At 42.9% G+C, this 138,452-nt stretch overlaps 3 protein-coding genes, 2 non-coding genes and 1 pseudogene across 6 annotated transcripts; 2 read left to right on the top strand and 4 right to left on the bottom strand.

The window, feature by feature from the left end:
• Window positions 1-23,494: 23,494 nt before the first annotated feature.
• Window positions 23,495-25,015, bottom strand: LOC125397591 (large ribosomal subunit protein eL13 pseudogene; annotated as a pseudogene).
• A 14,503-nt stretch (window positions 25,016-39,518) lies between these two features.
• On the bottom strand, window positions 39,519-82,002 carry Wdhd1 (WD repeat and HMG-box DNA binding protein 1). Of its 2 annotated transcripts, none has more exons than XM_087911984.1 (25): window positions 81,707-82,002; window positions 77,208-77,319; window positions 75,433-75,584; window positions 74,469-74,580; window positions 74,248-74,298; window positions 73,285-73,380; window positions 70,060-70,152; window positions 68,203-68,309; window positions 67,612-67,753; window positions 60,508-60,718; window positions 59,104-59,285; window positions 57,208-57,392; window positions 55,513-55,754; window positions 54,311-54,448; window positions 52,573-52,729; window positions 49,218-49,332; window positions 48,485-48,616; window positions 45,717-45,934; window positions 45,505-45,620; window positions 45,103-45,156; window positions 43,843-43,886; window positions 43,375-43,545; window positions 43,095-43,222; window positions 41,951-42,089; window positions 39,519-40,300 (listed from the first exon to the last, which is right to left on the bottom strand). In XM_087911984.1, the coding sequence occupies exons 1-25, from the start codon at window positions 81,781-81,783 to the stop codon at window positions 40,109-40,111; spliced, it is 3,366 nt and encodes a 1,121-aa protein (XP_087768110.1). In that variant the 5' UTR covers window positions 81,784-82,002; the 3' UTR covers window positions 39,519-40,108. The 2 variants fall into 2 exon arrangements, with proteins under 2 accessions (XP_087768110.1, XP_087768111.1); XM_087911985.1 differs by having other exon boundaries at window positions 45,505-45,614.
• Window positions 72,006-72,107, bottom strand: LOC146892223 (U6 spliceosomal RNA). Its single transcript, XR_015004929.1, has one exon. It is a non-coding gene; the product is annotated as a U6 spliceosomal RNA (small nuclear RNA).
• A 136-nt stretch (window positions 82,003-82,138) lies between the features above and the next one.
• Window positions 82,139-101,392, top strand: Socs4 (suppressor of cytokine signaling 4). The gene is made up of 2 exons (XM_048430013.3): window positions 82,139-82,369; window positions 94,903-101,392. Exon 2 carries the CDS (start codon window positions 94,996-94,998, stop codon window positions 96,301-96,303), a length of 1,308 nt encoding a protein of 435 aa, XP_048285970.1. The 5' UTR covers window positions 82,139-82,369; window positions 94,903-94,995; the 3' UTR covers window positions 96,304-101,392.
• A 119-nt stretch (window positions 101,393-101,511) lies between these two features.
• Window positions 101,512-101,811, bottom strand: LOC148120115 (signal recognition particle RNA). The gene has a single exon (XR_015734660.1).
• Window positions 101,812-105,236: 3,425 nt separating this feature from the next.
• Mapk1ip1l (mitogen-activated protein kinase 1 interacting protein 1 like) lies at window positions 105,237-122,528 on the top strand. The gene is made up of 4 exons (XM_048429973.3): window positions 105,237-105,380; window positions 111,849-111,871; window positions 113,073-113,762; window positions 119,952-122,528. Exons 2-4 carry the CDS (start codon window positions 111,854-111,856, stop codon window positions 119,958-119,960), a joined length of 717 nt encoding a protein of 238 aa, XP_048285930.2. The 5' UTR covers window positions 105,237-105,380; window positions 111,849-111,853; the 3' UTR covers window positions 119,961-122,528.
• The last annotated feature ends 15,924 nt before the right edge of the window (window positions 122,529-138,452 follow it).

Here is a 138,452-nt window from a genome sequence, read left to right as displayed (position 1 = left end):
TCAAGGGAGCTGGAACCTCGGGGAATAGGGACATCTGGTCCACCTCATTTTCGACCAGCGAAGGGGGCGTGGTCGCAAAAATGTTGTGGTCTGGTTGCCCTGCTAAAGATGAACTAACAGGTGACCTTGCTGGGGCAGGAAGGGTGGAGCAAATTAGCTGGAGATAAGTAACTCCAGTGCTCTTTTAAAAACATCTTTTTTATTTACTTTTTAGTTTTGTTTTATTTTGTTTTGTTTGAGATTATAATTAAGTTCATTTCTGCTTTCCCTTTCCTCCCTCCAAACCTTCCCATATACCTTCCCCCCACCTTGCTCTTTCAAATTCACAGCCTCCTTTTCTTTAATAGTTGTTACATCTGTGTGTGTTTCTAAATAAGTAAGTACAGCCTGCTCAGTTCGTATAATGCCACATATCTGTTTATGTTTTCAGGGCCGGCCATTTGGTACTAGTGTGCTCTTGCCTGAGGAAGTCTCTTCCAGTCTCAGCAGTCCTTGGTTATCTGGAGTTCTTTGTCATGAAGACGTTCCATTCATTCACCACCACCACACGGTCCATGTTCACATGCCTGTTGGTGTCATCCTTTCCTTTTGCTTTTTGAAACAGTCTCACGACATAGATCTGTCTGGCCTGGACTTCACAGTGTAGATCACCAGGCCTCTAATTCACAGTATCTGCCTGACTTTCAAGTGATGGCATTAAAGACACGTGCCCAACCTCCCAGGCTTTGAGGGCTAGAGAAGTTACGATTAGAAACTTGTGCAAGGGTTAACATGTATGCCACACAGATGCCATTCTAGAGACCCTCAGCCCACTGTCATGGCATGAGGTACAGCGATAGCCCTCCTGGGAGTCCCTCTGCCTAGGAAGACAGAGTATTTGTAGGCTGCCAGATCCCTACACCACTGTTTTAACCTCCCCTGACCCCGTCTCTCACAATGATTAGGGAAGCTTTTCTTCCATTCCCCTGAGTCTGGTGACCAGTAAGAGGACGGGGCTCCAGACATGAGAAGACACTCACCAGTCTGCAATCACCCATCTCCTGCATAAAATGTCTCCCTAACAGCTTTCCCAAGGATGTTTCTGTAGACCAGGCTGGCCTCGACCTCATAGATCTGCCTGCCTCTGCATCCCAAGTGCTGGGATTAAAGGTGTGCACCACCACTGCCCGGCCTAAGGCTTCTCCTTAGAGCAACAATCCGTTCCTCTTGTCATCAGCTGAGTTTCCCGCTGCCTCGCTTGCTTCCCTGCTGACTACCTTCCTGCCTGTGGTAAGCCTCCTGACATTTGAGGTGGCCAGACTTTGACCCTGGAAATATTGATTTGCAAGTGAAAAAGTGAGTGTTTTCGTTGACAACACATTTGTGTCTTGTGGAGAAATAGGAGGCTGATAAATTTCAAGTACAAAGATCCATTCCCCAGATGTTGGTACAAACTGAAACGTTATTGATCAACTGGACTTTTTTCTTCTTCTTCTTCTGGTTTCTCTGTGTAACCCTGCCTGTCCTGGAACTCACCCTGTAGACCAGGCTGACCTTGAACTCAGAGGTCTGTCTGACTCTGCCTCCCAAGTACTGGGACTAAAGTCATATGCCACCACCACCCAGCTCGACTGGACTCTTAACTAGTAACATATGCTTTGATTTGATTGTTTTCTTTGAGATTGAGGAAGAAAATATATAAGATAGCTTTGCTCAGTGGAAGGATTATGTCATAATTACAAAGGTGAATTTTATCAGGCAATCAAATTGGTATCTTATTTGTTTAAGAGTATCTTACGATGATTTTCCAACTTATAAACAGGTATTAGTAAGCCTACGACTGGATCAAGCAGAAGATACGCCCCTGGAATTGTCCTGTGCTAATAAAGTCTATTACTGTAGCTTAGAACTCATATTTATCGAGCATCTATTCCAAATAAACATTCAGGAAAGAAGCATGAACATGCCTTAATCTCAGAGTCCCCTAAGACTAAAACAGGAGAAATGAGGCACATAAAGACCTGACACAGAAAAAGCCCAGGTTTCTACCCCCAGCGCTGCATAAGTCAGACATGTTGGCACAAGACTATCATCCGGGCACTGGGGAAGTAGAGACGATAGGATCAGGAGTTCCAGATCATCTTCAGCTACCCAAAGATTGTGAGAGTAGCCTTGGCTAAATGAGGGCCTGTTTAAATAAATAAACAAAAGAGAAGAAATGGAGAGCATTGGCCTAGCATGCTTGGGCCGAGGCTCCATCCTGAACACTGCCAAAAAATTCTGTGTGTGTGTGTGTGTGTGTAAATATAAGAAATATGCATGTCAGCAAAACTTTTAAAAGCTAATTATTACAATTCCATATATATATCAGATATCAAATATAAATCAAGAAATGACCATCAAACTGTTACAAACATAGCTAGAGGTCACATTTAAAAAGATAACTCACATGTTTAACAAGTAAAAACAAAGATACCATGGGAAATGTGTGTGTGTGTGTGTATGTGTGTACGTGTTTTCGCACATCCAGGTGAGCAAGTGCATGCATTCATGGGGGACAGATCAACGTCAGGAAGCTTCCTCTATTTTTCTTCATCCTGTGTTTTGGGAACTCACAACTGGACTAGTCTCGCTGGCCAGTGAGTTCCAGAGTCCTCCAGTCTTCATTCTCTTTATTCTGGGATTACAGGTGTGCACTGCCACACCTGACCTTTCATGTGAGTGCCGGGGATCTGAACTCGGGTCCTCACGCTTGCACAGCAAACATTACCAAGATCTGAGGCTTCTCCTTAACCCTGGGGAGATACTTTTCAAGTAGAGGAAATATAGATGCTTGCAATTTTAAAAAAAATGTTTGGGGGCAGTAATCTTGTACCTTCCTAAAAGAAAAAAAAATCACATTCGTAAACATTAACTAATAGTTTATTCCTTAAAGAGAGTTCCTAATGAAAGTTTTATACTAAAAATTAACATTTCTTTTTTGATGCATCATCAACTTTTTTTTTTTTCCAAGACAGGGTTTCTCTATGTAACAGTCCTGGCTGGCCTGGAACTCACCAAGACCTGCCTGCCTCTACCTTCTGAGTGCTGGGATTAAAGGCATGTGCCACCACTGCTGAGCAAGTTCAACACTTTTGTTACTAATTCCCAGCACAGAGTCTTGAGATTTGTGCTATATACTGTAAAATAAAGGCAGGAAGCCACGGGGAACCTGAGTGAACATCTGGTTTCTCTTGCTTTCAGAGGCCAGTTGAGCACTACAGGGCCGCTAGTCTCTGTGGAAAGTGTCTCTGCTATGGTTTGAAGGTAAACTAACTCCCACCGGTCTTGTGCTGAGTTCTCAGCCCCCAGCTGGTGGCACTGTGTAGTGGGGCGGTGGGAATGTTAGGGCAGGAGGCCTAGCTGGAGGAAGCAGATCACTGTGATTGTCTTTGGTCCCACTTTATCTTGTCCCAGGAGCTTCTGCATCTTTCTCTTCCTCTACTTCCTGTCAGCCGTAAAGTGAAGAATGCCTCATGCCACACCCTCCTGGATGTCCTACCCGAGTGCTTGGAGCAATAACGGACAAGAGAAACTGCTCATGTCTCCAAGGAATACAAGAGATCATTTATTCTGGAGCAAATATGAATAGCCATGGCCTAGGAACACAGATTTAGATAATCCCTAAATATGCTTTAGTGAAGTAGCAATATCATCAAGTTTTTTTATAGAAACTGAGGGAAGGTCATAAATCAACCCATTTTTAAAATGCTTTGATGGGTGTACTGGATAGGCAGGTTTTAGTAAAGTGGGGAAAACTTACCTGTATCCCTCAAATACCATCTGACTGCATTCCTATGCCTTTAGTTGGTGAGGAACTGGTGATGTTCATAAACCTTCCAAAGGATGTACCTACTATATAGGTAGGATTTCTATTGCTATGAAGAGACACCATGATCACAGCAACTTTTATAAATGAGAATATTTGACTGGATGGCTTACATTTCCGGAGGTTTAGTCCGTCATCATTGTGGTACAACATGGCAGCATGTAGGCAGATGTGGTGCTGGAGAAGGAGCTGTGAGTCCTACATCTTGGCTTGCAGACAACAGGGAGTGGTTTGTCTCACTGGGAATAGCTTGGGCATAGGAGACCTCAAAGCCCACCCCCACAGTGACACACTTTTTCCAACAAGGCCGCACCTACTCCAACAAAGCCACACCTCCTAACCGTGCCATTCCCTTTGGGAGCCATTTTCTTGCAAATCACCGCAGTACCCGGTAGTCATAAAGATGTGAAGGCACTCACAGAACAGGGAAATAAATGTGTATTAAAGATGGCCTGAGATAATTTGGCTTTGGACTTGGAACACCCCAGACATCCCAGACTTGAAGTTCTGCTGCATCAGCCTTGTAAAAGGCTCAGCATAAGGGGCAGCTCTTTGCAGGAACTTTCATTCACAGACTGGAGCTCAAAAAACACGAACGAAATCAATCTTTCCCCTTTCACCTTCTCTCAGGTATTTTCCTCGGAGCAGTGCCAAGTGTGATTCATAAAACTTGTGGCTGGCAATATCAACACACAGCTGACTTTTCAGAAACTCAGAGGACGCTTTTACTTTAGGCGAAACTCACCAACACCGCACCTGCCAATAGCTAGCCTAGTGGGAGACCGTAACTGTGTGCCCTCGGAGCCCACGAACGCCACTGTTCTGAGTGTGCAGCCTGTGAAGAACTACGCAGTTTGCAGCCTGTGAAGAACTATGCAGTTTGGTTCTGCATATAGACCATCAGTCATTCAGGCTTCCTTACCCGATACCCTTCCCCCACAAATCAGTCTCATAGACACTGCAGTCTTCAGGGAGGTAGATTTGAGACTTAAGGCTCCCACCCCCTCACATTTGGCACCCCATGTATAACTCTCCTTTGCAAAACCGGTCATTTCAGTGATTGGCACACTGTTAGGTTTCTGAAGCAGCTTAAAGAGATAGGAGTCGGAAAAGAGACTAGAGACTGACCTCAACAGACTGGACTGTATTTCAAACAGCGAAGGACAGACACTCTCCCACAAGAAAGGGGTGTCTGTGGAAGGGATGGGGGAGACTTGGAGTTTCTCTAGGATGTTTGGGGTGCAACTGCTAGGGCTATGTCCAGGCCTGCTTTTCTCCCTCCTTGTATTGTCTGATCCATCGAGACAGGCTACCTTGAGAAACAGGCTGACCCACTGACTGCAGTTTGAGCAGGGCCAGCTAACCTTGCAAGAATTCTGCTTTTACAACCGAGGCATCCTATCAAATACAATGAGGCAGGCAGATCACCATTTGGTAACAGCAGTGCCTTTCTGCCAGTGCCCAAAGACAATACCGGGAAGGAAGCTTTGACATCAGCAATATTACGTAACAGTTTACGTAGTAGCAAAATGTAAACCATTGACAGGGTTGGTTTTACGTAGTAATGGGAGAAAATGGAGGCATCGACTAAGTGAGAAAGGTGTGTCCCGCAGACTTCATTAGCACAAGATAGTTCAGTACCAAGCTGTAAGCATTTATATACAGTTGTAATGACAACAGTATTTCTAGCCCAGGAAGAGACCCAGCAACAGGTTCTACCCAGTCTAGTAATTTCTTTCTTCCAAAAGGCCAAGGAACTTTTTTTATTCCTATCATTTCTAGGGCACGGGGCAGAAGGAGGTAGATAAGAGAGAGACATGGTGTCAAGGACTGATTGCGGCCAGACTCGGGAGACAACATAGTCAGCTGCCAAGAGCAACAGACGAAGCGGCATTAGATATTGATGGTTAGAACATGCAAATGTCTTCAGGTCAACTTGCTGAAGGCTCTGTATTTGAAAGTCAAGCTTTGGGGGAGACTGCGGGTCACATTGGAAAGGCCCTGTGCTGGCTAGTTTTATGTCAGTTTAACCCAAACTAGAGTCATTGAGGAAGAGGAAGCTCAAGTGAGAAAATGCCCCCATCAGATTGGCTGTGGTGCTTTTTCATGATTAAAATTGCTGTGTGAGGGCCTATGTGGGCAGTGGCACCCCTAGCAGTGGTCCGGTATTCTAGACGTCGGCAGGTTAAACAAGTCATGAGGAACAAGCTAATTAGCAGCTCCTGTTCATGATCTCTGCTTCAGTTCCTGCCTTGACTGCCCTGGATAATGGACTACAAGCTGTCAAATGAAATAAATGTTTTCCTCCCGAAGTTTCTATTGATGATGGTGTTTTATCACCGCAGTATCAATTCTAAGGTGTGTACATGAGAGAAGTTGGACTGTGGAGTCAACAGGTCCTGAAATGCTAATCCGTCACTATATGCAGAATTCAACTGATGCCATATTCTCTTCTGAAGGATAATGGAGCTACTTTGGGGGAGAACATGAGAAAATAAAAGCTCCGAATTAATGGAAGAGAGAGACACATGGGCTCAGTATGGAGTCAGGAACTGGTCAAAGGACTAACAATCCCTTCACAAGGGAAGAGGAGACAAAATTCAGATCATTGCCTGTTCCAGTAGAAACACTTGGACATCTCGGAAGGATGCTTGGTTGCTATCTTTGGACTCTACCATAGCTAAACTCTGTCCTGACCTTCACAATCCCTCGTGGAAGGAAGGCTCAAGCTCTGAACTCTAGCAGAGCCAGGAGGTAGGGATGGAAAATGTGAAAATGTCACTTTCAATAACATCAAAGAAATCAGGGGTCTATAAGTCGTTACCCAAACACGGACATAAGACAGAAAGATAGCAAGGCAGCAGGGCCAACATCTCGTTGTTGTTCACTTGTTGCTGCCTTTTCAGCTACAGCTTCTAGTCAGCATCTCCGGCTCTGCCTCTGCCAGCAGCAGTCAGGCCACAAGAGCCGCAGCCTGAGAAAATTCTGTTCCCTCCGGCACCAACTCTTTCAGAGCTACAACAGGAGCATATCTACATCTCTATCCCTCTAAAGAACTCGAGACTCAAAGGTTGAAAGGTTGAGATAGACTTCTGCTCCCCAGCGAGGCTGAAGAGCAAGAAGCTCACCGCCTTTAGTCCCCCAAGAAATTCTGTTTGTCTCCTTGCCCTTTCTTTTTTTTTTTAAATATTTATTTATTATATATACAATATTCTGTCTGTGTGTACACCTGTAGGCCAGAAGAGGGCACCAGACCTCATTACAGATGGTTGTGAGCCACCATGTGGTTGCTGGGAATTGAACTCAGGACCTTTGGAAGAGCAGGCAATGCTCTTACCTCTGAGCCATCTCTCCAGCCCTCCTTGCCCCTTCTTAAAAACCTCCACCTACCTAGCTCCTCCCTACAACTTCCAGCCAGCTAGTTGCTGACGCACCCTCCTGACTGCAGATGGATTTTATTTAATTAAACACATCTTTTTGCATCATTAAACAAATGTGCCAGAGCATAAACAAAAAAAAACACACCTTAAAATAATATTTTATAACATCTAATAGCCAAACAAAGATAAACTAAACTAAGAGGAGTGATCTTATTTAACTCAAGTGTCTCAAGTTTCTTTCTTTTTTATTGATTTTTATTGAGCTCTACATTTTTCTCTGCTCCCCTTCTTGCCTCCCCCCGCCTTCAACCCTCTCCCGAGGTCCCCATGCTCCCAATTTACTCAGGAGATCTTGTCTTTTTCTACTTCCCATGTAAATTAGAACCATGTATGTCTCTCTTAGAGTCCTTATTGTTGTCTAGGTTCTCTGGAATTGTGATTTGTGGACTGGTTTTCTTTGCTTTATGTTTAAAAACCACCTATGAGTACATGTGATAATTGTCTTTCTGTGTCTGGGTTACCTCACTCAGAATGATGTTTTCTAGCTCTATCCATTTGCCTGCAAAATTCAAGATGTCATTATTTTTTTCTTCTATGTAGTACTCCATTGTGTAAATGTACCACATTTTCCTTATCTATTCTTTGGTTGAAGGGCATTTAGGTTGTTTCTAGGTTCCGGCTATGACAAACAATGCTGCTATGAACATAGTTGAGCACATGTCCTTGTGGCACAATTGAGCATCCTTTGGATATATACCCAAAAATGGTATTGCTGGGTCTTGAGGAAGGTTGTTTCCTAATTTTCTGAGAAATCATCACATTGACATCCAAAGGGGTTGTACCAGCTTGCACTCCCACCAGCAATGCAGGAGTGTTCCCTTTTCCCCACAACCTCTCCAGCATAAGTTGTCATCAGTGTTTTTGATCTTGGCCATTCTTACAGGTGTAAGATGGAATCTTAGCGCTGTTTTGATTTGCATTTCTCTGATGACTATGGATGCTGAAAATTTCCTTCAGTGTCTTTCAGCCACGGCGATCAAAAGCAACTTGGGGAAGAATGGGTTTACTTATCTTAAAGCTCTCAGGCCACACTCCATCCTGGAGTAAAGTTGGTTGGCAACACAAGACAGCTACCTGGGGATAAGAACAGAAGCAGAAACCATGAAGGAATGAGGCTTATTGGCTTGCTCCTAGGAGCTTACACAACCTATTTTCTTATACAAGTCAAAACCACTTGCCTAGGGTTGATACCACCCACACTGACCTGGGCCCTCTCACATGAATCATGGGCCAAGAAAATGCCCAACAGACTTGCCTACAGGCTAATCTTTCAGAGGTATTTTCCTCAGTTGAACCCCTCTTCCCAAATGACTCTAGCATGTGTCAAGTTGACATAAGACTAAACAACAGAACTGACCCCTTGTCAACTTGACACACAAACACAACATTCATCATAATCTTGTTTATCCCCAAGACCCCAAGTTAATACTGAGATAATATCATCATGTAAAGCACAGTCAAACTTTTCTCTCAACTGTGGGCTACTATAAGATCAAAAACATACTAAATACTTTCTTACTCCAAGAGGGAAAAACCCAGGGCACAGTCACAATCAAAGCAAAACAAAACCAAATTTCAAAACATGAATGGCGTTAAACTTTCAGTGCTTGGCTTCTGGTACCCAGGCACAATCCCAGGAGCTCCAAAGGGTCTGGGCAACTTCTCTGGTTCTGCCATCCACAACATATACAGACTGCCTCATAGGCTCAGACTGGCTCTACTCCTTAGCTGCTGCTGTCCTTGGTGGTCATTCCCTGGTATTGGTAGCTCCAAAATGCTGGGGTCTCCATTGCAACCGAGGTTTCACCCTCACCAAAGGCCTCTCCGTGCCTCTCTTCAGGGACTCTGATCCTGCTGCATGGTGCCAAGTCTCAATTTCACTTCAAGACCCTTTTTCTCCTAAGGGTTCTACACCTGAGGCTACACCTGAGGCTACACCTTCACCAACGGCCTCTCCTGGCCTCTCACGGTGCTGAACCTCGGCCACTTTCCATGACCTCTTCGTACCTTCAAAACCAGTGCCATGGACTAGAGAGATGGTTCAGTGGTTAAGAGCATTGCCTGCTCTTTCAAAGGTCCTGAGTTCAATTCCCAGCAACCACATGGTGACTCACAACCATCTGTAATGAGGTCTGGTGCCCTCTTCTGGCCTTCAGGCATACACAGAGAAATAATATTGTATATATAATAAATAAATAAATAAATAGTAAGAAAAAAAAGCCAGTGCCATCTAGGAAATAGTAACACATTACCAAGTCCAACTGCCAGCAAGAAACACAACCATGGGCCCCTCTGGATTATAGCTTTTGTGTGCTAACCCTGAGGAAACACTTCCCAGAAAATTTCACCTCAGCAAAGCAGTCCTTTTCTTAATCAAGCTGATGCTTCAGCCCTGGCAGACTCATACAGAGTGTCTCAGCAAGGCAAAGCTTTCCCTTCAGTGGGGTTGGTCTCTTGTTAATCACAGCTAATTCTTCATCTTCAGATGACCAGAAACCACAGGTTCTTTTTGTATTTTGTTTGTTTTTCAAGACAGGGTTTCTCTGGGTAACCCTGGCTGTCCTGAAACTCGCTCTATAGACCAGACTGGCCTCGAACTCATGGAGATCCACCTGCCTCTGCCTTCTGAGTGCTGGGATTAAAGGTGTATGTCATCACTGTCCAGATAAACCACAGATTCTTAACACACAAAAATAATCACAGGTTGCCCTCTGAAACTTCACAAATCAGACTTCTATCATCCACATTTCTCTCAGCACTCCTTATCTTCCAAGCTCCCATAGAATGGTCCATCCGGTTTTGGAAACGTGGAATATTATTTTAACTAGGCAAAGATGTGTTACATTTGTCTTGCTGCAGAATATTACCTTAACCATTTGAAGGTGCATTGCACTTGTGTCTACTGCCTTGGTTACCGATATGCAGGTGTGTTACGTTTGTTTGTGCTGTATTTGTTTAACTATGGAAAGATGTGTCGCATTTGTGTCGCCTTACCTGCCCTCCGGCACCTGATTGGTCTAATGAGAAGCTGAATGGCCAATAGCTAGGCAGGAGAGGGATAGGCTAGAGAGAATAAGTAGGAGGAGAAATCTAAGCTCGAGAGAGAAGAAAGAGGAGAGAATACGGGAGAAAAAGAGGGAACGTGCCCAGCTCCAGAAGCCAGGCAGCAGATAGACAGACAGACACAACACAAGAAGCAGTGAAAGTAAGATACACAGAAAGAAAGGAAAAACATAGATGTAGAGAAACAGGTTAACTTATACGAGCTAGTGGGACAAGAATAAGATAAAGCTGAGCTTTCATAACTAATAAGAGGTCTCCGAGTCATGGTTTGGGAGCTGGTTGGTGGCCTAAGAAAACCTGCTACAAATATTCAAAGTTTTCTCCTGCCCAAAGTTCCAAAAAATTTCTACAGTCTTTCCCAAAACAAGATGGTCAGGTCTGGCACAGAAATACCCCATGATCCTGGTACCAATTTCTGTCTTAGGTTTCTATTGCTGAGATAAAACACCATGATCAAAAGCAACTTGGGGAAGAAAAGGGTTTATTTCATCTTGCGATTCTCAGATCATTCTCTCTGAAGGAAGTCAGGACAGGAACTCAAGGCAGAACTGAAGTAGAGACTATAAAAGTTTATTGACTTGTTTCTCATGGTTTGTTCAGCCTACTTTCTTATGCTACTCAAGACCTCATACCTAGGTTTGGCAGCACACGCAATGGATTGGGCCCTCTCACATCAATCATTAATCAAGAAGATGTCTAGCGGACTTGACTACAGGCTAATCCTGGGGTGGTGCTGTCTCAGTTGAGGTCCTTTTCCCAAATGATCCTAGCTTGCATCAAGTTGACATAAGATTAACCACCGTATTAAATATCTTTCATCTGCAATAATTAGGGAAGAGGTGTTTCATATTTCAGAGGTTTGGGGGCTGGAAATATCTGCATGAGTTTCTCTGAGTCCTATGTAAAAAATCTGAAATCTGAACAGTTGTGAAATCTAAAGCCAGTGTCAAAAAGTCTCAGAGCACCTTAGACTTCAGAAAGATGAAATTGGAATCTCAGTACCATGAGTTTGGTTCTGTTTGATTTTGTTTGTTTTTAACACACTTAGTAAGATACCTGATTGAAGAAATAGGGAATTATATCTCAGAAGGTATAAATACATTTCGCTGAATAACACCAACTACTAATGTCCATATACTACATTCCCAGGAAATGTGCAATATAATAGTTAAACAAGAAAACTTGTCTAACTTAGGTTTGATTAGGACAGTGGGCAGGCTCTCACCTGGGATGCAGTGACGAAGACAGAGGTGGACACCTATGTGTAAAAAATGATGCCTCCAGCTAGCCACTGACAGTGAGGCCACGCACAACCGACCTGGGCCTGCCTTCCACCCTCTGCCTGACCTGTCAATCAGACAGTGGCTGTTTATGGAGAATCTCTGGTTTACCAAGAATGGAAGATTTATTTTCTAGTCAACAAATGCTTTCAAGTAGTAATTTAACTGTCAATGAAAAATAGAAAAGGTGCTGCAGGATTTTAGCGATTCCTGGAAGCTCTCTTGTTATTGAATGAAGCTTCCTCCCAGTTGCCTGGGGAACTGATTTTAATGTCACACATCAAGCAGTTCTTCCCTGAATATAATTGTAGTTTATCTGATGCCTTGTTTAAAGCTGTTCAAATGTTTGACTCCTGGTAAGTATTTTTTGGCATCGCTCATGACAGTGACGGATCTGAAGTAATTGTAATACATTTTTTTCCCAAATCCTACTAATTTGTTGAATAACCAGAGAAAGAAACTTAAATAAATTGAAAATGTCTATATTACCAGCAGAACCAAGAAAGAGCCATATTAACTTGTGATAATCCAATAACTTTTGCAGGAAAGCATCTTAACATCTCACTCACTGATGTCCCATAGGGGATGCTGAAGAGTGGGGTGATGCTGTGTACCAATGGGCCTCTGCTTTGTGGATGTCAATGCTAGATGCCCAATCAAATATTTTTAATTTTTTTCTTTTACTAAAAGATTTTCAGTTTTGCTTCAAGAAATTGTGTTCCTTCATCTTGAATAAGAAAACAAACACCACCAACAACAACAAACCATACACCTTACACATTTCTTAAAGCTATAGTGGTCATGTGTAGTATGGAGGGTGGGCTGTGTCCTGTCCTGCCTGGCTAGCTTAACCCCTGAAATAATTACACAAGACTGTATTCATTTAAACACTGCCTGGCCCATTAGCTCTAGCCTCTTATTGACTAACTCTCACATCTTTATTAACCCATTTCTATTACCGGGATGAGTCTAACCAGTGTTCGTTTCAGGCAGGAGAAGCATGGCGTCTGCCACACTTCCCTTCTTCCCAGCATTCTGTTCTGTCTACTCTGCCCACTTAAAGGCTGCCCTCTCAAAAGGCCAAGGCAGTCTCTTTATTAAACCAATGAAAGCAACACATAGAAAGAAGACCCTCCTACACCAGTCATGTGCATAGTTCATCCCACAAGATATTAGTGTTGCCAGATGGCGACAGACAATACTGAGCTGAATACAGACAATACTGTAACTGAATATGATTCAGTTACAGCCTCACAGTCTTTCTCTGCACAGGAATATATTAGTATACTAGCCTTTCTGTGCTCAGGAGACCACAAGCCCAAATCAGGATTACTGAGCAGAAAAACAGCGAGATCCCAATCCCCAAGAACAGCCCTGGACATCTTCCTTTGAGGCTTCCCATTCCTTCAGAAACATAAAAGAATTTGCTGAGCCGGTGGTGTTCAGGCCCTTACCTTCATTATGCAGATGGTAAGGACAACATAATGACTTTGTTGTGAACCAAAAATTTCACCCTGGAATAAACTTTGTGATTGCCATGTCTATGGAGAATTGGCCCTTGGTCCCTCAACCCTTATGAAGAGCATCACATCAGTCTGTCCCTGTGTGCCGTATAAATATCAGGATGACAGAAAGAACTACGAATGTAAGAATTGCGAGGAGGCCTTTAGATGGTCATCTCCCTCAAAAGCGCGAAAACCCACACCAGAGTGAGGTCCTATGAATGCGAACAATATGAGAAAGCCTTCAGCTATCTCCAATATGTTGAGAGACATCTACTAACGCACAGTAGAGATAGATCTCAGAGAACCTTTGACATCAGACACAGCTGGGAGAAACAGGGGTCATGTCAGTAGAGAAGTAAAAGCTTCATTTATCTCCAATGTGCCCAACTGCACATAGAAGTTAGCAGTTTCTCTTCCTCACCCTTTCGCTCAAGAAGCAACTCACACTGTAGAGAAAAACTATGAATGCAACCCTATGCGAAAGTTTGTAACCCTTTTGTTTCTGTGTAAAATCAAGGACCCATGCACACTGCAGAGAAGATTAACGCATATCCCAAGGCTACAGCCTGGCTCAGCCTTAATGATCACGTACTTTTCACCCCAAAGCGATATTTTGCGTACCAAAGATATCTCCCCTCTAAGAAGAATACTATAGTAACTCAAATGAACATTTCCTCTCTGCTATGTCACCTCAAAATCTCAAAGTTTCTTCTCAATTGAGAATAAGACCAGGAAATAAGACCACCCCCACGCCCACTTAAAGCCAAATTCGAAGCAAGCTTTAATTAAATACTGGCCAAGTGGAAGAGCTCTGGTCAGGTCCGTATCCAGATTCCTGAGAAATGGGCTCAAGTCGTAGTTTGAAGCAGCTTAAGAAGGAAAACCCAATAATTCATTGCATTTTCCATCAGGTCCAATCAGGGGCGAGCATACATCCTGACATATTTCCTGCCTGTGAACCTCCCACACATCCGGTGCAGCTGGGTCACATAAACTTATTTGGGGGGTGAAAACATGTGACTTGTTGTCTCCCATAAACAGTAGTCTCTAGCATTTCGGGAACTGTCTGTCCTTGGGCAAAGGGCTTACACATCAAAGGCATTTTTGTTTCATGGATCTCTTAGGCACAGTCATTAAAACTTAAAATGTAACTTTGGCTCTCACGCTTTAAGTTACAGTTCTGTCCCTTAATATCTGTGAAAAAGTTTGACCCACGAAGGGAACTCCTGGTCAAACTCCTAACATATAGCTTGAGTTGTCACAAAGCCCCAACAGCTTCTCTGTGCCTTAACTATACGGCACATATTGTTTTCCTAAGTCTAAGGAGTATGCTAATTTATGCCAATGTGATATGTATTTGTTTAGAGTCATCTTGCTCCTAGAATGTGCAGGATTGCTCAAATATCTAATTCAATTTTTCAAAAAGAAACATTAAAAAGGCAAAGTATCTGATTTCTAAGATGGTAGTCATTTCTGGCTGGGAACCTTGGAAAAGACAACCCCAAACCTTGTGTCTTGCAGCCGTGGATCTCAAACACCCACTGAGGTGTTGACCGAACTGCACAGGAGATGACCAGGCTTGCTGTAGCTATTGCATGCTGCAACCAGTTTGGGGCTGGCTGCCTACTCCTTATGGGTGCTGCTTCTCCAACCGGGCTTGCCCACCCCACCCCACCCCCACCTCCCTAGTGCTTCTGAGGGCGCAGGTATCCTATGGAGACGCAACTGCAGGTGTTCTACCCGTGTCACGGGACCCACAAGCAAGACCACTACAGAGTTGGTAGAGGAAACCAGCCCTGAGGCTTCAGGGTAAGGGATTTTAAAGGGGAAACCCACAAGGCAGGGTGGCACAAACCTTGGTATTTCAGGATTGGGTAAAAGTATACAACTTTTTGATTTGTTGGTTTGGGTATAGAAGAATTTCAAAACAGTGGTTAATCAGATACCTACAAGGACATTTGAAGCAAACAGACACAAACAGATATTGTTTGGACGTCCTGGAGGGGTCACTTTGACCAGGGCTGGCACAGTTTCTTGGGAATGTTTATGACTTTGGTGGGCTCCACCCCACTACTTAAGTCCTGTCTAAAATAGAGTTCTTTCTCAAAATGGAATTTGTTCTGCTCCTTCACAGGTGGAGCCTGTATTTGTTGCTATTGCAAAGTCATCCTGTTAAGATGGTGGACCTAAGCTCGGTGATGGCAGGATTGGTCCTGCTAGTGGCCCGCCAATGTGGTCTCTGTCCAGCTGTGTTTGGGTGAAGAGTCAAACCTGTGACTTGTAGAATTTACAGGCTTCATGCCTCGAGAGCTGGGTGTGCCAGGAGTGTCTGCTAACAGTGCAAGGATCTCTGAAGGTGAGCCTCAGGGACTGTTACAACTGTCTGTGTCCCTAGATGCTGCCCAGCTGGGAGATCAGGGCCACACTCTTGGTTCATTGGCTGTTCTGAGGCCTGGAATCTGCTAGGTCTAGCCAGGCTGGATGGTAAGGCCTTGTCCTGCGCACTCCTGGACCCTCCTCCCGTCTACTCTTCCTACAGCTCCCTTATTGGAATACAAGCTGCAAGGAGGGGTACCTGCAGGGGTCTGTGTGATATCTGGTGCTTCCTTCTTCCCATCTGACAACCTGTAGCTGGAATGGGCAAGGACTGAACCTGCACCTAGGATGTCCATGGTGCAGGGCCAGCAGTGTCCCCTGTTTGATAAGCTGACTGACTGGATACCATAAAGACTCTGTGGGTTTAAAAGCATTTATTTATGCTGGGCAGTGGTGGTGCACACCTTTAATCCCAGCACACCGGAAGTAGAAGGAGGTGGATTGCTGTGAGTTCGAAACTAGCCAGACTACAGAGAGAGTTCCAAGACAGGCTCCAAAGCTACAGAAAAACCTGTCTCATTAAAAACAAAACAAAACAAAACAAAACAAAAAAACCATACACATACACACACATACTGGGAGGTAATAGCGCATGCCTTTAATCTCAGCAGTTGGGAGGTAGACGCAGGCGACTCTGAGTTTGAGGCCAGCCTGGTCTACAGAGCAAGTTTAAGGACAGCCAGGGCTACACAGAGAAACCCTTTCTTGAAAAACCAAAATAATAATAATTATTACTAATTATTAAATATGTAATCATGTAAAATATACCATCATATACTTATTACACACAAATATAGCCTCATATATGATACGTATGTGCATACATATGTGTGTGTATATATGTGTGTATTCCCCATGTAGCTTCTAAACAGAGGCAATTTTGACATCCATATAGAATGAGGTACCTTTTGGTTCTAGCAGGACAGTCTGCTTCTAAATCCACTGAGACATGAGCAAGCTGCCTTGTACTTCTGCTGCTGGAGAGCCATAGCATCGTGCCTCCCCTGCCACGGCGGACTGTGTCCTGGAACAGAGCTGTAGCACTGGGCCTCCCCTGCCACGGTGGACTGCTTCCCTGGAACCAAGGCTAGGAGAAACCCTTCCCCACTAAGGTGCTTGACAGAGCTTTGTCACAGACAGGAAAACAATGGGCACACAAGTAATCCTACCTTCAGGCTCTAACTTCTCTAAGTAATGAACCTGCTTCCTCTTTCTTCTTCTACAGTGTCAAAATCGGTTTTTATGCTTTTATGACATGCACAGTATTAATTATATTGAAAGAACTGAAACCCAGGGCTGGAGAGAAAGTTCAGCAGTTAAGAGTGAGTACTGATCTTTCAGGCGGTCAAATCCAACTCCCAAAACCCAATTACCTGTTGCCTCAGTCCCAGAGGACCCAATGCCTCTGGCACTCACATACGCATGTCCAAACACAGACAGGCACTTATACACATAATTTAAAATATTTTTAAATGAAGATGTGTAAACTTAGAATCCAGAAGAAGTTTTGAAGTTTAACTTTCAAAACTCCAGTAAGAACTGGGGCTTTGGTGTGATCTCCGAGGAAGATCCATGGTAGACTCCCAATGGTAGAAATGCAGAGAGCGGTGATGAGAAGGGTTGGCCCTTTACCAGACAGCTGCTGTCACCCCTCCATGACTCTGGGGACATCAAGAAAGGGGGCCTGGAGGAATTCAGTGGTCAGAAGCTGGGGAGGGGTAAACCGATGCCATGCCATTCTCTTCACAACATCGCTGCAACTGTGGTTATCTACCCAAACTTTCACCACACCCACCACCGTTTAATCGTCATTCGTGGATGAAAGGCGTATGATGCCCCACCCCTCAATGGGAGACCCGGGGTAGCTGAAGGATGCCATGAGAAGGTGTGCCATTTTGTTCAGTGCTCATTCAAGTCATCACAATTAAACTCAGTGAGGAAAGGGGGCATCAAATAGTAGCGGGCTTCCTAGGAAGGAGGAGGGTGATAAGAGAGGGTAATCGTGGTGAAAACTCATTATATTCATGTATAAAATTGTTAAAGAATAAAACATTAAACCTCTCTGCCCTCCTCCTCCCTTCCCTCTCATTTTCTCCCCCTCTCTGAAACCACGGTGTGTTGCCAAGTAACCGGCCTGCCATGCATTTGGAAACCTGCCCTGGACTGGAAGAGCCTCTCTGGGTCACAGAAGCACTTGGTCTACAAGGCTGAGTGAGAATTCAAGTTCAGAGAGTATATGGAAGTGCTTGCCTTGCAAGAGCTGACTGACTTGGCCAAAGAACATCTCTATGGCCAACAGAGGGACCGAACAGCAAAGACCATTCTGTGTGTTCCATCCAACCCAAGGCAGACCTCCAACTCCCCACTCTGGTATCCCCCCCACACACACACAGATTTGACAAATAGGGATTGGAGTCAGGCTAAACTCGATTCAAAAACAGTGCGGATCTTAGCCCCAGATTGTGGAAGTTCAAATCTCTCAGACATACCTGCAATCTAGGCATCCTAATGTTTGCACAAAGATGAAGCTCAGTCAGCCTGGGAGAATCCCTCAAGGTCATATAACCACCAAGTGATGTGTGGCTGTTCCTGTCTTAGGGGGCTCCACACTTTCTCCCTTTGCAGTGTGTCGAGAGCATGTAATTGAAGTGTGCCATCCACACACTTGAAACTTAAATGGAAGCACAAATATTTCCCATAAAATTTATCAGATAACTCCAGAAAACATTTTTCCTGGCAAACATACATCTGGTCCCTGCCCTCCTCCCCGAAAAAACTGAAATTCAAAGCCATGATCAACATCTTTCTGCCCAAAAGAGAATTTTCTCATTTTTTATTTTATTTGAAAATATTTTCTTCTGGCTAAGGATATAGCTTAGGTGCTTAACAGGGATGAAGCACTGTGTTCAATCTCCAGTACTACAAAAAAAAATGTTCTTTTTCTTCCTCCTACAAATATATGAACATTTGGCCACGGTGGTAAAGAGCCCAAAGCTGAGGTCAAGAGCTCAGACTGAAGTCCTGCAGACTGGGGAACCCCAAGTCCTTTACTCTGTGGCCTTGGAGAAATGTTTCATTTCTCTGCACTGCGGTATTCTCACTGGTAGAAAAGAAAAACGACTTGTAAAATGAGAAATAACATCTACAGAAAGGCCCTGGTAAATGTGCCCAAGCAGTAACTGTTAGGATGCCCGCAACAAAGACACATCTCTTATTCTCCTCATCCCTCTGTGGCATCTATCAAGTTTATTAGAGAACAGCAGAAAGCCTTTCATCTAAGATCTTTAAAAAAAAAAAAAAACCAACCGCTGTTTGTGTGGCTGCACCTGTCTGCACACTTACTTAGCGCCACCACATCCTGGAGATCAATGCGGTTATTTGCCCCAGGACACGGTATCCCGGCAACACAGATTTAAAACAAGTCAGGCTCCTCCATCAAGTGGCTCTTTGCAAGCTTCCATAAATATTAGTATTATCCCTGCTTAAGGGAAATGAGCAAATGTTATGTTCATGCACTGCCTTTCTCCTGGGATTTTATAACACTGAGCGAAGCGTCCTTCCTGAGCCGCCATAGACCCTTTGGAAGCGCAACCGTTTGCACCATGTAAATAGAGCAGATGTTCAGATTACCCCTCACCCAGGGTCTTTATGATGCTAAGGAAGAGATGTAGTCCTGTGAACCCTCAAACTCATTTGTTGATAGTCACAAAGGACCCAGGAAGTGTTCTGGCTTCCCCGCACCAGGGTCTACCCTGACATTCTCTCTTCCCATCGGACAGACTGGCATGCAGCTTTAAGATAAAATAACACTCAGGTTATTGCCAAGACATTTAGCAAACAGTGTATAAGTTTTCCATGTTTTAAGTGTAAATATATTCTTCATTCTAGAATCCCTTTATCCTTTCCACATCTGATTGGAAAGGAAAGCAAGCATGTCTGCTTGAGTCCCTACAGACAGGACATTTACTCTGCTAGCCACAAAGTACGGGTTTTATTTGTGATTGATAAGCAAGCTTATCATATTTTAATAATGAGAGAGAGAGAGAGAGAGAGAGAGAGAGAGAGAGAGAGAATAACATGTGAGAGTTGGTTCTCTCCTTCTACTGTATGGACTCCAGAGATTGAACTCTTAATCAGTTTTGGTGGTGGCCACCCATATCAGCTGAGCCATTTCTCTGAGTCATTTCCCTGACCCCTGATAAGAAGCTGTTACTGAAAAAATAACAATTATCTTAATAAGATTTAAACCTCCCGTAATTTCACCTTTTACAGTCATTTTACTGTACTTCTGTTTTCTCTATTCTTTTTTTAAGTTATTAAATTTTGTAGCATGTGTTCACGTGTGACCTGAGGGCACATTGCCACCACTGCATGTGTGTGAAGGTCCAGAGCAGCTTTGCTGAGCCAGGTCTTTCCTTTCTCCTTACGTGGGTTCAGGATGTTGAACTTAGGTCACCAGACAAGAACCTTTACCCTGAATGTTCAGTCATCTGTGTCAGCCTAGTCTGGGATTTTTTTTTTGTTGTTGGTTGGTTGGTTCTTGCTTGATTTGTTCAGGACAGGGTCGTCCTGTGTCACCCAGGCTGGCCTTGAATTCCTCATAACCCGGCTTCGCCCTGCAGAGTATTGCGATTACAGGTGTGTGCCACAGCCCACCATGCCTCACATGCTCTAGTTCTTCTTAATGTTTTCCTATATCCAGACATTTTTCCCTTGCTTTATTACCTTCCATTAATAATCTACATTTTATTTCACCATGATATCTCCCATACCATAGCAAAGCTTTCTGTCATGTTTCTATTTTATTTTTATTTTTGCAAATATTTCATAAGGCAGTCACTTTGCATTTACATATTGCTTGTTTGACTGATTAATTGTTTTTGGTGGTTGTTGTTTGTTTATTTTTGGAGACAGGGTCTTACTATGTAGTTTTGGCTGTCCTAGAACTTACTGCGTGGACCAGACTGGCCTCAGAATCACAGAGAACCACCTACCTCTGCCTCCCAAGTTCTGGGATTAAAGATGTGCACCACTATGCCTGATCTTATTATTAAATTTTAAATAAATTAAATTTATCCTCCAATATATAAAAACAAAGTTTGTACATATCAAACAGGTAAAACATTGCAATACATGTGTACATTGTGTAACATGTAAACCATGTCAATAATATGTCTTCAAATATTATTTCTTCTTCTTCGGTATGTATTATTTCTCACTATACAGCCCTGGCTGTCCTGGAACTCACTGTGCAGATCAGGTTGGCCTACAACTCACAGAAGTCTGCTTGTCTCTGCGTTAGGAATGCTGGGATTAGAGGTTTGCATCACCACCACCACATCCGTCCATGTATTATCCCTTTATAGTGAGAATTGTTGTAACTCTCTTAGAGCCTTTTAGAATGCATCTGTAGTCTGCAGCCATGTGACAGCCCTGAGGAACTTACTGTTGCCGTCCAGCTATAACCGACGCTGCCACACAAAAGACCCCTGACGAGGATGAACGCTCTGGTCTGGGGGGAGTCCTAACATTCCAAGCTATCCAAAACAAGGTAATGCATCTGGGCAGGTCAATCACCTGGCCAAAAGAACACCCCCAGGAAGGCAGGCCCACCTTAAATCAGCAGTTCTCAACCTGTAGGTGGCAGCTCCCTTGGGGGTCACATATCAGATATCCTGCATATTAGATATTTACATTGTGATTCATAACTGTAGCAAAATTAGTTATGAAGTAGCAATTGCATGGTTGGGGGGTCACACAGCATGAGGAACTGTGTTAGAGGGCCTAGCATTAGGAAGGCTGAGAGCCTCTGCTTTAAGCCATACAAAAGAGATGGGTGGAATAATTATCCCTGTAATGAGCTATTTTACCTTTCATCCCAGAATTCCATCCGGCTCTGTCTCACTGAGAGCAGCTGTGCTGCTTATAAACTAGCCCTCCTGAATTACTGGGAAAGCCAGTTGCTGTTTCTCTTTCCAACCATGCTTTACCCAACACTTCAGGCTTTATTCTTCTAAAGCCCTCTTCACCTTGACCTCACGCTGGCTTAACTCATGACAAGGCTTTTTCTTACCTACAAGGCTACCTTTCCCTAACTCTTCCTCCCGCTACTCTGCCTGCCTCTGGGAACCACCATTCTACTCTCAATTTCTATGAGATTGGTTTAAAATTCCATATACTAGTGTCTTAGTTGTTTGCCAATAAGGCACCATGACCAAGGAAACTTATAACAGAAAGCTCATTAATTTGGGCTCATGGCTCTAGAGAGTTAGAGTCTGTAGCTATAGATGGAGTGCCAGAAAGGAATACCCACTGAGACAAAAGTCTTACCTTGCCTTAGCAAACAATTTCTGAAGGGAAAATTGCAGAAGAGCCATAAACCCCCTTCAGATGCAACACGTTCCTCATTACCAAGCCCCTTACCTGCCCCTAGAAAAGATCGCAGCCAGTTTTTTTTTCCCCCCCTGGCAGAAACCTCCATTTCTCATGGAAGAGAGGCTGCCCCTCATGTATGTGCTAATCAACACAGTCTCATCAGTTAAGGGTAGACTATGATCTCTTTGCCGTCTGTCTCATTGTGCTGCCTCAGAAATCTAACAACTATCATGGCAGGAAGCATGGCTCTTGAGCAGTAGCGGAAAACTTAGATCCTTATCCTCAAACAGGAAGGAGAGCGAGAGAAAGAGAGAGAGAGAGAGAGAGAGAGAGAGAGAGAGAGAGAGAGAGAGCTAACTGGAAATACTGGAAATAGCCCTTGTCTCAAAGTCTGCCTCCAGTGACCCGCCTCCTCCAATGCCACCTCCTAATCCTTCCCAAACAGTTTCTCCAACTGGGGACCAAGTATTCAAACATGAGCCTCTGGGGGCCATTCTCACTCAAATCTCCACAATGAGTGAAGTCATGAGGGGCTTCCTTCCTTTCTGTGTCTGGCTTATTTCACATAACAGAATCACCCCCAGTTTCATACCTGTATCAAGCGGTAAGATTTCCTAATTTTCTAAAGACAAGATCTCCTGAGTAAATTGGGACCATGGGGACCATGGGAGAGGGTAGAAGGGGAGAGGTAGGGAGGGGAGCAGAGAAAAATATATAGCTCAATAGAAACAATTATAAAAAAGATTTCCTTATTTTCTAGAGCAGATACTGTCCCGCTGTATATAGAGCCCACATGGTCTTTATGTAGTCAGTTTTTAAGAATGGCTTTTGTCAGGCTTGATGGGTCACACATTTAAACCCAGCATTCAGGAGGCAGAGGCAGGTGCTTCTCTGGAAGTTCTAGACCAGCCTGGTCTACATGAACTGTTCCAGGCCAGCCAAGGAAACACAGGGAGACTCTGTCTCCAGAATAACAAACAGCTTATTATTATTATTACCCAGGTGATTCGGTGAATCACCTTAGCCACAGAGACCAACATTTACTGTCACATTGGGACAATTGCTGAGACTTACCAGAATTCTGAATGTGTACTACATGCAGATAGACAGTTTAGTTTTTGCATTAAGACACATTCCCTTACTCTGTATTCATAAAAAGCTAAGATAAAGGGAACGTCATAAATGATTTGACCTTGGGAAAACTATGTAGCTTTCTAGTTTTAAAAGAGGGTAGTTTTAAACCAGGCAGTGGTGGCGCACACCTTTAATACCAGTACTTGGGAAGCAGGCGGATTTCTGTGAGTTCAAGGCCAACCTGATCTACAAAGGGCTTCCAGGATAGCCAAGGTTACACAGAGAAACCCTGTCTTGAAAAACCAAAAATAAAACAAAACAAAACAAGAGGGTAGTTTTGTTATTGTTTTGTGCATGTGTGTGTGTGTGCAGGTGCTGGTGGACACCAACCCTCTGGAGACAGAGTTACAGGGAATTGTGGTCTTCTGGAAGAAAAGTAAGTTTTTTGGGGTTCTTTGGGGGGGGGGGTATTGTTATTTCTTTCTCTTTTTTTTTTTTTTTGCTTTACTGAAAATTTATTACTGCAACAATGCATTACTGTTTCTTTTCAACATCTTGTTCTGCAGCTTCCTGTCTTCCTTTATCCTTTTTGCTTGGATGCCAAAGAGCCAGGCCCCAAAGCTAGCAAAAGCTTGAAGTCCATCTCTCCCTCGGCGCTGAGTCCGGTTTTCTCCCTTCGGAAGACATTCGGGACGGGCATCACAGGTCCTCTCAGCTGGGCTGGGTGGTCAGTGTGAGTTCTCTAGCAGAACTGTCTCCGTTCTCGAAGCAGAAGGCTTCCCCAGGAAATGTATGAACTTGGAGCCATACTCCTTCAGACACGGCACATGGCTGGGAGTGATTCGGCTCCTTAGGTCTACAGGGCCGCCAAGGGTGCAAGCCATTTTCTTATGGATACCAGCCACCCTGCGGTTTTGCAAGCTGAAGCCCCTGCCAGCTCGGACCTTGGGGTGGTATCTCACTGTAGGGCAACTCATTACAGGCCTGATGGGACAGGACGCGGGGCAAGGGGCAGTGCGGAACGCTTCTCTTGCCAGATCTTGTGTCGGTTCATCTTGTGCATTGGCTATTTGAACCAAATAGCTGCTTCCTTGAGGAAGTGGGGCTTCAGGATTCAGCCAATCCGGTTTGGCGCCGTGGCTGTCTCCGGTTAGGAAGCAAGACTTTTGAAACACTGTTCTCGCTGGCTTCCTTACAAATATCGTGGGCTTTGTGGGGCTGAGGATCAAACCCAGGGTCTTGCAAATTCCAGGCAAGTGCTTTACCATTTAGTACATGACGGGTCTCGCCTTTCTAAGCAAACTCTTTATCTGAAAAATGATAATAATGTAATGATTGCTTGGATTGAGGAAGTAGCTCATTTGGTAGAATGCTCGCCTAGAGCCCTGAATTTGATCCCCATCCTGTATGGATATAAACCAGAAACCAGGCACACGCCTGTAATCTCAACACTCAGTTGGTAGAGGCAGGAGGATCAGAGTTTCCAGATCATCTCTGGTGTTACATGATGATTTTGAAGCTAGCCTAGGCTACATGAGACTCTGTCTAATATATAAGTACAAACATATGTGCATGCGCGCACACACACAGACACTCCAATGGTTCCATTGCTTCCCACTTGCTAAGCAGTCAGCAAATGCTACTGCTAACGGAGGATTTGCTTGGTCTTGGTTCTGTGCTGTTGAGGATCCATTGCTGGGGAAGCATATAGTGACCAAACGCCATCCTCAGCCCTGCAATGTATGTTTTCAACAAGATTAATCACTGGTCAAAACAAGTGAGAAAGAAAGCATTGAACTTACACTAACAGCTATCAAATTAGTTTATACTATTAGTCAAGGCAAAGGGGCAGCCTGAAGAAATACGCGGACGCGATCAATAAAAAGCATTATCTGCTGACCCAGCTCGCCTTTGTCAGAAACTGCCAGCGCCTCTTCGGAAGAGCTCCAGACAGGCGACAAACCGCCTCCGACTGCCCAGCTCACTCAGTGCCCCTGGGCAAGGCCTGAACTTCTCAGCCTCCAAGCCAGTCTCAAGCTCTACCAGATGACACATGGGCAGGTCACTCAAAAATCAGGACATCTGTTTCGTTAGTCTTAACATGTCTAAATACTGTTTCAAACATGATTTTGAAATGTAAATTGGCTGTAAGTTGTTTTTCACTTTATTTAGCCAAAAGGCAGTGAAGCAAGTTTTTAAATTTATTTTATTTGCTATTCTCAGATTATCTCATCCATGTATATGATTTTACCCTCTTTCCCACTCCTGATGAACTCCTTCCTTTCCCAGTAAGCCCTCCTCTCTATTTCTATGTCATTTCGTTTTCTTCTGACCTGCAGAGTTGGTTGGTTGGGGTTTTTTTTTTAATTGTTTTTTTAAGATTTATTTTAGGTGTCTGAGTGTTTTGCTTACATGTGTCTGCGTACCACATATGTCTGAGGCCTGAGGAAGCCAGAGAGGGGTGTCAGCTCCCTGGAGCTGGAGTTACAAATGATGTATAGATGTGGGAACTGAACCAGAGTCCTCTGCAAGAGCAGCTAGTGCTCATAATTGCTGAGCCATCTCTCCAGCCCTGATCTGCTGAGTTTAATTAGGGTGAGGAAGGTTATTTGCTGGAACATGGGAACTTAGGCTAGACCAATGTAGAAAATGACCCCCTCTGTCCCATAACCATTTACCACCAATGGGATCCACAAGGAATGGTGGAGCTTGTGAACCCCTTATGTGGTGCTTTGAATAGGAACAGCCCCCACAGACTCCTATGTTTGAATGCTTGGCCCATAGGGAGTGACACTATTAGGAAGTGTGGTCTTGCTGGAGTAGGCGTGGCTCTGTTGCAAGAGGTGGGTTCCTGGGAGCAGACTTTGAGGTCTCAGAAGCTCAAGCCTGCCTAGTGGCTCTCAGTCTCCTGCTGCCTTCAGATCAAGATACAGAACTCTCAGCTCCTTCTCCAGCACCGTGATTGCCTGCATCTCCCTGCCATGATGATAATGAACGAAACCTCTGAAACTGTAAGCCATTCCCAGTTAAATGTTTTCCTTTATAAGAGATGTCATGGCGTCTCTTCACAGCCATGGAAACCCTAAGACCTTCTCTGCCCTTGATGAGACCCATCCTTGGCAGGCAACCACGCTGCTGTTAGATCCTGAATGCAGCAGCCATGTCATGTGCAGCAGGCAACATTTCACAGCGTTCCTCCCCACCCTTCAGCTCTTGCACTCTCTCTGCCCCCTTCTCCAGAATGTTCTCAGGGTCGTGGGGAGGGTGAACTGGATGTCTGCTCCAGGGCTGAGCACTCAACGGTCACTTATTCCCAGCATTTTGGCCAGCTCTGGGTCTCCGGATTAACTGTAGTCCTCTTCAAAGAGAAACCTCTCTCACCAAAGCTGGGGCTGGCACTAAGTGCCTGATGGCCAGAGCTCTCTTCCTGGCCTCGCCCAGCCACTGCCAGTCCTCAGCTCCGGGCAGCCCATTCTCCCCTCTGACTCTTCCTTTGCATGAACAGATTATTCTGTTTTTCAAAGATGGTAAAATGCTCAGTGCCGAGAGGGAAGAAGAACTAACGTTTGTAACTGCAGATTTTAAAGAAAACTTGAAAAAAATTTTCCACACACTTGTAACGGCATGCAAATTCTGTAAACATTAATGCTTACTTCATTTATTTCTTGTAAGTCAATCAGTACTGTGTATGAACTTAATGTGTTTTCTTTTATTATTGACTTTTATTTATTATTTTGTCTTTAAAGTAGTCATTACTTTCTTTTTAAAATATTTATTTATTTATTATGTATACAATATTCCTTCAGTGTGTATGCCTGAAGACCAGAAGAGGGCACCAGATCTCATTACAGATGGTTGTGAGCCACCATGTGGTTGCTGGGAATTGAACTCAGAACCTTTGGAAGAACAGGCAATGCTCTTAACCGCTGAGCCATCTCTCCAGTCCCAGTAATTACTTTCTATTGGCAGTTTGGGCACCCAGCATGGTGCCCAGAGACAACCATTCACTGGAATTCGCCATTTGGCTCAGGTACCACCACAGGCCTTTTCTATCACTGTGACCTTATCTCATTTTGCACTGATGGTCCCTGAGTGCCAGATCACTCATTCCCTCCAACCCGAGAGTTTGGGGGGACCAAGGGGACTTCCCGGGGTGTACAGTGGCCTCCCAGGAAAGTCCTGAAAAGCAGGCCCAATTCTTGGATCAGAAGCAACCTTTTTTGCTCCTCTGGTAAGATATATGTAAGGCATGACCAGCAGTGTCTGGAACACACACATGTTCACAAAGTAAATATGCAGGACTGACCCGAGAAGTAGGGTAACCAGCCTTGGGGTAAAACTGAGGAAGCTGCCTTCAAATTCCTACCTAAATCAATCCAAAACCCATTCCATGAGTTAGCATTGAAGTGGAAGCCCTGCGAACATGAGAAACAGCAATTCAAGAAGAAGGAAGTGTTGAGGAAAATCCTTCGATGCTCCTGCTGGATTCACGCCTGATAATTACAGTGTACCGACTTTCAGATGTTTAGACACTGAGGTGATTTAGCTGGCGATAACTTGGCTTTACAGGTCCCTTAATGGGGAACATTTGATAGTCCCAATTTCCTTTTCTGTTTGTTGTTCTTCGAGACAGGGTTTCTCTGTGCAGCCCTGGCTGTCCTGGAACTCACTCCGTAAACCAGGCTGGCCTCAAACTCAGAGATCTGCCTGTCTCTGCCTTCCCACTGCCAGGAGTAAAGGAGTGAGCCACCAATGCCCAGCCAGCTCAACTTTTTTTTTTATATTTACATTTTGAACTTCACTTTTAAACAGCCTTAGGCTGCACAGCCGGCGGCTGCACCTCCTGCTGCCAATTCCACAACTTGAAAACTGACAAATGAATTTAAATGAAAGCGGTACAGTGTTTGCTTTCTGTTTTTGCATGTTTGTGTGAACTGCACACTTATGTTTGTACATTATTTACACAGAACAAAACTGACTTAGAAACAAATAGGCATTCCTAACCTAGAAGCAAGCACTCGAGCAGGGCAGAGCAGTCTGCTTGTGATTCCAGCACTCGAGAGGGTGGAGGCAGGAGGATCCAGACTTCAAACTCATCTTCAGTTACACAGGAAGAGCCAGCCCAGGAGTGCCTGAACATGTTTTGTCGTTGTAGCTTTTTTTCTCTTGCTATGTAGCCCAGGCTGGGCTTGAACTCACCATATTGTAACGCAGGATGATCTTATCTCAAAATAACCCTTTGCCTTAGTCCTAAGATTACAGGCACATACCATCATACCTGGCATTTTGGATGAAATCTTAGGTAGGTGGTGGCACACTCCTTTAATCTCAGCACTTGAGAGGCAGAGGCAGGAGGATCTCTGTGAGTTCAAAGCCAGCCTGGTCTACAAGTGCTAGTTTCAGGACAGCTAGGGCTGTGACACAGAGAAACCCTGTTTCACAAAACAAAACAAACAAATAAATAAATAATTATTTTTTTTTAAAAAAAAAGATTCACTTAATACTAGATCTGGAGAGATGGTTCGGTGGTTAAGAGCACTTGCTGCTCTTGCAAAAGACTTGAGTTTGGTTCCCAGTAACTACTCTTAGTGGTTCACAGCGACCTATAATTCCAGTCCCAAAGGGATCTGATGCCTCTGACCTCCACAGGGACCTACACTCATGTACACACACCCCGACACAGAGATACATGCATGACCTCTACAGGTACCTACACTCATGTACATACACCCTGGCACAGGGATACATGCATGCACACACATGCATGACCTCCATAGGTACCTACACTCATGTACACACACCCCGACAGAGATACATGCATGCACACCCATGTATGACCTCCACAGGTACCTACACTCATGTATACATACCCCGGCACAAAGATACATGCATGCACATACTTTAAAAATAATAATTTCGAAAGGACTTGTTTAGTATTTTTGGTTTTACTGAATGTGTTTGTGTGTGCCTGTAACTTCAACATCTGGGATGGCTGAGACAGAAGGATGGTGAGTTTGAAAGTCAGCCTGAGCTATATAACAAGACTCTGTCTCAAAACTATGATGTTGAACCTGCAAAGTGTTAAGAATAAGTGAATACTGGATACTTAGCCATAAGCAGACACCTATATCAACCCCCCTCAGAGCCTCAGAACATCTCGGAAGAGGGAGCAGAAAGAGTGAACCGGGTGGGTGGGTGTGAAACTGTTTTCTGGGCATGGCAGAGTTGTTGAATGCACCACTGCCTTGTTGACCTGCGGAAAATCCATTTTCCATAACAAGATTCGGCCCTTGGGCATTCTATCATGGGAAGGGGAGGAGCTCATGAGGCTCCACCCATCTCTGGGGATTTATGAGGACTTAACGGTTCCTGGAGGAGGGACAAACATTTTCTTTAGTGGTGTAGCTACTGGCAAAATGACCAAATGCTCATAAATAACCCCTCACCCATGATACTATAAGCAAGCCTAGTTAAACTCATTGGATGGGGGTGGGGGAGGGGGACAAAAATGTGAAAAGTGTCAGCTCTCAGAGAAACCCAGGACAAAGGGTTGAGGTGCCTATTAACATATCAAAGCAGTCCCTGTCCTCCTGTCCCACTCAGCCTTGCCAACACCTTCTTCAAGTCCAGGTCCCCTCTGCTTCTCACACCACACTCTGTCCTAAACCTCTCCAGCCCTGGAACTCACCTCCCTGCCCCCAACTTCTCTGACCCCTATATAATCTCAGCCACTATGACTACACTGCCTCTTGACTCTCTCGGTCTCTTGGCTCCTGGCTAGCTCCACTCTAGGGTCTCTCTTGGTTTGCTTGCCCCCTCTCTTCTCTCTTGCCCGCCCCAATGCTGGGTTCAGTTTGCTGACCATGTTCAATCTGGACTCTTCCAGATGCCTCTGGCTGTTCTCTCCCTCATATCTACATATATACAAAAAACCTTTTCCTCAGTCATACCTAGGAGAGGTCAGTCCTCATTTTTTCATTCAAAAAGTAAGAGGGGGATAGTTGGGAAGAGGAAGGAAGAGGAGGGGGCAGGGCAGGGGCTACCCAAGGGATATGAACATAATCACAACACATGATGTGTGTATTATGAAAATATGATACTGAAGTAAGCTGTGGGTTACAATTGGGCTCACTGGTTAAGAGCATCACTGCTTTACTAGACTAGAGTTCAAATCCCAGCACCCACATGAGGCTCACGAATGTCTGTAATTCCAGCTCTGAGAGACCCAATGGATCCTATGGCCTCTGTGGGCACCTGCACACGTATGTATGCATAAACACACACATAAATAAAATACTTTTGGAAAATGCCATTATTATTTACAACTAATATATTTAAATATTTAAATAAAAAAATAAAATATATTTAAATAAAATTAAATATATTTTTAAATAATATAAAAATAAAAATATTTAAATGTAAAAATATATTACAACTAATATATTTAAATAATATATTTAAATAGTTTTTTAAAACTATGTGTGTATGTGCAGGTTACGTGATGGGGCACATAGGTGATAAAGAACACCTGTGTCATCTGGCCAACAGAACATCCATGCGCAGCTTTACAGAATCCTTGTTAAATGAAGATTGCTAAAATATATATGGAGTAGGAAAAGGTGTTACATTAGAGTTACTAGTTTTGTTTAATGTTTCAATATGTACAACAAGCACCTCAGACAATTGTTAAGAATATATAAACCAGGGAAAGATTGATGACCAAATATTTAATTATTACACCTGATGTCACAAACCTGTTGAAATAATAAAGCTATATAATACTAAATCTAGTAATAATTATTAAATGTCTAAGTTATTTCTAAAATTAAAAAGCAAGCCAGGTGGTGGTGGCGCACACCTTTAATTCCAGCATTTGGGAAGCAGAGGCAGGCAGATCTCTAAGTGCGAGGCCAGCCTGGTCTACAGAGAGAGTTCCAGGACAGTCAGGGCTACACAGAGGAACCCTGTATCAAACAAACAAACAACGAAAAAGTGTTGTGAGAAAGAACATACTTCTATAAAAATTACCAATCTATACAATAACTAAGGGCTGAAAACTGCACCAAGCAGGAAGAAGAGAAACAGCTGTGTGGAAAAAAATGATGCCTACTCTATTAGAACAGGCAAAAGCCCAGTTCAGCACTAAAGATGACAGTGTTTCTCAGGTGGCCAAGGACTGGCGCAGCCTGAGAACAGGCTGGGAAAGCATGGATCGGATTTTCAGATGGACCAGAACTTGTGAAAGACTGCAAGTGTGACCAAGCTGGTGAAACCAGTTACAGATTTTCTTATCCCCTGTGCACGAACGACAGGGTTCACAGAGCATTGCTCTGCTCTGCACGGGAATTTGGGAGTTTCTGGCACTTTCTAGTCCATTTGTCTGGAAAACAATGAGCCCATCTTTCTTGTGCTTTGTGTGTGTGTGTGTGTGTGTGTGTGTGTGTGTGTGTGTGTCTGTAGCCCTGTCGTTAAAAGCACTGGCTGCTCTTCCAGAGGACTCTAGTTCAATTCTGAGCACCCCCACAATTCTCTGTAACTCCAATCCCCAGGGATCCAATGTCCTCTTCTGGCTTTTAAAGGCACTGCATGTATGCGTTGCATCAACATGAGCCTATGGGGTCACTGTCACTCAAACCACCACACCAGGTGAATTGTTCATCATCAAAGGAGGTCAGGATAGGAATCCAAACATGGCAGGAACCTGGAGGCAGGAGCTGATGCAGAGGCCATGGAGAGGAGCTGCTTAATGACTTGTTCCTCATGGTTTGCTCAGTCTCTCTCTCTCTCTCTCTCTCTCTCTCTCTCTCTCTCTCTCTCTCTCTCCCTCCCTCCCTCCTTTCCTTTTTTTTTCCCCCTGAGACAGAGCTTGTCAGTATAACAACCCTGATTGTCCTAGAACTCTCTGTAGACCAGGCTGGCCTCAAACTCCAGAGATCCGATCTGCCTGCCTCTGCCTCCGAGTGCTGGGACTAAGGGCATGCACCACCATGTCCATCTCAGCCTGCTTTCTTCTAGAATCCAGGACCACCAGCCCAGGGGTGGCACCACCCACAATGGGCTGGGCACTCGCCCACCAATCACTAATTAAGAAATACCCCACAGCCCCATTTTAGGTAAGCACTTTCTTAGTTGAGGCTCCCTCCTCTCAGATGGCTCCAGCTTCTGACAAATCAACATAAAACTAGCCAGTCTAAGCCCCTTGGTCAAATCCTCGTGGTTCTTCAGAGTCTCAAGACAAACTGGGCATCTGGCACCCTGGCCCCTGCGGATGTGTCCTGTCACCTCAGTTTGCTCCCTCCTCCTCTACGCTGGGAGCAGACAGAAACCCATGAGCGTCGGAATGTGCAACCCTGGTTCTTCCTGGGAAGATCTGCTTGTCTTTAACACAGCAGCCTTCATCTGCTGCAAAAAATAACACAAAGTCAGGGTGCTTCGCAGAAAGTTTAGATTTTTCAAAATTAAGAACGAATAACTCTGAACCTGATTACTACAAAGCAGACTGGCTGCAACTTTGTCACTTCTGTGTCCTGTGTGCTTGTGTGGAGAACGGGTTTTCAGACCCCACATCAGAGCTGCTATGAATCTCCATGGCTCCAGACCCTCTACCCTAGCCCCACCCACTCCTCTCTGCCTTTAGTCCCTCTCAGGTTCCACAAGCAGATCGCGCTTGTAGCCTGCTGACCACGACAATTCTGGTGGTGTCACCTGCAAGGAGCTAACCCTGCGGCTCTCTTGCCCCACCCTAGACTGGCTCAGTCACAATCTGCATTTTGTACCAACATTAGGGACTGATCCAGACTGCTAGCCTCAGGAAGCCTTGCTCACTGGCTCTGGTTTGTTAGTTTGTCTCCCTAAGTCTGCTGAATTCTAGACAAGGCTATCTTCCCACTCCTCCCTGTTTTTGCACTTCTTTATTAATTATGCAGGTTTTCTTGTAAATTTATATTTGTTTCCAACTGCTTAATGGGGCCTCTAGAGGGGCCAAAGGAAAAGTTGTGCTTGGGCAGCAACTCAGCAAGAGATTCATTCGTGTTTTCAGTCAAATCGGAAACACTGGAATGACAAACAGTTCTTATGGTTGTTTGTTTGTTGGCTGCTTGGTTGGTTGGTTGGTTTTTGGGACAAGGTTTCTCTGTGTAGCTGGGGCTGTCCTGAAACTCACTCTGTAGAGCAGGCTGGCCTCAAACTCACAGAGAACCACCTGACTCTGCCTCCTGAGTGCTGGGATTTAGGGCATGCGCCAGCACCACCTGGCCAAGTCCGCTTGTTTCTGTTGTTTGCAGGGATCCTCCAAGCGCAGATGTGAAAACCAGAGACAGATGTTTCTGAAGCTAATGGAGCAGAGCCTCACGCTGGCATCTCTTGGTGGTTTGGTTGGTTGCCCAGCATTTGGAAAGGACAGACACGCTGCTGCCTCTGAGTCCGAGGGCCAGCATCCTGCCAGAAACACTGCCACTCACAAGGCAAATGAGAAGCTCCAGCAAGGCAGAGGACCAAACTGTGTTTCTGCGATATTCTGGCTGGTTCTAATTTTAGCGCTGCAACTTTGCTGTACATTTGTCCCAGTCAGCCGTCCAAGAATTGTGGAAATTAATGTCAATGTTATGAAAGTTCCACAGATGGCTGAACCAAAGCCGATGGGAAAATGAGCTGGTTCTGATCTTTCCAATTCTCAAAGGCCCAACGTTCTCTCTCTCTTAAAATAAATGTCCTCAGTAAGATGCTATCCCAGGTAATCTTTTTCCCTGCTAGAAACTGGATACTCATTAAAATCGGCTTAAATCAGTGATTCTCATAGCTAGATGCACACGAGAATCCCAGGAAATCTGCCTCTCTGCTGGATCTGAGTCCATTTGTGGGAGGCTGGGGCATGCAGCAAGTCTCCTGCTCTCCGAGTGTCAATGCTTGAACCATGTACCCTGGACAAGGTGCTGTAATGGTTTGGGCACTCAGGCTTTGAGCTCTTGGCAAATTTGCCCATCATCATCCTCAGACTGTTGCCAGTGTCTTCAGTCCCTCACTCAGATGACTGTTAGAATTCTGGGGATTAAAAACAATCAGTGAAGGAAGTGAAATCAAAATCACTTCTCTTTAAGTTGGCAAAATGGTTCAGTGGGTAAAGGTGCTTGCTGCCGAGCCCAACGGTCTGAGTTGGATCCCTGGAAGGAATCCATATGGTGGTTAGGAGAGAACCAATTCCTAAAAGTTGTGTCTTTCCTAAACACGTTCCATGTCACATATAAACACACACATACAAAATGAACACACACACACACATGAGAATGAGTGGGTGAGTGAGTGAGTGAGTGGGTGGGTGAGTGGGTGAGTGGGTGGGTGAGTGAGTGGGTGAGTGAGTGAGTGGGTGGGTGAGTGAGTGAGTGGGTGAGTGAGTGGGTGAGTGGGTGAGTGAGTGGGTGGGTGAGTGAGTGGGTGGGTGAGTGGGTGAGTGAGTGGGTGGGTGAGTGAGTGGGTGGGTGAGTGGGTGAGTGAGTGGGTGGGTGAGTGAATGTAGGGGCTGGAGAGATGGCTCAGTAGTTAAGAGCACTTGTTGCTCTTGTAGAGAACCTGGGTTCAATTCCCAGAACCCACATGGTGGTTTACAGCCATTCCAAAGCCCTCTTCTGACATCACATGTAAGTGGTGCACACATATGCAAACAGGCAAAACACTCATGCATGTAAAATAAATCTAAAAAATTAAAATTAAAATGTAATTCTTTTGTTCGTTTGTTTGGTTTTTTGAGACAGGGTTTTCCTTTGTAACAGCACTGGCTATTCTGGAACCTGCTTTGCAGGCTGGCTTCAAACTCAGAGATCCACTGGCCTCTGCCTCCCAAGTGCTGGGATTAAAGGCATAACTTTTTTAAAGAATCTAACTTTCAGTCAGGCGATGGTGTTGCATGCATTTAATCCTAGCACTCGGGAGGCAGAGACAGGTGGATCTCTGTGAGTATGAGGCCAGCCTGGTCTATAGAGCGAGTTCCAGGACAGGTTCCAAAGCTAAAGAGAAACCTGGTCTCGAAAAAACAAAACAAACAAAAAAAGAATATAACTTTCCTTCCCTAGGCTAAAAGTGTCATGTTAGGGCTTCTTAACACGGGATGTAGGACATTCCCAGCTATTCTCTCCCTACCAGGCTTCCTCAGCATTAATCTTCAACAGCTATAGCACAATATCAAAACCAAAAAAATACCTGCTACAAACCATCGAACTCCCATTTTACCAGTGTAGACTCCTTTGTGTCTGTGCGCGGGTGTGTGTGTGTGTGTGTGTGTGTGTGTGTGTGTGTGTCTATGTGTTTCAGTGGGGATGTTTCCCATATGACTCTGAAAAATGGGGTCCCCAGCCAGGGGGTACTATTCTGTGATTTTCAGAAAGTGTTTTTAGATTTGCAGGTATGAATGTTTTGCCTGCACGTATGTACACACATCATATGTGTGCCTCATGTCCCCAGAGGTAAGAAGAGGTATCCCATCCTTCGGAACTGAAATTACAGATGGTTGTAAGCCATCAAATGGGTGCAGGAAACCCATCTAGGGTCCTCTGCAAGAGCAGCAAGTGCTCTAAACTGCTGAGCCATCTCTCCAACCCCTATTTTGTAATGGTTTTTAAGGAGGTGAGGCCTAGTGGAAGACAAGGGTCACTAGAGACTTGACCTTAGGGTCGCAGCTAATCCTATGGTCCTCTCTGCTGTTCATCTCTGTTCGTTATTACTGATATTCCGTCCCCACATGGGGGCAAAGAAAGTTTGAATTGAGCCCTTTGAAACCGCAAGCAAAATAAATCCCTCCTCTAAGTGGCTTTGGTTATTTTGGTCAACACTACTCAGTAGAAACTAATCCAGCGTCGTCACAGGGTCGCCCTTGTTGCTCCTTCACCCCATGTTTCTTCTCATCCTCACTCTTTAACCATTAAGTTCTCTGTCTTTGTGCCTGTGTTGTTTTGATTTGTGTGTTTGTGTCCATGCAAACATAAGACACACATGTACAGGTACCCACAGAATCCAGAAGACCAAGTACTCTGTTTGAGTACTTGGTCTCCAGTTGGTGGAACTGTTTGGGAAGGATTAGGAGGTGTGGCTTTGCTGGAGGAGGTGTGACACTGGGGCTGGGCTCTGAACTTTCAAAAGACTCCCAGTTGGCTCTCTGCACTGTTTACAGATTAAGGTGTGAGCTCTCAACCTCTGTCCTAGCACCATGCCTGCCTGCCTGCTGCCATGCTCCCTGGCATGGCGGTCATCAAAGACTCTAGCCCTCTGAAACTGTTAGCCCCTGATAAACTGTTTCCTCTATGAAGTTGCTTTGGCCACAGTGTCTCGTTACAGCAACAGAAAAGCAACTAAGACGATAGCCAAGACTCACCTGCCTAGGGATGCCACTGCAGACAGTGAGCTGGGCCCTACTACATCAGTAAGTAGTTAGAATGCTCCACCAACATGCCCACAGGCAATCCACAACTGAGGTACCTTCACTCAGATGACTAGTTATGTCAAAAAGCATGAGTAGGTTACAGGTTTTGAACTATTAGAATTTATAAATTAAAATTAATTTCTCTGGGGTAAATTCAGAAGATGCTAAGTTACACAGGAAGCTCACTTTAGTAGGGTTCTGTATCGTTCTGTTTGCTTGTTTTTGATCTGTTTCTATCTCGAAAGGGCTGGGATCACAGGTGTGTACCACACCTGGTTTTATGTGGTGTTAGGGATTGAGCCCAGGACAAGGCACATATCCTTTGGTCATTTTCTTTATTTTTTCCAAAGCGGGTTTCTCTGTGTAACAGCCCTATCATGGAATTAGCTCTGTAAACCAGACTGATCTCGAACTCACAGATGCACCTGCCTCTGCTGGGATTAAAGGGTGACAGCCCTGACTGTCGTGGAGGTCACTCTGTAGATCAGGCTGATCTCGAACTCACAGATGCACCTGCCTCTGCTGGGATTAAAGGCTACCACCACCCATCTGTCATTTTCTAATTGGGAAGAAAGTTCTTTCAATTACTGTAAAAAGAGTCTGCCTTTCAACCACTTTCAATATATGGCAGATAATAGATTTAAATTCATTAAAGTAAGAAAGCTTGTTTAACCAACAAAAAATCCTTAGCTCTGAAATCACCATTCAGACACTGAAAGGTTGGTAATGGTACATCTTTCAGTATAAGATAGAAATGGGGATGTATCTACTGTGAGGAAGAACTGGTTCTATGCACAGGGGCTGCAGCCCAGGTCTGAAACCCTGAGTCCACAGGGCAGCTCTTCCAGAGGAGCAAGTTCGAGATAGTGGGCATGAGATGATGCCCTTGGTGACCCAACCAACCCCTCCCATTTTCTAGAACATTCTCCCTTATACAGTCTCTTAATTATTGACTTTAAACGTGCTCCATGAACAACAGACTGGCGTTTGAATACCACTTGTAGCCTTGCCAAGCTGACACATAAATTGAGCACCACCAGTTCCATATCTGCACCGTTTACAGCTAATAATTTCCTTTTTCACTCACAGACTGTTTATTTGTATTTCTCCTTTTCTATTTTTTGTCATTTTTGCCAGGGATTTTCCTAAAGTATTGGTTTTGCTGGCTGTTTTATACTGTTGTCTATTTTCTGTCTATGTTCTCTCTCTGTAGAATATCATCATAGATTAAGGAAAAATTAGATCAGCCACACCTTCTGCCTTTTGTGGGAATGACACACTTTGAATTTTAGGCTTGTGTTGTTTCAAAATGGCTACCTGTTTTTGTCTTTTCCTATATGGAACATGAGTATACACTAAACACTGTGAGGCCAGTTAGTTTCTTACTACAGGATCATACATCAAAGAATAAATCCCCCTGGAGCTGGAGAGATGGCTCAGTGGTTAAGAGCTCTATAGCACTATTGCTCTTCCAGAGGACCAGGGTTCGATTCCCAGCACCCACATGGCAGCTCACAGCTGCTGTAACTCCAATCCCAGGGATCCAACACCCTCATACAGACATACCTGCAGGCAAAACACAAATGTACATAAAATAGAAACAATTTTTAAAAAAGAAGAGATAACCCCAATTATGTTTGAGATCAAGTTGTCCACAGTTTGTGTGGGGGAGAGGCATAAGATGGGAGAGCAACATACTTTTGATTTGATTTTTATCTTTTTCTTTTTTTCCTCTATTTCATTTGTTGTTTTGAGACAGGGGCTTACTACGCAGTCCTGGAAATTTTTGAAATAGGGTCTCGCTATATAGCCCTGAATGGTCTCATACACAGATTCCCGGGCTCGGCAGTGCTGAGATTAAAGGCATGCAGCACCATGCTTGGCCATACGGTTCAGCGTTCACTGTACTTACTCCATGAGGCCATGTCAACTGTACTCCTCCCACTGAGGTTCCGGTCCTCCACGTGTGACCTGGCTGGTTTTCGCTGTCTTACCATTACAACAGGTACAGTTACCTGCACAAAACCCTCACAAGCCTGGGCCACTGACATTCCCTCATGAAAGCGAGGTAGGCCTCACAGCTCAGCATAGGAGTGCCTCTCCCCAGGGTATGTGTCCTTGTTAGTTTCTTGTCAACTTGACACAAGTTAGGTCACCTGCAAAAAGAATCTCGATTGAAAAGGCATCTTTCAAATTGGTCTATAAGCAAGTCTGCACAGTATTTTCTGACGATGTGACTGATGTGAGCGGGACCAAGCCGCTGTGGGCAGAGTCCTGGGTGGCATAAGAAAGCATGCTGAACAGTCATGGGGGCGTAAGCAGGTAAGTTTTATGGTCTGTTTCAGTTCTTGCCTCTAGGTTCCTGCCTTGAGTTTCTTCATCATCTTCCCTTCATGGTCTACTATAAGGTGTAAAACCAAATAAACCCTTCTGCCCCAAGTTGCTTTTGGTTATAATCTTTATCATGTCCTTGAGCTACAGTGAGTCCTTCCTAACCTTGGTCACTGTGGATAAGATCTATCCTTTGGCTCCTGTACAATTGAATTTTCAATTTATTTGATCCTTTCCATCTATAAACTACCCCGATTGTGAGTCTCCTCACCTTATGATTGGCACTCACACTTTAGCTGTGTGTTCTGGTTCATGCTAATCTCTGCTTAGAACAGACAAACTGAGGGGCTGAGGAGAGGCTGAGTACGGCACCCACTACACGGTCCCCGGAACCCACGAGCAGCTGAGCACACAGCACACACCTGCAGTCCGAGGGCTCCTACAGTGAGATGACGGCTAGAAACAGGTGAATCCCCAGAAGCTCACGGGGCCACTGCAGAATTCACACAAAGCAGAGGCTAAAACTGACACCTAAGGTATGACACCATAACCTGCACCCACACATCAAACACACACACGCACCACCCCAAATGTACAGATTAAACTGGATGTTTAAAAGAGCAGTTAGACACTTCCCTTTTCTCTACCACCTTATCGAGTTTCCAAAGACCCAGCAGAACCCTGCTGCTGCTGATAAGAAGGCATCACCCAGCAGCACGGATGCTTACACGGCCACAATCTCTGAGTAAGGCCTTCAGACTTTCTCTACCGAGCAAATGCTGTGCCAGAAGGCGGGACACGAAAAGACGAACACTACTATGCAAATGAGAAAGTTTTATTTATTTAAAAGACCCAGGCTGTACAAACAACAGAAAGCCATACATTAAAAAAGTTCTCAGGCACACAAAATAACATACCTCATTTACAAATTATTTACACTTTGGGGGCCCATATAAAAAGCCACAGTCCTGAGGTAAGGCTGACAAGAAAGTAATCCATAATAACTCACTTGGGAGGCCGATGACCATGGCACTTCTACTACGAAACATAATGGAGGGAGGAAACCCTAGAAGGTTCTGTAATGTGCAGAGGTCTTAAGATGGAGGCTTTTAATGATTTTTAAAGACACAGTAAAATGGCTTCCCTGGGGACATATGGCATCCCCGGTAGTAACATGACATTTCTGTCTGGGGAAGGCAAGTCTCTTACACTGACAGCTCTTACACTGTAAGGATGGAATCCAGGGCCTGTGCCTGCCAGGCAACGACCCCACCCCCGAGCTGCACCTCGCCCATCCCACTGTCTCTAGACACACAGGAGTGTAATAATACGTCCCCTGAAGACTAAAACAAGTCCAGGGTCCATCAAAAGCCAGAGCCAAGTTTGAGATTTCCTGACTCTTCCTTTCCTTATTCCTGCTTGAACGCAAAAGCTGACAGTTTCTGGTTGGCAGAAAGATCTAACGCTTTTTGCTTTTTAGACAGATCCAGATTCTCCTTGGCTGCTTCCTCCCGGTTTTCTGCCTCGCAGATCTCACGTTTTCGCTTCTTCACTTCAGCTCCATCACTGGCAGGCTCTCCCTTGGCCTTGTTGGTCCACACCTTTGTAAAACATTTGGGTGAAGAGATTTTTATGCACGAAGGAAAAAATAGAAAGAAAATGGTCTATTTACTTCCATTAGTGATGTTCTTGTATACAGAACAGTAATTAACACTGAATTTTTAAGTTTATCATTAAAGGTTCTAATTGTTGACAGACTTAAATTTCTTATTCTGTGGGAGAAGATATTTGCAAACTAATCATCTGAACAAGGGTTGTGTATCCCTAATATTTAAGCAACTTTGAAAACTCAATAGCAAAACTCCAAACAGGTTAAAAATACACAATAGATTCTAAGCAAATATTCTCAAGATACACAGAAATGGCCAACAGGCACACAAAAAGGCTCAGCCTATATAATCATCAGGGTTCGAATCACAACTCACTGAGGTAATGTCCACACAGGTGTGCTGCTAGACACTTGTAATTCTGGATACTTGGGAGGCTGCTGAGGTAGGACTGTCAGGAATTCAAGGGAGTCTAGAATAATTAATTAGATACTGGCTCAACAAACAACAACTATATATACTTGGGGGTTGGGGACCAAAGAAAAATGCATTTTTCTTGGGCACTAAGGATGGACATACACATATATGTACATATACATATATACACACATACATAACACATACATGTGTGTATACATACACACACACATATATAGGCAAATACACATGCATGTACTTTTTTAAAAAAAATTAAAACAAAATGCAATCAGCAACTAGGTTCAACAATGTAATCTCAGTACATGGTGGATGGGGGCAACAGAGGCAGAAGGACTGCCCAGAATGTGAGACTGGTCTTACTTATACAGTGAGTTCCAGGACAGTCAGGGTTACAGAGCAGCCCTGTCACAAAACCAAATAATGCCCAAAGCCACAATCATGGGATGAAAATGTAGTTCAGTGGACGAGTGCTTACCTAACATTCACAAAGTCCTACATTCTATACACAGAAATACAAAACTCCCCAAATTAAAAAACAACAAATACACAATCACAAATTTTGTCAAGTCTCTTCCTCTTTTATAATAAATTCACGTCAATTTGTACAGGAAAACAGCAATGCTAAGAAGGTTGTAAATGCAGCTAGAAACGCTGTTTTCTAGCGTCTGGACCATGCAATACCCATCACTCACAAACCCGCTCAGTAGCCAGCATCTACAACGGGGGTGCCTACACTGCACACTGCCTCCCCAAGGAAGTGAAGTCTGAGGTTTAATTGGCACATCACGCACATTCCAGCCTAATTTTTGTGGGAAAGCTGGACCAAAGCACCAAGAGTTTCCAACAAAAGGAAGTATTCTCATATAAGCAGATAGCATTACAATTTTTCTGCTTTAATGGACTTGAAAGTAGTGGTTTAAAGTTTAAATTAAGTTCATTTTTGCTTACTAATCCTTTTGCTTTCAGTTCACAACTGAAGCATCTCTTTGGGAGAGTAGGTCCCTAACTAAGGACACACACTTACAGAGGTAACTTCTAAAATTACCCATGGGTACTCAGTAACAACAAGTCCGTTTGTCAAAATTTACCCACATCTAATTTCTTCTTCACCGAGACTTTTTTTTTGATATATTCGATTCATTTTCCTAAGAACCTTTCAAACCTGGGAAATCCAGCGAGCTCTCATCTCAGCACAGTAGCCCTTACCTTCCTCTCTTCAGCGGACAATACTCTAAATCGAATCATTCCCTCTTTTATTATGTCTGCTTCATCGGAAAAGTCAGGGTTGTCACACAAAATATGACTTCTGTTTTCTTCCAGCCACATCTGGAACCCAGTCTTTGGCCTAAAGTAATAATTATATGAAAAAAAATTATAGGAAATACACTATTTAAAGTGTCACATGATCTTTGAAATTAGTAACTAACCATCAGCCACTCACAACTCATGTAAAGTAAGGGAGACACAACTATACTAGTCAATAATATCCGTATTACTTTCAACAGCCTGGACACCGCAGGATCATTAGCTGGAGAAGCCTTAGCATGGGCAAGTCATCTGTCAGTGCAGAAACACGAACTCTGCCGTTTTCAGGTCTCGTGTGTTTAGAGGTTCAAGGTTTCCAACCTCTGAGCTTTCTGAGCCCGCCGGCCTGAGAATTCCTCCAGCTGTCACTCACAGGCTTGCCATTTAGCAAAGCAGCTATCTGAAACCTAATGGCTTCTCAGCCCTTCCCATCTCAACACCCGCTCACCGCTGACCTGGGTTCTTCCTGCACCATCCTTAGGGAAAACACTGACGAAGGACACTTGTAACTTTAACTGAATTCTATTACACTTTTTGGATACTTAAGTGTTTAGGTCATCAGAAGGTTTAATGGAAATATTTAAGTTTCTGAGCACATGCTGTCATGCATCCTAAATGCTTTATGTGTATTACTTTAGAGCAAAACCCTATGATTCAGAAATAATTAGAATCTCAACTGATAAACCAGGCAACTGAAGCTCAGAGCGATAAGAGTAAGACCCGAGACCGAACAGTTAAGCAGTCTGACAGCAGAACCCCGGTGTTTAGTCCATCTGTTAGCTACAGTTTCTTACTATGCTGAAGCTGAACAGATCTGAAATAATTAGCCTGAATGACAAAGAGACTTACAACTAAAATTTTTACTTTTAATTAATTAATGTTGAAACAAAGTAGCTCTGGCTGTCCTAGAACTTGCTTTGTAGACCTGACTGGTCTTAAATTCATAGAGGTCTGCTTACCCCTTCCTCCCAAGTGCTTGGATTAAAGGGATGTGCCACTACATCCGGCTGGGACCTGGCATCTTCACGCTTCTCTGAATACTAACCTTTGGTTTTCAGAGTTTTGAGGGCACACAGCTGGAGTTTCAGATGATGAATTTTTAGGATTTTCTTTTATTTCCTCAGTCTTATCACCCTGTGAAGCTTTCTTCTGGAAATAGGATACTGCAGAAGCCTACGGAACAAACAGATGTGTGAGTCTAGGGACACACATACCAACATTTAAGAGGATTGTGGGGCTAACCCAGGACGGAACACATTCCCTAGCCACGCAGTGATAAACCACAGGCCTCTATCCCAGAGTGCACAAGGCCACCAAAGCAGTACCTGCTTAGACTTTGGCTTGGGCACAAGAGGCTTTATAACTGGAGATTTTTCATTATTTGCTGCTCGATTGAGAGGGATGGGCTTCCTGGATGATTTGTTCATATTGTCTAAAATATTAGTTGAACGTGTTGAATTCATTGATACAGCTGGTTCTTTGGAATTGACTAGCACCTGAGGAGAAAAGAGCATATTGTATTTGAAAAAGAAAACAACCCCATTGTAGTATGATTTTTGGAAATGAATTCATGGAGTAAACCCAGATTGAGACTGAAGCATATTGTCTCAAATACCACACCCTAGAGACAAACAGGACGCAGCTGTCAAAATCATGAGCACTCAGCACTCAGCACAGGGATGAACACCTAGACGCGAGTGACTGCAGTGATATGCCTCTAGTCCCCAGAGCCTAGGAGGTCATCTGGAAATACCTTTAATGATATTATTCAAACAGAAAACATCATTGGTTACCTTGAAGGGGTTTACCCGTCCTTGGCTGCTAGAGAAAACTGCACCTATTATAAGAAGAAAACTCTCAATAGTGTTTGGTTTTATGTTTTTTTTTAAAGATAACTTCTGACTTTCACAATACTAAATAGAATATTTTAATCTGTATCATATGAAAACAAAGGTACTGTGTAACTCTTTTTCTTTTCCTTTCTTTCCCCATCTTCTGACATTTACCCCTTCATATGCCTCTCTCAAGAACAAAACAAACTCTTTACACTTTCAACTACCATCTTCTCTTACAACCCCACTCACATCACTAACATCACCTCCTTGCCCTACATCCTCCCCACAGTGGTGTAAGGTCCAGCCCTCCTACACAACAGCTAAAGCCCCCACCCATTTCTATGTGATCCAATGTGGTGGCTACTGCCTGCCTTTATTTGACCTCTCAATGCTTTCTATATACTGGGTTCTCCTTTCAGTATTTCCTCCCATCGACTTTTTAGACACTCCATTCCAGACCTGGCCCTTTCTCTCTGGACCAGTGGTCTCTCTCTCTCTCTCTCTCTCTCTCAGTGCTTCCTCTCCTCTCCTGTACTTGATGCTTAAATGCTGGAAAGTCAACTGAGACTTCTGGTTCTTCTTGCTTTACAAACTCCCTAATGTGTGCTCACCTATGTCCAAGGTATAAACCGCTCTACTTTTGCCAGTGGTTTAGCAAAAAGTCTTTGAAGCAAATGCCTAACTCTGTGACCTACTTAGCCAATGTTAACACACCAGCTTCCCCTATAAACCTGTTTGCTTTTCTCCAGTGTTTCTGATGCTATACTGTTCTTCACTTTAGAAACACCTCACCTACGCTACCCTTTCTTTCTACCACCACTGCTTGCCCAAGTCAAACTATTCAGTCTCATTCGGTGGCTCTAGCAGTCTTATGTCCGCCCCACCTCAGCATCGTGTGCGATGGTTCTGTTCTGCATAGAGCTGCAGTCTCCCAGGGACCATACAATGAAGACTGAGATTCTTAACACCGTCTAAAAAACCTTCAACATTTGCCTGCTGCCTATCCCTCCAAGGCCCTACCGAACTGCTCTTTTCACCTCCTAAACCCTTTGTCTGCAGTCTTCAGACGTACTGTTTCCTCAGCCCCTGCTGCCATCCACAACTCCCATGTTGACTAATTCATCTCTAGTGTCTGCTGTCAGCGTTCCATGGTACCTATCTTCTTCTGACTGGATTACAGCCATTGTTATATGCTCCAAGTTTACATAGATTTCTCACCTGATTTAAGAGCTGGCATATCAGGTGAATTAGCACTTTGGAATAAGTTCTGTCCTATAATTAAAATAAACAATACAATGTTAGTGAGAAAAATGAAGTCATCCTTGATATTCAACACTTAGACAGCAGAGATACCTTGAAAAAATATGGGCATTCAATTTCCCTCAGTCAACCATGGAAAAACCAATGCTCACGATGCCTTTCATCTTTTATTTATTTATTTAATTTATTGTTGTTGGTGAAAGGCACTGTGCACATAGAGGTCAGAGGACAACTTTCTACAGGCATTCTATCTACCTTTAGGTGTGGTCTGGAGGTGGCACTCAGGTGGCCAGCATGGCACAGCAAGCGCCATCACTTGCTGAGCCCCCTTAGCTTTCATTACTTGAAAACGTGTCTCACCGTGGTTGTGTGGCTCCGGTCTTTCTTCTGGAACAGTCTCTTCTCTGTCCTCAGTGTCTTCTTCAACTTGATTTCTGGCCCGTGGCTGACTCCATTCTGTAGTGGTATGACTGTAACTGAAGAATAATAGTATGATTCCATAAGGGACACACATAAGACCAATTCATATCCAGGACAGTAAAAGAAAAATCAAATAGTTGTTGCTCTTTTACCCAGCATGCAGTTTCTTTCTGAAATCCTCTTCTTTCTCTTCTTCTGTCTGGGTTTCTGCCAACTCAGCTGCCTTCTCTGCAGCAAGCTCACTAAGCTTTTGAGCCAATATTAATTTCCGAGAGCGAGAAGCATACTTAATGGCTAAGTTCACAGCATTTTGAGTCATTAGACTGGCCAGTTCCACACAGCGAAATTCTCGTTCCAGTTTACAAGAAAGCTAATGGGGAGAATCACAATCAAATCATGGTTAAGTAGAACTTAGAAAAACAAAAAACTGACAGGACTGGCAAACAGAAAGTCTTCTGGGTGCACTGCCTCACTGCTTCATATTTACTAAACTGAAAAGCGTCTTGTATTCATGGTGGGTTGGCTGATGCCTGGCAGCGTTTCTTAGTGGTGTAAATGAATAAAATAGTAGTGCATTTAGACCCAACGAGACAGGACACACTTCAGGTGTTAGCCATAATGGATGGCAGCTGTCGTTCAAAATTCAAATGTAGTTCTCCTAAGTTTTTTCCAGCACCATCAATCCCAATAGGGCAGGGAATTTTAAAGAGCGAATTAAAACAAAGACCGGTTATTACTTTGCTCAGAACTGGCAAACAGATGCTTCCACGTGAATGTGGATGGGAGAAGTAGGCATCCTTAAGATTTCATGCATGTCTATAATCTTCAGCTATCAGAATAGCCACACAACCTCTAAATTAACAGTAGGCCTGCACATGGCAAACACAGCTGTCAGGCCTTGCCCTTTCCCCTTTCCTCCTCCTCGCTAAACCACAGACTGTATTTCTAAAGCTAATCATCCAGGTCTATCTATCCCCTTATTTCTCCACTTCCTCTTCCTGAGCCTAACTACCAAGGTACAGCTATCAGTGTACTGAATCAAAAGCCCACCTTTTGGCTACCCTAATTAACATGCTCAATTAAAATAAACCAACTCACCCTAACACAGGGCTTCCCTTTTTCCATTGATAAACTTACATTTGACTATGAGCCCGACTGTCTCCTTCCACCCAGAGGCAGTCCTTTTTCCCACCAGGACAAATATACCTTCTCCCTCTTCTCCCTCATCCTCTGTCTCCTGTCTTTGTCTCTTATTCCTTGCCCTTTGACCCTCTGGGGCATATAAACCTCCTAGGTGATGAGAACTCGGTCCTGAGATATCCTGTGTCAATTCCAGTTCTTTCAAAGAACACCTGCTGCTCTTAAACGAATGTTCCTCCTCCTCCTCCTCTTCAGGCCTTTATGACCACCAGCACTCACATGGCGGTACACATACACACATGCAGACAAGTAGTCATTCGCATAAAATAAAAATAAATATTAAAAAGGAAGACAAGGAGGAAGAACAAAAACATTCATGTAATACGTTTTAGAAATTACTAGTTCTTTTTGGTTTGAATTCTGAAAATTCAGCACATGACAACCCAAGCTCAAACTGAGCTCCTGACACTCTGAAGGACACTAGGAGGCTTGGAACTCACGGTGCAGGAGCATTTTGTGATCTACAAACCTGACCTATGAGCATGAAGCTCTACGTATTCACCTGAGCCTCCCCAAGAGTGCAGTATTTCTAATCAAGGCGGAACTTTGACTCAGAGGGCAGTGCAGTCCTCCCTCAAAGGTCAGCAGTGCACATCCAGTGGAAAGACATGGATTACATACATGGACATCCAGTGTAAAGACATGGATTACATACATGGACATCCAGTGGAAAGACATGGATTACATACATGGACATCCAGTGGAAAGACATGGATTACATACATGGACATCCAGTGTAAAGACATGGATTACATACATGGACATCCAGTGGAAAGACAAGGGATTACATACATGGACATCCAGTGGAAAGACATGGGTTACATACATGGACATCCAGTGGAAAGATATGGGTTACATACATGGACACCCAGTGGAAAGACATGGGTTACATACATGGACATCCAGTGGAAAGACAAGGGATTACATACATGGACACCCAGTGGAAAGACATGGACTACATACATGAACATCCAGTGGAAAGACAAGGGATTACATACATGGACATCCAGTGGAAAGACATGGGATTACATGCCTTCCAAAAAACAAACCTGACACAGTGGCAACAAACCTTAAGAGACCCTGTTCCAAAAATACATGCAGTGAAGAACCTGAGGCACACCAAACGTGGCCAGTGGTGAGGACAACAGGCTGGGAAATTCAAATGCCTAAGGACATGCTTAAAGCTGTCCAGCCCTGGAGATCTAAAACAGACCACGCCTAAAGCTGTGTTGTGGCGCAGACAAGCAGGAGTCATAATGGCTCTCAGACCACGAGTCACGGTGAGCACCTGCTGGAGCACAGCATCTGCTGGAGCACAGCACCTGCTGGAGCACAGCACCTGCTGGAGCACAGCACCTGCTGGAGCACAGCACCAGGAAAGCGTACTCTCCACCTGTGGCCTTAGCTACAGGGCAACATTTCAAATATTTCAACTGTACCATCAAGAGAGAAAAAATAAAATCTATGAATCCTTGATGGTAAATTTAGTGTTTATTTAAGTATCTTTAAGAAATACTGCCTAGGGCTGGGCATGGTGATACACACCTTTGCTCACCTGGGAGGCAGAGACAGGTGGGTCTCTGTGAGTTCGAGGCCAGGTTGGTCTACAGAGCGAGTTCCAGGACAGCCAGGGCTACACAGAGAAAAACCCTGTCTTAAAGTAAAAAGGGATCTCCAGCTAAGAAAATAATTAAACTGTGTTTCAGCATATTAGACTCACCGCGAGCATTTTCATCAGAAGCTCTTGCTGCTCTTTTACCGCCTGGTTTCTAGTGCTCTCTTCATACTCATAACCATTTTTAGCCAAGTAATCAAGGTAGTTGTGAAACAGGACCGAATGCCAGAACTGCTCCTGCAAAACAGATCAAAGCGCATCAAATTACCATTCCCTCAACACGCACCCCTCAAGGATCAGGTCCATCTTAAGACACTGGTTTTAAAATATTTTCTGAAAAACCCCTTTCTATATAAGCTTATTTTACAACTCTAATTTCAATGTACATTATAGCTCAGCTTTATGGTCTAGTTTATGTTTTTTTTAAAAAAAGGTGTCTATGTGTGTATAAGACTGTGATTTCTTATATTAGTACTCAGAGAACCTGGAAAACTAGTTCCTAGACGACTTGCCTTCTAACTCGAATGACTAATTGCAAGGTTTCAAAAGTCTTTTACGACAACGGGCTAGGTCTAGAGTCCGATGAGTTTACGATCAGAGTGCAGCAGGCTTACCTGACCCTACTAGGGAAGGCCTAGCTCTGGTAAGGTCCTCCCAGTCATAACCAAGTCCTTAGCAGAGAGCCCTGGAAGCTGTGGCAGGATCAGAAGCAGTGCCCTACTGCATTATTTAGTTAATCATACTGTAGCAATGCTCAACACTGGCCACTGTGATGACTCACATCTTCTCTGTCACAGGTATTAACTATCACATTTAGAGTATTAAGACATCCACATACCTCCATTTGGCCTTTCTCTGTGGCAGTCTGACAATAAGGAAGTTTAAAGGGTAATATGGCCACGGCGGGACGTGGAAGGGTGGGAGGGAACCGAGAACCTTTACAAGGGATGCACCTGTCAGTGAAAAAAGTTCCACCTTAAAGACGTTCTACAGTATCACAAAATCCACTAAACTAAAAACTTTTCAGGAATTAGGAACTACTAGCAGTAATACTATTCTAATAGGCCTGGAGATTTCAAATGTCTTATAAACAATCCTAGTATTACTAAAAGTCCACCGGAGAAATTAAGAAGCAGCCACACTCACAAATGTGTTCATTTACATGATATATGCCCAACTGTCACATGAGATGTGTGACAGTTACAGTAGAAACACAAATTTGAGCCGGGCGGGGGGGGGGGGGGGGGGGGGGCGCGCAGGCCTTTAATCCCAGCACTCGGGAGGCAGAGGCGGGTGGGTCTCTGTTTAGTTCAAGGCCAATCTGGTGTACAGAGTGAGTTCCAGGACAGCAAGAGCTACACTGTCTACAATATCTCCAAACAAAAAATAAAAAACACAAACAAACTAATTTTTATCCGCTAACAGTCAACGGACACTACTCACTTGTGACATGGACTATTCTCTTTACACTACTTAACAAAACCATCTCATCTTCCTAGCAATTCTGGGACGCGCACTTTTCTGTCTGAGAGCTGAGGGACAATCCCTGAGTCTGACAGTATGACCTGGCTACACGGCAGGCAGGCGGCACATCTCATGACTCAGAGACTGAGCCGTGGACCTTGACACCACACTGCCCTTCCAGAGTAACAACCCACACCGTCTTTACCACAAACACCAAGAGCAAACTGAAGCCCTGAGAAGTTTTAATGAATCTTTCTAGCACAGGACAGGTAAGTTTCCTTAAACACAGCAGTAGACTACCGCAGAAAGAAAGCTGTAGGATTTCTTCTCCGGTCTGCAGTTATCTCCAGCCGCACAGAGGGAAACAATCACGTCTACGTGAGTGTAAGCGAACAGTCGGGAGGGTGGTACAGTTATCCTCTCAGCACTTGGCATAGAGATCACGAGTTTGAAGTCAGCTGGTCTCAAATCCTTAAGATGTTCTCAAAAAAAAGAAGAGGGGAAGAGGAAGCAACAGCAGCAATGACTGAGGAGCAGTTTCCAACCTCTGAAAAATCTGTTTCCTCAGAACAAAACCAAAGAAAGTATGAAAACAGCCTGTCTCAATGCACAAAACTAAATACAATTTCATTTTCTTCTTTCCTTTCTGCTTTTGAGCCACAGTCACAAATACATAGCCCAGGCTGACTCTGAAGTCCCAATTCTCCAACTCCTCCATGCTTGTAGAAATACATTTTTCATAAAAAAAACTTTTCATTGCTGGGATTAAAGGTGTGTACAGCCACTACCTGGATTAAGTGTTTGTTTGTTTGTTTAAGTTGTATTTATTTTGTGTGTATGAGTATTATGTACACCACCTACATGTCCATGGAGTTCAGAAGAGGGTCCCCTGGAACTGGAGTACGGATGGCTGTGAGCCACCATGAGTGAGCACTGGAAATCCAGTAGTCCAGGTTCCCTGTAAGAAAACTCTCAATGGCGGAGCCACTTCTCCAGCCCCAGTGTTTCAAATGTGTGCGTCTATCCTAAATGTGGTAGCAGATCTGCAGTTCTAGCACTGGTGCAGTGGAAATCAGGAGTTCAAGGCTATCCATGATTGCGTGGTGAGCTGAGCTCAGTTTGGGCTACGTGAGATTCAATTTCAAGAAAACCACAATCATTTTATTCTAAATTATGAGTATGGCCTAGTGTGGATTTGTGTGGATTTGTGCAAATATGTAAGGTGCCCAAGGAGGCTAGAAGACTGCATTGGATCCCCTGGAGCTACAGCTACAGTTGTGAACAGCACATCTTCAATATTAGCACTTTAGAGGCAAAACAGGTGCTCTCTGAGGTCTGGGCCAGCCTGATCTACACTGCCTCAAATAATAAGATGAAACATTCAATAACAAAATGAGTCATCTTAACTTTAGTAACTAGAGAAGCTAGCAAAACCCCTCATGGGTTCAAACCATAGGCTCCTATTATTAGCTTTATGTCAAGAAATGAAACACAAGAAATTTCCAAGGACAACCATACATCCTAACACCAATTAAAAAGTTAACTAATACAGTCTCAAAAACACAACAAAACACAGCATCTCATTATGTAACCCTGACAGACCTGCAACTTGCTTTGAAGACCAGATTGACCTCAAACTCCGAGATCCAGCAGCTTCTGCCTCCTGAGTGCTGTGACACCACACCCAGATATTTATTTATTTATTTATTTATTTATTTATTAAAAATATTCACCTCCTCCCCTCTTCCCATTTCCTTCCCTCTCCCCTCTCCCCCTTCCTCTCCAGTCCAAAGAGCAGTCAGGGTTCCCTGCCCTGTGGGAAGTCTAAGGTCCTCCCCCCTCCATCCAGGTCTAGGAAGGTGAGCATCCAAACGGACTAGGCTTCCACAAAGCCAGTACATGCAGTAGAATCAAAACCCAGCGACATTGTCCCTGGTTTCTCAGTTTTTCTTTAAAAAAAAAAAAAAAAAAGCATTTTTCCCTGTACTGAAGATGAAATTTGGGGTGTCTCTTACATGTTAAGCAAATATTACTATTAAATCATACCTCCAGCCAACTAATATAGCTTATAGTACTAAATATATCAACCATGGAATTCTGCAGATTCTAGGCAAACATGGAAATAAGCATTGAAACCTTTATGGTTTTCTAGTAAATTCAATTTTGCATTGTCTGAAAAGACTGTATTTTATCTTCTCAAATCCCCATAATGTGGACTACGCCCCACCCCAAACACTCCTACTTTTGTCTCATAATCTGCCTAAAGATGCCAGAAATAGAATATAGGAATTCCTGTCTCTAGTTATTCTGAATATTTTACAAGTGGAATCAAACAATATATAGTCCTTTAAGACCTGATTTCTTTTACTTAGCATAATGTTTTCCAGGTTCATTTACATTATAAGTATGTATCAGTAATTTATAACTTTCTACAGCCCAATAATATAGAGAGACCACATCTTAATTTTCCCTTCAGCAGTTAGCAAATGAAAAGCAAATAAATACACTTATAGATGTGCTCGCTTCGGCAGCACATATACTAAAAATACACTTATAGAGTCTCATACAGAGAGGAAGCTGGAGCCAGGCACAGCACTGTAAGTGTGAATCCCAGCACTCAGGAGACAGCGGTGGGAGGGCTGCCTGAATCGGAGGCCAGACTCAGTTCTACTGCAATCTTTTCTCAACCCCTGCTCCGAAATCACTCTCTACACTCTGTGATAGCCCACCTCAACTGCTGGGGATTCTCATGGACCCCCACCACCCAGTAGTGATCAGATTTCCCTTTGCAGTGCTCTCGGATGTTACAGACGGGAGTCCACGTGTTCCCAAGCCCTCTGTTAAGCATTCGAACACAGCCTTCGGAATCCATGTAACAGGGGGTACCTAAATAACCAACAACAAAGAAATCACTTCAAAACACAGCTATGCACTGGTAAATAAACCTCTAAAAATATACACCGAGGATTCAACTTTCATTTCAAAAGCAAAAGGTGGAGGAGATAATTCAGGATTGCTTTCTGCAAGATTTTCATTACCACACAGACTCAACTGAAGAAAAACCCTGACTCTGACTAAAATTTATTTTAAAAAACAAAACCAAAAAACAACAAAACAGTTTCAGTGAAAACTATGCCCCCTGCTGGAATATAATAGTAATTATTTCTAAGTCAATTCAACTTTTTAAAAAGTTCAAACATACATCTGAAGTCTCCTGGTTACAAAAGATACAATAATCAGCACTTGCTCTAAGGCGATGCTTTGGTACTGTTTTTATGCCTCTTTTCTCTAGTGGTCTAATTCCTGTTCCGTCAACAGCTCCCAGGTACAGGATTCATAGGAAAAGAGAGAACATCACTGCTGTTCACCTACTGTTGCTCCTCAGAAGGTATGAACCCCTTTTGTTATCTTCAACCATTTTCCATAGGTGCTAGACCCAGTTGGCACTTGGGGAAAGGAAAAGCTAAAGAAATGGAGGCTACTCAGGGAAGTATTATTTCGGCATAAATAACCAATAACATTCCCACAGAAACGGTTGATAAGCTAAAGATGAACCAAGGTTTTCAAGTAAACCAAATGGCCAATGAAGGACATACATTCCTAACAAGCTTTATACTTAAATAAGGCACCTGTCAAAAACCACTATAACAGGTCAGTAATAGAACTCCAAGAGAAATATCATGTGATCCATTAATGTAACTTTTAATCTTATATAGTACTTGTTTTTGTTTTTCAAGACAGGGTTTCTCTCTGTAACAGCCCTAGCTGTCCTAGAACTAGCCCCTGTAAAACCAGGCTGGCATTGAACTCACAGAGATCTGCCTGCCTCTGCCTCCCAAGTGTTGGGATTAAAGGCGTGCACCATCATCACCCAGCTTTATGTAGTACTTTTAAATAAGAAAATTTAGCATTTAATCATATATGGCCAAAATATTATGACTTAACATATATGTAGTCAATGTAAATGAAATACTGAGAGTTTGAAATTCCCTTTTTAAATACTAGTCTTTAAAATTCAGTATTCTAAATCTGTATTTCAATTCAGACTGGCCACATTTCAAGTGTTCAAGAGCCACACATAGATTAAACACAATTTTAGAAACTTTCTAACTTATGTATAGAATTTACTGGAAAAGACATAATTTTATTAATGATTTGTATCTTCTACTTGCCATGTAACAAATAAATACTAGGAAACATAGTTTTCCAGAGTCGGAGAAATGTCTGACTAGCAAGCACCAGCTGCTCTTACAGAGGACTAGTTTGATTCTCAGGGCACAGAGGTGGCGCACAACCACCTCTAACTATAGCTCCAGGGAATACGATGTCCTCCTCTGGATTCCATGGGCACATACATACACATAATTAAATTTTAATATAAATAGTATTTTTAAGTAAACACTCAAATAATAAAATTATTTTCTTCTTGAAATATGTCTTTATTATAAAGAAAGGAAATGCTCTTGCCTTCAGCAGAAAACCCCAGCCAGGCGAGGTAGGACTTCCTTGTAAGAGGAAGAGGGTCGCCATGCAGAACCTGTTCTTTCTTTTGCCCCAACTCTAGCAGCTGAACCCCAAGGCACTGATCTCCATCAAACCCTGTACCTAGAGAAATGCACATATGTATCAGGCACCAGAGGTTATTCAACCATAGTCAAGTCTAAATTATATTCTGAAATTAATTTTACAACACATTCTTAAAACAGCACTATTTTTATAGTTAACCCACATGAGGAATCATTCTGATACATTAGAAACAGATTAATAACTACCCTGACTGTGTATAAAGTGGTACTCATTCACTCAAGAACATCTGTGGAGAACATAATCGGTACCACTTCCTTGTCACATCTTGGACTATAGAATATAAAAAGGGAACTGAGCAACATGCGTCCATCACTTTCTGCTTCCTGACTATGGATATAATGTAACCAGGTAATTTAATAAACCTGATTGCCTTTACACTCCACCATGATGGACTGTGCCGGAGTAAACCCCTTCTCCCTCGAGTTGCTTATATCACATGCTCTATACCATTATCATCCTTATTGTTATTATTATTGGTTTTTCAAAACAGTGTTTGTCTGTGAAGCCCTGGCTGTCCTGGGGTTCTCTGTTGATCAGACTGGCCTCGAACTCAGAGATCCACCTGCCTCTCTGCCTCCCGATTGCTGAGATCAAAGGCGTGTGCCACCACCACCCCATTCAGGTACTGTGTCACAGCAACAGGAAAAGAAACTAAAACAGGGCCATTCAGAAATGGTTGGATACTCTGTCCCAAAACTCCTATCAGACCAGGCTGGCCTTGGCTCTTAGAGATTCACCCGCCTCTGCTCCCAAGTGCTGGGACTAAATGTGCACCAGCACTGCCCGGCTTTATCCAACATTGTTTACAAGACTAAAATACCAGTGAGAGTGGGAGGGTAGTGGGAGGAGGGGCGGAAATGGAAACTTTTATAATTTAATAAAATTACTTAAAAAAAAATGGTTATAGTATAGAAAAAAAAAGACTAAAATACCAAGTTTTACAATCAAGCATCCTGACACAGTCTAACTAAAGATACTTATTTGAGGAATGAAACAAAAGGAGATCAATAACAACAAAAACAGCTCAAGCAGCTTCCATTTTACTCAAGTTACATTATCATATAAGACAAGGAAAAACCTACCTCTATGGTAAACAATGCAAAGCTGTTCTCCGTGTCCTGCCATTGACACCACGGGTCCAGGAAGGCAGAAGATTTCTTTCTGAACGCCTCCAATAGTAAACAATCGAAGGAGCAAGGCAGTAGTAGCAGCCGCAGCCCACCCCTGACCAAGACATACGGCTTCAATATCCTCACTCTCAGGCATATCTACTGTCCACTCCTTGCTTGAATCCCAAGAACTGAAGTGCAGGCAATGAAGCTTGCTAAAAAAAATAAAAGACAGAAACAACTGAATTTGTATATTCTTTTACTTCCCGAAACAGGATTTGCCTATGTGGCCCTGGCTATTCTAGAATTAGCTCTGTAGACCATGCTGGCCTCGAACTCAGAGATCCGCCTGCCTCTGCCTCCTGAGTGCTGGGATAAAGGCGTGCAGCTGTGTGTTATTTTTATATATAACTAACCATGATGCCAAAGTTTATTTTTCTATTTTATTACTACAATTGATTTTAAAGAAAATAATCATGAAGTTCATTGTGGGGTGGCGGGGACGGACATGTGCGTGTCTGGTGCCAGGGATACAACTACTGCCATGAAGGTGATAAACACTCTATGACTGTGTTACATCCCAAACTCATGAAATAAACTTAAAATAAGTTACATTAAATCTGTTGACTCATATTTTGAAGGATATTTAAAGACAGAAGAACATATTTACAAGATATTAAATGTAAAATATAAGGTAACGGCCATAAAGTGTTTCTATTCCATAAGGTGCACACAGAACAACAACCAAGACTTTAAACAAGTTAGAAAGTATCAAAACAAAAAGCAACAGTTCTCATTAAAAAAAGAATTAATATGTACGACCAAAGAGAAAGAAAGAAAAAAAACAATCAGATATCACCAGTAAAACTACTATCACTCCTAAAAGCTGATGTACTTCCTGTCTCTTCTCTCTGTGCATTCAGAATGCAGGCAGCACCCAAATTTGGTATCAGAAAAAATACTGATTCTCTGAATACTAATTTTAAAATAAAAAGGAAATATACAGAGCCGTGATATCTACCTGTCAAATCATGTAAACTAGTTAACAATCGCTAAGCAAAAAGAAAAACTTGCTAAATACTACATTTTGATGTTATCTTCCTTTTAAAAAATTATTTTTCAAAGAAAGATTTCAAATCTAATCTATAACAAATCAAACAAAAATACTGAGGCCAGCAATAATCCAAGACTAGGACTGAATTAATTGTAAGAAAGAAAAAAAAATACTCTATACTCTGAAGTAGTAGTTACTCAAAGTATATACCAATCTGTCAACTCATCAACCTGAAGTATGGTTACATTTTCTTGCATATAAATTATTGAAAAGGAGGGTTCATACAAAACGAGGTCAAGGATACATATTATTAATTCTAGGAGAATTCTAAAGGGAATTCAGGGGAATGAAGGGAACTCTCATTTTCTGAATGTTCTACGCATGTTACATTATTAATAGTAGTAGCAGAACAACATAAAACATAATCTCATCCCTCTTGTATTAGAAGTTACACCCTATCATTTTCATATGCAGAAGGTGCAATGAGGAGACAACTAAGAGCAAAACATATTCTGAGTGTACAGGTGCTCACACCCAATCCTAGTTTCTGGTATTCCGTAGTACAAAAGACACAACGATCTAACAGTTCAACAATGCCAGGTTCCCCTCCGTACCTTGCTAATTCATCAGTGCTTTCACATGCCAACAAAACAGCTTCATGGGAAAGAGCTCCCATTGTGTAGTTGAAAGCGTTCGATAGGTGTGTTGCATGATGGATGGAGGTGTCGTGGAATTCCACATCTATGGCACTGTCCTGATCATCGTTATAGCAACGAATAATCCCAACAGAGTTCCACACCTACGAGTATGTAAGACCAGGTAAGAAAAGCAAACTCCTAGGCCAAAGTACAAGAGCACTGACCAAGCACTGTAACTTAATCTATATCCAGAGTTACCACATTCTATCTAACTCAGCACAACTTCAGAAAACAGTGGTAATTGCAGAGCTACAATAACTAATTATTCTTTCCTTTATAAAAAGTCACATAATCAATTAGCAAATGGAATACTTAACATTTTAAAAATTACATAACACAACTGAAAAAGCACTTAACAAAACCATTAAATTCTTAAAAATAAATAGCTCAAACTTTGAGTTTCTATACAAATAAAAATGTAAATGCAACATTTATTTTTCTATTCAAATAACTGGTTACAGGATAAATATACAAACTGTAAAACAACATAAACTGGTACCATTTGGAAAGTTTAGCTTCTACTGATGTACACTACAGACTCACACTTGGTCCTGGTCTGTCATTCTTTCTTTTTAATATATTTGAGTGTTTTTCCTACATGTATGTATACTCATGACTGGTGCCACCGAGGCCAGAAGAGCATGTTAACATAGCTATAAATAAAATATTGACACTAAGATGTATTGCTTGATGAGAATTCTCAACAAAGTTTTATGATGAAATACCACTTTTTGTATTTATACTAAAATGTATGCCAAGACCAGGTCTTCGGTAAAAATATCTAACAACATTTGCAGAAAGAAAAACATCAAATAAATAACAAATAACATCCTGAACTTTCAAACTCTCAAACTTGAAGCAAATGCTAATATTTTCATTAATCAATTCAAGAAACATCTTAATGCTCACTGTGTTATACCTTGTTTTAAATACTAAGATATTAGGTTATGTTTTCTAATTTTTAAAAATTTAAAAAGTTTTATGTGTGTGGATTTTTAATCTGCGTGTAATGTCTGTGTACCACTGTAGATGTCAGAAGAAGATATTTAATTCCCTGAGACTGGAATTACAGATAGTTGTGAGCTGCCACTTTGGCTAGGCAACTGAATCTATCACTCATAACTACTGAGCCCCTAAGATACTAACTGGTTTTTAAAAAGAGCAAGCTTGTTGGGCGGTGGTGGTGGTGGTGGTTACACCTTTAATTCCAGCACACAGGAGGCAGATGTAGGTGGATCTCTGCAAGTTTGAGGCTAGCCTGGTCTACAGAGTGAGTTCTAGGACAGCCAAGATTGTTACACAGAAAAACCCTGTCTCAAAAAACCAAAAAGGAAAAGAAAATGTGTTATAAAAACATCTTCCAATAAATGTTTTATAATCTAAATAATATTTTACATAAAAATATAGCCAGGCATGACAGTACACACCTATAATCCTAGCACTCAGAAAGCAAAGGCAGGAGGCTGTCACAAATTTGAGGTCAACCTGATCTACACAGTGAGTACTAGACTACTCTGTGAGATTCTGAGGAATAAGGTTTAGAAACATTCCAACAAGTATTACAAGACATATAGTCATATTTTTGTTATTTCATCTTGCAAAACAGAATTAACAAAATTTTCAATAGTAATACTGAAGTAAGATTAAAAATTTTAGTTAACCAGGAAATAAACCTACCATAAAATTACATCAATCAAAATGCTCTAGCCTACTTAAGCAAGGTTTTTAAAATTATTTTTGAATCTATCAAATAACTGTAGGGGAAACAATGCTGAAGAATTACTTGAAAGTCAGGTGTAGCTGAAGGCTTACCATGAATCTGTGAGAGAGATGCAAGGGTGTAGAACTGGGCTGGAACGGCTTCTGTCGGGGCGTTGGCATGGGCCCATCATAGAATGGCCTTTGGGATTTTGTAAGGGGGAGATTATGAATACTGTCTGCCTGGTCATCTTCCCCTTCCTCTTTGTGAAGACCGGTGTTTAGCAGTGTAGCATCTACAGTGCAAAGAAGTATAAGACAATCATAAAATTAACAACCTAGAAAAGGAAAAGCATTATGAAGAGCAGAGGGGCGTTCCTACGTGTCTCAGGCATGGCTGACACACTACTCGCCTCTTCCAGCTCGTTAAGAAATAGAGCGATGAGGGAGCTGGAGAGATGGCTCAGTGGTTAAGAGCACTGACTGCTCTTCCAGAGGACCCGGGATCAATTCCCAGCACCCACATGGCAGCTCACAACTGTCTGAAGATCCAGTTGCAGGGGATCTGACACTTTCACACCGATGCACATAAAATAAAGTTAAATAAACCATAAAAATATTTAAAAAAAAGAAAAAGAAATAGAGCGATGATGCAAACATCCTGGAAGACAGAACACACACGGTGCCTTGTGTCAGTCTAGGCAACAACACCAAACACTGTTAATAGTCTCTGCATTCTTAGCTACCATCCAGTTACAGTAAAAATACTCATTTTACCAATTCTTGATTTCTATAAATCAGTTTCTATTTCTTTTTTAAAACATTCTGGGTGGACCAGCGAGATGACTAAGCAATTAAAGCTTCTTGCTGTGCAAACCCGGTAACCTGACTTTGATTCTGAGAATCCACAGAAAGGTAGAGGGAGAGAATCAACTCCATGTGTGCTGTGACATGCACACACACGAACCATAATTTCCTTTAAAGTCTGGAGTTGTAGAGACGGTTCGGTGGTAAAAGTATTCGCCGCATACTTGTGGGTCTCAGAGACTGAACCCAGATTGTTAGCCTTAATAGGAAGGCACTTATACCGAATAAGTCATCTTGCTGAACCACTTTTGTAATTTAGTTTTGGGGGTCTTTGAACACAGATACGCATATGCCATGGCATGTGTGGAGGTCAGGGGATATAACACTGGGAAGTGAGCTCCCTCCTGCTGTCTTGTGGGAGCTGGGAACCAAGCTCGGGTGCTGAGGCTGGGTATAAGAGCCTCTATCCTTGGAGCTAGATCTCTAACTTTTCAGCTGTCAATGTCATTGAGTTCATCTATTATTTTCTATTTGTTCAGAGTATAACTTATTTTATAGCTTGTTAGAAAGACTTAGATGGTTGACCTGAAATTTTTTAACATAGGATTTAGAATGCAGTTCTAAACACTAATTAAGCCATCTGACGGTTTTAATAACATCTGGAAACCTAATAGCAAGGGGATTATCACACACGCAAAGTCAAATTCATACCAGCTGAGTTTTCATCATCCCCCAAGACATGACTTCTCCGTCTGAGACGATCCGCAGCCGGCATGAGGTCATCGTCCTCATCCTCATCATTTATAATTCCTTTTGAAAAAGAAGGGATCTCCACCGCATTGTCATTTAGAAAATCGCCAGCGCTACTTGTATCATCTCCATCAAAAAGATCATTGTAATCCTTTTCCACTCTACTAGACACCTTGAAAAATCAAATTAGAACAAATTAGTAAATGACATAGAAAAACACAATTAGGCAAAAGGAGACGCTTTTTCTTTTGCTGTTAATGTGGTGCCAGAGATAAACCCAGTTCCTTCCTTGCACTTAAATGTATAGCCTTGATTTCCAGAGGCAACCATTTGCGACTTTGGGTTTTTGAGACACTGTCTCATATATCCTATGTGGTCTCAAACTCACTATGCCATTGAGTGATCTTGCTGCCTCTACCTGACAAGTGCTGGGACTACAGACAACCAAACCCACCTGACTCCTAAAGACATGTTCAAACTCTGCCAAGCACGTTCCTATGATTTAAAGTGACTAGCCACTACACTGATTTTAGGTGCTGTGTACTCTGGGGACAGGCCAGGTGTAGGGACAGTAAGCAAACACCATTCGCAGGAAGCCTCCTGAAGTGCTATCACCATGCAGCACTGCTAGGTCGGCCTGCTCACCCTGCACTGCTAAAGGATGAGGTCCTTCCCGACACGCTGGCTCACTCGGCTGCTCTCCAGACCCCCCAACCACCCTCACAACCTCCCACAGCTGCTGGCAGACCTCCATGCCTAATTTAAAGGCATGACTCTCTTCTTCATCTCCCTCGAGGTTCTCAGCAACTGCTGGGAGTTCCCACTTGCCTCCTATTGTTTTCCTTTCTAACTCTAACAAGAGAGTCCTCAAGCTCCCTTCTAAGCCCACTTTAACTTGTTTTATTAATAAAACTAAGAACCCACAAAAGGGAACCCCAATTTCCTCAATAACGTAGAGACCGTGAAAGGACACTAAAGAAGTCCGGGTACTGCCACGGAGTCCATGAGAAAGCTGTGGTAACGGAGGGCTAGAGGGGCGGAAGAGGGGAGCAGGTTTTGAAGTTCACCACTGACAGCACCCACCCTGCAGAAGAAAGCTGGACTCTGGGAGAAGAGCTGTGACACTGGGAGGAACAAGAGCGAGGTCACTGTAACTTCTAAGATGCCCTTTTCAAAAGCACTGCAAATACACACAGGCCGCTCTGTGAAAACCTCAGAATGTTCTCTCAAGGTATAATATTTTCAATGCAAAATAAATCTTTAAGTGGGTAGGATCCACATGCAATTCAATGAGGACCCTGAATTTTTGCTGTTGTTGTTTTGTTTTTGCTTTTTGAGATAGGATTTCTCTGTGTAGCCCTGGCTGTCCTGGAACTCATTCTGTAGACCAGGTTGGTCTCGAACTCACAAAAATCCACCTGCCTCTGACTCTGATTGCTGGGACTAACAGTGTGTGCTGCCAAGCTGCCTAGCCGAGGGCTTGAATTTTAAATTGTGCTTTTCTTTGAAAGTTCTTGTAGGATGCAGTTCTTTGTAAGTGTAGGGTAAAAGAGACAACTGGACCAGGAAATCAACCAATCACTAAGCACCTTGACTCTGAACCCAGAGTCAGAGAAAGAAACACCCCCTGTATTTGAGGCCTGGGCCAGGGAGAGAAACATCTTTATCCCTGAACCCATGTGTCCTGGCTTTGAAACTAGTGTCAAAAAAACACACTTTGTCCCTAGAATCAGAGCCAGAGAAAGAAATGTGCCCTGGTCCTAAGATTAGAGTTAAAAAGCTAAAAAAGGACCAGAGAGAAACACAGTTTGGTCATGAAGTCAGAGCTATCTCTGCCCCTGACCAGCTAAACTGACCAATCCCCCTTCTCCCTGGGAAAACTCTGCCCCTAAGAAGCCCTATATAAGCCTCTCCAAGGCTTCAGTTGAGAGCTGCCTTAAAGTGGGAGAGGCAGCCACTCTCCTGGATTCCTCCTTCCCAAATAAATCTCTTTCTCAAAGGAGTCTTGAGTTACTACCGCCATTCGCTGGTACAAAGCAGAAGAACCTGGTTGGGACGTCCCTTAGGGGACTGAGCTGAAAAACCTTGCTGAGACGCTTTCTAGGGGACCTCAGCAAGGCGGAGCAAAACAGAAGAACCTTGCTAGGACGCTCCTTAAGGGGGCTGAGCAAGGCCACCAGAGGAAAAGCAACAACTTTTCGCCAGACCAGAGCAGGAGTTAGCTACATTTCTGCAGGGGGCTTCCCTTAGCAGAGTGTTAGCAGAAGAAACATCTTGGGAGGGAGAAGAAGCAGATAGCTCTGCTAGAAGCTCCAGCTGTAGCGGCTTTCCAGAAGAGCAGGATCCCTATATCCTGTGGGGAGACCACCCCCCACTGCACTCCAGCTTCAGGAAGCCTGGCTTCCCAATAGTCAGGACACCTTTCCTCCAGAGCTGAGCTGTCTTATTGCAGCTCTAGCCTCTAGAAGTGTCCTATGGCAGCTCAACAGCCCCCCAGCTGTCCTATTATGGCTTAAGTCAGGATATCCCAATACCACTACTGAACCACATTCCCCTGCAGTAAATACTATTTAATGTATTTTATTCTTGAAATAAGAATTTTAGCTAATCAAATTACAGAATGTAAAGATTATTACAAGTATGTTCAAAATATACTTTTGAAAACTGCTGAGAATATCTAGGAATGATGACCAATGTCTCTGAATCTCAGAGTAACATTTCAGAGTTGAAAACACTGACAAGTTTGTTTTGTTTCTATTTGTATGCTACAATTCTAAATTGTAGCATGATGATGAATAAATATATTGTTTAACTGTTTTTGGCTAAAAAAATTTTAAAAATTAAAAAAAATTCTGTGACTGGTTACACTAACAGTAAAGATTCATGAATCACTCTCCTTAATTAACTAGGATGAAGGAGGGGAGGATTAGAATGCATTGATCTAGAATATCAATTTGTATTAATTCATAAATAAAATTTAGGAACAACCAAAAAGAAGCTTCTTCTGAAAACAGAGCAGGTGCCTTGGGGTTAGGGCTAGAATCATAATGTGATTCTCCAACATCTATCAAAGTGTCTAAAAGCAAATCCTGGGTTCCTCACTCTTGAGTAGAGCCTGGGGCCAGAGGAGAAAAGCCCCCTAGGAGATCCCAGATACAGTTGGATACTCTGCTGAGCCCTATCAAAAATTTAATATTCATCTTCAAAGAAGGAAAAAGAACAAAAAATGTGCCAAAATACAAGCAAGAGCTCACTCCTCACCAGCCACTCCTCAGAAGAGAAGTCAGCCGTGACTGCCCTGACAGCTCCTGCAAAGTCTCCTGACTGCACTGTCTCGTTGGGTGGGGGCTGACACCCATGCGGGCCTGCAGCTCCTGATTCTCCTGCCTCGGCCTCCCAAGTTCTGGGGTTACAGGGATGCCACAACTCTGCCGGATTTCTCATTTACCTCATTATTTTTTAAACAAGATATTACTGAGGCAAAACACATTTACTTTAAACCAACTCTCTAAAAGCTTATGGGTTTGTTTTTTTTTTAATGTGCTTATAGAAATAACATAATGGAACCAAGAGAAACACAAGGGGTAAAGAAAACAGATATAACCAGTATTTCCTAGGCTTGTGGACACTCTTCAAGTGTCAGGTATCACTACTTACAAGCTTTCAGATCACCACAGGTGAAACAGGGAGCCGACGCACTGCAGAGTCACAAGTTACTCCTAGACCAGTGACCATAACGCACATCAATACTTTTGTACCAGCAGATTCTAACCAAAACACTGTTAAGGGATTAAAAACCAATATATCTCAAATCTTTTAGATGAAAGTAAACGTAATTATGTTTTGGGAACTACTGTTTAACAAAAAGAGAATAAGGTATCAAACTCATATATTTAAGTATATGATTTAATGAGTAATTAAGTTGATAACTAGATGTTATATGGTATTATTTTAACTATTCCAGTGATAGCCTTAAGTATTATAAAAAGAAGTTAGCCAAGAACATCTTGGGATTTTCTTATTGGGAAAAATTTTAATTTTTGCCTTGCAATTATGGTAAAGTAGATAAAACATTAACTAATGTTAAGAAGGAAATAAGTACTACGCCTCATAAACCAAACTAGAAAGAGCATTCCATTGTGAATAGAATTAAATATTCATGAAAGTACTTTGGACCAAAACTTCTTCCTTATTGTCTGGAGACAAGGATTCACTGAGTTGCCCAGGCTAAATTTGCTGTGACCTAGGCAGCCCTCTAAGAATGACACTTCTGCATCAACACTCTGAAGAGCTTGACTTACAGGCTTGCACCCCCACACCACCATACCTAGCTAAAATTATTTTAATTTACTTAAAAATAACAACAACCAGGCTGGAGAGATGGCTCAGTGGTTAAGAGCACTGGCTGCTCTTCCAGAGATCCTGAGTTTAATTCCCAACAACCACATGGTGGCTCACAACCATCTACAGTGAGATCTGGTGCCCTCTACTGGAGTGCAGGCATACACACTGGCAGAATGTTGTAAGCATAATAAATAAATCTTAAACAAACAAACAAACATTTATACATTTATTTTGTATGTATGCTGGGCAAGATGGACTTGTGGAAGTCGGAGGAAAATTTATAGGAGTTGATTCTGCCCTTCCACCACATGGGTTCTTGGGATCAAATTCAGATCACCAGACTTGCACGTCTTCACCCAAAAGCCATCTCACCAGCCCTACCTTTTGTTTGTAATCAAGGTTGCCTGTTATGTGTTGGCGTGAATTAGCCAAATAGTCTTACACAACGTATCATAAATCTGACACAACCTTCTGCACAGACGTCAACTCCCTTCTCTCCCGATTTTAGTTGTTTCTGTCGAGACAATGTCTCGCTGTGTATTCCAGGCTGGTCTCAAATTCAGAGATCTGTCTACCTCTGCTTTCCAAGCACTGGGATTAAAAGGTGTGAGCCACCACTCCGGGCCTTTGGTTCTTTTCTTGAGTGAGTATTTTCTTCCATGCTTGTAAGCAATATTCAAATGCTATTTTTCAATGTTTTCCACTTTTCTGCATGTGTTTAGCGCACCCTATTAACGTCCTTCTATGAAGGATGGTGACATTCACAACCACCTCTACTCCATGCACATATTCACACTGTTCACCAACCCCATCCTCTCACTAGAAAGCCTCACTTGGATGTTATCAATGCACAGTATTTAGGCTACTAACATCATGTAAGCTATTTATGGCTGAATAAAAAGTTGTGATAGCCAACACATACAAAGTGCTGTGATACGCACTTTTTGTGTGTGTGTGTGTGTGTTTTTTGTTTTGTTTTTCAAGCCAGAATTTTTCTGTAGCTTTGGAGCCTGTCCTGGAACTAGCTCTTGTAGACCAGGCTGACCTTGAACTCACATAGATCCGCCTGCCTCTGCTTCCCGAGTGCTGGGGTCAAAGGTGTGCACCACCATCGCCCGGCTGTGCTACCCACTCTTAACAACATATAACTCACATAGTGCTTACAACAACCTTAAGTCACGGGCATTATTTCTATCTGCATTTTTAACAGGCTTATCGCATCGCTTTTCCTTTCATGTACAACTTGTTCCTAGAGTTAATATTTTATTCTCCTCATGTCTTTTCTGTTGGAATGATACCTGATAAAAAGAATACAAGGTGATAATCTTTGGGGGTCACCTACAAGTGAACATGCAAACGTCATGACTTCCATGTAACCTATTTTAACATGTAAGTGTCATCACTTCCATGTGACCTATTCTCAGCACAGTAATTCCAAACCTTCCCTCATCCAATGCTACTCAATTGTATCCAGGATTCCTACTCGATTTTGCCTTTCTAGAGAACAACTGTCCACCATGCTAAAACAGACAGGAGGGTTTGGGGAGAAGGGTTACCACTCTGTACATACTGACACTGAGACTGGAGGATCTGTTTGCTCACTAAACCAAATCTACTGTTGTCAGCCCCACTTTGGGAGTGCTTAATGCTACTAAATTCTGACTCTTTAGGGATCTAGTCGTGCAAGTTGGCTTGTACCTCGGCTCTCCACCACTGCAGTATTAAGATTCCACTTGCTGAAAACCTAATTTAAAATAATCTTTCTGTATTTTAATCTGCAAAGCTTTATTTCTAGCATGACTTCAGCTGTCCTCTTCGCCCTGTGTGATTCTTCATTTAAAGTTATTTACTCGAAGCCAGCCTGGCCTACAGAGAGAGTGTCAGGACAGTCAAAGCTACAGAGAATCCCTGTCTCGAAAGAAACCCCCCCTATTAAAAAAGTTAATTAGTTTTAATAGGGTTTTCAGGAGGAGGAGCATTTATTTTGCAACCTACAAATGGAAGGCTACACCAAGACCTGAAATATGAAAAGGCACGCTTGCCAAGGAAGGTGGGTGAACAAAAACCAGGAGATATAAACAAGGTCGCCAGCTCAGAGCAGGCTGGGAGCTCAGAGGTGAAGCTTTAAGAGCGGAGCTAATTCGGGGCAGAAAAGGTTGATAAGCCAGTTGAGACCCATCTCGGTAATTAAATTTTATTTTTATTATTATTTATTTATTTACTTATTTTGTTTGCTGTTTTTCAAGACAGGGCTTCTCTGCATATCCCTGGCTATCCTGGAACTCACTGTGTAGCCCAGGCTGGCCTCAAACGCACAGAGATCTGCCTGCCTCTGCCTCCCGAGTGCTGGGATTAAAGTTGTGCGCCACCAACATCAGACTCAGTTATTAAATGTTAAGTTTTACTTCTAAAACATTTCTCTAACAATTCTCATACAAAATGCAAGAGTAGTATTTTACGAAAAAAATTACGAATAAAAAAGAAAAAACAAGAAAATCATTTAGAAAAGCATTTAATGGAGGAAACAAAGCTTCCTTGTGAAATATATGAGAAATTCAGGTTGAACAGATGTAAATAGCTTTATTACTGATGATTACTGAATATCTACGATAGAAACAAAAACTGTAATATCAGAAGAAAATAAGGCAGTTTACTCTATTTTCTAAATTCACAGAGCTGCAGAAACACTTGGAAAAAGCGTTCCAGCACACTACACATTACCTTACTGCTGGGCACCTTGCCACTGAGGTCACAAACATTCTCCAGGATCCCAAGGTTCCCTTCCACATCAGTGTAACAGATTCGACTACGGGTGGGATGCCAGGCCAGGCCACAAACTGCATAACCTTTCTCGTGTTTCACCCTAAAAATGAAAAAGTAGGCTCTTTTAAAGTCACAGTCACTGGACTAGAGAATGTGATTCAGTAGTGGAGCCTTGCCTAGCAAGCATTCAATCTTCAGCACCATTCAAAAACAAATAAAAACTACATTTCTTTACTTTCTAGGTAAATTTGAACATTAAAAAAAAAAAATCACACAGTACTGGAGGTGGTTCAGTGTGTAAGGACTCTTGACCCCAAGCCCGAGCTCACGATGGCGCGAGCACTGACTCACGCACTGTCTCCCGAGCTCTACAGCACACCGCAACACGCGTGCTCTCCAGTGTGCACACACACACACACACACACACACCATGAGTAAGGAAATACTTTAAAAGCTAAATGCTTTTCATCATCTAACAGCTACTTTCATTTTGATTAACAGTCAAAATGGGCAAATATTTTCTAATAAAACAAAAACAATAAATTGTACCTTTCCATGCAGTCTTTGGTTTCCACATTCCAAACTACAATTAAGCCATTAATAGTACCTGCAGCCAAATACTGCCCACAGGGAGACCAGGCAACTATATTGAGTGTCTACAAAGAAACAGTTAATAATGTATATTTAGAAACTACCCACTTTATTACCCCCAAATAGCTTTAAATCTCTAGTCTATACTATTCTAATTACATTTTAAATGGCAACAAAGTATACTTATTTTTAACCCTTTTAAATAATCTTCAGTTATTAGCATATGTTGTTTTGCTAGCCAAGAAGAAATTAGTACCTTCCTAATTCTTAACAATGAAATATAACAATATAAAACAATGTTAACATCCTGAAAAGAGAAAAAAAAAATTCCCTCTAAGATTCACCACAAAATTAAGACAACAGTAAATGAGGTGAACCTTAGCAAGCCACTGTTGCTACCCTAAGCCTTGAACTGCAAAAACATATATAAGTATAAATAGTGAATGAATATAGATCAGTAATTTTTTTGACCTAAAATTTGAGAGGAATGAAGAAATGAAAGACAGAGACAGAATAAGAAAAATAACAAGGTTGGAAAGGTGGTTCAGTGGTTAGGAGCACTGGCTGCTTTAGAAGAGGACCAGGTTCAGCAGTGCCAGGGGTTCACACCCTCTTCTGGTCTCCTCAGGCACCAGGCAAATTCACAGTCCACTTATACACAGGCAAAAAACAAAAAAACAAAAAACAAAAAATAAAAAACAAACCATACACTTAAAGAAGAATAAACTTAGCCAGGCGTGGTGGCAGACATTTCTAATCCCAGTGAGACTGAGGCGGGTAGATTTCTTTTCTTTTCTTTGTGTTTTATTTTGAGACAAGGTTTCTCTGTAGCTTTGGAACCTGTCCTGGAACTAGCTCTTGTAGAACAAGCTGGCCTCGAACTCACAGAGATCCGCCTGCCTCTGCCTCTTGAGTGTTGGGATTAAAGGTGTGTGCCACCACCGCCTGGTGAGGTGAGTAGATTTCTATAAATTAAATGCCAGCCTGGTCTGCATAGAGAACTCAAGGCCAGAAAGGGCTATGTGGTGAGACCTTGTGGCGGTTTTAAAGAAACCGCCCCCAAAGTGAGTGGAACTACTTAGTTTGGTCTTGTTGGAGGAAGTGTGTCACTGTGGAGGCGGGCTTTGTGGTCTCAAATATACTCAAACCACGCCCAGTAAGACAGATCACTTCCTGCGAGTCAAGATGTAGGACTCTCAGTGACTTCTCCAGCACCATGTCTCCTGCACGCCACCATGCTGCACCAGGATGATAATGAACTAAACTGAAAATGTGAGCCACCCCAATTAAATGTTTTCCTTTGTAAGAGTGGCTGTGGTCATGGTCTCATCACATCAACAGAAACCCTAACTAAGGCAGGTCCTGCCTAAAAATAAATAAATCTAAAAAAAAAAAAAAAAAAGCCCTAACAATCTTTCATCAACTAAAGTTCTAGAGACTAGATTCACAAGTCTTTTTTAAACTTACAATAAAAATTCAAGAATAATATCAAACTAAGGGTAACTTTACTTTCTATAAATTTATTTCTTTTATTTATATATCCATTTATTTATTTTTTATGTGTATGGGGATTTTGCCTGAATGTTTGCCTGTGTACCACAAAAGGGCATCAGATACCCTGAAACTACAGTTTCTTATGGTTGTGAGCCGCCACGTAGGTGCTGGGAGTCAAGCCTAGGTGCTCTGAAAGCAGCCAGTGATCGTAAGCCCTGAGTCATCTCCCCAGCCCACACGCTTCCTCTGACAACTGTCTTAGCAAAGCATGCATTCAATTCTTGCTATAGTTACTGTTCCACGTGTCACTTACAAACCCACCTGAGAGATAGAACTATCTGAAAGATCAAATGGATTAGTCCAAGTTTCTCTCTTGTACAGCTTAACAGATTTTTCCACGGGAACTGCTAATAACTATTGGGAAAGACAAACAAAGTTACATAAATTCAATTTTCAGAGTTAATTGCAAAGCTCATCTAGGTAAACTCACAAGACATAAGAGCAAATTTGAATTTAAACCCTACTAACAAAACTCAAAATAAATGACATGATTTGAAATTTTGGTAAGAAAAAATAAAAACGAGTGACCATCCATCTATTACTTTCAATGAAAAACAAAGCAATATTATAGGAGCTACTGCATATAATAAATACCAAGCTTGTATGAGTGAGAGAGAGCAAGCCACCTTGGTGCACACAGAGAGACCAGAGGACAGCCTGTAGGAGTCTGTTCTCTTCTTCCACCTAGTTAGGTTCTGTGGTTCAAACTCAGGCTGTCGGGCTTGTCAGCAAGTACCTTTATCCATAAAGGCATCCCACTGGCCTCTGCCTCCTGAGTGTTGGAATGAAAGATGTGTGCCACCATAGGGGGGAAAAAAAAAGCTAGTCTATTTCTAAAGACTAACTTTCTTATATTTTTTTTAAGATTGATTTTATTTTATTGAATGTATACTTTGCCTGTTTTCATGTGTGTGCCACTCACATGCCTGATGCCCATGGAGGCCAGAGGTAAGGGTCAGATGCCCTGGAACTGGAGTTACAGATGCCTGTTAACCACTCTGTAGCTGCCGGAAATTGAAGCTGGGTCCTCTGAGAGAACAGGCAGTGTTCTACATTGCTGAGCCATCTCTCCCGCCTCAGAATCTACCCTTCTTATATCTAAAAATCCATCTCATTTGTTGCTAGGAAATAAAGTTAGAGTCCTCAATTTTTTAATTTTTAAAGTTACATTTACATTTATTAATTTATTTTGTGTGTGTGCATGTACAGTAGCTGGTCTTCTCCTCCCAGGTGTGTCTAGAGGATCAAATTCAGGAAGTCAAACCTGGCAGCAAGAACCTTTACCTGTTGAGCATCTCATTGACTCTATAAAACTTGTAATGTCTTGAGAAGAAAATGAAATCAACTTCTTGTTTAGTATATTCTTCCAAAACACAGGCAAGTAGAAAAAAATAAAACCATGGAAGGTCTGGGAGATAGCTGAGTGAAGAATGTGCTTTAATTACACAAGGTCCAGGACTTAGGAAGAAAAACAACCACAGAAAACAGCACTATCTAAACACTGAAAAAACAAAAAGTGTACTGGTGGTGGTGGCGCACACCTTTAATCCCAGCACTCAGGTGGCAGAGGCAGGCAGATCTCTGTGAGTTCAAGGCCAACCTGGTCCACAAGGTGAGTTCCAGGACAGGCTCCAAAGCCACACAGAGAAATCCTGTCTCAACATCCCCCACCAAGAAAAAAATAAATAAATAAAATAAAATAAAATAAAATAAAATAAAAATGAAGACCCCCAAACATCTATTTCTTTCCATATTTAAAAAAAGGTTAATAGAGTGAGACTGAACTGGGCGGTGGTGGTGCACACTCTTAATCCCAGCACTTGGGAGGCAGGGACAGGAGGATCTCTGTGATTTTTGAGGACAGCCATTTTACAGAGTGAGTTCTGGGACCACCAAGGCTATAAAGAGAAAACCTGTCTTGAAAAAAAAAAATTAAAATAAAAATAAAAAAATATTTTAAAAAGTGGGGCTGAAAAGAGAGTGCAGCAGTTAAGGGTATTAGCTGCTCTTGCAGAGCCCTGGGTTTGATTCCCAGAAGCTCACAGCAGTCTGTAACTCCTGCCCAAGGGGACCCAATGCCCTTTTCTGGTCCACTCAGCACCAGGCATACAAGTAAAACATGCAAATAAAGAAATTAATTAGTTAAAAATCTAACAACGTATTTTACTTTTAAATAGCATATAAGGTATTATATAATATCGTGGAATTACTATAAAAAATACTTTATGAGTTTGCAAGTCATCCTTCCATAGGGACCATTCAAAATTCTCTGTATCACCCCAATTTTAGTAAATATGCTACCAAAGTAAATTTACACTCTTAACTGTCCACTCAGCTCACGGAGGCTAAGTGTGGTTATACACGCCTAGAACCCCAGCATTCAGAAAGAGGCAGAAGACTTCTGAATTCTGGACTACATAGCCCTGTGTCAAAGGAAAAATATCCTCAAGATCCAAAAGGAAGGGTCTGTCCTGAAAGTCTCTCCAAATCAGAACCAGTTCTACTCAAAATGGCAAATATAAGCAGACTACAAAAATTCATGAGCTGGGTGCATGTGAGCCTGTAATCCTAATACTCAGAGGCAGAAGCATGAGTTTAAGGTCTTCCCTAGCTACATAGCAAGCTTGATTATGAGCCTCTTTCCAAAATAAAACAAAGAATGCATTAAATATATATATATGCATGTGTGTGAATATATATTTAAGTATTCACGTATAGTGATGTCTTTATTAATAAGCATTAACAGTCTAGCTATAGCTACTACTTTGTCGTCTGATAGTTTGTACTTAATACATCTTAAAGTCTATTTCATAAGAACATGGAAGATAGTCCTCATTCTAACTGTTAGAGAGACTCTAACTTTCAGGACTATCAACATTTATCTAACCAGTTGCCTATAAATGAATTCCTAAGACAGCTGCAATCTCATACGATGGTATAATTTTGCTATACCTATACTGTAGTGCACAGGTATAAATATACTTATAGAATATGCCTAAGAGCAGCATGGAGTTTTTTATTCTGAGCAAGACTTCCATATCTCTTCAACACTGAAATAATCCTGTTTCAGAGTTGTTCCATTAAATGTTAATAGATAGGAAAATGTAAGAATAATTCATGGAAACATATAACTTGAAAAGCTCTGTCCTTTCACTTTTACAAGAGTCCAAGAGAGAGCATTCTTACTCTCTTGGCAAGTGTTATTGCTTGCAGAGTCATCTTGCCTGTCCGCACCCCAACTTTTCATATTCTTTTTAAAAATTGTCCGCTGTCCTCTCTACAAGCATGTTATGCCATGCATGCATACACCCAAACATCACATCCATATACACACAGTAAAATTTTTAAAAGTTAAAACGTTTCTTGAAGCATTTCAGTATTGATTATTTGACTTAGAGTTCTAAAATATATAATATAAATAAAATTATAATAAAAAACCCAAACTTCTCACATTAAAAATTAACAAGGACTGAAAGTGTCACTTACCTTCCCGGCTCCGGGCTGCCACGCGAGTCTGCAGATGGACCTGGCATTCACAACATCATTGCACTTCTGCAGGACTGGCCAACTAATAGCACATGTCTGTTTTTTAAAAAAGAAAATTTACTCCTCTTTATCAAAATTTCTCTCAAAATTGAGGTAAAACAGACTTAACAGTGGTGTCTTCCATTTGTTATGTCTTAGGAAAATGTAACTTAATACATTTTAACTGTCACAACTAATTACCTATTCTGCTTTAAGTCCTTCAGATCCACGAAGAGTACAAACTTTACACAGGAGCATTCTCTGTGCACATTAAACAAACATGACTCTCACAAATCAAAAAGCCCAGAAAAGGCCTTCAATAAATTAAACATGTCAACAAAAATAAATAAATCTTGAAAGGTCTGACATAAAATAGGAAGACATCAAAGTTATCAAAGTCAGAACTACTTTCTTCAAGACTTCAGGCAGGAACTGTGGTTACTGAGACCTACCTGTGAAGGATATTTCCCTTATCAGCCAGTATCTGTATGATCACAAACCCACTGATTGCCTCAGGGAGACCACACTATTCCCTCTGCCCAACCGGAGAGTGTTTTATAAAACTTGTACCAGACGTGGTTAGCAGAAGTTTAAGTTCTATGTCACTCTCCAAGTCAAGTGTGGCTTCTGTCTTATTTATTTCTCTATCAGCAACATCTAATACAAGGCCCCAGGCAGAGTAGCTATCCTCTAAATATATAATGAACTAATTGCCCCTTTTACTATGAGTTAGTGTAAAAGAAATTACTGTTCAACATATTTATGTATATATAAGATTATTCTGGAATAATGAAAGCAATGTTAAATGCTACTCAAAGGAACAGATTACAAAGATAAATAATTACTTGGATCAATAAGATATTATAACACCAAAAATATTATAGAAATGGGCAAAATGCTTTAAATGTAAATTTTCTAATTTACCTGATCAGAAACATTCCATACTCTGACAGTTCCATCACAACTAGATGATGCCTGCAGAAATAAACAATGTAATGTAATTTCTCTATAATTACAGTCATACCTCATAGAAACTGGTTCAATTGATTTAAAACAAGTCTTTGACCAATACGGTAAATATTTCTACCAATTCTCCCATAGCTTTAAACACACTGAAAAAAATGAAAAGGGAATGAAAGGATTACCAGAAAGATATCCTTAGGATCAAAAGACAGACTTAAAACAGGGGCATCGTGTCCTCTGAATGCTTGCTGCTGGCTGTTATCCATCACGTCCACAACTTTGACCAGAAAATCACTACAAACAGGTAAGAGGAATCACATGAGTAAATGACAATACTAGAGTCTCTCGTACGGCGTGGCTTGAGCATTTCAGGACAAGAGCAAATGCTGGAACACTGTTATAACAGAGTGTCACCCACATTCAGTAACTTGACCTTTCATGTTGTTCAATAAAAATGCTGAAAATACAGTCAAAACTTCTTACCTTGTTAAAATAAAAGCACTGCCTACGTGGCTTCTCTAGATACTTCTAAGGTGTTATTGCTAATCTAATTAACAGTTGCAACCATTTTAGAAAGTCCTAGCACATCCCACCTCAGAAATCCAACAAGTTATTTTTTGTTGTTTTTTTTCCCCCATAAGGAGAATTAAAAGATTCTTCAGAAGCCAGGTATGGTATGGTGGTGCACACCTTTAAACCCAGCAGAGGCCAGCCTGGTCTACAGAGGGAATTAGATTGCCAGAACTACACAGAGAAACCCTGTCTCAACAAACGAACTACGGGTGGGGGGGGGGGGGGAGGAAGAAAGGGGAGAGAAGGAGAGAGAGAGGGGGAGAAGGAGAGAGGGAGGGGAGGGAAGGAGAGGGGAGGGGAGGAGAGGAGAGAAAGAGGGGAGGGGAGAGAGAAAGATTGAGATTGACTCTGCAGAAATCTGGGTTTTGGTTCTACTTAAAATAATTTTTTAAATTTCTAACAAGTTATCACCTTCCTCTGATCCTTTTCAGCACTAAAGGCAATATATTTGTATTTTTTTAAATCACAAGTTTGTTCTCAAAATGCTTTATTAAAGACTTGGCAACAACAATAAAAGTGGACAGTACCCTAAAACTCTCACCCTTAGGAACCCTGTGTAGGAGCTGAACTCACCTGGACCCAGCAGCAATTTTAGTGCCGTCTCTATTGAAGACCACGTGGTTTGCATTTGTAGTGAAACGTGTTAATATGCCATCTGGAACTCCTTCAGGGAACGTGTAGACTTGGACAGTGTTGTTAGAAACTGCAGTGACCAACTTTCCGTTCTTAAAGAAAAATCAAAGTTAGCCATGCTGGCATAAGAAATCCAAGTCAGTTAGCAGTATCTTCATAATGAAAAATCCTGTAAAAATCGCAAAGCCTTAGAAATGTAGTTCGTGCCAAGAGAGAACTTATCAGTATACTATTTGCCTAAAGTATACACTAGTAAGAAAAATCTCCTAGCTTTAGAAAACTTAATTCTATCTTCACCAGCTAATCTTTAGCCTGTATTTTTTTTAATATGTTAAGAAAAATAGTTATATTTTAAAGGATGCCATGTATCATAAACATGAGGAGACTCAAAAGAGGTTATCAGAAAACAGTTTCAGTGCATAAGATGACATCAAAAGACAAAGCCACTGCAGCAGCCCCGTGGCTTCTGGGACAGGGTAGAGCCTCACAGACAAACAGCTGAGACGAGGGACATGGAAGCATGGATGGAGTCAGACCATGACAGCTGCAAGGCAGATAAGGAACCACTTCCCTTAGAGACCAGCAAGAGTCAGTTGGGCTGCCGCGTTAAATCTCGGGCTTCTTGCCTCCTGGACTGGGAAGCAACAGTGCTCTAGGTTTAAGCCACAAAGTTTGTGGTAAAATGTTACACAAGGGCCAGCAAACTAATATATAATCCTCATTTTGTTTACCTTCCTTATACACTTTTTAATAACACAATGCGTGATTATTACTGAAGATAAAAAAAAAAACACAATATAAAAGTGCCCTGGGCAAAAAGTTTTCTACTCATATAAAGTAATCTCTATTAATATTCAGGTTATGTCATTTTAACTTTTTCCTACGCCCATGAAATACATTTGTATATTTAAAACCTTTAAGAAGCATCACACTACACAGACATTTCTACAACTTTTCCCATTTTTCACTTATTACAAATACCTTTTCTGATGCAGATATACAAAAGCTATCCTGTTTTAATAGTTGCATATCTATTTTGTGGCTCTATCAAATATAAAACAAATTCTCTGAGAATTCCCTCAGTTGCTTGTAACTTTTGCTATTCCAGTGGTCCTGGGCTGTACTACATTTCAGTTGGTAGGATGCTTTCCTGGCATGCACAAAGCCCTGGCTTTGATCCCCTGCACTACATAAACCCAGCATGGTGCTGCAGCCCTATGATCCCACCACTTGATAGATGCAAACAGTTCAGGTTCAGAAGAACAGGAGTTCAAGGTCACCCTTGGCTACACAGTGAGTCCCAGGCCAGTCTTAACTGAAGAAGACCCTGTCTCAAGAAACAAACCATAGAAATGGGGGGTTGGGGAATAAAGAAAGATGCATGCAATATATTCAAAACTTCTTTAGGAAACATTTTCACTCTCAGACTTAGCAGTTAAAAGCAGTTACTGCTCTTCCAGAGGACCTGAATGTTTCAGGGTTCCCAGCATGCAAGGCAGCTTACAACCACCTGTAACTTCAGCCCCAAGGGACCTGGTACCCTCTGCTAGATTCTATGTGCAAGTGCAAACACACACATAATTTAAAAATAAATCTTTTTTAAAAAATAAAAAACTAAGTGCTTCCCCCAAAGATATGGTACAGAGCAAGGGAAATTAATATTTGTATACAATCTTTCACCCAAACATAAAAGTCACATCAAGTGGATTAAGTACCTTCAAGGCACATGAAAATGCCTTTTCTCCAACATTAATAGACTTGGGATCATCATCGTCCAAATCTTCCCACATCCTCACATCACCATCGCTTCCACAAGTCACAATAAAGCTGTGAAGGACATACAACATGAAAATGTCACCCAGTTTCAGGAATACTCTTTATGGAATGCTACTTTTATATATTCTGAAACAAATTATTAGTGAATACTTTTCTCATTTTTTTCAGATAAACATCAATAAAAGACTGCTAACTTCTCATTCTATAAAATGAAGATAAGTTTAATGTTCTCTACAGTTCTTCCTGGCATAAAATTATTCCTTGTAATAATGAAGAGAAAGATGAGAACATAATCTAAGAGATTATTTCCACATTGATCACCATCATATATATCCGCTGTACCAAGCAACTTATGGCACACACAAACTATAGCAAATGTTTGAGCTCAACTACCCCAAAATTATTAAAATAAATAACTAGATGCATCTGTTATAGCTTGTTTTTCAAATTTCTCATCTCCCAAGTGCTTTTGTTCATTTTTTAAAAATATTTTTTATTTATTCATTTATTTATTTATTGTGTATGCAGTGTTCTGCCTGCATATATGCCTTCAGGCCAGAAGAGGATACCAGATCTCATTACAGATGGTTGTGAGCCACCATGTGGTTGCTGGGAATTGAACTCAGAACCTCTGGAAGAGCAGTCAGTGCTCTTAACCACTGAGCCATCTCTTCAGCCCCGTTCTTTTTTCTTTTTTTTTTTTAAATGTCCTATGTGGATACATATAAAACTGCAAATTAACCAGGCAGTGGTGATGCATGCCTTTATTCCCAGCACTCAGGAGGCAGAGGCAGGTGGATCTCCATGAGTTTAAGGCCAGCCTGGTCTACAAAGCAAGTTTCAGGACAGCTAAAACTACAGAGAGAAACCCTGTCTCAAAAATCAAAAACAAACAAACAAACAAAAACAAAAACCAGCAAGTTACGTAAAAACAGTATAGGGCAAATGGACAAAAAAATATATAAATTAAAAAAAAAAAGAGGAAGGGAGGGAGAAAGGGGAGGAAGGGAAGAGATGAATAAGATGAATGTTTAGGAGAAAAGAATGATTAATTCCTAAACAGAAAAATCAGAAGGGGTTCATAAGAAAGTGTTTAGCCAGGGTAATAGCACTGACTATAATCTCAGTGTCTAGGAAGCAGAGTCGGTCTCAGCTACATATTAAGTTTGAGACCAGTCTGTGCTATATGACTTGTGTGGACATATGTGGCATGGCAGTTATGGGGGTAACCGAGTACTGTTTGGATTCAAGGTCTACTCCACAAAGGGGAACCCATTCGTGGTACAGTAAAGCCTTTCAGAAGTCCATACCATGTCTACCATACTTTGTGTTTTTCAATTCAATATGATGAAACTTCCTCCTGACACACCAGCTTCTCCTCTAATGACCTTGCCATCTACCTCACACTTCCACAGTCACAAGCTTAGACCATCTTTACCTCTACAATATTGAAACTGATTCATAATTTCAACTTCCACTGTCCTAATCACTTAACATTTTACCTTATTACCCTTAGCATTCCAACTCAAACAAGTAAAAAAATATTTTATATGATATGTCTGAGTCTTTAGTCTGCATGTAGTCTGTGCTCCATATGCCTGCCCGGTGTCCAAAGACTAGAAAAGGGCATCAAATCCCTTGGAACCAGAGTTGCAGATGGCTGTTAGCTACCATGTGGGTGCTGGGAAATAGATCTAAGCCCTCTGGAAGAGCAAGAAGTGCTACTAACCACTGAGACACCACTCTAGCCCCTCATACAATTTGTATTGTACTGAAAAACAGAATTATTTATTTGCTTGATTACCTACTTTTGAGACAGAATCTTATCATGTAACTCTGGTTGACCTGGAACTTACTGTGTGGACCAAGTTGGCCTCAAGCTCACAAATATCTGCCTGACTTTGCCCCAGTGCTGGATCAAAAGCATATACCATCATGCCCAGCCCAGAACCCAATTTATTGAGACGACCTTTTCTTTCTCACTCCCTTAAATTCTCAAATCCCTTCTAATCTGTCTTAGATCCCATGGTCTGTCACTAATATCTGTCTTCTTCTCATTGACCTTCTGGCCCTCCATCGTTCTGGTACCCATGACAACACTCCCAGGTTTGGTTAACCCATCTATTTACAAGTTTGCACTGTCAGAGCAGTTGAAGAATGCACATCCAGATTGTCTGTTCCCACTTTGGGTCCAGAGAAGTTTTAGTGTTAGTGCTGCCCTCAATCCAGCTGCGTTTCCCTAGTACATCCAACTCTTCCTCTCCCTAGACTGGTGGAGGAGGGTCTTCTGTCTATGTGTTACTTGGCTTTTTGATAGGGCAGAATTTAGATAGGTGGAGTAGAAAGAACAGAATGTTGGGAGAAAGAAAGCAGAGTCAGGCAGACGCCATGGCTCTTCTCTCCGAGATGGATGCTGGTTAGACTCACGCAGGTAAGCCACAGTCAAGTGGCGATACAGATTATTAAAAATGGGTTGAATCAATATGTGAGAGTTAGACAATAAGAGGCTAAAACTAATGGGCCAGGCAGTGTTTAAATGAATACAATTTGTGTGTAATTATTTCGCGTGTAAGCTAGCCGGGTGGGGGCCCGCGCTCCTCTTAGGCGGTTGGATGCGGCCCCGCTCCTCCTTTTAAAACACTAGACTCACACCAGCTCCTCTTCTTTCAAACAACTGCTTCCAGCTTTACTCAGAGAGCAAAAAAATCTATTGTTGAGCGCATTTACTCTCCATCCTACCTGCACTTCACTTGTGAATTTGACCATGTCCCCATCTCTCACCTACTCAGGATATCCAGTACTCATAAATCCCTCATTCTCTATACACATACATGTTGTAATCTCTCACCTTAAAAGTAAAAACCTTTCCTGACCCCACATGCCATCCAACTTCTCAAGAATGTCACTCACTAACTCCAACTCCTCCCCTTCCGTTCTCGACTCCAATCCAACACAGCTTTCAACTCTTTCTAGCCCACAAAACTTACACAAGATCATCAGTTTCCTCCGTGTGGCTTAATCTATTATTCTTTTTCAATTTGGTTCACCAAGAACACTTGTTACAGTAACTTCTTTTCTTCTCCTTGGCAGGGGATGTCCCTCCTCTACAACAATATCTAGTTTGGGGGCCTAGCCCTTGCACCCCTCTTCTCACTACAGTCATTCCTCTCTAGGTGACTTCATCTAAATTAATGCAGCAGATATCTGTACATAGGCTGACAATTCCATTCATGTTCCCAGTCGAGACTTCAATCCTCAACCCTGACAGACATCAAGCAAAGATACATCTATTTCTAACCCTGGCTCATTTTTCTGATTTCCAAATGTTCTCTTTACATTTCTAGTTGAACATCTGAAAGACTTCCTGTACTAACCTTGTCCAAATGATAATTGGTAATCTCTACTCCCTGTCCCCTCTAAACCATGCTCTTCAAGTGCCAGGTATTTCCAGCACCTACAAATGATGGCATAAGTCCCTCAACTGTAACATCCAGCTATGCAGACCTGATCAGACATCTTTCTCTGCCCTCAACCACTGACTCATCCTACTGATACCTGTCTTCTCCAGGCTGACCTCCACTCCAGTGCTCACTTCTGCTAGTCAGCTGATCAAAGCGCCTCCTACTAATTCATCCTCTACTCATCTTCTCTACGGATAGCTGCACTGTTTCAAACATTCAGGACCTTCCTGCTGTGAGGACAAAAACAAGGTTCTTATGTGTGGACATGCAAGTGTGTATGTATATTGTTTGCACGCCTGTGTTTATGTGTGTTCACATGTGTGTGTGTGTGTGTGTGCGCGGGGGCACAAGCATATGAAGGCCAGAGGTTAATGGCAGATGTTTTCTTCGATAGCTCTGACATACTGAGGCAGGGTCTCCCCTGAACCCGGAATTCATGAATTCAGCTAATCTAGCTAGCCTGCTTGCTCTGGGACTCTCCTGCCTCCACCTCCTAATCACTGGTATTACAGGCCCCCCTGAACTCTGGCTGGTCATCTCCCCACCCCCTCCAAACAAGATTAAAAGCAGAAGGCCTTGTAAAATAACAGTTTAAGAACGAAACAGAAGTCGGTTCGAAGTCAGCAAGTTAAAAAGAAAAGAGAAAGAAAGAGAACAAAGAGAAATAACATTACTAAGGCCAAAAGAGGATGCCATTGCTGACGGGATGAGCGATTTGGCAAGCAGTATGCAGTGAGCGAGCTCATAAAACGAACGTGACACCGGATGAAATTGTGGGTGGCGAGAAGACGCTCCTCTGGGGAAAGAATTTTAACTTTCCTGAGATCTAGAACTACCACGACAGTTGAAAGCAAACAAGTCTCAGGAAACCGACGCTCCTGTTTATCCCTGCCTCTCTCCCTCCGCATGGGCCATCATCGGCAGACATTCACACCTGGCTAGTTCTTTTTTTTTTTATTATTTCCCGAGACGCTTACCTTCCAGAATCATCAAAACAGACGTCGGTGTGTCCTTCCGTGTGCCCGTACCTCATGGGCTTCTGTGTGGCCGGCATCTTTCCCTTTGCCTACCTGAACCGTTTTGTAAGAACTGGTATTTTCGAGCGCTCTACGCGGTCCTATTTCCCTCACCCGAGGAGCAACGGCACGTCACGGCGGAGAGTCTATCACACCACCCGCTGAGGAAGTGACAAGCTTCTCTGCAGGCTCGGGCAAAGCGAGCAAGCAGCAGCGGGTGCAACAGCTTCGGGCTGAGGAAGGAGCAGTCTGCAGCGAGAAGCTTCCCGCGCTCGGGCGCGCTCGTCCTTGCGCATGCGCGGCCTGCCGCCCAGCGCAGGTCCCGACCGAGGTCGCCGGGTGCTGGCGTCAGCGGCGCGCCGCCGCAAAGCCTCGAGCGGTGGCTGGGGCGGTGCTGAACCCGGAAGTGGTGGCGGTCCCGGGAGAGCAGGCGGAGACAGCGGCGAGTCGGACGCCGGGCTGACTGAGCGGGGCGGGGGCTGACAGAGAGCATCCGCCTCGCGGGAGCTGCATGAGGAGCGGGAGTGGCCGGGCCTGCCTTCCGCGCTTGAGCGAGCGCCCAGTGATGGCGATGGTGATGGCGGCAGTTGCTCGGACAGCCCCAGTTAAGCTGCGCCCAGAGAGGTGAGAGGCGGGGTGGGTGGCCGTGAGGGCTGGGGTTTGGCGCCCTCCCTTCCAGGCTCTCCTCCCAGGCAACCACATTCGACTCCTTGAACCGATCGAGCTCCCCGGGGCAGGGTTAGAAACGGACCTTGTCGAGCCTTTATTCTTCGTGCCCTCACTTTGTCATTTCTGCCGTGATGAAGGATGGAGTCGTTCTTGTTTCTTGCACCTCTAGCTAAATAATGCTTAAGAGAGTTAACTCGGATTTCCTATTTAGTTCCCACCCAAAGTTTACTATAGTGCATATAGATCTGAAAGAAGAGTTCTCATTTATGTTGTTGGACGCTTCTTTTCATCCTTGCAGCCCATAACGCATCCTGTGCTAAGTAAGATCTTGGGCCCGTCAACTTTATGATTTTCTTGTTTCTTCATGGTCTCCATATTAGTAAATTGGTCTCTGTTGAAAACTATGATTTTTTGGGGGGGGGGGGTAGGATTTATCTTACGGAATTTTTCAGAGTTTTTGTGGTACCCACCATACAGTTTCAATCACTTACTTTTATCATCACCTGAGACATTTTTCCGTTGTAGAAGTATATTTACCGGTTCTTCAGTCCGGATTCATTCCGAAAATTTGCAAGCTTATTGCAAGCCGTGATATTCTTGCTCTGGTAACATTTTGTAAAAATTAGGGTTCCAAGTAGACACTCAGGTTTGTATAGGCATAAAAAGAAAGAGTGGTTGGCTCAAAAAGAACCTAAGATTCTTTTTAAAATCCCAATTGTACCAGTTGTGCCCCAAAAACACAGGTACCTGCGATGATGGTTTCCGAGTAACTTAGTTTTATTTTGAAATTATTCAGTTTTAAGATGGACCAATTTATAATTCTTTTGCCCAAGTAACCGGGCAATAAAAATTGTTAGGTATAGTGTGAGATTCAAGTTGATATATTTATATATTGACTGTATCAGAGTGGGATTTCAGAGTAATGCTATTCAGACCTCAACACTCAGAAAAGTGCAAAGAGGAACAAGAGTTATAGTTGTAAATACTATATAGTATCTGTAATACCATTTGATTTAAAACTGTGAACGGTGTCAGCATACCCACCCATTCTCTCTGCCCTAGCAATCAAGCCATTATTCACAGGTTAAGACAATGTTTCCTTTGCTGACCTCACAGGGATGAATAAGCTTAAGCCTGAGGATTAAACAGCTCTAGTTTTTAATTTTATCTCTAACCTATTGTATGACTTTGAGTGTGAGTGTATCTTCCATTTCCTGAATGTCAGATTTCTCACCTCCAGGATGGAGTTGATACTTAGTTCCACCAAATTATGGAAGTGCAGAGAAGTTACTCATGGAGGTCTAAGACTGTTAAGACCTCATGTTATTTATTAGTTGGGCATTTTAGGTATTTAGTGGTTTTCTTTAAAGTGGGGTTTAGCCTGTAAAACCTTCACATGCCAGATGCCTCCAAAACTGTGAATCCTACCTTCAGCAAGTTTATGGCATATTGAGGACAATAGATCTTCAAGCAATATGTACAGAATGATGATGCAGTAATGAAATTTGCATAGCTAAAGTACTGTACTGCAAAATCGTCAGGCTATCTAAAAAACATAACTTAAAAAAATAAACCAGTGTACTATAATTCTGATATGAGTACCAAAATTTCCTAAATGAATTATTTATTACCAGTGCATATCTCATTTGAGTGGGTATCTGAATGAACTCGCTGAAAACAGTGCCAAGATTGGAGGTCCAATTTCACTGAAGGTTAGTTTGCCCTACTGTGACCATTTTAATATCCTGAGGTTCACAAATAGTGTTGATCTCAAGGGCAATAGGTTGAGAAAACATAGATATATTAGCATTCTACCAAAGGTAATATTATCTATATAAATAATGGTATATAATCCTACAGTTATCCAACAGACTATAGCAGAATTGCCTACATAAGATTTTTTTTAAGATTTTATTTTTAATTTATATTTAATGTGGGGGGAGATGTGCATGTGTATATATCTGAGACAGACAGACAGACAAACAGAGAATGAGAGCATCAAATCCCCTGGAGAGCAACAGGCAATTGTGAGCTGCAAGATATGGGTTCTGGGAACTGAATTTGGGTTCCTTGCAAGCGCAGCCAGTATTCATAGCTACTGAACCATCTCTCCAGTCCAGCCCCTAAAATTTCTTTTTAATAGAATACTTTTTTTTTGTTTGTTTTTGTTTTTCAAGACAGGGTTTCTTTGTATCGTTGTAACCTGTCCTGGAACTAGCTCTTGTAGACCAGTCTGGCCTCGAACTCACAGAGATCCACCTGCCTCTGCCTCCCAATAGAATACTTAATTGATATAAAAATCATCATTACTGTGGAAATGAGGCTGGAAGAGAGGGTGACAATAGCTGAGAACCAAATATTAGAAAAAAAACAATTTTTTTTAAAATCTCTCTAAATGTGTTATGAATGAATGTTAATAACATATTTATCCTGGGAATAAATAATACTTGAAGAAACCCAATAAGATATAAAAGAGAATATAGTCAAAGTCCCTCTGCTTTTAGCCACCTACGTCCTCTAGCTGAAAACAGCAAGTATTTGATTCTTGTATTACCTTGGCAGTGCTAGATTGACTTTTCTTATAGCAAAACAGACAAATTTTTAATATAATTTTATTCTTTGAGAATTTCACACATTATACTTTGATCTCATATTCCCCCAACTCCTCCCAAATCCACCCCTACCTCCCCACCCTCTTTCAACTTGGTGTCCTTGACCTACCTTAATAACCTACCATTGCCTAATGAGTTACCCATATACTTATGAGTATAGGACCATCTGCTGGAACATGGTGGCCACACCCTTAAAGAAAGCTGACTCTTCCTTCCCTAGACGCCATCAACTGTCAGTAGTTTCTCAGTTAAGAATGGGGTCTCATAAGCACCTCCCCACTCCATGCTAGCATGTTCACTGGCTTGGGCTTGTGCAGGCAGCCACAGTTCTGTGAGTTCATGAGTTCAGTGGTCCTGTCATGTCCAGAAGGCTGTCTCGCCCCAGATCTCCTTGACCACTTTCCACAGTGGTCCCTTAGTTTTGGGGAGGGGTGTGATAAGGATGTCGCATTTGTGGCTGACTCTGTTGACTCTTAGTCTCTGTACTTTGATCAATCAGAAATGTCTGTATTAACCACCATCCACTGTACAAAGAAACTTCTCTGATCAGTTCTGAGAAATGTGCTAATCTATTGCTGTAGAGATAAGAATTTAGAAGGCAGTTTGATACTATGCCCACTTAACAGAATAATGACAGTAGTTCACTCCTGGGCCCTTTTAAATCCCTGACCATATTCAGTGGTTTTGGTTTTTGTTGAAAGAGTCTCACTCTGGCTTTGACTGGCCACTAGGTAGACCAGGCCAATCTTAGACTCACAGAGATCAGATGCCCCTGCTTCCCAAGTGCTAGGATTAAAGGTGTGCTCTAAAATACCTGATAACATCCAATGTTTTTTAGGTGGAAAAGCTAAAACTCAGAAATGTTCTGATTCGCCAGTTGTCACATTCACCAAAGTCTGACACAGTGTCAGACTCCAGGCTGCCATTCTCCCTCTAAATCAAGCTGTTGCCATAAAAGTCAGAATTTAATACAGCAAAAGACGATAGGTATTAGTCTCAGTCTTGGTGTGTAGCCCAAGCTAACCTCAAACTGGAGATTCTATTTCACACCTCTTAAGTCCTTGGAATTATAGGTTTGTGCTCCACAAATAGCTTTTAAAATTAAAACATTAAAATTTTAAATACAGATTCATAATTTATTAGTATATGGGTGAAATGTGTTACCTACCTTGGATATAATCATATATAATATATAAAATAGTAAAAAGAATGATCCTTAGTTTTGTTTATTTATTTATTTTAAAAATGCCTGGCATGGTGGCCCACACCTTTAATTTCAGGAGCCAGGCACAGGTGGCTGTCTTTGAGTTTGAGGCCATCCTGGTCTACATAGTGAGTTCTGAGACAATCAGGGCTATGTAGAGGGACCTGCTGCTCCCCCTACACTATCAAAAACAAAAACCTTACCTAGTATTTCAGTTTAAATTTTTGTTAAGTTAGCTTGTAAGGAACTGTAAATGTGTGTGGGAGCAGCTAGAGAGATGGCTCAGAGGTTAAGAATATTGGTTGCTCTTCCAGAGGACCTAGGTTCAATTCCCAGGGACAAGATATGCAAGCAAAATACCTATACACATAAAATAAAGTGAAATAGTTTTTAAAAGAACCTATAAAATTTTTGTCACTTAAAGTTTATTTTCACTCAATATTTTTAAGGGATCTAAAATTTGAAAGCTTTGGAGCTGGAGAGATGGACCAGCCACTAAGAGCACTTGGTTATTTTAGAAGACCTGGGTTCAAGTCCCAACACACATCTGATGACTCACAATTTCTTGGACCTTCAGTTCCAGAAGATCAGAAACCCTCTTCTGGCTTCTGGGGGTACCTCCACACATGTGGTGCATATGTCTGACTTCTAGGGGTACCTCCACACATGTGCACATGCCTGACTTCTGGGGGTACCTCCACACATGTGGTACACATATCTGGCTTCTGGGGGTACCTCCACACATGTGCACGTACCTGGCTTCTGGGGGTACCTCCACACATGTGGTGCACATGCCTGTACTCAGTCACAGACACATGAGTAAATCTTGAGAAGAAGCAGAGAGGAGGAGGAGAAGGAAGCAGCAGCAGCTGTTTAAAGGAGCATGTGATTAAAGAGTAATGTGTTTTATGTATGCTTTATGATATTTTAGAAATACTGGAGCTTTTTCAATTTCAGATTTTTTTATTTGGTGTTTTGTTTTGTCATGTCAGGCTCTTGCATAGCTCAGCTGACCTTGAACTCCTGATATTTCTGCATTCACCTGCCAAGTGCTAGCATTTCAAACATGTGCCACCATGTCTAATATATGCTTAGCTTTTCATGATATATTTTTGGCAGTTTCTAGCCTTAAATACATAGCTATTGGTACCTCTCCTTCATTTTTTACCTTCAATTTTGCCACTTTTTCATCTTTCTTTTTTAGAAAAGTTCTCAGTGATAACTTATTTTTGTTAATCTCTTTGAATGTTGCTTTCATGTACTTTAATTACAACTGTGTAAAAATGTGTCCTGATTTACAAATGAGAAAATCAAGTTAGAGTTATACTTTTTGGAGCTTTGCAGTGTTGGAGATTGAACATGGAGCCTAATGCATGCTAGTCCAGTTCTCTACTGGGGATCTGTAGCTCCTTTCTGTTCTGAAACTTATTGAACATTCCATATGTTAATTAATACACACTGTTTTATTATTGGAAATTACAAATTAGGAGGAAAATACATCAATTTATTCCTTAAAGTGTTTTAATAAGATATCTTAAATATTCTGGTTTCTAAGATTCTGTTGTTCTTCCTTCCACTTCAGGGAGGCCAGGTTTTGTGTGGTGGCCAGAGGCTGAGGGCCAGAGGCTGAGGGCCAGAATCCTCATTCTTGGCCCCTTCTTCAAGGAATTGAAATAAAAGCTCCCATATATTTGCAAAAGTAGCAAGGAAACTTTATTTAAACAAAGCAATATAAAAGATCATAATGCATTGTTAGGGAGCAGTGGGCTTCGTGAGCCAAGGTACTCAAGAGCCCCAGTTATCATTTGGGGCTTTTTTCTATGGGTTCAAGAGAAAAGGGAATTTTGTTAAAAGGGGGCACGATGAGGATGGTTTCCTATTTTGATTGGTAGATTAGGTCATATAATCATTTTTCTATGGTATATGTTTCTTCCCATAATGCATCTAACTTTAATCATGTGCACATCCAGTTATGCATAGGCATAATTAGATAGTAAATAGGGGTTCTCTAAAAATTAACACAGTTTTTGCTTTGCTGCACATGCACCTAAAGTCAGTTTATACTGGATCAGGACTAGAAAGTATTGTGAATATATTTGGATAAAAAACTGTTCCTTGGTCCATATGGGAAGGGAAATCTGCATAGCTGACTGAAAAAGGGCCCTGTATTGCTAGCAGATTGTAGGTGCATTGTTCAGAGAAGGGTATGTTCATATTTCCTGACGATGAGGGGCCTAAGCTACCAAGCACATTATTAGAGGATGGGGTGTGTGACACAAACCCAAGAGAAGTCCCAGGTTACTAATCCATTTATTCCCTGGGCTTGCCTGCATCCATGGACTTCCAGCCATTAGTTTTCTGCTTGCCCTTTATTCTAGAGTAGCTGACTTCAGTTGATAAATATTTAGATATAGCTCTTTATCTTTGGCTCATAAGCTCATGGAGTATACATTCATTTTAATGTTTCCCAAATTCTGTTCTATAAAAATGATTTGTGGTCAGTGCAAGAATCTGTGCCTTAAGCAGATTTCTTTGCTGAAGGGACTTTGAGGAACTTTGTTTGTGGGGTGGTAGTCTGCCAGCAAGCACTTCTCAAACTTGTCTGACAAGGGATCCCACCTTTTTTCCCCCAGAATAACAAGTATTTGTATTGCTTTATTTTGACAAATAGTAATGTCATGTATTTATGGAGTACAATATGATTTTGATGGGTGCAAACATAATGAAATGATTCCTATAAGTTAACATTTGTAGTAAGAAGGTTAAAAAGTCTATCTGAGCAGTTTGTAAATATACATTAACAGTGGTCACATGCAGTTTAATAAAGTACTGTACTGAAACTTCCTCCCACACAGAATTTTAGGACTTTTGTTTAGTGGAATATAGATTAAAGAATGTAGTGTGACCAAGCTATGACCGGAAAGGAAGTAGAAGGAAGTGAGGGAAAGGGCAAGTGAAATAGTATTAAACTAATGGTTTACTTGGGCTTTTCCTTTTTATTTGCTTGTTTTTTAATTATCATCCAGTTCAGCCTTGTGAGTCCTGGCTAACTCTTTAAAGGATATGCTTTTACTTACTAGAAAATAAATAGGGGGCTGGAGAGATGGCTCGGTGGTTAAGAGCGTTGCCTGCTCTTCCAAAGGTCCTGAGTTCAATTCCCAGCAACCACATGGTGGCTCACAACCATCTGTAATGAGGTCTGGTGCCCTCTTCTGGCCTTCAGGCCCACACAGGATATTGTATACATAATAAATAAATAAATAAATATTTTAAAAAAGAAAATAAATATAAATTTAATTTTTTTTTTGCTAGAACAAAAAAAATTTACTAGGGAAAAGATAATTAGAGAATGAAAACTTTTTCATCTCAAAAATTTTTTCTCATATACAACCTCTTTTCATTTTTTGATATACTATTCCGAGGAATTCCTCTGTTGTCTACCAGCCAACTGTGAAGCCTAGGTGTTTATTTAGCTCCACCTTAGATACCGAGCTCTAACCCGAGTGCTTTGGTGGAGACTGGGGTGGGTGCCGCAGGTAAACCTGCAGTTACAAACTCGTCGGAAAGGTCACGGGACTGAACTGCTATCACGGTAGTAATGCATTTGTGAATTAGTTAGTATATTGAATTACTCTTTGATCATCAAATTTACTTTGGGTTAGTATTAGAAATTAGAATTCTAATCTTAAATGTATGTCAGCATTGTAGGCTTAAGTAGTAATGAATAATGTACATTTATAGATATACAATATGCTCTATTATCCAGCAATGTAGAGACTACAGATTCATTTTCCAGATGTTTAACCCTGTGATTAACTTTTATTTCCTATAAAACTCTTGAATTAAAATCACCTTCCTAGCCTTACTCAATAGAAACATTAGTTACATCTTTTTCATTGGTGAAATTAGCATGTGGGCATTGATTTCTTCCATCACTGTCATGCCAGTTGAATCTGGAAACTTTTTCTCTTGAGGTAACGCTTACACAAACTTGTTTTTAAACATTTGCCTCTTGCTCATTAAGAAAGAATAACTTTTTTTTTTTTAATGTCATTGTTCATTTCCCAAGGCTGTGGGTAACATGGCTTCATTCATAAAAAATAATACTGAATCAGGAGCCAAAGCAGCTTCTCCCAATGAGGCTTTCCTCTTCTTTTAAAAAGGAAGAGGGAGGGGAGTTAATCCACAGCCGTTAGGCTCTTCAATGTGTCTGCGTCTCTCCAAACCCTGTCTGATTTTATACTGTACCAAAACTGCTATAGAGCCACCCAACCATACCGTAACTCCTCTTTCTCTATACAAAGCTGGTTAAATTCCAAGGATCATCTTGGGGTAGAGCATTTATCCAACATGCATGAAGCCTGGGTTCTAACCCCAGCCTTATAAAGAGTAATAATCATGACAACAGAGGAAATTTTCAAGAGCTAATGACTATTTGGAGCTGTGTTAGTCAGTGTTCTATTGCTGTGAACAGACGCCATGACCACAGCAACTCTTAACAAAGAAAGCGTTTAATTGGGGGCTGGCTTACAGTTCAGATGTTTAGTCCATCTTGGCAGGAAGCATGGTGGCATGCAGGCAGACATGCTGGACAGATAGCTGAGAGTTCTACATCTGGATCTGCTGGCTGCAGGAAGAGAGACACTGGGACGTGGCTTGGACTTTTGAGCCCTCAAAGCCTGCCCCCAGTAACACACTTCCTCCATCAAGGTCATACCTCCTAATCCTCTTAAATAATGCCACTCTGTTGATTTGACATTTAAATATATGAGCCGTGGGGGGCATTCTTATTCAAACCACCCCAAAAGCCATGTTAGTTTTATTGAGAACAGTATGATTGAGTTTTTATATTTTTAAGAATTTGGAGCCAGGCATAATAACACACAACTTTAATTCTATCATTTAGTAGGCAGAGGCAGGCAGATCTCTTAGAGTTCAAGACTAACCTGATCTGCAAAGTGAGTTCCAGACCAGCCAAAGCTATATAGTCAAACTGTGCTCAAAAATAAATAATTTTTAATGAATTTGGGGTGCTAGGGATATACCTCATTAAAAGAACGTATGTGAAACCTAGGTTTGATCCCAAGCACCACAAGTCTAAAGAGACTTGTGAACGATATTAGAAAAATCCCTCCCAGGTCTTTAAGCGGGAAAATACAAGAGGGTTTTTTTGTTGTTATTGTTTTAACATGGTACATTGATTGTTTGGTTTGACTGTTTAAGACAGGTTCTTATGCAGCACTGGCTGACTTCAAATTCACTGTGTACCCAAAGATAAGCTTCAAGTCCTGATCCTCCTGCCCCTCCATTTGCGTCACCATGTACAGGTCAACGATGGATTGTTATCCTTTCTATACAGGACATTCTGAGTATCTTTTACAACATGATCTGGACATCTCAACTCTCTTTTTCCAATATGATCTTACTGCAGCAAAGGGCTTTTCTAGTAATTGTTAAGAGGTTGCCTATGCTATGGAGTAAATATTAAAAATCTGCTGAGTAATTTTGGAGAGTCACTTGTTAGCTCAGTAAAAGTGAAAGTAAAATACTTGCTATCTTGTGAAAGAAGAAAATTTGATTTGGATATCTCTTAAAAGTTTAACTTACTTATTTTGAAAATATTTTAAACTTTTATTTGTGTATATGTGTGAGAGAAAGACACAGATGCAAGAAGAGGGTGTCAGATGCTCTGGAGCCAGAAGTGAGGGCATCAGATGCCCTGGAGCCAGAGGTGAGGCAGTTGTGAGCCACCTGATGAGCTTGCTGTCCAATTCTTGTCATCTGGAAGAGTAGCAAGTGCCCTTAACCACTGAACTATCTCTCCAGCTCCCAAAGCTCAACTAGTTTATAAATACTGTTTTTTGAGATAACTTGCAACCCTGGAGTTTAACAAAATTTTCATAATTATATCTCAATATAACATAAAGATTCTTTTACTTCAAATACTACAGTTCAAAAATCCATCCCCTCATCATATGGACACGTGCAGTACACTACACTAGGTGAATAGACATGGAGCGGGCAGGCCTGACTCCAGCATGTTAGGCCTCCCTCTTTCCCCTTCAGGGTAGCATCAGGTCACAGATGACAGTAAGTTAGGAAGGCTTTGTCAGCCATATAATCAATTTCATACATTTTAACTTTTAGAAAAACAGACAATGCAAGGTAAATTTTCTTTCTTTTTTGAAAACTGTTAACAATTGCATGATACTCTGGTCCACACTTTGATATAACAGATGGTAGAACTTTCTGACCTGGAACAAAGCCCTAAGTCCAGCCCTCAGCACACATGGGTGGGGATGGGAGTTGAGCTCCTCAGAACTGTCATCTAATCTTTGTTTAATTTGCTTTATCCTTCTTTCAGTGATCTTTCCAGACATCGATCTTTGACCCTGGCATTGTCTGTATTGTGTGTCAGGAGACGTCTGTCCTTTTGTCTGTTCCCCAGAGCCCCCTCTCCTGATTGCGTGTCTTCCTGGTTTAGACTTCACATCCCACTTTTACAAAACATCATATCCATAATTGAAGTAAAATTGTTGGTAAATAGAAAGTTTTATTTTCTCCTCTCTTTGATGCTTTGGCTCATTTTCCTTCAGAGTAAGAAACTCACCTTTATTTCCCAGTGGTGTTGAGAAGCTGTTTATCTGTGGTCTTTTGTAAAGCATCCTTCTCAGGGTTACTGCGGTTTCCTCTATCTGATATGCTTAGGGCCAGAAGGATTTTTAAATGTTGTTTATTTTCCCAGATTTTGGAATTTTTACATATATGTAATGAGATCTTGTGGAAGAGCCCAAGTCTAAAACCATTCATTCAGGATATATATATATATCCTGAATATATATATATATATATTATTCACATAGGATATATATATATACATATATATATATTATTCACATCGCCTGATAGTAATTTTACACGCATTTTTAATTTCCCTGTGTTTTGCCTGCAGCCCACCACGTGGTCGGGTGTAGAACCTTCCACTGGTGACAACATGCTGACACTTGAAAAGTTTGATATTTTTGGAGCATTCAGATTTTACCTTAAGGAGTCCTCAAACTATCTTCATTACTTCTAGGAGTCTAAGTATTTAGAATGATGTACTATTTAGTAGACTTGTTGACTATGGAAACTCTTCCCTCTGTTCTGAGGGGGGAAATACTATTGAAGATAAAGACAGTACTCGGTGATAGTATTGCTGGGAAAGTTAGGTACAATTAGGATTTTATTTTGAAATGTATTAGTCTCTAACCATACCACTTGATTGTTGAGGTTTTTAATATTCTGAAATTAAGAAACATAATTATAATTAGCATGTTGTGTGACTGACTTTTTGATGCAAAATCCAGCTTTCATGTGAAAATATTCGGAAAAATAGGACCCTGCCTCTCAATTCCTGGCTTAACTTTTGCTTTACTTACAAACACTTAGGTAGGCTGGAGAGATGCCCAGAAGTTAAGAGGATTTATTGGTTTTGCAGCGGACCTACATTTGGTTCCCAGCACCCACACCAGCAGGCTCACAACCACCTATGACTGCAGTTTCAGGAGACCCGATACTCTCCAGCTTCCTCGGGCACCTGCATGCTCATGGCACACACAGGCACACAATTCAAAATGACTAAAAACATGTTTTAGAAATACTTACATAAATTCATTATGAATCCTAGTATGTGTAGCCAATGAAATTTACCTGCTTGTTTTCAAATGATCAAGAATGTTAGAGTAGATCTGGAGAGATGGCTAAGCGGTAAGAGCACTGGCTGCTCTTCCATAGGTCCTGAGTTCAATTCCCAGCAACCACATGGTGGCTCACAACCATCTGTAATGAGATCTGGTGCCCTCTTCTGGCCTGCAGGCATACATGCAGGCAGAACACTGTGTACATAATAAATGAATAAATCTTTTTTTAAAAAAGAATGTATGAAGAGAATACTTCTAAAAACTGCAAAGACTGATAATGATGTAACTACTTACTGGAATTAATAGACAAAACTCTTAGAAGTATTCACTTGGCATTCCTATTGTTCAGTGGTAATTGTTTACTTAATAGATTCTAAAAACTTTCAACTTGAAATTGTTGATATTTTAATCAGTAGAATGGAAACAAGACAAGAAACAATACAGGTTATTAGTTCTAACTACTAGCTCAAAGATTTGTAACTATTTCTTCTCACACAGAATTTATGAGAAATAAATTGTGTTGTGAAATAAGAAAAACTGAAAGTCAGATGTGATGACACATGACTTTAATTCTAGCATAGAATTGTGGGAAGAGGGAATGCTGCAAAGTTAAGGCCAGCCTGGGCCGTACAGAGGTTTCCAGGTTGGCCACTGCTACATTGCAAGACTTTGTCTCAGGAACCCAATGAGAGAAAAATAAGGGACGGATAAATAAGCATAAGGGATTCTGCAAAACTAGGAACTTCCTAACCAAGCATGTATTACGGCTGAGAGAGGACCATACTGAAATTCCGCTATGAGAAAGGAATCCATTATTTTGCCTTCTTGGTATGAGGAAATATTATCCCAGTGTGATGGAGCAATACATTAACGTGGGCACAGGGCACCTGGGGCTGCCTGGCAGCATGCAACGCTCCTTCATACTGACTGCTTTCACCTTGTGTCCAATAGGTGAACAGGTTGCTAATGACTTCCTTCTTTCTTTCTTAGATTCATCCAGAAAGCGTCCAGAAGAATCCTCCTGTCAGAAAAGCTAAGAAGGCAGTATTTATAACACTGGGAGTTTTAAATAATTTGTTTAAAATGGCTGAAAACAATAGTAAAAATGTAGATGTCCGGCCTAAAACAGGCCGGAGTAGAAGTGCTGACCGAAAAGATGGTTATGTGTGGAGTGGAAGGAAGCTGTCCTGGTCCGGAAAGACAGAGAGCTGTTCTGAGTGGGAGACCGTAGATCCTGAAGAGAAAGCCAGAGCTCCTCGAAGGAGCCATGAAAGGGACAGCTGCTCGCCCATTGACTTGGACTTAGACAATTCCTGTGGACATAGATTTTTAGGCCGGTCCCTTAAACAGAAGCTGCAGGATGCTGTGGGGCAGTGTTTTCCAATAAGGAACTGTAGTGGTCGGCACTCTGCAGGGCTTCCGTCCAAAAGGAAAATTCATATCGGTGAGCTCATGCTAGACAAATGCCCATTCTCACCTCCATCAGATTTAGCCTTTAGGTGGCATTTCATTAAACGACACACTGGTCCTGTAAGTCCAAAATCAGATGAATGGCTGAGCACAGACTTACCTGGGAGTAAACTGAGGGATGCTCAGCTGAAACGAAGAAACACGGAAGAAGACATACCCTGTTTCTCACATACCAGTGTTCAGCCTTGTGTCATCACTACCAACAGTGCTTCGTGTAGAAGTGGTCACATAACTGGCTCTCTGGTGAACTTGGTCACAAATGACAGCATAGAAGATAGTGATATGGATTCAGAAGATGAAATTATAACACTGTGCACAAGCTCCAGAAAAAGAAACAAGCCCAGGTGGGAAATGGATGATGAAATCCTGCAGTTGGAGGCGCCTCCCAAGCACCACACCCAGCTGGATTACGTTCACTGCCTTGTACCAGACCTCCTTCAGATCAGTAACAATCCGTGCTACTGGGGCGTTATGGACAAATACGCAGCCGAAGCTCTGCTGGAAGGCAAGCCAGAGGGCACCTTTTTACTGCGAGACTCGGCACAGGAAGATTACTTATTCTCCGTTAGCTTTAGGCGCTACAGTCGTTCTCTTCATGCTAGGATTGAGCAGTGGAATCACAACTTTAGCTTTGACGCCCACGACCCGTGTGTCTTCCATTCCCCTGACATTACCGGGCTGCTAGAGCACTATAAGGACCCAAGTGCCTGTATGTTCTTTGAACCACTTTTGTCCACTCCGCTAATCCGGACTTTCCCCTTTTCCTTGCAGCATATCTGCAGAACAGTTATTTGTAATTGTACAACTTACGATGGCATCGAAGCCCTTCCAATTCCTTCTCCTATGAAACTGTATCTGAAGGAATACCATTACAAGTCCAAAGTTAGGTTACTCAGGATTGGTGTGCCCGAGCAGCAGTGACAGGAAAGGCTAGGAGTGTGGACTTGCAGGTGGATTTTCATTTACTCTTATTTTTCTTATGCCTCTTTGAATTTTTCTACAAAGGCAGTTAGAATCCAAAATAAAACTGCCCTAAATTTTAATTCCAGATTAGTTTATTTTCTTATGATACACTTGTTATATATTTTTAAGCTGTTGTTTTTTGTTTTTTTATTTACTGTGTAAATTGTATATTTTTCCCCTTAATTTACATATGGTCCGGGCATATTGAAATTTCAAGGCATTGCAAATGCATTTGAATATTGTGATTTTTTTTAAAAAATAATCTTCTGCTCTTCCCTGCATGTGAAATGCTTTACTAATCTATGCTATCAGTATTCTTGTATGGCAAAATAGTTAGTTTCCCACTTTGATTTTAGAATTCTTCAGTAAAGATGAGTGTTGTAGTCCGTCCATGATAATGTGATGGCAAATAGGAGTGGTAGGCAACAAAATGGTTTAAAATGAAACTTAATGTGTTTTCTTTTTAAATACTACCTAAAGCAGGTTGTTTGTTTGTTTTTTAATTTGGCCATTGAAAAGAGAGAGCCAATGAAAAGAGAAAATGTTCTGTTCTAGAAGTGAATTTGTTCTGCAGTGCAGCAGCCACTCAGCCTGGAAGAGGTGACTAATATATTGTAACTTGTGTTCCTTTCTTACGGGAAGCTTTACAAATAGAACAGCATTATTAGAAACCTGGAGTTGCTACGGCAGCTAGAGTTTTCTATGTTAATTTGTGGACTGGGCATCTACTTAGCTCTTTCCTAGGAACTCTAGTTCCTAAGGGAAATCCATCGTTCTAAACAGCTCCCGTATCCACCAGTAACAAAGAGACCTGAATAGTTTCTCATTATTTGAAACTGAACTTAAATATAAATGCAAGCAAAAAACATGGTTCAATATATAGCAAGTTTAATATTCATTTTGGTCTTCACAACCTAAATATTGATTTCTGTCTTCAGACCTAACATGTATTTTACGTGGCTTCAAAATGGAGAAGACATGGCAATAGATTCATGACATAACGTACTGGACAGGAGGGCAAAATAATATTTCACGTTTACTATCATAAGGGCAGCACAGCATTTTAGGACCATCACTGGCCTGAAGTAACCAGTAAGAAAGACAAGCAGTCTGTGCCCTGATTATCTACTCAGTGACAGACCTACCCAGATTGCCCAGAGGTCCTTATCTGCTCCTTTGAAATACTGTAGTCATTTTTATTTAGTGTGTGTGTGTGTGTGTGTGTGTGAGAGTGACAGCATCTCTCTATCAGCCTAGGCTGACCTCCGATAGGGGATCGTACAGCCTGAGTTTCAGGATTACAGGTTTCTTTTTCTTGCTTTCCTTTTCCTTTTTTCCTTTTTTTTTCCTTGCTTTTTTATTTGTTTTGGTTTTTATTGTTGTGTAGATTATATTTTATTTTTGTTTGTTTCTTTGTTTGTTCGAAATAGAACTTCTCTGTGTAGCTCTGGCTGACGTGTAGCTTCTTGCATAGACCAGGCTGCTCTTGAACTCACAGAGATCCTCCAGCCTCTGCCTCACAAGCACTGAGATTAAAGCTATGCATGACTTCGCCTGGCTAGTAATTGATTTTTTTGATGCTAGTTCTGCTGGATTAGAAAACTTCAACTTGTATTGAAAGAACATTGACTCCTAAGTTTCCAAGTCAGAACAAATGTTTCTTGCTGGTACAGTGGTGCACACCTCTAACCCCAGGACTTGAGAACCAGAGGGATGAATATTGCTGCAAATGTAAGCCAGTTAGAGCTGTATGGTGAGAGTTTGTCTCAAAATTTTTTTTCCCTTAATTCTTGTTGTATAATATGTTAAAGAAACCTGTTCTGATCTTGAGGGACTGTTAATGTAAAGAAAACATTCTTCAGCAATAGTTTTTATTGGTCATGGTAATCCATCCCTGTATTCCCAGAACTTGGAAGACTGAGGCAGGAGGATTCCTATGTGTTCTGGAACAACCTAGGCTACAGAGTGAGACCCTGTTTCAATACCCATCCTCCCCCCCCCCAAAAAAACCTAATAGCTTCAAATTTTTCAACATTACAAAATTAATGTGTGGAAAATCTGTTACCATTCCCTCCTAGAATTTTTTTACTTAGTTGTCTAAAGATGGTCTGGATCTGTGACAGGTAGCCACTCAAGACGTGCCTCTTCCAGATGTGGGGAGCCTCGGGCTGTGAACACTTGTGGGGTGACTGCATACCCTCTAAAGAAGATGCTGCCCTTCCTAGAAGTGAATTCTCCAACTACCTCACCTTTGCTGTGGCACTTTTGTAGTTGCTGAGATGATGCTCATCTTACTAACCAGTATAGCATTTCCTAAGTCTCCTTCTTTGGTGGCAAAATCTATAGTGTGGTGAGACTCGACTCACACAGCTTCTTATCAGAATTTGGTAAAACCTGTTGCTGTGAAACAATTATTTTTAATATTTTTCTTTTAAAAGTAACTTTTATCAGTACAGAACTATCTAAGGGGTGACTAGCTTATTCTGTTAAAAGGTAGTTTTATAAAGAAAAGTAAAATATAGTCATGTCTTTTATAGTGGTAAAATTAGTGTTTATATGAAAGTCAAGATTTGATTATCTTTTAATATACTTCAGACTGATTGCTTATATTTTCTCTGACTTCTATTCTTTTCAATTTCAAGGTATTAACAGCTGTCAATATTTTCAAAATACTGCCATATGTGTAGCTTTGAAGTGTGTATTAATTGAGGACAGGAGAGACTCCTTTTCTCTGAAATGTTTTATGTTTCCTTTGGCACTAACTACAACGAAAAGAAACTGGACAGTAGAGACATGGAGGGATTTGAGAACTATCTCCTGTGAAGGAAAGAAGAGTAACAAGAAAAGTAGGGAGCTGGGGTCTAGAGAAATGACCGCTTTCCCATGTTTGTGAAGAACAGCAGAACTCAGAAACTGACTCATGACAAAGGTTAAAATGTATTTACTAACTTAAATAGCTAAAAATGAATAAATTTTATGAGGTACCCAAAGAAGTCTAAATTAAATGGAAATGTAACTCTTAACTTGAATTTTGAAACATTTGTATAGTGTCAGTTACAGCCGAAAAAGTGCCCACTACAGGACTTGATGTGCACACCTTTGATCCCAGTACTCAGGAGACAGAGGCAGGCAGGTCTGAGAGTTGAATAACAGCCTGGTCGACATAGTGATTTCCAGGCCAGCCAGGCTACATAGTGAGACCACCTCAAAACAAAAACGAAAAAGAAAGGCAGTCGGTATGGTGGAAATGTGTAGTTTATTTGTGAGAGAAGATGGAACTAAAAGAAACAGAATAAAATATTAAAATTAAAAATGTAGGCATTACCTCAGGGAAACGCCTTGCCGGGGAAAGGGAACTACTTTCTTGCTAATAGCTGCTCTGGACCAGACGCCACTACCTTGGGAATCATCTTGCACAATCAGGAGGTGAACTTGATTTTTCCATCTCTCTTGAGGCTTTTCAAGACAGACCCTTCTGCTCGCTGTTAAAACCACATCTTGAGTCATGCTGTGATTCCTGCAATAATGCTGAATGCATTCTTCTTAGTTTCCTTGGGTGTTTTTCTATGAAGAGTTATATGTTTGTATGTGATCTTTCTGATACATAACCATGTTATTGGCCTAAATAATTATATGGTGAGACTATTAATTTAAAGAGGACCAGCTAGGAATATTAGAGGAAGCTTTTAGTCAGCCTGTGGCTAGATTTATTGATTTGGTGAACAAGCCTGTATTCTTTGCTGACTTTCAGCTAATGGTGAACTGTGGTCAAAGAATGGCTTTCACTTAATGTTCTGACTTATTGTAAAGACGATAAAGAATGTTTTAGGGATTAGAAATCCTTTAAAACGTAGAACAAATGTGCAAGTAAGACTCATCATCTTTTTATAAGAAAAATACATAAGCCTTTATCATTTATTCATGAGCTAAAGCCATTAAGCTAAATCAAATTATCAACTTCCTGTCTCTGGAGTTTGGTCGTTTTATAGATCCATGTAGCAGAGCACTTCTTTCCTGTGAGACAGATGTTTTGAAATCTCTTACTCTCTTTCATTAAAAGTATTTGTCACTTTTAACTATAATCAGAATCCAGGAGACGAGCATATTTTTATTTTAGCAGGGCAAATTTCACAGACTATAGACAATCCTGAAAACAAAACAATGATTAAAATAGCTCACTTAGCCAGGTGTGGTGGTGCACACCTTCTTTAGTCCCAGCATTTGGGAGGCAGAGGCAGGTGGATCTCTGTGAGTGCCAGGCCGGGGCTACATAGTGAGACCCTGGCTCAACAGAAAAGAAAAAAGAAAAGAAAAGAAAAGAAAAAGAAAGTAATAGTTATCCAAAGGAAAGGGCTTGTGACAAAACTCTGAGATAGTGTTTCTAGTTATAGTTGTGAAGGGATTATTCAATCCTAAGTCCTCTTTCGTCTTACTGTCCTGTGAAATGTAGGTAATGGCCCTGACCTTGGTTTCCTGAATGTCCATTCAGTAAGAGGTGTCCCTTGGAGCATAGTTGAAAATAATTGTAAGTAGTTATTCAGTACTAATCGAGAATGAGCAGTTCTCAAAATAGCACCTTTGTGGAGCATACAAAAATCACATTCACTGTAATAGGTCTTCTTGACTTGATCTGACAGTGGAGATAACAGAACAATTTGGGTCTATGGTTCAAACTCTACAATTAGATGATTGCTATTTCCTCCTGCCTTTCATAAGGTCTGTGTAAATGGATGTTCGCCTTATTTGATTACATTTGCAGGAATAAATAAAGATAATTTTTGCCATGGCTATAAATCAAATCTAAGCTTTCAGACTTGAGAGCCACAGTGTAAAACTCAGATCAGTTTTGTATTAGCCAAGTATGAATTATATATACTTGAATATACAGAGCCTAATGATTTCATAAAGCCTCGTTGTCAGTCAGTCATGGTGTGTGACCCATACTAGCTCCACTTTCTAATCTTGACAAACATTTGTGTGTGAGTTTAAAATTTTGGATCTAAATAAATTTTTTGCTTAATTAAATCTTCATATATAAAATCCAAAAGTGGTGGTGGTGTTATTTTTGTTTTGTTTTCTTTTAAGATGTGTGTCGTGTGTTAAATTCAGGAGAGTACCTTGATACACTTAGGAGGATCAGAGCACAACTTTTTTTTTTTTTTTTTTTAGAGACGGGGTCTCGCTATGTTGCCCAGGCTGGAGAGCAGTGGCTATTCACAGGCGCGATCCCACTACTGATCAGCACGGGAGTTTTGACCTGCTCCATTTCCGACCTGGGCCGGTTCACCCCTCCTTAGGCAACCTGGTGGTCCCCCGCTCCCGGGAGGTCACCATATTGATGCCGAACTTAGTGCGGACACCCGATCGGCATAGCGCACTACAGCCCAGAACTCCTGGACTCAGGCGGTCCTCCTGTCTCAGCCTCCCGAGTAGCTGGGACTACAGGCGTGCGCCACCGCGCCCGGCCAGAGCACAACTTTTTGAAGACTGGTTCTCTTGTGGTTTGACTTTGAGACCGGGGTCTCTCCTTGTTTTCATGCAGCCTCAGCACGGGAGTGCTGGGATTACAGCTGCTGGCCACAGCATCTAGGGTTTCACATGGGTTTAAGTGATCCAATTCAAGTGGTCAGGATTTTCTGGCAATCACCTTTACCTGCTAATCCAAAACCCTGGCCCCAGGCTTGTGGTTTTATTTTTCAGCTCTTTATTATTATTGGGACCTGGAAGGTGGGGGAAGAGGGGTGGAAGTCAAAGGATAATTTATGGAGTTCCTTATCTCTACCTCTACCTTCATTCCAGGGGTCAAACTCAGATTGTCAAGCTTGGACAGCAAGCACTTTAACCGACTGAGCCACATTTCTGGCCAGAGTTTTTGATTTGAAAAGCATTTCTACCTTTGAATGAAAACGAGGACATGATCATTCCGAGTTCCTGGTTGATGGAAGGGGTTTTATTGTAGATATGAGGGTGAGAACTTCCAGAGGCATCTGGAAGGGTCCAAACTTGTAGCAGACTTTCTTGAACTGCCAGCCCCCAAATCATGGCACAGAAACTTATTATGAAAGCTTGGCCTTAGCTTAGGCTTGTTTCTAACCAGCTCTTAGAACCTAACCCATTTCTGTTCATCTACATGCTGCCTCATAGCTCACGGCTTTTACCTCTCCTGCATATGCTGCTTCCCCCCACACACACCTAGATTCATCTTTTCTCTCTGCTCAGAAGTTCTGCCTATCCTCTCCCGCCTAGCTATTGTCCATTCAACTCCTTAGTAAACTAATCCAGAAGGCGCCTTGGCAAAGACACATTTCCACAGTGCATAAAAAGATTATTCCACAACACAAACTGAACCGGGCCATGGGGAACGGACTAAGAGAAGAACCGAGGACCAAGAGGCCAAGAGCAGGAGACCAAGAGAGCACTTAGTCAAGATGGCAGGAGTTACAGAGGTACCAGAAACTGGGGGAAGGGAAGCCCAGCCACTAGGCTGGAGAGGTTTAGGATAGGAGGCAGGATGAGAAGTATTGGGAAGAACCACAGGTTCTGAGTGAGACTTGTCCCAGGTTTCATTGGGACCTGATATATATTCAAACCAAAAGAAGTCTGGAAAGGAAAAACTGAAAAAAATACAGATATACTTACATGTTGCTTTCTGGTATATTAGTTTTGAATCCACAAGAAACAGAAGCCAGTACCAAAACCACAGCTCTTCTCTTAAGACTGTGGCCCTCAGCCTTCCTAATGCTGCAGCCCACTTCATATTGTGGTGACCCCCAACCATAAAATTATTTTCATTGCTACTTCATAATTATAATTTTGCTGCTGTTAAGAATTGTAAATATCTAATATAGAACCCTATGAAAGGGCCATTTGCCCCCCCCCCAAAGTGATTGCAACCCACAGGTTAAGAACCAGTGTTCTCAATTTAAGACTTAAAGGGAATAAGAGATAACTCATGTTGGAGCCATTTTTGAGTGATGATAGCCCCCAAACACAAATTTAGGTTACCTCAAATTCCATGTTCCAACTGGAACCAGCATCACAAAGTTATAGTTTTACAGAACAGAGAAAGTCATAAATCGAGGCAAGTTTAAAATATACTGGTGGATACACTTGAGAGACAGGTACATCAAGATAAAGCTTTTCCATAGGTCTAAGATGCTATCTGATGACATACTCAGCTTTTGTACTGGGGGATGCTAGTGGCCTCTTAGTACATTCTGAAAGGTTTTTATCTATTGCCACAGATATTAGTTTTGATAGAGTGGGCAAGTGTTACTATCCAGTCATTTACTGGTCTTCTCTGAGGGACCTACCAGGAATTGTCAGCACAACAGCCAAGATGTGACACTAGCTGCTACAGCCACTAAGTAGAGCACTCTCCCTATCACATGTGCTATTTCCCTCATAAAAGGCAAGCCCTTCCCGCCCCTCTGTGCTCTCCTTCAGACCTTTGCACCTCCCTCCCAATAAACCTCCCACATGAGCTCTGTCACATGGTGTGATTTTGTGGTATAGGAAAAAAAAGGCCAGCCAAAGAAACCCCCCCACCCAGTCCTGAAACCAGAGCCAGTGAAAGAAATATACTTTAGTCACAAACCCAGAACCAAAGAAATACACCCTGACCCTGAAACCAGTGCTGAAGGAACACTGTAGCCCTAGAATCAGAGCTAATGAAAGAAATATGCCCTGGCCCGGAAATTAGGGCCAAAAAGCTAAAAAGGGCCAGTGAAAGAAACAGATTTTGATCCTATAACGAGAGCCAAATCTGCTGCCCCCCTCCCACCACCACCATCACCAACAACTAAGCAAAAATTCAACCAATACCTGTACAGGAAAAAGCACCAATCCCTGAGCACAATATCTAGGCAACCTGAGCTTAAGGGACTGAAATCTGGCCAATCCCCACCATGAAAATCTTGTCTTGGAAAAACTCCACACCTAAGAAGCTGTGTGTGTGTGTGTGTGTGTGTGTGTGTGTGTGTGTGTGTGTGCCCTGCACCTGTTCTGTTTGTTGCTGCCTTCTTCCACCCTGGCAGAGGCAAACACTCACCTGGATTCTTTCCTCCTAATAAGTCTCTTGAATGAGATTTAGGTGAAGACCTTCTTTTGCTGGAGCAGCGGGCTGTAACATTTACCCTGGGAAACTTTTCCCTAGCAGAACAAAGTTGTTACACTCCAGGATTCTAGAGCCAAACTATAAAAATTTCCCTGGGGACGCCCTCTCTTGCCTGAGCAGAGCTGTTACATTGGGGAAGCCTTTCCCTAGAACAGGGCTGTAAACTGATCCGCTTTCTGTGACCTGTGCTATTCCCTGACCCCTGACTGCCAGACTACTCTTCCACGAAGCTGTAACACTCAGTATTTCCTGACCCCCTGACTGCCAGGATCTCTTTCCCTCTGAGCCGCAAAGCTTACACCTTGGCTCCAACCCACCAAGGTCGCCTACTGTAGCTAAATTATTACAGCAAGGAAGAGCCGCTGTTCTGGAAAGCTAGAACTAGCCCAAGATAAATAATTAGCATCTGGCAACATTCCAGTCTTTCCACGCCACTGAAATTCCAATTAGCCACTTAGTCTCTGCGGCCATAGGTTGCATTCAAAAGCTTTCATTCACACCACCTTTGGAACGTTTTCCCCCTTCCCTTATCTTTTTACCCTCAATTTTGGCTGGACTATGACTGCCAGTTTGGAGTCTGGCTGCAAAAATCGCTGAGCATAGGGAGTCCAAAAGCTGTTTCTAGTCACTGTTTTGCTTTGAGCATCATCAGCGGGCCAACAGGTTTTTTTAACTCTGGAAAACAACCCAAGCTCCTGGAGCCACGCGGGCCCGCTTGCAATCTCGTGGACTGCCGGCTGGGGGCGCCGGGCGGCTGGGCGGGGCAGGCGGAAATAAAGGGGAGCCTGGCGGGCCTCCGCACTTCCCTTTCCGGTTCCAGAAGAGCCGCGTCGGTGCCGCCTTGGTCCGTCAGGCCTCTGCTCATCTCTCTTGATTCAGCACCGCTGCTGTGCCGCGCCTAGGGCTCGGATCCCGTCGGGTGAGTCTGCTACGGCGCCCACGGGAGATGGGGCTGGCGGGAGACGGCGCCAAGACGCGGGGTCCCGGGGATCTGGCGGCTCTCGAACCTTCGGCGGCCGAACGCTTCGGAGAATCCTCCGGGGACCAGGCGACCGAGGGATCTAATGGAGCGCCGGTCGGGGGACCGCCCACGTCATGCCGGACTTGGGGAGTAGGGCTGGAACGGGCGACCCTCCCCCACGCTCCCGCCGGCGCGACCCGCTGGGGGCTGCTTCGCTCCGGTAGATCCCGGATTCCCTTTGTTCGCTTAGCCCTAAGGGGCATCTTGTCTGGCACCCCTCGCCCCACCACCGGATCCCAGCCACTCCTTTCTAGTCCAAACGCAATGGAGGAGACCCGAATTTGCCTTTACAGGAAGGAAGGTCTGGCGCCTGAAAATTCTGTGTGACAAGGTTCTTGCAGTTCGTAATTACCCATTCGTTAAATGACTGCCCGGGACAGAATGTGCCAAGGGCTGAGTAACGTTCTCCCTTTGTAAGATTTAAGCGCTGATAGAACGCTTCTCTCTGCCTTGAAAACCGAAAGTAATGTTTTCACTAATCCTAATGTTGCCTCAAAGCAGATCCCATCGTGGATGTTACAGCCTACTACAGGAATACACACGTGTGCTCCCGCTGTGGTAAAGGCCTGTTTTGAAGCCAAACCCTCATTACCGGGGTCGCCATCGAAAGTCTTTGTGTAGTGGCGTTTCCTAAGTGGGAAGAGTAGTTTTCTTAGTCATGATGTGTAGGAGCCACTAGATCAAACTGATTTGCTTCATGAACTTTCACGCAGTTACAGAAGTTGAAATGTTCCTTTTGATTACAGAAGGAATTACGACGTCCGTCTTCATTCTCTTACTGAGGTTGAGTCTTGCTTAGGAATTCACAATCTTCAGATTCTGTAATTTGTAGATTATTTCAGAGGAGAGGTGACGCCCCAAGACTCGGGGGATTAATATTTTTACACCCTGTACAGTATTAATATTTGTACAGGCTGGGCCTGTAGTTCAGCAATTGAGCGCGGCCCTGGCCTGCTGTGCGACCCTAAATTCAATCCTCAAAGCTTGAGGGAAGGGAAAAACGGGTATTCAGGCCATAGCTGGGGGTGAATGGGAAATGAAGTGGATAGTATTGGGTCAGCTTTTGTCACCCAGTGAGTTTTGTGCCATACTTAGGAGATTGCATCTTCCAAGCTTTCTAGTTTGGAAATAGACAAAGGTGTGTGGTCATGTTGTAGCGGTTGTAAAAGCTAATGTTTATTCCTTTTTTTGCCCTATGCCAGGCAGTGATTATTTACAGATTTATTTAATTAAGCCTCAGCAAATCTCTGGAAAATACCCACTTACCCTCGTGTATGAGACTCAACTAACTGGATTTGACCAGAGGCCCTGCAGGCCTCTACTACGCTACCTTTGTACCATGTGTCTGTATGTGAAAGAGAAGAGGGCGTGGAGAGTTAGAACAAGTTAAAAGCATGCACTGTTTTGGAGAAGTCTTCGGTTCCTAGCGTTCACATGAGGCAGCTCCCAACTGCCTGCAGCTCTGGGAAATTCCCAGTAGCCTCCTTGGGAACCTGCATTAGTGAACAAACCCATAATTTTTTTTTTTATTTAAAAATATCAAGAAGGAGCATTGGGTTGTTGCTTGTCTGCTGTTTCCCAAGCATTGCTTTAGTTGCTTGGCCAGATGGAGTCCTGTTTAGTTTCCATATAGCATTATTGGCTCATTCTAAATACATGAAGACATTGAAGTTGACTCAAATCAGCAGTAAAATGTTTGGATCCTTGTCTGGACGCCTCTTCTAAAATCTGTTGTTGCTTTCTTTCAGTGTTCTGACCAGTCTGAACTGCTTCTGCCTTCCCACAGACTGTCCATTCTCCCTCCCAGATTTACACAGACTGTTCTCACCCTGGAGCCTGTCTTTAACCTAATACTCCCTTCCTTTTGTTCCAGACTACAGACACAGCACAACTCAAGAATGTCTGTGTGATTAATTACCCTAAAGTCCAGCAGTGAGCCACACTTGGGTTCCAATAAATATGAATAAATTGTAAAAGAAACTACTAGGAATTTTTAAATGCTCAAGAACATTCCCTGCTTTTTTAGTTACTCACTTGTAAACTGAATATAATCTGATAAATTAGCCAGTACTAAAAGCTAACATAGATTCTAGTTCAGAATCTGCATTAAATATAGTATATACTATTGTGTTGAGGGGGTCACACGAGCATGGTTATGGGTGGCACTGTTTTTAATTTTGATTTTTGCCTGAATGGGAAAATTCTGCTTTTTTGCCCCTTTTATCAATTTTAAGATTTAATCACCCGGCTTATCTTCATTCAAGGAATTGCCCATCTCTTCCTCACGATTAATACTCTCCTTATCTTCCTTAAGTATCTTGATAGCATCTGAATTAGTGCCCCAGGTGACCCAGACTTGGACAGGGATTTCCCCTTGTTTGTGTACCTTACTCATTATTCCTGGGCCTCTGGTCAGTACTCCTTCCCCTAAAGCTCCCTCTGGAGACCAGGGACTCCTGCCAGCAACCTAATAGCTAGAGTTCTCATCCTGTGCCCCTCCTTTCTTTAAGTGATGAGCAAGCTCCACATCAGGCAGAGCCTGCCCTGGCTTCTGTCCTGTTATCTCACCTCCTGTGAGCATCCTCACTCTAATCCTGTAGCGACTTCAGGCCCCTGTTTTGGGAGGCGCTTGTCACTGCTCTGGAGGCGGTGGAACCTGGGAGGATGGAGCCCATAGCTGAGGTGAACTGCAGCCAAACGTTAGGTAGAGCTGGGTAATCCCGCAGAGAGGGGGAGGAAGGATTGTAGGAACCTGAGGGGTCAGGGGCACCACAAGAACACGGCCCACAGAATAAACTAACCAGGGCTCATAGGGGCTCACAGAGACTGAAGTGACAATCAGGAGCCTGTATGGGTCTGACCGAGGCGTTCTGCATATGTGTTTGGTTGTGTAGGAGCAGGGGGCTGTCTATAAGTATTGCCTGCTTTGGGAACCCTTTATGCTCCTACTGGGTTGCTTGTCCAGCCTTGATATGAGGGTGCCTCGTCTTATTGTGACTCTTGTGCCATATTTGGTTGATATCCCTGTGAGGCCTGCTCTTTTCTGAAGGGAAACAGAGAAGTGGATCTTGGGAGAACTGGGGAGGAGAAGGAAGGGAAACTGGTCGAGATGTAATGTATGAGAAAAGAATAAATGTATACTTGAGGTGCACTAAAGTCTCAGTGCAATAGCTCACATTTTTTTCAGGGTCTCAGACATTTTATACTCTGAGAATTAAGAGGATTCATGTGAGTAAAGTGTCCAATCACAGGGACAAGCTGCATGTGACTTCTTGCTTGGATCACCTGTCAATTCAGTATAAACAAAAACTTCCTTAGTATGTTTTTGTTGTTAGTAGTGCTGATAGGTTTTTGTTTTGTGTGTTTTTTGCTCCCAAATCTCAAACTAAAAACAATAATCATACTTAAACATCAGAAGCATTTTCAGGAGCATTAAAAACAAGACTCATGTACGCCGTCACTATTTAACCTTCTATCATTTGAATCCTAGTTGACGCAAAAGAGAAAGGAGCCGTTAGTATTGGGAAATGCAATAAAATTGTTGCCTGGAAATTATGGATTCTCCTGGAAGACTAATAAAGTAATCACTAATGTCATAGCTTGCAAAAGTAGTACTCTGCTCAGATATGGGTAACCAGTCAGAGAATATGGTTCAAGGAGACTATTTATATCTCCAGGAAAAGGAGCTAGAAACCTCTAAAAGAAAGGTCCCCCACGATGGGTGTGGCGGCACATGCAGGTCCTGGCTGCTCAGAGTGCTTGAGCAGGCACCAATTCAGTTCCCACCTAGAAACAATGCCACCCTGTCTAAAAAGGAAAGTAAATACCAGCATATGCCTATACCTTGCTCTTGGGTGAGATCTAATGTTTTAAACACATCAGCTATCTCCCAATTCATCGATAGACATTAAGGCATTTCTCACCAGAATACTGGGTGTTGTGTTCTTATTTACCAGTCCCCCCAAAAAAAATTTCCTGAAAAAATTACCCATGAAATTCAGGAACATCTGAAGAAACTACAATGGAGCTAGCACAAGTGTCTGCTTGGAATGTAGGGGTGCCCCGTGAGGTGTGAGAGCTGCTTGGAATGTAGAGGTGCCCCATGAGGTGTGAGGGCGGCTTGGAATGTAGAGGTGCCCCGTGGGGTGTGAGGGCGGCTTGCGCATCAGAACTGCCCTGCACCTGTGAGCAGATCGCATCTAGTGCCTCGTCAGCTGGAGCCAGGCTACACACACACGTGTGTTTGAACCTCTCTGCTTAAACAAGCTGAGCTGTAAGCTGGGGTGATAATAAATAACATCTGCACTGCAGAGAGCATCCCTGTTCGCAGTGAGCCTTCAGTAAGCGCTAGTGTCAGTGACAGCCCAGTGTTCTTAAAGGGAACTTGCCCTGTTGAAGACTAGGTTAGTTATCAACCCCTACTTAAAAGAATTGAGAAATGGTAAACTTGTTAAACCAGAGACATACTCAAAGTGGTTGTCTTGTTGGTCATAAAATTGAGATATCACAAGTAGAGATGGCTCTCCGGGTTTGGGCCTAGTTTTGGTGACATGGCTAAACACACCGAGGTCAGGAAAGATGGGACCCCCTGTGCCGCCTCCTTAAAAATGGTGAAGAGAACTGAAATAGCCAGCGCACAAAGTACTCTTGCTCCTTCTGGGGAAGACCAAGATAAAAACAGTGGCCGGCAGGGCCTGGACCACTTCTAAGGCCACAGTGAAGTAAGTCTGCCATCAGAAGGCTGAAGGAACAGAAGACCAGGAAGCATTGCTGCCGTTTGAGACTTGCATAGCCTGCTACAGACAGATTGATTTACATGACAGAAGACCATTAATAAATACCATTTAAGAGAGTTAAAGAGACCTTCCCAGAAAGTTTTTGTCTCCTATAACAGCTAGTGTGCTTGTCATCTAACAAAATGGTGTAGGTGATTATTACTAGGTATTAAATAAGGAGGAAAAGAACACCTGTTGTCATCTAGTCACACAGGGTCAGTGACCAGCAGGTCAAAAAGTGACAGCAGGGATCAGGTGACCAGAAAGGAATGGAAGTGTGTCTTGTTTGTAGTGGCCAAAGATTAAGGCGAGCACACTACCTTTGCACTTTATCCACTGTTGATCATACTTCAACGTGCAAATTGCTAAGGGGTGGGGGCACCACATAAACCAGACGTGTCGTGGCAGGAGGATCAGAAGTTCAAGGCCAGCCTGATACACACAAAATCCTGTTTCAAGGAAAAATAAAAAATAACAAAGGGTTGGTTGGGGCACTTTCCCCTGGATTCGGTGTCTAACCCTGTGGCTGACCAGTAGAGTAGGTGGCCCGCCCAGTGCTGGCAGGTCATTCGCAGGAGGTGGACAGCACTGGACCTGGAGTTTATAAAGCTGGTTATTCTATCATGGTTTAAAGTATGTTTGACTCTATTCCACTTCTGATGGTTTTTCTTGATTATACACAGACTTGAAGAAAGATGAGTATATGTTTATAGTGCCAGTGCTTAAAAGAACCTATGCTGCCACAAAAGCCAGCATTATACAGACTGAGCAGGTTATAGTTAGGAATATATATGTATGTAAAATAGATATACACAGCAATAATTGACTTTAAAAAGAGACCATGAAAAGAGCAAGAAAGTGTTTAAGAGAGGCTTTGGAGGAAAGAAGGGAAAGGGGGAATTGATCTAATTATAGTCTCAAATAAAGAAAAACCTTAAAAAGCTGAGCAAGCCAATAAACATTTGTCCGTGACCTCTGCTTCAGTTCATAACCCTTGGTTCCTGCCTGATTTCCCTCAGTGATGGATTGTGACCTGGAGTTGTAAAATAAGGTACACCCCACCCTGCTGCCCCCCAAGTCAGAATGTAAAGTAAGTAAAGCTGAGCTGGAAAGAATACACTTGCCCATGTGTGAGGTTGAAGGAGTTTCTACCAGGGATCTCTTGGCCATGAAGGATCACTTGAACCCAGAAGTTTGAGAACTCACTGGTAATATGCAGTCCTAACAAGAAGGAAGTTGATATGGTTATCTCGGCTTTACTAGAAAATTTTTCCTATGTAAAAGAACATAAATAAGAAAGGTTCCATGTAAGTAAAATATATGTATACACAAATTCCTTTTAAAATGTATAAAAATAACTGGGCAGTGATGGCACACGTCTTTAATCCCAGCACTTAAGAGTCAGAGGCAGATGGATCTTTGTGAGTTTGAGGCCAGCCTGGTCTACAAGAGCTAGTTCCAGGACAGCCAGGGCTGTTACACAGAGAAATCCTGTCTTTAAAAACTTTAAGTAAGTGTGTGTGTGTGTGTGTGTGTGTGTGTGTGTGTGTGTATGTATAAAAATACTAATTTTGACATTTTCTTTTTTTAGGAAAAATGTCAGATGAATTTTCGGTAAGTTGAACCTTGCTAACTTTTATTTTATTTTATTGTTTTTTGTTTTAAGGAAAGCCCTTCCAGAGAGAGTGGTGCATACTTGTAATCTCAGCCCTAGAGAGGTTGAGGCAGGAAGCTTCTGAGTTCCAAGCAAGCCTGAGCTATACAGTTGAGACCCTATCTCCTTATAAATAGTGAAAAAGTTAAAAAATAAATTAAACCTACAGGGTCCTAACTAAGACATCTGAGTCTTTTTAACTTAAAAAGATACATGCTGAACTTCTTAGGCATATATTTTGTTTCGGTTTTTATGTTTTCACATTTACTTTTATTTATGTTTATGTATAAGTGCATGTCATGGGAACTCCAGTTCTAGGGTCCAACACCCTTTGGCCCCTGCCAGCCCCAGGCATGCACGTTATGTGTATAAACTCATGAAGGCAAATTTACTCTGATAATGCTGTGATAAGAGCATGACCAAAAGCATCTTGCCTGGAGAAGCCTGTTCTCATCTGACTGCTTATAGTGCATTGTGAAGGAACTCAAGGGCAGGAACTCAAGGCAGGAACTGGAACGTGAGCCACGGAGGAACACTGGCTTGCCCTTTTGAGTCACATTCAACTTCCTTTGTTATGTTTCCCAGGGATGGTACCTCCCGTGGTGGGCATTAATCAAGAAGATGCCTCATAGGTTTGCCTACAGGCCCATCTGATAGGAGCAATTCCTCAGCTGACTCCAGCTGTGCCGAGTTGAGAACCCACGCAGCATGCACACACACACATACATAAAATTCAGTTGTTAAGTTCCAGGTCCGCCCGGGCTACATGAAACCTTGTCTCAAAAATAATGTATTTTATTTTGACTGTATTTACAGCATTATGTAAATTGCCTCATTTAATACTGAACTTAACACTAAAACTCTTTTTGAAACTAAGAAAGTAAAGGTCAAGAGTTGAGTGTAGGGATCCGATCCTGTCCTATTCCCACTGCTCAGAAGTAAAACACAGCTGCTGCATTTAGAAAAGTTGTTCTTTGGAGAATTTGCGCTGTGAAGTTAAATGTTCAAGATTCCTCAAATGCTTTTTTAAGAAAAGCCTCTCTGGTGAGTAGTTTAGTCTTTGAAGGTGCTACTGTGTACAGTTTGCGTGGGGTTTTCATTGTGTTTGTTTTGACTTGCCCCTGGATAGGACAGATATGACATACCTGTTTTGTATTGCAGTTGGCAGATGCGCTGCCTGAACCATCCTCTGCCAAAACGTCTGCTGTGAGCAATGCAAAAGCCAGCCAATCTCAAGTCTGGCCAGGCTCCAACCCTTGGAGTAACCCAAGTGCTCCACCTGCTGTGCCGTCTGGACTCCCGCCAGGTGGTGCAGCGCCCTCTCCTGTGCCTTTCGGACCAGCACCAACAGGAATGTATCCATCTATGCCTCCAACTGGACCACCTGCCGGACCCCCAGCACCCTTTCCTCCTTCTGGACCATCATGCCCCCCACCTAGTGGTCCTTATCCAGCCCCTGCTGTGCCAGGCCCTGGCCCAACAGGGCCATATGCTACGCCAAATATGCCCCTTCCAGAGCTACCTAGGCCATATGGTGCCCCCACAGATCCAGCTGGTACTTTAGGTCCATGGGGATCTATGTCTTCTGGACCTTGGGCACCAGGAATTGGGGGGCAGCACCCTAATATGCCGTATCGACCTCCAGGGCCATACCCCACTGCTCCACCTCCAATGTCAGGAGCACCGCCTGTTCCATGGGGCACTGTGCCACCAGGAGCCTGGGGACCACCAGCACCATATCCTGGCCCTGCAGGATCATATGCCACACCAGGACCCCATCCTACTCCAAATAATCCTTACCAAGTGCCTTCTGGACCCGCTGGTGCTCCACCAATGCCTGGTGGCCCCCACGTAAGTGTTCAGCTTGTTATTGACAATAGTCAGAGTCACATTGATACACTGGAGAATTGGAGAACTTCTAAACTTAAATAGTCATGAATCTATAAGTTGAGTGAACTTGAGGTTCAGGTGCAGCATTTTAAAGAACAGTAGTATTCCTGCCATTAAAAATAGAAAGGGAAGGTCTCAAAGATCCCTAAAGACTGTTAGGGTGAGTAGAGTGCACTCGGCACCCTCAGATGACTAAGATGTAGATCCTGGGCTGTGTCTGGGGAGTGGGGGCTGATTTATAATTCTTGGAGTCCTTCTGCGTCCACTGAACTGCAGCGTGAGGAGAGGCTTGTGTAGGTTGGTGCAGGGAACGTGGGCAATGAGCATAGACATTGCCCGTCTCACATGGTTCTCCCTGGGTTTTTGTTGGTTTTGGCCTTTTTGGTGTGTGTGTGTGTGTGTGTGTGTGTGTGTGTGTGTGTGTGTGTGTGTTATGAGGCAGGGTCTGTGTAGCCCTGGCCATCCTGGAATTCACTCTGTAGACCAGGCAGGCCTTAGAGTCACAGCTCCTCCTGCCTCTGCCTCCTGAGGGCTGGGATTAAAGGAGTGCACAACCTCTGCCCACCCCCCCCCACCCCCCAGTAATGTTGAGCCTGGCACTATGCCGCTATTCTTGCAAAGCCACCTGTTAACTCTAGATAACTAAACTAAGCACATCTCTCTGTAGAGTAGTTAAATCGCTGTCTTAACTGTGACGAGAAACATTCTTATTCAGATGTCCTCCCAAATCTCATTAGTGTAATTTCTTGCTATATACGCCTGCAACTTTTTTTTTCTTGCAAAGTATGGCACAACAAATAACATGACTTGGTATTTGGATTTATTACACAGTAAGTTTATTTTAAGCCACCACAAAGAGTTAATAACTATATATATTAATTATCTGTGTCGGGCACAGAGGTCCTTGTGCTCTTAGATAAACACCAGGGGAACCAGGAATGTTCAGTGCACAGGGCTGTCTCTTCTGAGGAGGAGATGTAGAACCTGTTTCCTGCCCAGAAGACTGGGAACAGATGTGGTTAATAGCCTGGTGACCTTTGCACTGTGTGGCCAAGACCACACTGGACCCTCCCCCAGACCCTTACCGTGAACTTGTCAATCTATAGGATCCGTCTTTATGTAAGATGTCATAAGTACTTTCCAGAGTGTTTCTCTGTGCCTTAAGTCTCATTTTGCACATGGGATTGAGTTATTTTTTTTACCAGGAAAGTTTTCACCAAATTATGCTATACTTAAATATGCCTAAAATAAACTACTGAGGGCTGGCTTCCTCAGTGTGAACTAGCTTCTGAGTCCTGCTGGGTTGAGCTGCTCACCTCCTTCAGATTGTCACTTGTTGCCACTGCATGCAGACAGACCTCATGTAGGGGACAAGTCACACATGCAGGCAAGGCACATGTGGTGGGCACATCTGCTCGTGGTGGGCAGCCAGCCACATGTGGTAAGTGAGCTGTGCACGGCAAAAGCATGTTTTTCCATAGAGGCATATCCAGAGTGCTTTTGTTTTGAGATGTCATAGATAAATCTAATTGTCATTTGATGCATGAGTATTCTATAAACAAACAAACTGCAAATATAATCATATTCAGCAGTGAAAAAACATTGCCTGTAATACTCTACCACCAAGAACAGGCATCCAAACCATGGCCAGTACTATTGGTTATGTTGTGTTGATCAGAAAAATCTAGAAAATAGCTTGAAAAGAGACTCATATAATTAGTAGTTCTGTTATTTTGTAGAACTTCAATGGGAACACAAATGTTACAATGTCCTATGCAAATAGAAAGTAATTTAAATCCCTAGGGAAAATTAAATGCAGTTCTTCTTCAGATGAATGAATGAGTCTGTTTCTGTCCTATGGACCAGGCGCAAATTCAGAGTCATTAACAAAGATAACAGTAGCTGGATCTGTCCAGTCTACAAGTTGGGGGAAAGGAGAATGAGAAACATAACCAATACACAGAGGCTCTCATCATAGATGATGCCCAGGTCAAAGCAGCTAGCATCACCAGGAAGGAATTCCAGGAAGGAATTCCCAGGCAACATGGAGCTCTGTGTGTTTTGTAGAATAACCTCTCCCATGGCCCAGGTGGGCACACTTGACTTCTGATGTATTGGTGTTTAGCTGGAGGACCTCTGCCCTCATCTTTGATGCCCCAAGGCTGGATTCATAAGATTTCATTTGGGTCCATCTGCAATGACAGACACCCATTCCTGATGGTTTTCAGCCAGCCAGGCTTCCAAGTCTCAAATTGTTTAAGCCATACAGGCCCATCTAAAGGCAGTTTAGAGTGTTCTGTAGAGAAGTGTTTTGAGCTCTTCTAAACATACCACCTGGGGTAAAATTTTTAAAATTGGACGTAAATAAGCCGAGCTGTGGTGGCGCACGCCTTTAATCCCAGCACTTGGAAGGCAGAGGCAGGCAGATCTCTGTGAGTTTGAGGCCAGCCTGGTCTACAGAGCGAGTTCCAGTACAGGCTCCAAAGCTACAGAGAAACCCTGTTTTGAAAAACAAACAAACAAACAATTAGAAGTAAATAAGGAAAGCACAAGAATATGGTGCTCCTCTTGTCTTCTTTTTTAATAATTGTTTTAATGTTCTATGTTTTTCATTTATGCCTTGACCTTGAGATTTAAAAAAAATGCCTATAATATGATTAATATTCATTCTTTATGGTTAATTTGGTTTACTACTGTAGACTGATTCATTGTCAATTTCGTGAGCACTGCTGTAACAGCAAAATTTGTATCAGAGAAGAGCATCCTGCAGTAGTAGCTTCTCTGAAGCTTAGGTACAGCCAGAGAAATGTAGAATGTCTGTCAATGCAAGTGTGCAGATGCCACATTGGAGGCACAAGAGCAAAGTGAGGGACATCCATTGCCATAATTCACTTTTCACCTCTGGGATTCACTCCAAGTGTATGACCATGGCAGTGTACGGGGGCACACATCTGTCACACGGGCCTGCATGGGCCGTACCACTGCACATGAAGTCTGCTAGCATTAGTGAGTGCATAGTAAGTGCTGATGGACCTGTTCTGGAGAGGCAGTGCAGACTGCCCTTACAACAAAGCAGTACTCAGAATCAAGGTGCTCCTGGCTTATGCCCTAAACACAATAAAGGAAAACATTGGGCTAAGGAATGCTGACCTAAATTTGATAAGGACAGAAATACACTGTCTAGTCAATGACAATACCAGTCAACAACAGGGAAACAGATTAAGGGCACCCTTCAGGCAAAATTAGAGGATTAAAATTGCAAGCCAATAACACTTGTGCCAGCTTCACATGGTAATCAGTCTGTCCTTTCAGTACAAGCTGCTACTTATAAAAGCTGCTATGATTTTCTTTGCCCTAAAGAGTTTGCCATTTTTCTTCTTCCGTGTCCCTTATGGGCTATTGGGTACCTGTGTAGCAGTAGTTTCTTCATGAAAGGAATCAGTTCATACAGGAGTCATTGATGAAGACTGGATGAGCAGGGAAATCGCAGCCATGGTCATAGTGCCCAGTGACTGGCAATTTAAAAGCAGAAGAAAATTGCATAATGACTACATCACAGGAAAATGTGCTTTGCAGGGAAGGATCTGGTAGTGCCAGGAAAACTGAAGTTTAAGTGCTTTCTGGCAGAAAAAAGGATTCTGTGCGTCCATTCTCCAAGTATTCTCTGACTGGTGAGGAGTCTGTACTTTTCTTTAGAAAGGCCATTGAGGTGTCCAGGCAAACTCACTGAACTGCCGTGTGTGTTTTCCGTGACCCCTGTGATCCAGTAGGTTCAGGAATCCCTGCCACTCTGCTCGCCTGTTTCCTGCATTAGCCGTTGTACCTGTGAAGAGCCTTAGAGTACGGATCTCATTAGCTTTCACACCGCCCCTTCCCCAGAGAGTAGTGGGAACAGCAGTTATGCCTTCTGTACTTAAACATTTTAATTTTGTGCCACTTTGTTTACTCTTGCTAGAGATCATAGTTTTCAGTCCTATGAGGTTGACTTTACCTCCATAGGCCATTTGGAGGGCCATTTCTCTACGATTATCGTAGAGAGGCCAATCAGCACCAGAATCAGCTGATCCTGTAAAAGTTTTTTCTTTTATTTTAAGTCCAGTACTTGGTTTATCATTGTTTCTTTAAGTAGTCAGGTCAGCTATAGTTGAAACACTTGGCTGAGATCTCTTTGAAGGACATGGGTTTCAAAAACAGCTAATTTGCTTTGTGTGTAAGTCCCCACATTTCTCTGAATCTGAGAAAGTTCATGATATTTCCTATTTCTCTCTGAGGTCTAATTATTCCTTAGTGATCTTCACGGGTATTATCAAAAGCCAGCCATTTAATAATAACTCTTGAACCTGTCTCCCTTTTAATTGTTTCTCAATGGCATCTTTGAGTCTCTATATGAAATCAGCAATAAGGCTCAAGGGATCTTATGTGATTTTATACACACACACACACACACACACACACACACACACGCACAGTCAGATCCCCTCAGTTTTCATCCAAGCAGCCATAGCTTCTTCTCTACTGTGGGAGAGCAGCTGATGATCTGTTGGTCCTCATGCACCAGCCCCTATCAGCATTTCATATGAGATGTTTCCCAGATCGCCCCTCAGTCCTGGTTGCTAAACTTCTTCATGGGCTTCATCTGTAAGCCACGTTTGTCATTGAAGAAATTGGGAAGTTTTAGAAGCATTTTAGCAATTGTGTGAAAATCATACAGCAACCTTGTACATTAATTCTCAAACCAAAAAATTATTCATAGCAATATGGAACAGTGGGTTCTTAGGCAGTCCAAGCCTCTTTAAAATCTTTATATCCATGTTTAATCCCTGATAACCATTTTTTAAAGATTTATTTATTTATTAAGTATACAGTGTTCTGTCTGTATGATTTCTGGCCAGAAGAGGGCACTAAATCTCATTACAGATGGTTGTTAGCCACCATGCCGTTGCTGGGAATTGAACTCAGGGCCTCTGGAAGAGCAGTCAGTGCTCTTAACCTCTGAGCCATCTCTCCAGCCCCACCTGATAACCGTTTTGATTCCTCTGAGACTGCACTGGAAATATCAACTCTCCTCATGAGGCTAGGGAAGAACTGAAAATGAATTGTTTCCCTGCTCTGACCTATCAGGAAATGGATTAAGATTACAGTGATTATCCCATTTCTCACCCTGTGCTTCAGGTAACATATCGAAATGAGGCTCCTATGAGGGGGCTGCGGGGGTCACACCAGCATGGTTATGGGTGGCACTGTTTTTAATTTTGATTTTGCCTGAATGGGGGAAATCTGCTTTATTGCCCCTTTTATTAGTTTTAAGGTTTAATCACTTGGCTTATCTTCATTCAAGGAATTGCCCATCTCTTCCTCACGATTAATACTCTCCTTATCTTCCTTAAGTATCTTGATAGCATCTGAATTAGTGACCCAGGTGACCCAGACTTGGACAGGGATTTCCCCTTGTTTGTGTACCTTACTCATTATTCCTGGGCCTCTGGTCAGTACCCTAAAGCTCCCTCTGGAGACCAGGGACTCCTGCCAGCAACCTAATAGCTAGGGTTCTCATCCTGTGCCCCTCCTTTCTTTAAATGATGCGCAAGCTCCACATCAGGCAGAGCCTGCCCTGGCTTCTGTCCTGTTATCTCACCTCCTGTGAGCATCCTCACTCTAATCCTGTAGCGACTTCAGGCGCCTGTTTTGGGAGGTGCTTGTCACTGCTCTAGAGGCGGTGGGACCTGGGAGGATGGAGCCCATATATGTGTGGACCAAAGTCTCATGCAATAACTACTTTATTTAGAGCCTCACGGACATCTTATACTCTTGTAGGCCAAGAGACTTCACATGAATAAAGTGTCCAGGCACAGGTGCAAACCACGCACGACAGGGCTTGCTGAACACAGCAAAAACATGTTTTTCCTTGGAAGCATATAAACAGCAATAGCCAATTGTGATGAATGATTGGAAGTAAGCTCACTCCTGTCCGATGCCCTTGAGACACAAAGACAATCCAAGAACAAGTCTATGTTATGAAGAAATTGAGATCACAAAACTCTTGTCTTGGTTACTTGGACTGTTCCAGCAGTTTTGTTCAGCTGGTTGTTATTTTCACAGAGACGCGCCCACAATTCTAGAAGTTGATTTTTTTTCCCTTTTCTGTTGCAGTACCATTAAGTTGACAGTGGATGAAGAGATGGCACGTTGCTCTTTGAAGTACATGTACATGCACATGAAGGCGTATTACAAATGGCTGCTTCCCTGTTGGTAAAGGGCGTTCATGAAAGAACTTTTGTACCTCAGAGAGTTCCTGCTTCGTATGTTTGGATATGTAGAACGTTATGTGGGTACAATCAGATAAAAATGTAAAAGCAAATCATTTAAGTGTGGTTAATGTGGTTATGTATATTGAATAACTTTTGATAATGTTTGTGTAAAGTATAACTATACCCTCAGAATTTAAAATGACGTGGATTATTGTTAAAATCTGTAACTTAATTGGCAAAGTAATTCAAGTATTTTTTTATAATCACCCCCACCTCACACCTATATAACTGAAAACAATCGCTTAATTAAAACATGACTCAACATTTTGAGGTCCTCTAGCTACACAAACCAGAGCCTCTTGTTAATATTTTAGCTACATAAATGTATTGTGTATGTGTTTACTGAGTTTAAGCCAACATTATACTCAGCTCTGCCAAAATAAGATAATGTTCCTATCACAAAAGCATGATCGAAGGACAGGTTTGCTCTGACAGCTCTAGGAAAATGTTGGCGCCAAATGTACGTAGACAAGTTAGGGCTTACTAGAGAGTCAGACTGCCGTGTTTTGAACCCAGCCTCAGGACGAGACAGCAGGGAGATGAGGCAGGGAGCTGCTGGGCAGTCACTGCAGGGCCTCATAATCCAGCCGCTGTCCAAGCCAGCAGGTGGAGCTGGGAGCTTTCCTCTCACTAGCGAACACCGGGGACGGACACAGAGATGGCAGATTCCTCTTAACACTGTGGAACCCATGAATCCTTTTTCCTTAGGAAGCATTTACAAAAGGTGGTTCATTTCTAATGTGTTATTTCCTTATCAGTTCTGGTTACTGGTGGGACTAAATAAAGATCATTTATGGCTTTTTTTTTTTTTTGGAAAGTGCTCTAAATTTTAAATGACATTCTTGCAGTGACTGAACCACAACTGGTTTGAGTCGCTGCAAAATTCCATGCATGTAATACATGTTTCTTGGCCTCAATATACCAGACAACTGAAGGGGAAAACTCCTGGGTTGACAGAGCCCATGGTCAGACCTCTCAATAGACCAGGTGTAGGAAGCTGAGCTTGGCCGGTGGCTCGGGCAGACATGTAACCATCTAGCTCAGTGTGCATAACTGCACACCTGTTCCTTTCCAAAGGACACATCTCGTACCGGTACATCCTGCGAGTCTGCAAGGCAGTCTGCTCTGCAGCTCTCCCAGTGTGAGCAGTCAGTCCCATGTGTATTACAGACCCTCATCCACCCCAATTTACAGAGTTAACGGAGGTGGTGGAACATTCGGGAGGCAGAGGCAAGTGGATCTCTGTGAGTTCAAAGCCAGCCTGGTCTACAAAGGAAGTTTCGGGACAGCCACAGCTACACAGGGAAATCCTGTCTTGGGGGGAAAGAAGAGAGATGCTGTATTTGCCTCCTGGTTGGTTCAAAACCTTGTAATGGGGAGGTCGCGGCCCCAGCCTGAGCTCCTGATTGGCAGATGTCGTTGCAGGCTTCCGCATCTCAGTGTGGAGCTTCCCTTCTTGTCTGCTCTGCTGCTCCAGGTGTGAAGTTTGTCCACTTTTGGGTCAGATTTTAGAGTCTTTGGCTTCACACAGCAAAGCATGGCATTGAGCTTGTGCTGGGTGTGCCAGGGGTGCCTTGGCAGTGACTGGTGACCTAAAATGTCCCTAGTCTTGCCAGGTGGGTTCAAACATTGATTCACCAAAGATACTTCCTGCATTAAAGCCTTATAACCGTTAAGTGCATTTGGTGCCAACATTTTTCTAGAGTTCTGGCTGAGCAGGAAGCCTGTCCTTGGAATGTAACGCAATTTTGAAAGGAACGTTTTGTTATTTTAGCAAAACTGGGTATAATTGGATTAAGCTTATCCACAAAATGATTGCTGATTCTTCTCCCGGGGGCTTCTTGGGTCTGGAGCCTGCCCTGCCTACCTATGGAATTTTAAGCCAATAATTATCAGCTGCCAAGTTCATCAGCTGGTGTGTTGTTGTGTTGATGATGGTGATGTTTTGGGGAGTGTCGTTAGGAGAATCTAATGGCCCATCCCACATGGTGTGTTTTGGGTGGCACTTCCATTTTAACCGCTGCTTTATGGACTTTCCGACTGATAATGGCGACTTAGTGAATTTATTATTATCTAATTTAAGAGCAGTCTTCAAAGGGATAGCAGAATTTTCTGTTATTTTTATTTTTTTCTGAACATTTCTGCTGTTGCCCTCAGGATAGAGTATTTCTGGGTTCTAGATGGATTCAGGAAAAGCAAATTTAAATAAAAAGCAAAAGGTAGCCAAATGAGGAAAAGAATCTGGAAAAGGTTTTCTATTTTTGTTTTAACCCAAGAAAAGAATAATATTGTTTTCAGGACAGTCCATGCTGGGCCAGGACTGGTCTACTAAAAAGACAGTTTGTCAATAAGTGGTTGGTCCAAATAACAGAATTTGTTCACATGTGTTGACAATGTTTAAATAAATATGGCAAAAACAGCTGAGGTGTGTGCAAGAGTAGTGTTTCTGACGCTGAGGTCTTAGGTGTGCCATGTGCACTTCTTTATCTGTTCATCTTACTCTCAGTAGAGGGTGAGAGGGCAGGCAGCAGAATGTTCTAGAAAGCCTAACTGGAGGAGCTGTGGAGAGCAGCAGGTGCCCTAGGGAAGACAGTCTTAGAGGAGCAAATGTCACCCTTCATCTTCAGAATTCTGCCCTGTCAAACAAGACGGCTAATAGTGACAGGGACTGAGATTGTGTGCGCACCTGTAGCTGCAGAGCTGCCTGAGGACTGAGTCTGTTCCCTGTGCACATCTGGGATGGGCTCTGTGCTGGAGAGTTGGCCACACCCATACCAGGCCCCTGATAAGACGTAATTAAGAGTAGCTGGCAAGATGACAGATTTGGGGCATTGAATTTTTTCTTTTTTCTTTTCTGTTAGGGTCTCACTTTATAACTTTGGCTTGCCTGGAGCTCTTCCCCCACCCCCTCACCCTGCATCCTCTTACCCCCTTTTTCTCCCCCACCCCCAACCCCAAGACAGCATTTCGCTGTTCTGGCACTTGCTCTGTAGACCAGGCTGGCCTCTAACTCCCACAGATCTACCTGCCTCTGCTTCCTAAGTGCTGGGATTAAGGTGTGCGCCACTACCGCCCAGCTTCAGCTTGGAACTCTTTAATGTAAATGAGGAACTCACAAAAGTCTTTCTGTCTCTGCCTACCAAATGCTGAAGTTAATCTGTGTGTGTGTGTGTGTGTGTGTGTGTGTACAGATCTACCTGCCTCTGCTTCCTAAGTGCTGGGATTAAGGTGTGCGCCACTACCGCCCAGCTTCAGCTTGGAACTCTTTAATGTAAATGAGGAACTCACAGAAGTCTTTCTGTCTCTGCCTACCAAATGCTGAAGTTAATCTGTGTGTGTGTGTGTGTGTGTGTGTGTGTGTGTGTGTACATAGATATTCATATTTTCTTTCAGGAGCTGGGTGGTGGTGGTGCATACCTTTAATCCCAGCATTTACAAAGCTGAGGCATTGGAATCTCTGATTTCCAGGACAGCCAGGGTTATACAGGGAAACCCTGTCTCAAAAACAACAATAAAAGCAAAAAATATCTTTCGAGATTGTAGTGCTGATCAGTGCAACTATTCAAGTGTGGAAGTAGCAGGATGTTTTTCCTCTGCTTTTCTGGATAAATGCGCTTACACAGCCTGTCCCTCATTGGCAGACATTGGCTTGCTGCCATTTCGAAAATTTGACTGGTATGTGCTCCATAAAGGTTTTTTTGTGATACTTTTTTTGAGATTGTGATTTTCCATTTACTGAATAATGGTAAATTTGGTGTGTTTTACAGCCTTAGGCATTTAGCTTCAGCTGCCTGTCCTGTGGCTTGAGACATAGACATTTGTACTGTGAGCTTTGTAAGCAGCTGAGGTTTTAACACCTGCTCCTGTATTTGCAAACAAAGACAAATGTTGCTTGAAGTAGTAATTATATTTAGAGGTAGGCTATGGATGTGATACTTGATATTTTTAAGGTAAAGTTGTTTTTGTGTGTAATACCTGAAAGCCTTTTTAAGAAATTTACTTTTGCCGAGCAGTGGTGGTGGCGCACGCCTTTAATCGTAGCACTCTGGAGGCAGAGGCAGGCGGATCTCTGAGTTTGAGGTCAGCCTGGTCTACACAGTGAGTTCTAGGACAGCTGGAGATACACAGAGGAAACTCTTGTCTGAAGGAAGGAAGGAAGGAAGGAAGGAAGGAAGGAAGGAAGGAAGGAAGGAAGGAAGGAAGGAAGGAAGGAAACAGAAACGTATTTTCATGATTTCACGGTTTCTCCGTAAGTTTTTTGCCTGGGGCCCAATTCTAGGCTTCTCCAAAAAGTCCAGACCCGTTGGGTTCCTGTTTGTAGTCCTAAAGAAAACAAGGGACTGCAGTACCAGTTTGCGTGTGACCTGCAGGAGTTCCACCTGATTGCCTAGAACGAGCCCTGCTCCCTAAACACCTTTCATCCACAGTACAAATGTGTATGTCTCAAAGCCCAAGACAGGCAGCTGAAGTTAAATGCATAAGGCTGTAAAACACACCAAATTTACCATTATTCAACAGGACTGCCCCCACAGCTTGGCCACCCTGTAACCAGGTTATCTCTACCTGAAGTCAGGGAACCATCTACCCTGCGGCCCACCACCCCCACTCTTATAAACTGTAACTCCTTTTCCTCTGTCACGTGAGGGTCACATTAAGGTTAATGAGGTTGACTAGCCAGCCTTACAGCTCCTGGTTGAGTGAGCTGAGAATGAAAATTTAGGGAAAGATTGCAGTCTTGAGCCTTTTTAGGGATACTTCTGATATTCTGTATGCCTGAAAGTGCCCACCTGAAATCTGCTAAGAAATAGTGAAATCGAAATGTAAGACCATCCTGTGGTGGGCGCAGGTGGTTGACTGACTTTCTTGTGAGATGACATTGCTCTAACAAGCACATGCTGAGTTTCCTGGCCAGGTGGGTCCCTTTACCGCCGTACTGGTCACCTGTCTGCAGTAGACGTCCAGAGCAAGACTCGGTCCTAGCATGACCACACTTATTCACATGTGACACAGTAGAATCTAATGCCAGAACTATGTGAGCCATCCCATGAAATTTATTTCTGTGGTATTTGCATGTTTTATTTGCTTTTATGTATATGTGTGCTCGTACCTGCATGAATGTCTATCTGTGCAAGCCAGAAGAGAGCATCCGATCCCTGAACTGGAGTTATAACGGAGCTACCTGATGTGGGTGCTGGGGATCCAACTCGGTTCTCTGGAAGAACAGCCAGCGCTCCTCATAACCAAGCTGTCCCTCCAGCCCTTACATATGTTCCCTTAATTGAGTAAATTAAGCTGTTTTTCCAGATACTCTGTGGCGCTCTGGCATTCCATAGACATGGTGGGAAGAATTACTCGCGCATAAGTTCTTCAGAATGGGAGCAAAGTGAAGATGTTTAGGTTGTGAAAGCAACGTTGTACATTACTTCCCTGACTCCTGGGTGAGATGTGCCTGAATCCTAACTGCAGATCCTGGGAGTCACGGTGTGATAGAATCTTAGACTATCCAGCTTTCTAGCCCTACTGAAGTCTTGCCTTTGTATAAGCTGTAGGGAAGCTAAGGGGTTGAGAACGGGGGTTGGAGGTGGTAAAGCTCTCACCACCTAAGCATGCAGAGGATCTGGGTTGGAATCCCTAGGACCTAGAAAGGCAGTGTGGTAATGCATGCTCTGTAATCTCATGGAACCTACTGGGATGCAGTAGGGTCCCTGGGACACACAGCAGCAGGTAGGCCCAAGAGGCTTTCAAGGTGGAAGGTGGTGGACATCCAGGCTCATCCTCTGGTATCTACATGTGCATCATGATACTCAGATACATTTACACATGAATGCATGCACGTAAACCTTACGGCACTGGGAAATTTAAGTTTGTTACAGTGTATTCTTTTAAGCCTCATTTTATGTAGCGGTTATTTAGGATAGTATTGCTTAAAGATGATTTAAGGTAATTTTAAAAGGTAGCTTTTGGGGGGTTGGAGGTGGCTCAACAGTTAAGAGCTCCAATTTCCCATTTAGAGGGCCTGGTTCAGTTTCCAGCACCCATGTAGTAGCTCAGAACCATCTGTAACTCCAGTCTCAAGTGATCTGAGACTTCTGTGGGCACCAGACACAAACATACTGGTAAAACATCCATACACATAAAAATAAATAAGTGGTTAAAAGAAGGGGGAAGCTACTTTAGAGCTAAGAACCAAGTTTAACAGAGGAGGTAAACGCCGGGGAGTGGTGGCGCACGCCTTTAATCCCAGCACTCACACTCGGGAGGCAGAAGCAGGCGGATCTCTGTGAGTTGGAGGCCAATCTGATCTACAAGAACCAGTTCCAGGACAGGCACCAAAGCTACAGAGAAACCCCATGGAGTCAGCGGTCCTGTCAGGGAGACAGCCTGCCTGCTGGGTTAACCACTCAGCTATGCACTAAGCAGTGGTAGCTCTGCCTGCTACTCAGACCTCTGGTCGCTCTAACACGTTGGAAGAGAAATACCGCCTCTGCAGATTACATGCAGGATCCCACTTAGCCTCACAAATGAAGACAAAAAGGTTCTTGCCTTATTTATAGATGAGAAAATGAAGGCTCTCACAGATCTTGCATTGTGGGACCAGGATTAAAATCCTGGGCATGACTGCAAAGATTTTGTCCTAGTAGGATGCTGTTTTCCAGAGGTGAGTTTGTGTTCTGTGGCTGCTTACCGTGGCTGCCTAGTGCTGCCTTGCAGAACTCCCAGCTGGTCAGTATTTAGTGTGTTCGATAGCACAGCTTGCACACGTCCCTTTTCTGGGTTTCGTTGATGATAGAAAATACTGGTTTTGAAGTGCACACTGAGTTGCAGTGCCTCAAGTGCTGATTTATAACCAAAGCTGTGTTTGTGAAGGCAAATAATGCTCAAAGGTATCGGTATTGAACGGCATTTAAAACGTGCATCTGAGAACAGCGTATAAAAGGCAACAAAGGGTCAGACCCACTTGTTCCAGTCTGTAGTCACCAGTCCTTAGAAGCACAGTGGGTATCCAGCTGTGTCCAGGGCTAAGGGCTAGACCAGACTATAGAGGACAAGTCTGCCATGTGGCTCAGTGAGTTTTCCTTTAATCTCGCCGTACAGGACGTACTAAGTAAAGATGTCTGAATGGTTGCTGGTGACACACTGAGTACTGCCCAAATGTATAAGTAACATAATTTTTATTAAGCTTTTTTTTTTGGAAAAATAATTTGGCTTAACCATTCTAGAACTTTAAAACGGTTCCATTATAAGTCAAAACACTGTGCGTACTTCCACTTTGAGTTGTGAAAACTGACGTCCATTACTTTACTGGCTCCTGGTTGAGGTTTGCCTGAATCCTCACTGCAGGTCCTAGGAATGGTGTGACAGAATCTTAGAATATCCAGGTTTCTAGCCCTACTGAAGTCTTGACTCTGTATAAACTGTAAAGAAGCTAAGGGGAGTGGGGCAGTGGTGGCACACACCTTTAATCCCAGCCCTTGGGAGGCAGAGGCAGGCAAATCTCTGTGAGTTCGAGGCCAGCCTGGTCTACAAAAGCTAGTTCCAGGACAGGCTCCAAAGCTACAGAGAAACCCTGTCTCGAAAAACAAAAGGAAAAAAAAAAAAAAAAGGAAGCTAAGGGGTTGAGAAGGTTGGGGGGCGGGTGTAAAGCTCTCATGACCCGTGCATGAGGAAGCTCTGCATTGGACTCCCTGTAATACAAATCTGACAGATTCCAGAAGGCGACCCTTTTTGATTCAGTAAGCTACATAACTGCTAAACACAGGCTGAGTTTATTTCAGGCTTTGAGCTGTGCGGAGGTTTGGAGCAGTTGATCACTTCCTGTGCTTATCCATAGGACCGTGTCCACAGACTTGAGAAGAAAAAGTGGGACATTCTTCCCTCTAGCCAGAGATCACTTTGCTGCATTAGAATAACCAAAGTAATGTCTGTCTAATAATATCATATTAGATAAAAAAAAAATTAGGTTGCACTGTACGGAAGGGATCATACATGCCTGTCTGTCTGGAATAATTCAGAACATTATTAATTCACCGCTACCTCTGCTTTGTATTCTCAAAGCCATCTTTTTGCTGGGCCTGTAGTTCACATGTGTGAGACCCTGGCTGCAGGTCCCAGTACTAGGGAGAAAAGGATCCTGTTCATTTGGTTTGTTGTGTGAGGGGGGTTGACTTGGGTTTTGGTTTTTTTCAAGGTAGGGTCTCACTATGTAGACCAGGCTGGCCTTGAACTCAGAGATCCGCCTGCTTCTGCTTCCTGAGTGCTGGGTTTAAAAATGTGCACCACCACCACCCAGCTGAAAGTATCCTGTTTAAAGAGTGAGCTTTAGGGTTGTCCTAAGTGAGCATGCGCACATTCAGTCTTACTCTCTCTATCACACACACACACAATCCACACAAGCAGTGTAGACTGTTTTCATGGTCACCTTGAGCATAGAAACCTGGAGGAAAATATCCAAGTCATGGTTTGCAGGCACATTCTCCTTGGTAACTCATTAGCAGAGAGACAGAATTGGAAGCCATACATGTTAGGATGGACAAGCATATAAAGAAGGGAGTTTGAAATGGGCTGGGCAGGAGGTTCTCGTCAAACCTTTTGAGGGAGGTTCGTCCATCAAAAACACCTGTGTTCTCCGTTCTGACCTTCAGTAGCTGCCACACGCAAATAAGGCCCAGTGTGCAGTAAAATTGTCTCTTGTTTCCTCCAACCCTGAGAGTTTAATTGGAAGGAAGAGGAGAGGCGCTGCAGAGTTACTCCACAGGACACCTCAGTGGCCGGGAACATACCAAGTCTACAGAAGCTGCCATTCGACCTGAGTGGGGGCGTTCCACACAGACCAGAGACTGATGCGCTGCCTAGGCTTTCCCTGCATCGTCCCCATGAAACCAGCAGCTAACCTACAAGCAGTCGCACCATCCCTTCCTGCCGGGTTGGGAAAAGCAGGAGTTATTCTTCCAAGTCTCAGGCTGACTAAAGTGCCAAACCCCTGAAGTTGGGAAGAGCAGGAGTCCAGTTCTTACTGTGGCCAGCACTCCAGAGGCTAAAGCCAGGAGGGTAGGAACCAGGCCAGGACAAGATGAAAGGAGGAAGGGCAACAGAAAAGAGAAGGTGGTCTTTGTGGCCCATCCCTGTAATACAAGCACTCCATAGGCAGAGGTGGGGTTGGGGAGATCACCATTTCAAGGCCAGACAGATCAGCAAGCCAGGGATACACAGACTTTTAAGAAAAACAGAAGGGTTGCAAGGATAGCTCAGCAGGTAACAACCAGTACTCTTCTTGCATAGGACTGAATTTGGTTCCCAGCACCCCTGGATTTACAGCCACTGTAACTCCACCTCCAAGAGGCCTGACACCCTCTCCTAGCCTCCGGGTTGCACTTCCCATGCACAGATTCATACACTTACACAATCATGCAGCTAAGCCAACCTCATTCCTGAACCTGAGATCCTCCTGAATCAAGTGCTAGGATTATAGGCATGCTCCGGTGCACCCAGAAGAACAATCTTTCAGAAAGTTAGAAACCTATGGGCAAAATAATAGTTTTGATACATATTAAGTGTTGGGGGCTGCAGACCCCTGGCCCCTTGACTTTCTTTGCCTGCCTCAGACCCTTTGTCTGCTGGAGTGAACTGAGCAGAACAACTTGTTTACCTGTGCCTGCAGCTGCTCTGAGCACGAGACCCTCATGAGTTCCTGGTGGCAGGGGAGTGGGTTCTGGTGAGGCCTGCAGCTGAATGATCCCAAGAGCTGGGGCGTAGCTATCAGTTAAGGATCCCTATATAAGCTTCCCTCGAGCACAGTAAAGTTGGCATTCTTGTATCAAAGATGACCTGTGTCCCCATGTCGCTGTCTGTGTGTGTGTGTGTGTGTGTGTGTGTTTAAGTCTCCAGCTTAGTTCCCAGCTCACATACCGTCCTGTAGTGCAGGCATTACAATTAAGAGACTAAAAATGGATTATATACCTAAAAATAAAACTTCCAGGAGGAAATAGAAAAGTCTTTATAAACTTAAGTTCTAATATAATAAAAGGTAAGGACTGCTATATAGAGAAACCTTGTCTGCCTGTCATAGTGGTGCGCACTTCTGATGCCAGCACTCGGGAGGCAGAGGCAGGTGGACCTCTGATTTTGATGCCAGCCTGGTCTACAGAGTGAGTTCCAGGTCAGCCAGGAATACACAGAAGCCCTGTCTCGACAAGAGAAGAAAGAAGGAGGAAGGAAGGCATGAAGGCAGACATGAAGGACTTTTTGGCTCACAGTTGGAGAAGACACGGTCCATCATGGTGGAGAAGGCATGGAGGCATGCCTTTCATCATTTGATGTCATTCATTCATTTGATGCCTTTCATTCATTTGATGTCAAGAGGGAGAAATGATAAAGCTGGTCCTCAGCTCCCCTCCTCCTTTTCCTGCATACCCCAGGTCATGCAATGGTGGGTCCCACATTTACAGAGGGTCCTCTCCCTTTGATTAACCTAGTGGAGACAAGTCTTTGCAGATATGCCCAGACACTTGACTCTTACAATTCTAGACCCCTGCTGAGAGTTGATACTAACCATCCACCCTGCCCGTGGTAAAGGCATTCAAAAGCAGCTGAACAAGCCAAGCACAGTAACATAGAATTTTAATCACAATACTCAGGAGGCAGAGGTAGTGGATCTCTTTGAGTTTGAGGCCAACCAAGGCTATGTATTACTACTACCCTGTCTTTAAAAGCCGCTCACAGAGACACACAACAGCAACTGAACAGGCAACAATTCCAAGTTCTCATTTCCTTATGTATAAAATGGAGAAGCTGAACCAGATGTTGGTTGGCTTCCTCCTGGGTCTCACGTGCTCCTTTGTGCTTGAACTTACAGTTTCCCCAAAGGAGAAAAAGCCCCATGGGAATCTATGGGATGCTTCACAGCAGCTGTGCTGACTGCAAGAAAAACACCATTGATTAAAGAAAATCATTAACTCTGGATGCTTTAATATTAACAGCTTTTATGACTATAAAGTTAATAGATAAAGTTAATTATAGACATCGTAGAAAATGCAGACTGTGAGAAAAGAGTTAAGAACAACTTAGCTTGCTTTTACTTTGCACACATCTGAGAGATCCATGAGCGAGGCCTTGGGCAGGCGCTGACACTAAAGCTGCTGGGTGACTTTTGTTAGTGACTCTTGCCTCTGTTAAAGTAGTTAGTCAAGGGGGCTGGAGAGATGGCTCAGAAGTTAAGGGCACTGACTGCTCTTCCTGAGGTCAATGCCCAGCAACCACATGGTGGCTCACAGCCATCTGTAATGAGATCTGGTGCCCTCTTCTGGCCAGCAAGCATACAGACAACACTGTATACATAATAAATAAATAAATCTTTAAAAAAAAAAAAAAAGTCAGGGTCGCTTTCTGTACACACCAAGTTTCCTGATAGACACCTGATCTCATCATGAGAGAGGCCCAAGTTTAGTTGCCATGACTGGGTGTAGAGCCCTATGAACAACCGGCTGAACAGTCGTAGACTATGAAACTTCAACAGACTTCCACGGGCAAAAAGACGTTACACACCTGTCTTTGTAGAACAGTACAAGCAAGGATTCCTGTGTGACTTGCTTGAAGGAAGAGCTTTGGAAGCCCACATTGAGTCTGTCTGAATCCAAAAAATGTCCATCTTTTTCCAGATATTTTCGCTCAATAGGCAATGTACAATAAATTTTAGCAGGTGGTGTTGGTTGCTTTACTCTTTATTCTCTTGAGACTCCCTCCACCCAGCTCCCAAATAAATCACAGACAGGCTTATTCTTACTTACTTACAGGCTTAATGTCCAGCCTTAGCTTGGCTTTTTTCTTGCCAGCTTTTCTTAAATTATCCCTGACAACATTTGCCTCTGGGCTTTTTCCTTTCCGTACTTCTGTACATCACTGTTACTCTGTGGCTGGCTGGCTGGCTGGGTGTGTGGCTGGCTGGCTGGCTGGCTGGCTGGCTGGCTGGGTGGGTGGCTGGCTGGCTGGCTGGCTGGCTGGGTGGCTGGCTGGCTGGCTGGGTGGGTGGCTGACTGGCTGGGTGGCTGACTGGCTGGCTGGGTGGGTGACTGGTTGGCTGGGTGGGTGGGTAGCTGTGTTGCTGGCTGTCTGAGTGGCTGGCTGGGTAGCTGTGTGGCTGGCTGACTGGCTGGCTGGCTGGCTGAGTGGGTGGGTGGCTCACTAGGTGGCTGTCTGGGTGGGTGGCTAGGTGGCTGTCTGGGTGGGTGGGTAGCTGGGTGGCTGGCTGGGTGAGTGGGTAGCTGGGTGACTGGCTGGGTGGGTGGGTAGCTGGGTGGCTGGCTGGCTGGGTGGGTAGCTGGGTGGCTGCCTGGCCTCTGATGTCCTCTTCCCCTTGTTCTCTAACTGCTCCTCTTCCAGATTTCTCCTCCTACTTATCCTTTCTGCCTCCTAGCCCCGCCTATCCTAGCTCCCACCTCACTATTGGCTGTTCAGTTCTTTATTAGACCATCGGGTGTTTTAGACAGGCAAAGGATCACAGCTTCACAGAGTTAAGCAAATGCAGTGTAAACTAAAGTCACACACCTTAATATTCCCCCACAAGCCAAGGAAAATAGATTAGGGTTTGTTGGTGTGGATTTCAGCGAGCACGAAAGTCATGTTCCTCAGTGGGGCTGCCATTGGCATATTGCCCCACTCAAGCAAGTAGCCCCAACCCATGCTTATGCAGGCAACCCTAATTAAATGCAGCCACACAGAGAGACATGAAAGGAAGAGGACTTGGAGAGTTGGCTTAGCAGGTAAGAGCACTTATCGACCTTACAGAGGCCCTGAGATCCGTACAGAGCCCACATGTTCAGTGGCTGCTGTAAGTCCTGGCTCCAGGTTCCTGCCCTGCCTGAGTTCCTGTCCTGCCTTCCTGTGCTGATGAACGTTTTCCTCCCCAGCTCACTTTGGTTAGTGTTTCATCCCAACATCCTAAGGCAGGAAGCCTCAGTCTTCAGCCTAAGACCTTCAACTGATTGAATGAGGCCCACCTTCTCTGCGGAGGGCAAAATGCTGGACTCAGAATCTACTTACTGACTTAAATGTTGTTTCAAACTCTATTCAGCTTTACTAAAGTTGACTTTCCTGAATAATCATGGCATTTCAAGTAAGACATAGGTGGCAGTCATCAACAACATACAACGTTCAAATGACCTTGGTGTGTAGAGCACTAACACCAAGAATCCACTACAGAATCCACTACATCATTACTTGGTGCTCTGACAAGACAGATTTAGGGCAAGCATGCTGTTGAACATTTTGCACACCTACGTGACTTTCAGGAAATTAAATAACAACATCCTTATGAAGGTCCACTGTCATCTAGACAGGGAATGGCTGCTCTTCTGAGGCATGCCATCTCAGTGATGTCATATTGAAGGTCAGGTCCCTTTCCCCTGACACACAACCAAAATTTAGAAAATCAGGTCTGCCTTACTTACTGTTCTGTTGCTATATGGAGACACTATGACCAAGGCAACTCTTATTTTAAATAAAAGCATTTAATTGGAGCTTGATAACGGTTTTAGAGACTTAGCTTATTATCATAATAGCAGGGAGTGTGGTCCAGGCAGGTGTGATGCTGGAGAAATCCTGAGAGCGGCTCCTGATTGGAAGGTAGAAACGGAGGCTGGGCCTGATGTGGGCTTGTGAAACAGTGACACACTTCCTCCAGCGTGTCACACCTTCTAACCCTTCTCAAATTGTGCCACTCTTCGATGACCAAGCATTCAAATATGTGAACCTACGGAGGACATTCTTTTTCTTGAGGGGTGGGGGGCTGGTGGGGACAGGGCTAGGCTCTCGCTGTGTTGCCTTGACTGTCCTAGAACTCACTGTGTAGACCAGGCTGGCCTTGAACTCCTGGAGATCTACCTGCCTCTGCTTCCCGAGTGCTGGGACTAAAGGTGTGTGCCACCACCACCCAGTATGGAGGACTCTCTTATTCAAACCACCACAAAGACCAGCAGGGTTTAAGGGAGTTGAGGAAAGCACACAGAGTTGGATCTGAGTTTTCCCACACCACAAGGTGTTTGGGCTACTGTGGATATATGTGTCACCAGGGAATCCTTTCTGGGAACCAGGACCTCAAAATTAGCAAGGAAAGACACACCCCCCCAACCTCCCGATCCAGCTCAGGAAACACTGTGTTAGAGGCACCTGCTTCCCCTCCACTAAAAAACCGAGGAAGTGGCCTGCTTGGTGGTGCACACCTTTTAATCCCAGCACTCTGGAGGCAAAGGCAGGTGGATCTCTGTGAGTCCAAGGCCAGCCTGGTCTACACAGAAAATTCCAAGACAGCCCTAGCCAGACCTAGTTTTACATTAAATAAATAGCGAATGAATGAATAGATAAATAAATAATACCAGGAAGTGTCCTGCATGCTGACATCATAACATAGCTTGGGAGAAAGTAAAATGAAACATAACACTTACATAACACTGGGATTTAAAATGCGTGTAGGCATCAGCATTGTGCACTTTCTCAAAATGCACACGTTCCACTTGGCATCTGCAGCACCTCCCGTCCTCTGTGCCTGGCCGGGATGGCATCTCCGTGTTGGGCAAGGCTACTGCCATGCTTGTCAGCATCATCTTCGCTCTCCTCGTCTCGGGACACCCTTGCTTCTTTTTTTGCAGGGGCCTTTTCAGGCGTGGACTCTGGCTTTGGAGGGCAGGGTTAGCAGTGCCTAAGGCTTTGGTCCCTCAGGGGTGCTGTTGCTGCTGGGTTTTGTTGTTTTGTTTTGTTTTCTTCACAATGGACAATTTCATTTAAAAAAAATGGGGCTAGAGAGATGGCTCAGTGGTTAAGAGCACTGACTGCTTTTCCAGAGGTCATGAGTTCAATGCCCAGCAACCACATGGTGGCTCACAACCATCTGTAATGAGATCTGGTGCCCTCTTCTGGCCTGCAGGCATACATGCAGACAGAACACTGTATACATAGTAAATAATTAAAGGTTATTTTTAAAAAAAAAAAAAACTGTCTGGGTCTGTTGGGGCTTGCTTGCACTTCCAGGGCTGGGAAGATGGAGACAAGAAAACCAGGAGCTCATGGTCATCCTCAGTTACTTGGGACCCTGTGTCAAGCAACAACAAACATCAATAAAACCATCTTAATGAATGCTTTTGGTTCCAATTTAAGATATGCTGTTGTAGTTGCAATTCTTTTTTATAATAGAAAATGGATCATTTTATTTTACAATAGGCTGGTATTGTGTGAAAGTGAATAATGGAAACCACTAAATTAATTAATTAAAATAAAATATCTTCACAGCAATGGATAGATGTGTTAGATCAAACAGCTGGACACCATTGCCTATCCATGTTGACTCGTTAAATTATGCGTCACAGGTTTTCTTGCTTAAAGAGGAAAGGGCAGAAGGAAACAAAAAAATGATTTATTCCAGGTTGCTAATAACCTCAGGATGGGTGTCCCCAAGGGAAAAGTTAGTCAGTCCAGTGAGCTACAAATCCCTGCCACAGGCGTGCAAGTATAACACCGGTCAGAAGGGGGTGCTGTCTCCTGCCTGTAACTACCCTCCTGGGAACCAACATGCCAGGAGATGTTGATGATGCTTTCAATTAATTATTTTTTACTACTCTTGGTTCAGTGTATCATATAACCTTTGATATTTCACTATTGCACCAAGCACCTCATCGGCAATAATGAGTCACTGTATTAATAATGCGTGAAGGCATGGACCAACTCTGCCCTACGGCTCTCCCCGAGAGATGCAGTTGGTCCAACCAGGCAGACCCCAGCCAGATGGCTTTTCCAGACTAAGCAAACTCATGCTGGCGCTGGAGGGAAGGAGAAACCTGGAGTATTTGGCAGCTGAAAGAAGAAACAGAGAGGAACCTTCTAGCTCAGACTGAGGGTATGTGTGGGAATTCCCCCATGGTGCCTGGCAATGCATCCCTGCTTAGCAAAGCTGCCACATCTAATCTGGCTTCTTAATTGGAAATGGAAACCCTCACATGGATAGTAGCCCCTTGGTTTTCATTGATAATTAAAAGCTTCCATTTTAATGATAGTTTACGTTTGTACTATGTGAGTACTTGCAGAGGGCTCCCCACACGTAACAAGGAGAGTCGGCACTAATTACTTCCAGTTTACAGCTGAGGAGATGCAGAGGGTGAGTGGTTTGCTTTGGCTTTCTGTGAGCAAAGCCTGGGAGGTGATTAAAAATCTGGGGCCTGATGCTTGCTCTGTGTTCTTTCCCTTATCAAAAAATAGACTCTCACTCTCGTTATGGCTGTCCCCGGTGTCCATTCGTGATGGATGTTTGTATACGCTGGGAACTCAGAGATCAGCCAGTCTCTGCCTCTAGAGTGCTGGGATTAAAGATTAAAGACGTCCGCTACCAACATCAGGCCAGCAGTGTCATTTGTAACAGCCCAATCTGGAAGCAAAGCAAACTCCGCTAACAGGAAATGGGTAATGGTGGGACAGTTCTATAGTGCGATACCACATGGCAGTGAAGATAGACGAACAGTGCCGACACAGATCTAAATAACCATCAGATATGACACTCAAGGGCTGGAGAGATGGCTCCGCGGTTAAGAGCACTGACTGCTCTTCCAGAGGACCCGAGCTTAATTTCCAGCACCCACATAGCAGCTCACAGCTGTCTGATACTCCGGTTCTAGGGTACTTGTCACCCCCATACAGATGGACATGAAGGCAGGACACCAGTGCACATAAATAAAAATAATTTAAAAATGACTAAAACAAGCAAACTGAATGTACTGTGTAGGAAGTCAGGGCTAGTAACTAGTACTAGTAACTAGGGGTGGGGGGCATGAGGAGAACTTCGGGGTGCGGCTAAAGTCCTGCCACTCCAACTGGGTTGCTTTTATACGAGTAACATATGTGCTCACTTTGTATAAAATTCCCCAGGCAGCACACCTAGATGCACACATGTCTCTGTTCATATGTTGCACTTCAAGGAGCTGTGTTTATCCTAATTTGTCTTCTTTCTTTCTTCCTTCCTTCCTTTCTTTCTTTTTATTTATTTTTGTGTCTTCCACATCATGTATCTCGATCCCATTCATCACCTGTCGCCTTGTATCCACCTTCCCTTGCAATCTCCCCCAAAATAAAATGAAATAAAATTGAAGAGATTTTTTTTTTAAGTAAGAGAGAGAAAAGAAAAAGAAAAAAAATCTTGTCATGGAAGCTGTAGTGTGGCACAGTGAGACACACAGTAAACCTTTTGGTCCATATATCTTTACTTAGAAGTTTTCATTGCATTCCTTATAAGCGTCATTGGTCTGGTTCAAGGCTTCTGGTTTCTTTCTTTTTTTTTATTTCTTTATTATGTATATAATATTCTGTTTACATGCAGGCCTAAAGAGGGCACCAGGCCTCATTACAGATGGTTGTGAGCCACCATGTGGTTGCTGGGAATTGAACTCAGGACCTTTGGAAGAGCAGGCAATGCTCTTAACCGCTGAGCCATCTCTCCAGCCCAAGACTTCTGGTTTCTGCTACACCATCAATACTGGGCCCTCACTGGGGCTCCTCTTGGATATCCTGTTGCTGCCCTGTGTTGTGGAGATTCTGTAGCATTGGATTTGCAGGACCATCCCCTTTACATGCTCTGGCAGATCACAGATGGGGTGGGTGTTGGGATGGGCAAACTCATAACCCTGTTCCTGGGACTGGGTAGTGGCAGGGTTGGTCAGTCTGCCAGTTCTCCCCCATCTTCATCACCAGGGTAAGCTCCCTGGCTTTGTCCCAGCTAGCTCATCCTACGCAGCAATGAGTAAAGGGCAGGACTGGTTCTCCTGCTATCATATCCTCAGGGTCAGCTCTCGCACATCCACACCAGCAGGTCCAGCTCTACTGGGCTGCCCAGGTGAGGTGCAGGGCCTGCTCTCCCGATTGCTGCAGCCGGTGAGGGGCAGGGACAGCTCTCCTGCTCCTGTGACCTCAGGGCCAGCTCTCCCACCTGCCACAGGCGGCAAAGGGGAAAATGCCACCATACAGCTGATGAGGGGTGGAGCCAGATCTTCACACTCACTCTTTTTTGAGATAAGTTCCACTATTCAGACCAGGCAGGCCTCAAACTCACAGACATCCACCTGCCTCTGCCTGAGTGCTTAGACCCAAGGTGTGCATTACCACATCCAGCTATTTTTACTTGTTTATTTTGTTTCCCCCCATTTTCATTTGTGTGTTTTTTCTTTTACAGATTTATTTTAATTTATACATTTGAGTGATTTGCCTGTGTGTGTGTGCGCACACACACACACACACAATGTGCATATCTGAGGCCCAACGAGGTCAGAAGAAGGCATTACATTTCTCGGGACAGGAGTTACAGATACTTCTGAGC

Source organism: Myodes glareolus, chromosome 12 (genome assembly GCF_982192425.1).
Source record: "Myodes glareolus chromosome 12, mMyoGla1.1, whole genome shotgun sequence".
Lineage (NCBI taxonomy): Eukaryota > Metazoa > Chordata > Mammalia > Rodentia > Cricetidae > Myodes > Myodes glareolus.
This window is presented reverse-complemented; position numbering and strand designations above follow the sequence as displayed.

What these genes read in the sequence shown, in the direction of transcription:
- Socs4 (XM_048430013.3), top strand. Translation starts at nt 94,996, where the DNA reads ATGGCTGAAAACAATAGTAAAAATGTAGATGTCCGGCCTAAAACAGGC.
- Wdhd1 (XM_087911984.1), bottom strand. Translation starts at nt 81,783, where the DNA reads ATGCCGGCCACACAGAAGCCCATGAGGTACGGGCACACGGAAGGACAC. An exon ending in AAAATTGCTGCTGGGTCCAG is followed by an intron (nt 74,581 to 75,432) that starts GTGAGTTCAGCT and finishes ACCTGTTTGTAG; the next exon opens with TGATTTTCTGGTCAAAGTTG. An exon ending in CAAAACTCTGAAAACCAAAG is followed by an intron (nt 42,090 to 43,094) that starts GTTAGTATTCAG and finishes TTATTACTTTAG; the next exon opens with GCCAAAGACTGGGTTCCAGA.